This window comes from Bemisia tabaci, chromosome 10 (assembly GCF_918797505.1).
Source record: "Bemisia tabaci chromosome 10, PGI_BMITA_v3".
NCBI classification, from domain to species: Eukaryota; Metazoa; Arthropoda; class Insecta; order Hemiptera; family Aleyrodidae; genus Bemisia; species Bemisia tabaci.
The window spans coordinates 37,523,322-37,667,500 of NC_092802.1; the positions used below are offsets into that span (position 1 = coordinate 37,523,322).

The 144,179-nt window shown below is 40.0% G+C and overlaps 4 protein-coding genes across 7 annotated transcripts in view; 3 read left to right on the forward strand and 1 right to left on the reverse strand.

Annotated features, from left to right (window-relative positions):
- The first annotated feature begins 7,229 nt into the window (after nt 1-7,229).
- LOC109040189 (protein deadpan) lies at nt 7,230-99,451 on the forward strand. 4 transcript variants are annotated; one of them, XM_072304991.1, is made up of 8 exons: nt 7,230-7,355; nt 32,368-34,184; nt 71,794-71,889; nt 84,255-84,386; nt 90,570-90,707; nt 93,153-93,371; nt 96,288-96,486; nt 97,807-99,451. In XM_072304991.1, exons 2-7 carry the CDS (start codon nt 33,939-33,941, stop codon nt 96,456-96,458), a joined length of 1,002 nt encoding a protein of 333 aa, XP_072161092.1. In that variant the 5' UTR covers nt 7,230-7,355; nt 32,368-33,938; the 3' UTR covers nt 96,459-96,486; nt 97,807-99,451. The 4 variants fall into 4 exon arrangements, with proteins under 4 accessions (XP_072161092.1, XP_072161093.1, XP_018911559.2 ...); XM_072304992.1 differs by lacking the exon at nt 7,230-7,355 and adding an exon at nt 22,023-22,153; XM_019056014.2 differs by lacking the exon at nt 7,230-7,355 and adding an exon at nt 26,007-26,349 and having other exon boundaries at nt 96,288-96,454.
- Nucleotides 99,452-117,545: 18,094 nt separating this feature from the next.
- LOC109040187 (brahma-associated protein of 60 kDa) overlaps nt 117,546-144,179 on the reverse strand; it is a gene marked incomplete at its 5' end in the record, with an annotated part of 27,004 nt that continues 370 nt past the window's right edge. Inside the window, 9 exon segments of the mRNA XM_019056011.2 lie at nt 117,546-117,903; nt 120,052-120,189; nt 121,725-121,845; nt 123,828-123,973; nt 125,049-125,222; nt 131,130-131,255; nt 132,250-132,426; nt 139,262-139,445; nt 141,304-141,452. Coding sequence (XP_018911556.1) covers nt 117,748-117,903; nt 120,052-120,189; nt 121,725-121,845; nt 123,828-123,973; nt 125,049-125,222; nt 131,130-131,255; nt 132,250-132,426; nt 139,262-139,445; nt 141,304-141,452 — 1,371 coding nt within the window. The 3' untranslated portion in view covers nt 117,546-117,747.
- On the forward strand, nt 125,229-131,123 carry LOC140225669 (uncharacterized). Its single transcript, XM_072305286.1, has 3 exons — nt 125,229-127,123; nt 127,245-127,632; nt 127,674-131,123. Exons 1-3 carry the CDS (start codon nt 126,469-126,471, stop codon nt 128,167-128,169), a joined length of 1,539 nt encoding a protein of 512 aa, XP_072161387.1. The 5' UTR covers nt 125,229-126,468; the 3' UTR covers nt 128,170-131,123.
- LOC109040186 (heat shock protein 68) lies at nt 133,778-136,524 on the forward strand. The gene has a single exon (XM_019056010.2). It carries the CDS (start codon nt 134,124-134,126, stop codon nt 136,062-136,064), a length of 1,941 nt encoding a protein of 646 aa, XP_018911555.2. The 5' UTR covers nt 133,778-134,123; the 3' UTR covers nt 136,065-136,524.

Consider the following 144,179-nt stretch of genomic DNA (forward strand, 5'->3'; position numbering starts at 1 on the left):
AGAAAATTCCGAGAATACTTCTTTATAAAAAAAATATTTTGGATTGTATTGAAAAATCGGTTCATTCCAACGTTTTTCCACGGAGAAGTCTTTAATTGACGTAAAGTCAAATCTATCATTGAGATTGGGGCTAAATTTGAACAAGCTCTCTAAATTATCAGTGCTAAGGTTTGCAAACTTTCCGCACCCCGTTCTAAATGATACCCACAAACATGTCGAGAAACTGCTCTAAATAGCGCACTATGTCTCAGAATACCATCCAATCTCGAAGCCCGCCGAAACTAGTTTAACTCGCGATCTGACATACGCACACTTTGGTTTTCTTGATGAGCCGAACTTTGAAATCGATCGATGAAATACGATTCCTACTCAGTTTTATCAGTTCAAATAGATCTGGATTTAAGATTCACATACTCTTTTTAGAGTTATTTAAATTTAAAAATTGCTGTTTAAGTTTTCGCAGAAATTATTGGAATGCCTAAAAACATTTTTAGTATACATTTTTGCGGCATAGCAATAAACGAACACAAATTTTTGAACAAATCGAGAAGCTGTCAGAATGGCATCAAAAAGCCAAATATTGAGACCAGTCAGTCGTGGTGAATAAAGGTAATTTAATTAACGAATGGACTTATTTCTGACCATAAAGAAAAGGAAAAGTCAGACGCAATATGATTTTTACTTCTGAGCGACTATTTCATTTCATGTTTGCGAGTATACTTAACACGAAAATCTGAATTAAGACACAGAGTTTCAAGTGAGACAAAAAAGTATGTAGGATACTAAACATTACCCTTTATTTAAATTTTAAAACATGTCACCGTCCACGGGATAAGGAACTTCAACCCTGGGAAACCTAAAATCGTGACATTGGTACCGCTGTTATGAGGAGTTTTAAACAAACGCTTTGACACAGATCATTGGTTAAAACATGTTCATTACTGTGGATGTGGAACCGTTCGAAGCACGCAGTTTAAATGGCATAATCTTGAAAGGGAGCTGTTAAAAGTTTTAATTCGTCATCTTTAAAGCTCAGAGTTGTCAGATGCAGGTGCAAGTCGACGCGTTCTGTTGTCACATAATGTTGTCCGCGGTGCGCCGCTACAGGCTACACAGATACAACTACTTATTCGAACTCCTGTGAGGCCATTTTGCCTGCTCAGTCAGTTGAAGGCGAAATCTCACGTAGGGAACATTTTGCCATGAAGAACTTCTTTCGCACGCTCATCCATAAAAGCACATGTCTTAGCGTAGACTCTAATGACACTTTTTGCCTACCCAGTCAATCGAGAGCAAAACGCTCATTTCGACCACATTTTGCTGTGCACTGAGAAAAAAGATTTAGAATTTACCATTCCTTTACGCTGCATATCACACAGCGTGAAGGAATGGTAAATTCTACCAATCTACAAGTCAATTCTGCCAGAGGAATGGTTACCTGTGCCAGTGTATAGTAACGCTTACCTTTCTTCTGGCAGAATTGACTCTGAATTGACGCTGTGTGAAATACAGCGTAAATGAATAGTAAATTCTACCAATTATTTTTTCTGTGTAAGGAACCACAGGGGTTGCTTTGCGGGCTCCTCCACAAAAGCTCATAATCTGCACTGGAAATCTATAATGGCACGTATATTTTTTATCAATCAATTATTTGTTACAATCCAAGATAGGACTGTATCCTGCAAAATAAGTCTATCTGCGAAAGTCTTAAAAACCCGTAACTTCCGCCGACTTTCAAATTGAGTCCAAGGTCGTTTTTTCCAGTTTTCTTCGTTTTCCCTGCTACGTTGATGTAGCTACATTTTCTTCCGATTTCGCACGAGTTCCTTCTCAATGAATTGGTGATAAAACTGTGAGTTCAGAAGTTTCATCAGGTCTAGGAAATTGGGGAAAAGTCAGACCACTGTATGAAAAATATAGTCCAGTACCACATGTGCATCCGTGTGCAGCTTCGTGGGTAAAATTGTTGTGATATGTCATTCTCTTCTTTAGGATGTCTAGAATCGGAATTTCGATGGTGTCAAGTTCAAAAATTGAACCGACGCCCAGAATTCAAGATGGCGTCCAAGATGGCCGCCGCCATGGTGAAAGTTTTAAATTTTGCGGATGGCGTCGAGACAGATGTCGATTCCTATGTAAAATGACACGAGGAATCCGAATATCACATTTAAAAACACCCCCGACCCAAAGGAGGGCTCCAAATCCAAGATGGCGGCCAAAAATACCACTCAGGGGTACTAATTTGCCTATACGGGTCCAAGTGCATAGTGATGTATCAATTATTAGGTTTTCGGGGTCGTAGAGTCCGAAAATGAGGTCCATTTTTCGCTGCGGCCCTCCAGAGACCCTAAAATCAAATATGGCGCCCTAAATGGCCACCGGTTTTACGGCTGAAACACCAATTTAGCGCAGCTATGATAAGCAATACGTTCAAAATTTAGTTTTGTGGGCAAGGAGTTCGAATAGGAGATCAAATGTTTATTCCTACAAAAAATTAAGCCTCCGAATCGAAAATGGCTACCGACATGGTTGCCAGTTAGAGGCGCAGGCCGGTAAATGACTATTGATATTAAGGGGATTTGCCAAAGGAGCTAGGGGTTTCGATAAGGGCCGTTTTTCGGCCCATACCCTGAAATTCTTCAATTTTACGATTTTTTTGCTTCTTGGGAGTCTAAATTTTACGGAATGTGTCATGCTTTTGTCATTTTCGGCCTATTTAGGGTCTAATGCTGGCGTAAACATGAGTCTGAAGGCTAATTTTTGCGGAAAATTCGGGTTTCTTGGCATTCGACGCGCTGCGCCCGCTGTTTCATAACGATCAAATATCATCGGAGGAGCAAATTTTCCCTCAAGTATGTTCATTAAGGGTGCAAGATATAGTCACTCTGGCTAACTTTCGTCGATGGCAACCCTTGCGCTCATAGTTAAAACGAACTTTTAGAATTTTCTTGTTTCTCATCATTATTATTAAAATGGCATAAAAAAGGGCTACTCATCTTAAACCAGAAATAGATTCCTTGGCGGAAATTGTACGTAGCCCTCCAAAAAACTTTATGGAATTAAAAGCCCCCCCCCCTCCTCCAAAGAAAAAGCCGGTGTTGCCATATTTTGTTGCCTAAAATCACAGAAAACTATTTGTGAGTATTTCAGTATTTGGAGGCTGTTCTTCGTCGAGCTCATTCAGCAAAGTTCAAAACCCTTGATTTTTCATACGTAACGATCACATGACTAGTGAATATGCACATGCATTTATCTATTATTATTTTGTTCATTACATGTATTTATCTAAAGAGACTCCCATCGTGGCGCGGCATTGCCACATATCATCGGGAAAAAATCGAGAAAATTATTCCGAGTTGGCCCAAGATTTGAGTCATTATTTCGCATTATGCGCATTAAATAAATACGTAGGACTCAAATTACTGTATTCAGGATGCAAATAGATCATATTTTTTGCAGGTAAAGTTTTTTTTATGATCTTGGGCTTGTAGGCGACCCATTATCTTACGAATTTTTGACGTGATATTTACGCACGAAGATGCAACTTTGAAACATTGACCTTGATCTGGAATCCGAATAAAAAGTAAGCCATGTGTCAGAATCACGAGTTCTCAATGCTGATTTTTTACCCACCCTGACAAGCCCTGCCCTCCGTCACTTTTATTGCCTGCCATCGATCAGAATTCTACTTCCCAAAAATAATTGGAAACTCTGGTTTTCCTGGTTCACTCCTGCTTAGCCTCCTTACCGCTTCCTCATCTGTTGCCTCTTCATCAGGTTCCTCCCATCAGACAACTCATTTGGAGCTACCATTGTAGAATTTTGGAGAAATGACGCGTACTCATCTAGCAAACGCTTAGTTTTTCTAGTTCAGCCTCATATCCGTAATGAGCGAGGTACTAGATGACAGATGCAATATGCGCTGGGCAGCCCACGACTCTACCGTCCACCTGCCGTTGGTAATACCACCCGGATACGCCCACAGGGTTCTATGTCACTTTCAGGTACGGGGCTCAAGCCCCCCACCCTTCCCCCCCTCCGAAAGCAAAAAAAAGGGGGAAAGAGTGAAGGAAAGAGGAGACAGAAGATGATGAGGAAAGACGAGAAAAGAAAAAGTTTGATTCGAGGCCTTCGAAGATATTTATCTCTTTTGATGTAGAGTCTTAAATGAAACCACAGTGTTCATTTGATTAGTATTTTATAAAATTTTCGTCAAAAAATGCGTCTAAATACAGTTTAAATTTCAAACAATTTCCAGATTTGCTGATTGCAACAATTCGAAAGTATTTCGTGTTAAGGTAAAAAAAAAAGTTTTTCTGCGGAAATTCATGAAGATCTGTGTTACGGTAGCCTCGAAATGCGTCCAAACAGAGTTAAAATTTCAAACAAATTTCAGATTTGTTAAATGCAACAATTCGAAAGTATGTTGTGTTAAAGGTGCGAAAGCGTAATTTTTCTGCATTTCATGATAAATTTGCGCCATGAAAGCCTCAAATTGCGCCTAATAAGATTACACATTTCTAAGATTTGTGATCTAATCAGACTGTATATGAGTCGTAGTTCGCGTAACCATCGCGTATCTGGCAAGTGTCCGCTTTTGCTAGCATTTTGCGCTGATCTAATCAGCATCTAAATAATAATGAAAAACAAGTAAAGTCTAAAAATTTCGTTTTCACTATGAGCGCAAGCAGTGTTCCAAACTCACCTTTGAGTTTTAGGAGCCATGGGGCGCATCAAGCCTGAATTTTAGGCGCCATTGAAGATTTTTTAGGGGCCAGATTGACTTTTTGCCTGTATATTACGGCATATTTAGTGAAAAATTAGACACAAATTTAGATGTTTTTGTAACAGAACTAGTAGGTAGCTGTGACTTGGCGAAGACAAAAGCACTACGGATGAAATCGTGAGGAATAGAAAAATCTCTCACTAATGTAATGCTGAAAATTTCGAATGATCACCTAATATGAAAATTCAGATTTTAAAGGGGCAATTTTTAAGGGCCACGTTGGCGCAGAGCCTTCTTTTTTAGAAGCAATGACCTATGTTTTAGGCGCATTTGGCGCGTTGGCGCCTGTGAGTTTCGAATACTGGAGCACAAGGGTTGCCATCGACGAAAGTTAGCCAGAGTGACTATATCTCTGCACCCTTAATGAACATACTTGAGGGAAAATTTGCTCCTCCGATGATATTTGATCGTTATGAAACAGCGGGCGCAGCGCGTCGAATGCCAGAAACCCGAATTTTCCGCAAAAATTTAGCCTTCAGACTCATGTTTACGCCAGCATTAGACCCCTAAATAGGCCGAAAATGACAAAAGCATGACACATTCCGTAAAATTTAGACTCCCAAGAAGCAAAAAAATCGTAAAATTGAGAATTTCAGGGTATGGGCCGAAAAAAACGGCCCTTATCGAAACCCCTAGCTCTTTGGCAAATCCCCTTAATATCAATAGTCATTTACCGGCCTGCGCCTCTAACTGGCAACCATGTCGGTAGCCATTTTCGATTCGGAGGCTTAATTTATTTGTAGGAATAAACATTTGATCTCCTATTCGAACTCCTTGCCCCACAAAACTAAATTTTGAACGTATTGCTTATCATAGCTGCGCTAAATTGGGTTTCAGCCGTAAAAACCGGTGGCCATTTAGGGCGCCATATTTGATTTTTAGGGTCTCTGGAGGGCCGCAGCGAAAAATGGACCTCATTTTCGGACTCTACGACCCCAAAACCTAATAATTGATACATCACTATGCACTTGGACCCGTATAGGCAAATTAGTACCCCTGAGTGGTATTTTTGGCCGCCATCTTGGATTTGGAGCCCTCCTTTGGGTCGGGGTGTTTTTAAATGTGATATTCGGATTCCTCGTGTCATTTTACATAGGAATCGACCATCTGTCTCGGACGCCATCCGCAAAATTTAAAACTTTCACCATGGCGGCGGCCATCTTGGACGCCATCTTGAATTCTGGGCGTCGGTTCAATTTTTGAACTTGACACCATCGAAATTCCGATTCTAGACATCCTAAAGAAAGAGAATGACATATCACAACAATTTTACCCACGAAGCTGCACACGGGACCTCTTATTTGTACATGTGGTACTGGACTAATACTGGAAGTTTGAAAAATCTCAAAACTTGAGCCTTGTCAACCGAACCAAACTGCGTCTCCATCTCGTCTGATAGATACCACTATTCGAACTCCTGTGTGCCCATTTTGCCTACTCATTCAGTTGAAGGCGAAATCCTATTAGACTGCATTTTGCAATAAGAAACTACTTATGTGAGGTTCCTCCTTTGCAGAATTATGCTTTTAAAGCATATATCTGCACAGGGACGCATTTGCTATTTCTAAAATGAGGCAGATTTAGTAGTTCCTCATCGCTAAATGCAGTCCACATTAGGAAAACTATTTGCAAATCATTCTTTAGGGTACTAAACGTAAGGTAGCGAGCGTTTCCCATCGACAATTCAACTTCCCATTTCCAATTTGACAACAAGAATTTTTCTCCAGATTTATATTTGTCCATACACTCAGGCCTTTTCTCTCGTGCAGGTCACAAGTTCTGAGAAAACGATTGTAGGTCACGATTATTTTCACTGAAACAAGTGACTTACTTATCGCTGGTGATTTTATCGGCTCATTTAATACTAAGCGGAGATTTAGAATAAAGCAATTGGCGGTAACATATTCACTGAAAAATGCATCGAATCAGTCTTTATTCACTCGAACTCTTTTTATGATGGGAGCGTTTATTAATCGCTGTAATTAGCGATTCATGGCATGACCGATTCTTTTGAATTTATGTAACGAACCTGCCAGCCCCGCGCGTGCAAACAAAAAAGAGCATTTTGTAGGATTACGTGTGAGCCGTAACAAATAGGTGCATCTAGAGTTATAAAATATCTCTTTAAAGAGAGGGGAGAACTTAACTTTGAGGGAGTTTGAAAATGAATGTCAATTCTGTGTTAGTGGATCAGTAGACAAGGTACGAATTTAAGGATTCTGATATATGTTTCTTAACCAGAATTTCAAGTAAAACACGATTCTTGCATCGAAAAATGAGTTTGAACTGTCTTTCCGCCACAAGGTTGCACGCAATTTTGAAACTTTAAACACGTATTTCTCAAAATTTCAAAAACTTTAATCATGCGCCGTGTCCTTTAAGCCCCTTTAATGAGAACATTGTGATGTTTAGAGGCGCTAAAATATGTATTCGATTGTTACAGGAGATGGAGGGAATTGCCATAAGAAGTGGGCCTTACGAACACGGAAGACTCGAAGGTGAGCCGATCTATCTGTACCTATCAATTGAGTCGAGTATTTTCAAGAAGGCTATGCTTCATCTGAAATAGGTAATGTAAATCTAGAGTGACCTAGGGCTCATGCACTTCCTATGACTAATGCATGAAATGAGAACCACAACACTGCCGTGCGAAGGAAAAACGCCGTATGAACTTTCAGGCGTTGCCAAATTTCCTCTCGCAAATCACTAATTTTCAGGAAATTTTTTTAACATTTTTTTGCCAATTTCTCAGATAATTTTATTTGTAATTTGATCTGAAGTTCCTGAAAATTTCAAGGAAAAATACCTATAACTTTCCTCAAAAATTAACATTTTATCGAAGGAAATTTGGCAACGCTCGAATGTTCATACGGCGTTCTTCCTTAGCACGGCAGAACAGAATACCACATATTTTCACGTATTTCGTCGTTTCCCAAACGAAGGAACGTAACTCCATTCCAACGTTGCAAAATTGACTCAAACAATGTAATCTCTCAGAAGAGTGTACCTGTGTAATTTTTGTCCACATTTTTTCTGAATTGGGCACGGAATCAGAAGTAAAATCGGTGAAAATTTCTGTTTGAAATGCCTAAAATCCTCCCGGAAAAAATGCAATTTGCGATGGGAAACACGGCAACATTGAAATGCAGTTACGTTCTTTCATAAAGAAAACGACGATTTGCCTACCTTTCTTAACGGTCATAAAATGTGCTTGAAACCTGCCATGATCGAGGTAAATATTCTATTTTCAACTGAGGAATGAATTGGATTGCATTTTTCAAAAAGGAACCACTAGCATTGCAATGTTGCTAAGATTGTGCAACTTCTTTTGTCTTGGAGAAAAAACCCGATTATCCATTGATAGTTTCTATTTTACTCGCTATAAACTGTAAATTTAAGACAAAAATTACCATCTAGAATTTCATAGTTTTTCACACGGAGAAAAAAGATTAGTGGCTGTGACTATTTGTGGTTGGTAAAACAGGATTTAGTTTCACGCAACAGAAAAATTAGAAACTATTACTCATTGAGTTAGCGGCCTACGCTAACCCGAGTTGGTAAATGATGATCTAGTGCTCCTAACTGGGACCGTGATACCACTTGACATACCGACTAGTCACAGAAACCCAACTCCTTCGCTCTCAAATTTACCAACCCGGAATAGTTGCATTGTCCACCACGTCAGGTTTGCTTACCTTGAAATATGGTAAACAAAGACAGCACTAAGTTGTATTTTACGACCAATCTGGAACTTTCAACATACACTTATTTGAAGGTAATGCGTACTATGAAATAAGTTGCATTTCTAAAAAGAATTGGTGGGAGAATCAAATTCGAGATATTAATTCTGATGTAAGTAAATTTATGTACACTCTAGTGACTTCTGCATTTCTTGCTTAAGATCCTAATAACAATTTTACTGATGTAGATAAGTATGTGTATTTGTTGTTTCCATGCTCCAATTACTAATTACAAACTAAGAAGTTATACTTGTTCTTTTCTGAAAATGTTTCTTCAGATGGAAAAATTAGGTGTTTCCAGTGAAAACTAGTCAAAGTCAAGTGTTAGTTCAGAATTCGATCAGGCTCTATCCATTGAGTTCTTAAAGATTAAATTAAATAACAAAGAAAATAAAGTACCTGCGTAAATGAGCTAGATGAATTAAAAATAGCAAACAGTACAGTATTAAGTAAAAAAATTAATTAATTAGGTAAAATAAAAATAAATTTAAAAAATCTACCTAATAAATAACAAAATTATATGAAATTTAGGCCTAAGCAAAAAATTGCAAGTAAATCGGTATGGATCTCATAATATATTGTACATCTTGGCGGAAAAATCTAAGTTGATTGCAGAAATTCTAGTTTTTCGACAAAATCAAAGTTATATGCCGATTTTTCGTCGCGATGATCATCGCTCGGTTTTAGCTTAATGCTTAGGGTTCTCGGCTAGTAGTAGGTAGGTTGTAGGTTCGAACCCCGACAAAGGTGAAAAAATAATGTCGCCAAAATACACTGGATTAGCCTCCGAGAGATTAATCTTTTTCATTTTTCACGGTTTCGGTGAGTTTAATTGTGCATAATCGTTTTATTTGGGGGAAAAGGGCTCTTTTTCCAACACCTTCTGTTACAAGCCCCAGTTTTTGTGTGCCGCCAGATTGGAGCTGGAACAATCTCGATTCATTCTGTAAACCAGGCATTCAATAAAGCCTACCAGGCGTTTATTCTTACATAACAATACGAGTAAGGAGTGAAACTTTAATACTTGGCAAAATTTACCAACCCGCGTAGTCGGAGAAGGCAACCCGCCCGCCCGTGACACCGTTAGCCATACTTACCAACCCGCTTTGTTCGGATCAAACAGGAGTGTAGCTATGACGAAAACGAAATAGGCGGGTTGGTAAACATAGCCCTTTTCCTGGTTGCGGCCGCCAATCTCTTTTCTCCGTGCACGATCTCCGCAATTTTATTGCAAAAGATGAAGTTGCATAATCTTGGCATCATTGCAATACTAGTGGTTCCTTTTTGCAAAATGCAATCCAATTTAAAAAGGGATTTTTTTACGTTCGGAAAAGTACTTATTTTTATCGTATTTCTATTTCGTCGTTTCTGCAGGTTTCAAATTTCCACGAACGGAGAGAATTATGTATTTTCATGACGACGACGGCATCGTCGGGGCACAATAGCGACGCCTGACGCGTCGCGGCGTCTCCCCTCGCGGATTTTAAATGGTCTGTCAGAGATGCCTGGCAGTGATTCCACGCGGAATTAATGAATTAACGCCCCTTATCACACATCGCTGATAAGTGGTCGCGACACGGCGACACGGCGCAAAAAGTAGTTCGAGAAACGATGACAGGCGAATTCGCCCCTTTCTGTCCCGAACGGAGCAGATTATCCAACCACCACCCCCCCCCCCCCCCCACCCCAAATATCCAAGAGCTCCGACAAATTATGAACAGGTGTAATATTTAACGCACAGTAGCACAACATTACTCGCACTCGTCAGTGGCGTGGCGTGCTTTGCGATACATCGATTGTTATGCCATTTAAACCTATGGAAAAGGATCGAAAAACAGGGCGTTGCAGCACACCTTAATAATCGATTCTTTACTATAGGTTTAAATGGCAGAACAATCGATACATCGCAATTTACGCCACGCCACTGGCACTCGTATCAATCGCGTTTGCTCTCCAGATTAAAAATCGAACTACATTTGAACACTATCCATTGTGACGTGATCTCAATCATGCGTGCATTTTTATATGGATCTCATGCACGGCTCATGCCAAGATGGATATAGTTCTTCTTGATTTGAATACGTTCATTTTGCAATTAGGACTTACTATTTCCACCTCGTTTAAAAAATAGAGGAAATAATTCAAAAAAAAAAAAAAAAAGGTATCGATTGTCAAAGTGCGAAACCGTGTATCTCCGTTGCAATGTTTCAAAATGTCTGCTCTTGTTCTATTTTTTGAGGAGAAAAGAATCCAACTTTATGGCTTGAAATTTATACCGAATATCCAGCTAACACAGAGGAAAAATCAAGGGAGCTTTCAAAAAATTACATTAAATAGTTTTTCCGCAGGAATAATGAGATATTATCGGAAGTCTGCAAAGTCGCAAATGGAGATACGTGGTTTCGTATTTTTTTATGGACATGTCTTATTAGTTTCTTTAAGTAGGCATATGTTTTTATGAATGAGCAAAAAAAACTTCCTTATTGCGAAGTGTAATTCAGCTCATACTGCAAAAAGAAATAACTAGATTCAAGCAGAAATATCGTAGAATATGCCGTGAAGAAAAAGAGTCAGTCTTAAAAAGGACCTTTTCGTGCCCGTTTTCTGACGAACTTCGGGATTTTGTTCCAATGTAGCCTAAACAAAACCTCATAATGAGACAACCTCCACTGAAAGTTTCAACTAGAATTTAAACCTCGTTTTTGCAATACGGTGTTGCAAAGTTTACATTTTTTCCTTTGGGAAATGCTTATTCTTTGAAGTTCCTCGGTTGCAAAAACAACGTGACTCTTTTTTATTTTCTGAAGTACAGAAACATCGGCTATTGACACTGCGCCTCAAAAAGGGAACAAGATTAACTAAATTTGTTTTTTTTTTCCAACCGAAAAATTTTAGAATATTTACATTTTTTCAATGGTGAAAATGTATTCTCAGTAACTCTGTATTGCCTAAAATAGCTTAAAGCTCAAGCTAAAACTTTCGATGGTGGATTGTCTCTTCATAAAATGTTGTTAAGGCCACATTTTTGGACGAAACCCTTAGTGCCCCAAGATCAGGCACTTTTTTGGACGGCTTTTTCCTTTTGAATGAAGAATAAGATTGCTAAAATCAAGCAGGTAAACCATGGAAATCATCGTCAAATTTTCACAACGAACAAACTAAAGACGTGTGAAAAGTCAAAAATCAGCTTGTGAGTGAAAAATTAACGTTATTAACGTTAATTTTTCACTCACAAGCTAAGTTATTAACTGAGATTAAAATCAGCAAAATCAAACTTCACATCATCCGATTCCCTCCCATGTTTTAATTTTCATGGAAACCAGGCAACATTACGTGTTGAAAATGTTTGTAATTGTTCCATGGGATAAAAACAATACACTCAAAACATTTCATCGCTAAATGTTACCTGTTTTCCTTTTGAAAAAATGAAACATGAGAGGAAATTATGCAACGTCTGATTCGTTAACGCCAAGTAGAAAACGCATCAAATACGGGAAATCACTTACCCACTTGCCCGCGCACCTGCTTGGAAATGTTGATACCACTATTTTAACTCTCAGGAACGCGCGTTGCATACTCTCCCAATTGAAGGCTAACAGGATATCTGGTTTAGTCTTATGACACGGTGCGGCCGAAGTAGCTCTTAATGAGGTTATAATCTACATAAAAAAATCAAGTTGGAGATCGCAATGGGAGACTCCGTGATGAGTTTTTGGCCAAGTTTAAAATCGATCATCAGATCTTTTCGGAAAATAGTCCAAGGTTGTGATTTTTTTGAGGTAAAAAAGCTAACTGGGCTCATGGATGACGATAATTTTAACCCCTCTTCTTTCGCACTCACCTTGACTGATAGAGTTAGTTAGTTAATATATTTTAAGACATTCAGCGTCACAGGCTATTAACGTCTTTACAGAAAATTTTGAAAATGGGTGTATATACGAAAATTTAGAGACAGATGGTTGTATGGAATTTTTTTTTCCCCTCCTCTCGGATTTGTGACCGAACGCTGGGCTTGACCCCCCCCCCCCCCTTGTAACGCACCGTAACGTTTGCTCAACCCCCCCTCCCCCAAATGCGTTACGTAATACTTGAACAACCCCTAAGAGAAGCATTTTTTTTACGGGAATAATTTCCCCGCACTGTGTCATTTCGTCAAAAGCATGTGTCCCTATCCTAGAAATTTCATCGAGGTTCGTTGAAATACATTTGTTAGTTTCATGAAATGTTACAGTTTCATGAAATTTGACATCGCCGCCGATTTTTTTCGTCTGGCATCGGCGGGCATCGCCACGCGCGCGTGCGGGCGGCTAGTCGCTGGTAGGACCAAGGTTGCCAAGTCACGAGATAAGATTAGAGTACCATCATAGAGAGAGTATGGACAATTCGATTCATGTAGCTTTTAGGGCCCAAAAGAGCGACAACGTGAAAAACGGAAATCACTAGAAAAATTCCGCTGCCAATCTATGCATTTGAAAGATTAATTCATAGGGCCGACAGCGCCTTGTAAACAAACGTTTTTAAGGATTAAGACTTTGAAACTGAGAAAATTTATGCAAAATCTAAGTTCTATTCGTGCTTTTATAATTTTTGATCAGTGTACCTATTCTTCGAATTTGAATTGGAACCACAGGATCATTCGAGTTCATTGGTTGGCTGCCTTTTTGTGCCCTAGGAGCTACATGACCTGATCAAACCTACACGGAAAAAAAATTGCTGATTCAATAATTCAATTGCTAAAAACAGCGAGTGCAATGTTTCAACGCAGAATTTACAACAAAAAAAATGCTACTTTAACCACATTGTAAACTAATTTAACCATAGGGGTGGTTAAAGTAGCATTTTTTTGTTGTAAAATCTACATTGAAACATTGCACTCACTGTTTTTAGCAATTGAATTGTTGAATCAGCAATTTTTTTTTTCCGTGCCACATTTTCGAGTTGTCCATACTCTCCCTATAAAGATACTCCAGATAAAATTTGGATATTTTACAAGAAGGAAAAAGCTGACTTTTCTGTACCATTTGGCGACGATGGGCAGGTGCGGCGGCGGTTGGCGATGCGTCGGTGTCGACGAGACGCGATGGCCGACTTGCACCTCGCGGGTCTCACGCTACTGCAACGTTGCCGAATCCCACCCCCGAAACCCCCATTTTCACCCTGGATCCCCGTAAAATGCTCCTTTTTCGTGCCCGAAGCGGCAACGCGGCTCGGCCGCCAACACGCGCCAACAACTTCGGAAGTTCCGACTCGCGGCTGCCGCCCGCGAACGAGGCACGAACCCGCGACGCTTGCCAAGTCGGTCCCTGTCGACGGAAAAACGACGGATATCCCGGGGGTTTGTGATGGAGATAGGTGGTTTTTGAATGGGTTGCCTTGCCAGGAAAAACAGGGGAAAACCGCGCTGCTGTGTTACCCGGGAGGGCAGCGAGTGCGAAAATGAAGTTTGGAGGAAATGAACCTGGTAGCGTCTGCGGTCTGATTATTGAAACTGATCGATAAAGTGATAGACAAGTGGAACGCATTTAGCAAAAAGGAACCGGCGCGAGTACAGTGTTTTCAAAATCGTGCAAATTCTTCGCTTTCAAACATATTTCATATTACAGTATTCAAATGAACACAATTATTTTTCGCGCACTTACGGCTTCCTCATATGTCCCGTTTTTATACAATCAAGATGAATTTCGCTATTTCAGCTATTTCAGTGGTTTCATTTAAAAGAGATTAGACGAATTTTGAAGGAAACTCGATTTTGAAAATTTGACACTTGCTGCTCTCTTCGCTACGGCACCGTTTTAAATGAAACGTGTATTACTACTATTTCTGCCACCCTACAGAAGTAGATCGTTCCCTTTGCGAAGATCCAACTACCGGCAGCAAATCCCGAATTCCGTCCGTGCGAAAAGTGCGTAGCGCGCACTGGCGCCTACAAACCTAGAGGGATACTTCACGCATTGCGCAATGCTTGAAGTATCCTCTAGGTTTGTAGGCGCCAATGCGCGATTCGTGCCGGCCGGCCACCCCACAGTGGATCGAGTCAATTGCCTGAAACAACGTTATTTCTCGCGCACTTACGGCTTTCTCATATGTCTCGTTTTTATACAATCAAGATGAATTTTGCTATTTTAGCTATTTCAGTGGTTTCATTTAAAAGAGATTAGACGAATTTTGAAGGAAACTCGATTTCGAAAATTTGACACTTACTGCTCTCTTCGCTATCACGGAAGCGAAGGTAGTGCCGAAGTCACGCACCAACGTTGAGATTCGTCAGTCACCAAATTCGAAGTTTCGAATATAAATAAAATGGCAGCTGCGAGGTTCGCGCGGAAAAGTAGTTCCGGATTTCAGAATAAAATTCGCCTCATCGTGATATACGAATGTTCAGGAGAACTCTTGAACATTTTCCTTTCAATTTTCTTAGAGCATTTTGTTCGCACCCCATGCATGGTAAACAATGCATGGACTCATAAATAGAATGAAATAGAATGCTTCATTCATGTCTTGCCTAATGTCTAGTGGTCCATTATTGTATTCTCGTCGGTATGGACACCTATCAGTAAAATTCGTTTCATTTAAAACGGTGCCGTAGCAACTTTGCTGCCGTGATAGCGAAGAGAGCAGCAAGTGTCAAATTTTCGAAATCGAGTTTCCTTCAAAATTCGTCTAATCTCTTTTAAATGAAACCACTGAAATAGCAAAATTCATCTTGATTGTATAAAACGAGACATATGAGAAAGCCGTAAGTGCGCGAGAAATAACATTGTTTCAGGCAAGACAGCAGTAAGTGATATTTTCCTCCAGAGAGCCAATGAGAACAGTGCTTTCAAATGAAGTGCCGCCCTCGTCTACGAATTTCTTAACCTGAAAAGTTGGTTTGTTGTGTGTCCAAAACGGAAGGACGAAAGTATGCAGAAGATAGCTCTTACGGCTGTCTTGCCTAACAATAACCTGGCATGAAAATGAAAAATACCCTTTTTATGTTATTGAAATAAAATCGGCCGATTTTTAATATTATCCGATCGATTTCTGTGAGTCTTTTGGATGATCAGTGGCAATGGACCACTAGACAAGGTACGAATTTCAGCATTCTAATACATGTTTCTTAACTAAAATTTCACGTAAAATACGACGCGCACAACGAAAATTACCGAAATCAACTCCTTCCAAAGATATTTAATGATTCTTGATGCGTGAATTCAAACCACCCGCTCATTAAAACTCAATGCTCTGCGTGATTCACATCGCGAGCTAAACGTTATCATGACAGTCTCTGCGATATAAAAAGCTGGCAACCTCAATCTTGACGTTTTGGCTCAGCTGCAGCAAATTGCTTATAGTTTGAACAACACATGGTGGGAAATGAACATTACTCGATTGAGAAGCTTGTTGAAACCGTTGTAGTGCGCGGTTTGACTCACGTAGAGCTTTGAGTTTCTTGTGAGCGGGCAGTTCAACTTCTTCGTAACCAATGTGAAATAAAAACGTAAATACCTTCGTTTGGAGTTTGTTTCATTAGTTTTTCGTTGCGCGAATCGTGCTCTACGTGAAATTCTGGTTAAGAAACATGTATCAGAATGCTTAAATTCGTACCTTGTCTAGTGGTCCATTTGAAAAAGAACGGAGGCTTCTTTCAATAAAATTTTCCAGCCCGCAGCCCGGTTCCTCGAAACTTCATTTTTGCCTTTACCGCTCTCTTTATGCCATCACGGCAGCATTGTGGGTGCGCCCGTCATCCGTCGGATACAAAGAGCGGATAAAACCCGCCAAAAAATCCGGCAGCACGAGGCGCGGGCTCGGCTCGAAGCGACGCTCGTGCCGGTGGCGCGGCGGCGGCTCCTTGACTTCTTGCCCCGCGCCCCTTTATTGTTTCGCACTTAAAACGGCGCCCACCCCACTGCCGCAACCCCCTCCCTCCACCCCGGCGGCGCGTCGCGACGCCCGCGGAGTGTGAAATCCCCCGCCCCATCCCTCGCCCAGCGGCGCGCATTAGCGACAATTGGAGGTATTTTTCGGTTTCCCCGAGTCGAAATTACGAGGGTGGTTGATGATTCCGACGCCCTTCTCCACCCTCACCCTCACCCCACATCCACCCCACCCCTTCGCATCAGTATCGGAATGAGGTTGGGTCGTGCGGATGAGGACGCGGGGTGGATTGGCACTTTATCGCCGCGCCCGCGCTCCAAAATGAAACCGCCTAAGTCGTTCTTCCCGCGAGCCCTGAGAAGAGGAATATATGGATGGTGGGGTTCGTCTGAGGGGTGAGTTGTGTCTTTTTATCGGCGGGGCTCCGTGTGAGAGCTTGGGCGTTTCCCTCTTTAAAGGGCGGGGGGGGGGCGGGGGTTGCGGGAAGTGCGACAAAACGAGAGTCCGGGGTGGCCACCTAAAACCTTATTTATGACCTTTTGTTCGCGCCGTTCTGCCGTGATGTGTGGCCGCGCAGTGGCGTGGCGTGAATTGCGATGTATCGTTTGTTATGCCATTTTAAGCTATCATAAAGAATCGATTATTAAGGTGTTCGCTGCGAACACCCTGTTTATCGATCCTTTTCCATAGGTTTAAATGGCATAACAATCGATTCATCGCAAAGCACGCCACGCCACTGCGCCCGCGGGAAAATGGGAGAGTCCTTATCGCTGAGCTTTAGAAAGGGTTTGTGGCTATTTCGATCGTCGTGGTGGATTTCGGGCTCAGCGTGCAATTAGACCGATTTTGATAGAAATTCAACAAATCGCGTTTTTCAGGGGAAAAATGAGTGGAGGGTGGCTCTGAATTCAACTAGTCGTGAATTTTTCCCTTTCAAAAATTCGAAGTCGAGGAAAGGAAGTTTTAATACTTGTGTAGGTTTTAATACTTATAGGGATTTAATTGGCCCAGTCCCAAAATCCGAGATTTGTTGAGAATTTGTCGTCTTTCGCACGAAGGAACATGACTGCTCCATTCCACTGTTTCAAAATTGACTCAACCAGTTAAATTTTTTGTGAGAATTAACCAGTTTAATTTTCGTTTAGAACTTGTCTGATTTTTGCATGAGATCAAAAGAAAATTTAATGAACTTTTCAGTCGGAATTTCTCGAAATTCTCTTGATACGAATGAAATTAGCGCGGAAGAATCTGGCAACTTTGAAATATAGTTACGTCCCTTCGTGCGGAATACGACGAATTGGGCGTATTTATACTACAAGGGACTGATGCCCAAAACTTCGGTCCAGGCCAAGATCCCCGAAAATTCACGTATTTTTAGTGTTCCACATCAGATTTCATGATTTGCCCAAAAGTGTTAGGCAGTGAGCTATGGATCGTTGTTAGAAGCCACTTGAGAATTTCTCCCCTCCATTTTGATTATTTGACAGGAGAAAATTTTCGACCAGTTGGACTCACAACAACTTCCAATCCACCCCCTCCCCTAAAAAAACGCGACTTCGTGCGTTTCTACAGAGACAAGAGATCCTCCACTAGTATCTTGGGAATGGTGGAAGCTTTTACTTTCGGGACTTTAACGTGCAACTGTTGACCTACACGGAAAAAAAAATTGCTGATTCAACAATGCCATTGCTAAAAACAGCGAGTGCAATATTTCAACGCAGATTTTACAACAAAAAAATGCTACTTTAACCACCCCCGTGGTTGAATTAGTTTACAATGTGGTTAAAGTAGCATTTTTTTGTTGTAAAATCTGCGTTGAAACATTGCACTCACTGTTTTTTATAGCAACTGAATTGTTGAATCAGCAATTTTTTTTCTCCGTGTACCTACTTGGTTGATGGCTAACAACATGTTGGCAGTTCCGTTTTGCGAACTTACCGAAGTTTGGGAAACTTGTTTGGCTCATGACGGCAGCCGAAACTCATCATCCACCAAGTAGGCAGGTCAACAGCCGAAAAAAGAGTGATGAATGTTGCTCCCTCATAATTTTCCGTAAGGAAGTGTTGAATCTTCGAAAGTAAAATCTTCCTCCTGTCGCCGCACGGTGGATCGGGTCAATTAGAGAGGTCGGACATGAAATGTCTAACTAAAACTGCAGATTTTGATGTTAAATTAGTCACATTTTAAATTTCAAGGGGTGCTTCTGAAGGAAAATTTCACGAGAAAACCAATAGAACCACTTTTTAGGCCTCAAAGTTTTGTATGGACGGAGTTATGAGCTTTTGAAGGTTCCGAATTTTGCCCAACATCTTACACTGACTCGGTCCACTGTGCGCCGGCCGTGAGGCCAGTGGAGGGTCGCTTGTATCTGGTTTTTTATTGATTAATTTGTTTAATGCACTATTTTAAGTTAAAAAAAGACTGATTATTTTGAAAAAGTATATAAGATTCAAATGTTAGTTAGTATTTAAATTTTTTTTCTCTGTGTGAGGCAGTTACATGCCACGGAAGCGGACTTTAAATTACGTGAATCCCTAGATGGTTGAAACTCGCATGAGACGATCTCTCTCGGAGCTTCCCGGCTCATGGCTCTCGTCCCGCGGTCGAGAACGCGACCGAAGCCTGAAAAGTCGTCTTTCTGAAATAACAACGCATCTCTCCTTTCACTTGAGCCGCGGAAACCACAGAGCCATACGGAGAACAGGGCTCACGTGGAAATTCAGTTACGCCCATACGTCAGAAAGGCGACGAAGTATGCCGCAAAGTGTAACGAACGGCTCAGGTCCCAGTGGCGAGGCGTGAATGATCGATTATCGATATTTCCCCATTTGAAGCTGCGGTAAATAATCGATTATTTAGTTGACACCCTTTTTATCGACCCTTTTCTATAGCTTCGAATAGCAAATCATTCGATGCATCGCAAAGCACGCGACGCCACTACCGCTCACCTATTTTATTGTTGCCGCTCGTCCGCCAATTTCACCGTTTATTTATAAACACCCCCGCCCCGCCACCCCCTTAAAGCGAAAACCGCGTATCTCTAACGCAAACCCTCGCACGTCCGCGCTTTTCCCCTGTTATTCCTGGCAAGGCGACCTAGCTCGACTTATACTACAAAATCACCTATCTCCAACGAAAATCACTCGCAGATCCGTGATGCCCTGTCACCAAAGTAACACTTGATAAACACTGGGGAAAAAAACACATTGGATCTAGAGTCCAGACTCTTGAAAACATTGACAAGAAAAAATACTCTTCATTCAATCAGATTTTTGCTCAAATCAAAAGGAAATCCGCTTAAATTAAGAGGCTTGGTTCTTGATTTAAGCAAAAATCCGATTGAATCAAGAGTATTTTTTCTTGTCGATATTTTCAAGAGTCTGGACTCTAGATCCAATGTGTTTTTTGTTCCAGTGCTTGATATATGTTTCGGAAAGATGTGTCCCATTAAGGAGGGTATTTCGGCCCTAACTTCGGTCGAAAATTGAAACAGCTTAAAATAATGGCATGTATGGTCGAATCGACTCTTAATCATCTACCCTGTAAAAACTCGTCCTTATTTGAGGTGTTTTTGAAAGGTTTTAGCCTGATTTACCAGCGCAAAGTAGTGAAGTTTCGCAGTTTTCTCGAATAAATGCTCATTTTCGGTCCTAAATTAGTTTGTTTATGTATGAGCGCAAGCGACTCCCACTTTCATATTACAATATGTCAATCTTTATAGTACACCCGTTACAACATATTTAAAGGAGAAAGTGGTTGTCACTTGCGCTCATACATATACAAACTAATTTAGGACCGAAAATGAGCAATTATTCGAGAAAACTGCAAGACTTCACTACTTTGCGATTGTAAATCAGGCAAAAAACTTTCAAAAACACCTCAAATAAGGACGAGTTCTCACAGGATAGATGATTAAGAGTCGATTTGACCATACATGACATTATTCTAAGCTGTTTTAATTTTCGACCAAAGTTAGGGCCAAAATACCCTCCTTAAACTCATCCTACTTACTCATCCTTTCCTCTCTTTGATCATGTGCTATTGTTACATCCTGAGCATCCTAGGAAATCAGGTTGTCCAAAATGAGCATTCAGTAATTTTTAGCTTTTAGCGTTTTCGAATACACAGAGAGCGAGTAAGTACGGTGGGTATATGGAGCCGATCGACACCTATTCGATAGGCAAATGATTAAAAAACCGGTGTCGGTGTCAAAAATTATTGAGGTGAACCAATCGACGTGATTCGATCGATCTGCGGGTTTGTCGATCGATTCATGGACTTGTCGATCAATTTACGAATTTATCGGTAGACTCACGGGTTTCTCGGTTGATCCACGGGTTTGTCGATCTATTTGGGGTTGTGAATCGAATCTGTGTTGATTGAATCAAGTCGAACAGTTCACGTTTTTATTTTTCGATCGCTTTATGTGGATCGAATCGACACCGTTTTATTTTATCATGCATAGGTAATTATGGAAGGCGCACTGATACAACTATTCATACTTGATGGATGCCCGAGTTGCATAGTGTAATAATTGAAGGCGCACTGATACAACTATTCGTACTTGATGGATGCCCGTGTTGCATAGGTAATAATGGAAGGCGCACTGGCTTTCCTTGCACTGACAATGTGGACTAGTGTGCAGCACCGATGGTAAATATGCAACCCGTGGATGCAACTATTAGCAAACTTGCACCTGGCAATTTGACAATGAAAAAAATGGTGACCGTAGCCGCGGAAATTTTAAAAATGCGTCATACGAACCACATAAATTCTTTTTTACAGAACAAAATAAAAAAATTTGGATACGCTCATCGTGATTTGCATGCGATTGCACTTACGATTTCATTCGTACTTCAAGATTTGGAAGATCCTCAAAACCCCTTTATGTAACTAAATCGAATCCTTTAAAAAGTCATTTTGGTTTTGAAATGCTGTCGTAGGCCATTCGTGACGAAAAATGGATGTATTTCTGTCAAACGGATTAATGTGCATTATGACGTGAGCCCTGTACTGCCGAGCTAAGGAAGAAACGCCGTATGAGCCTTCAGGCGTTGCCAAGTTCCCTCTGGCAAATCACTAATTTTCAGGAAGTTTTTTGAATATTTTTTTGCCAATGTCTCGGATAATTTTGTTTGTAATTTGATCTAAAGTGTTTGCAAATTTCAAGGAAAAATATTCATCATTTTCCTGAAAAATAAACATTTTATCGGAAGAAATTTGGCAACTCTCGAATGTTCATACGACGTTCTTTCTCAGCACGGCAATGTATTACATAAATTCTTATGGGTCTCAGGGCTCATGTCGTAATGCACATAGCTGCGTTTGATCGAAATTCGTCCGGATGAAAATCAAGAGAGTCGGAGAGGTTAGAGTAATGATACTTCAAATCGACCCTGGGGAAACTGAACATGAGGTTTCCGCACAGTTTGACGTATGAGAAAAATTTCACGGCAGAGCGTGCATTTGTCTCCATGTCAACTTGTCTCCTTTATAAAGGAGGATAACAGTTGCTCTATTTCTCGATACCGCAATGCACCTGTGCCCATGTGCCTTGTAAGAGTGCGTATGACGTATTAGTATAGATTCGAAAAATAAAATATCTACCCGTCAGGTCGGGGTTCAGGCAGTATGTTTCACAGGTTTTTCGTGGTACAAATAGATAATGTCAGCTGTTTTGGAACGAGCGCATCGATTGTGAAAAATGGGAAACTTGTTTGCCGATTTGTTCCGATGCAGTTTTCTTGTCTTTTCTTCATTTTTTGAGGTAATTTCTTGAAATGGTAACAGATTTTTTTCATCCTCTACATCATATTCTGAAAGAGTGTCAAAAAATAGGTAATGTTCATTCGAGTTTCCTTGGAATATAAATCACAACAGAAATGTTGAAGCTTTGCAACCGAGATATTTATTTCCCGACTTTGACCATCGAAATTCATCGCACATGTCAGTGCATGAATTTTCATCAGAGCAACTGGACTGCATTTTGCAATTTCGTACTATAAATTCTGACCCGGTTTAAGAACAACGCATGTGTTGTGTTTTTGTTTGTTGTGTATGTGTTTTTCCAGAAGAGCCAGATATCATAGTTCCAAATTGCAAAATACAGTCCAACTGTGTTTACTCCAGTGTTTATTTTCCTTTTAAACATCTTACCACAAAGACCAACATTCTCTACCTAACTTCACTTGAAGTATCTTTCAAATTTCGATGTATAACAAATTGCCTACGTGAAGGTGGTCCGGCAGCAACATACCCGCCGCTAGTCTCTGGAAAACAATAGAAAATAGTAGTTGCGTACGTTGCCAGCGAGCGCGCTGCGAGCGCATCTGTTTCAATTACCTAGCATCGAGTCGGGCCTCTAACTTTCTATTCTCTCTGACATAACCTTAAACCTTCAACCCAGAGCCGCAAACAGCTGACGCTTGACGATGCTGCGCCGAGAAAATGAACCAATCACAAAATAGCACAGTAATACGTCACTAAAATGAAGAGATCACGTGACTGTTCGTGATTTTTTCGAATCAATCTGAAACTACAACCTCGAATATGAGGCATTTAAGCATAACGAAGCCCCAAAATAGTTTAACCAGGTAATACGTCCGTGCGAGATTGTTATGCTTAAAAGCAAAACATTTCACGAAAACTTTTACGAATACCAGATGCAGAAGAAAATCAAATTTTCCCGGGTGTACCAGAATGGCGTCATTACCCATAAGGCAAAACGGTATGTAGTATAGTACATGTTACATCGGGGGAGTCGAACGGCTGGAAAGGGCGCAAAAAAAAAACAGTATTATTTTTTATTTTCGGCCCCCTTCCGCATTTTGCGAATGTTTTCAACATTTTCCCAAAATAATGTATATTCCCAAATGACAATGACGCAGTTAAGCAAATGGAAAAACTGGATGTCACCGTCCTGCAACTATCTAGTGTTCGCCTTCAAATGACGGGGTATGCAGCGCGCTTTCCTAGAGGTTAAAATAGTGGTATCAAGTGCCTTAAACGTCTCTGGTACAATCAAAGCAAATGACGCTAGAATTACGCGGCGTTACAGGGGGCTATATAGAGCAGAGCGTTGCGTAACGAGTTCCAGTGATTTTTTCGAGTTCCTGTAGAATTTTTCGTCAGTCGTCTTAAGAAGTTTTTAAGAATCTCGAAAAATTCCCTGCAATACTTTCACTTTTCTTCACGAAACAGAAACGCCAATCTGCCAAGTAAATGTACACTGGAAAAAAAAAAAAAACACACACACATTGGATCTAGAGTCCAGACTCTTAAAAACATCGACAAGAAAAAGTACTCTTGATTCTATCAAAATCTAGCTTAAATCAATAATTAAGCCTCTTAATTTAAGCGGATTTCGTTTTGATTCAAGCAAAAATCCGATTGAATCAAGAGTATTTTTTCTCGTCAATGTTTTCAAGAGTCTGGACTCTAGATCCAATGTGTTTTTTTTTTTTTTTTTTTTTTTTTTTTTTTTTTTTTTTTTTTTTTCAGCGTAAGGTGATATTTGGATAATTCTTCATCGAAATGGGAGAAGGTCCCAGCAGGCGTTACGTAATTTTTTAGGAGGGTTTAGCACAGCGTTACAGGGGGGTGTCAAAAGACCGCAAATTTAGCGTTAAGGATTTTAGAGACGGCCTCTAAAAGCACACCAATTACAGCATGCAGATGCGCCTTTTTGCGTTCTCTACCTCTCGACGAAACACGACCCGAAAATCGTTTCGCCGAAAAGTAATCGCTGAAATCGTCAAAGTTAGACCGTGACGTAACTCCGGAAAGCTCATTGCCCCCTCACCAACGCGCCGGAAGGCAGACCACACTCCTCCCCGCGAACCCGTTACGTAAGACCCTCCGCTCCAGCCCGGGCGACGGATGAAAATAGCGTCGCGGCGCGTCGGGTGAAATCCCGGGAAATCCGGCGGCGCCGTCGGAGCCGGGGCTGAAATTAATACGGCGTCGCGACGCGGCCCGCCTCGCGCCTCGAGCCGCGCCGGTCGCCGGACAGATTTTTCTCACTATCTCCAGAAATACACACCCGCCGCCACCCTTCGCCCGCCGCGACCCGGCGCGAGGGTCGGTCGCCGTCGGCGCGTCGCGATGTGGCTCCCGGCTCCAAGAAGCTACCGCCGACGCCGCACGAAACCGCGCAACCCCACCCGGGTTCCAACCCCCGCTTGCGCGTTTCTTCCTCCCCCCGGAACAATGCATTAGTCATACGACCGCCGCTGTTTGCCGCATGCCCCCCTCCCCCCCTCCTCGCGCTATTGTCCACCCTCGGCTATCTCTATCCCACCATCGCCGCCGGCTGGTGCCTCTCACTTTCTCCGTCGATCGCCCGGCCGAACCGCGCTGCGCTGAGTTATCTCTTCTTTCTCTCTTCAGCGCCCTACTTTTTTTTTCCTCCGTCCGCGTCCGGTCCCACTTTTTTCCGCTCGGCGCTCTCTCTCTCTCTCTCTCTCGCGCTAATTTACCCGAGCTTTTCCGCCCACCCCCTCCGCGTCGACTGCCCCCCGACCCCCCTCGCTCTCTCTCGCTTTTAGCGTCCCGGCCCGGGCGGCGCTCTCTCACCGCTATTAGATCGTCACTCGTTTTTATCACTCCAGGGACTTCTGCGACCTCTCTTCATCTCTCCCTCTCTCTCGTCTCTTTTCTCTCTTGCGCCGATGCTCGTGCTCTACCTCCCCCTCCTTTCTCTCTCCCGTTCCTGCCCGCACCTCGCTCTGTTTCTCGCCTTCCTGGCCCTCGTATTTTTTCTTCCTCTCAACCGGTGCTTACTCTATCTCTCTTTCTCTCTCTCAAACACACGAAGCTTCACTGTATGTCTCCTTCCTGTCTTAGCTACATTTTCTCTCTCTCTCACTTGTCCGCCCGTCAGGACTCTCCTGCGCTTTTGCAATCTTCGTTCTTTGTTTCTCTCTTTCCTATCCCTATACCTCCTTACGATGCTCTCTCTCTTCCTCTTTTTCCAGTCCCTAATCTCTCTCTGTCTCTCTTCACGCCCCTCACCCGCGTGGTCACTCTGTCTCTCTCTAACAAGGATTTTGGCATTATTCGTTCTCTACTTCTCTCCTTCCTGGCCCTTACTACTCTTTTCACCCTCCTCCCTCGTCAAGCTCCTCGTCCGACGTTTCCTTCTCTCTCTGTTTCTCTCGCGTCCTGTATCTCCCCTCTCACTTCCAGTCTGTTTCTCTCTTGCAAAAGCTTCCGACCATCCCTCTTTCTCCGTTTCTCTTCCGCCCGGCGGAGCGCGCGAGGGGGTGGCGTCGGGCGGGGGCGGGCACCCCCCCTCCCGTCGCTATCAGATCCACCGTCGGCGCTTCGGTACTCCCCCCTCGTTCCCGCCCACCCCCTCCGCCCGGCGCGCTCTCTCTCGGCGGTGTCCGGGCGGCACGCGACCGGCGCCCTGTGATTGGTTCCCACGCTCCTGCCATCACGTGACCCGTCGTACGCACCTGTGACCAGTCGCGCTGTGTCTCCTCGCCGCCCTCCCCGCCCCACCCCCCGCGACCATTAGCCGCCACCCCCCGACCCGCGCCGCGCCCGCCTGAAAATCCCTCGTTACTGCTTTTCGCCGCAGATCACTCGCGCGCGGGCGGGCGGGCGGGCGGCGGGGCGGGGGGGCGGCCGCCCTCCTCCCGCGACGCCGCGCGTCAAGTGGCGCCACGCGAACTTTCCTACTCTAACGCAATTTAAAAGTTCTTTTTCGCCGCGCCGCGTCGCCCCCCGCGCCCCTCCCCCCGGCGCTGGCCGGAACGTGTCGCGTGGTATTGTTTCCATCCAGTGCGGTTTCTCGTGCCTCGTTCGACGGACCTCCGTTCCCGTTCGCCGCTCGCTCTCCCGTGTGGTTTCGCGCGCCAGACGAGGCCGCCCCCCCCCCTCTGCGCCCCTCCCCGCGCGCCCTTGGTGCTCCACGCGCCGCGACCGGCGTGTGTCGCCCCGTGATAAACGTCTCTCAAGGTACGTCTTGACTCGATTATGTTGTATTATCGTGAGACATTTTTTTTTCATTGCGCCCACGTGGTTTTTCTTACGATGATTGATAACGCGAGTTTTTTTTTTTTTTTTTTTTTTTTTTTTGTAAAAGAGTTATAATATGTACAGAATGTTTTTAGATGTAAGTTACATCTTTAAAAAACTGAGGTTTAACTTATAAGATAAACTTATACTAGGTTAAAATACAACCTCTGAAAAATGAGGAGGGAAAAATAAAACAATTTTGCTTCAAAGTAAAAATGTATTTTTGCTTTAACTTGGAATGCGGATGACCGAACGCAGTCAAAAGATAACGCGAGGTGAGAACCAGAGCTTCTGTGTAAATCGGAGGTATTTCAATAGTCTTGTTGAAATTATGTTCGGATTGTCGGGATGATTTCGATGACCTCTACGTATATCGGGAAAATGCCTTTGAAATTATTTTTAAACGTTTATGATATTATATTTTTTAACAAGACAAAAGCAAAAAAAATGTACGTCAGGTATTTTTATTAGATTTCCAAAATCTGTTCTCGTTATTTTTTTTTTTAAAAAAAATTAAACTGTAGAGCGATGTCCTTAGTGGTCCCGTATTTCAAAAATATTTTTAAATTTTTGTCCCAGATCATCATTTTTACATGAATCGATGTACATTTCACTTATACCAAATTCTGTGTTCAATAGAACTTTCCAGTTAGGTAGTTAAAGCGTAAGGTTCGTGTAGCCGGAACAGTCGCACGGTACCAAACTAGAAAAAGGGAATTTTTCAATTTTAATCGTTCCTTGCGTAAAAGATATTTAGTTTTTACTAATATCAGTCAAATCGATTTACTTACCACTTTTTTTTAAATCATCAATCAATATGCATCGCTGGCGCGATAAAATTTTCAGTATTTTGTTTAATTAATTCATATGACTCAGGATGGACCCAAAATAAATATTTCTCTGAAGATCATTCTATCAGTGTAATTTACATAGTGTGTGTGTGTTGCGGAAGGTGGTTTTACTTCATGAAACACATTTACTGTAAAAGTAAAAAAACTCGTGACTCGATTTGCAAAACGGCAGATTTAGTGTTATAATTCATTTTCTAAATGGAAAGAAGCTCAACGTCGCTCCTAAAACTTTTCCTGGTTTTTCGTGTTTTATTAAAGAATATTATGTGAAAATTCCAAGCAATACAATTGATTTACTCTTTTTGGTTAAAATAGAATGTGGGTGGATATTGCGAAACACCACAAGCCAGATCCGATTTGCGGTTTTGCCGTAGACACGAAGCCGCATATAATTTAGTTTTCGCTGTTTTTGCCCTCTTTCTAGTTCATTTTCATGTCGTGCAAAGGATTTTATGGTTCTCTTTTTTTGTAAAAAAAAAAAAAAAAAAAAAAAAAAAAAAAAAAAAAAAAATTACAAAACGGAGCAGAGGCAAAAACACGAGTTATTAACGACAAGCGAAATTTTAGAAAATTTGATTCATGCGAATTTCTACGCGCAGACGGTATAACGTCGCACTCACAATTTCGTGAAATATTATCCTCGATTCAATCGGATTTTTTCTCTCCAGTATGTTCAAAATGTTCGAAATGCTTTTTACATTTTCTTCTTGACAACTTGCGCACACTTCTGAATTGTTTGCTTTAATCACATGTTTTACAAAAAAAGTCTAATTACCAGTGAGAAAGAGATCGATAGATCAACCTAGATGCCAAGATGCCTAGATGCCTTTTCCATTTTTCGATGACATAATAAAATGCATCTGACATAACTCACGTTAGCTTTCCTGTTTTTACAACAGTGCTTTATAAAATCCTATCACTATTCTTCCAAGACTTTCTGTTCGTGGTATTTTTTTCGCAAAGCTGAAAACCGAGGCAAACCTCTCTCTTTCTCTCGGCGACAACTCTTTTGAGGACTCCGTATATCAAAGTTTTATTTTTCAACGAATTCGCTACCAGATAGACGGTTTTTGATTACATCAAATGCATGCTAGTTAGCGTATGAACGGTTACAACGGTTTTTCTGCTTTATATCAGGTTTCTCCTTTCTTTCAATGTCACGTTGGGTCGTTATTGTTTTCATAAATTTGAACGTTGTCCTTAGAATCCGTTGCGGAGTTATATAACACTCGACGTAGTGAGTCAATATCTAAACCAAAATTGAAGTAGTTTTTTTATACAAGGCTGCAATTCCATCAAAATGTCCGAAAATCACAACGTACGTTTCATTACTCTGTGGGTAGACAATTGGAAAAAATTCCCTGAAAGTATCACTTTACATGTTCAATCGCAAGAGTAAAATTATCATCCCTTTCACCTGATAGGATTTTTTCAGACATCCATTCGTACAAAAATAAACTAGATTGCATTTTGCAATTACGAACTAATATCGCCGGCTTATTTTAAAACCGACGTATGTCTCATGAATATCCCCATGTAGGTAGGTGATTTTATGGATGAGTCAGAAATTGTAGTATCACAAAACATAGTCTAACTGGACGTATTTATGTTAAAAGGAACTATGTTGCACGCAAATCCTATGCACATAGTTCCTTTTAGCATAAATACGTCCAAGTGTCCTTCGCGATTTTGAAACTTTGCAATGAACTTGCGACCTTTTGGAAAAAATCTACACAATTAAACATTACAAGGCGTTTTGGAGAGTCAAAGTGATTCGATGAACGCCATATTTTGTGTCAGAACGGCATGCCATATATCGCATCAATTGGTTCCATTTTTTCAGCTACTCGTCATTTTTCTCCAATTTTGAGATCGCGATTCTGTTGTCAGGAGACTAAAGCACTCACTTACCAATTTTAACAAAGTAATTCAATGTAATAAAGGCGTGGTTTTTTCAGAGAGAAAATATCGCATTCGAGTGCAGTTTCGATATCAGTATCGAATACGATGTTTTCTCTCTAAAAAAAACCACGCCTTTATTACGTTGAATTTGTTTGTTAAAAATTGGAAAGTGAGTGCTTTAGTCTCCTGACAACAGAATTGCTATCTCAAAATTCGAGAAAAATGATTAGTAACTAAAAAAATAGAGCCAATCGATGCGCTATATCGCACGTCGTTCTGACACAAAATATGGCGTCCTTCGATCCCTCGAATCACCTTAAAGATATCATTGCGTGACGTACGCACTTATCAAGTTGAAAAAAGGCGAAACAACAAATGCAAACCAATAATGTTGTGTGGTATACTGTAGGAAATATGATGGACTATCATGCAAGTGTCTAGGTGATAAAAATTCATTTTCAGTTTTCCGAAAACATCAATCGACACACACTCTGTGAGAAATAAAAAGTATAATTTCCTCTTTTCTTTTTCCCCGTATTTGAGACCAAATACTCTGAAATCCAAACTTTTTAACATCAGTATCCCAGAGTTGAAAGGCACCTAACTCCATTATGGTCATTCCGAGACATCAGAGATAAACTTTGCGTCGGACTCATTAGTTCCGATGTGAATCGAAATTTTTGAATCGTATCTCATAACCGGCGTGAGATAGGGCTACCAAATTTTTCACACACACGGAACCGTCATTGGAAATTCTTCAAAGCGACACTAACTCGATTTTTTCAAAAGGGGTACCCGAGTGAGTTAGGTACCTTTTGACTCTGTGGGGCACTGATACTATCTTACGAGTACACCTAGATTTGAATCACGTGCACACGCTGCAACGGAGAAGTTGAGGCCTCCTCTTGCTGACTCTAGTTGGTGCTACGCACCAATAGGATGTTTCCTACCAACTATTTGCTTCTGGACATTTATTTAACTCCATACCCTGGTAAAAATTGGCAGTAGAATCTGTGTTCCAAAATACCGTAGACCTACACCTACGGCCGGCTGTAAGATTTCCAATAGCTTCTATAGCCGGCTACACAATTTCTTATAGCCTTTTATAGCCGATGGCGAATAAGCAACTCACAGCCAGGCAATAAAGTGTATGCTAAACGTCACCAATTACGGATGCTAGGACTTAGTGAGTTTTTGGACCACTGCTTTCTTTTTGGGCGGTAGTATCTTGATTTATTTTGCGAGGAAAGCTCCGTACTTTTGATGGATTCCTGCCATTCCTAATATATTAGAGCGCCTTCAGTTTCGTATGATACTGTGCAATACCTCTGGTGTGAAATAGTTGCTTGAAGCTCCGTGGCAGGCAGGCAGCCAGCGCGAAACGCGCATTGGCGCCTACAAACCTAACAGGGATACTTCACGCGTTGCGCAATGCGTGAAGTATCCCTGTTAGGTTTGTAGGCGCCGCGCCAGTGCGTCGCCGCTCCGCTTTGTGTTAGGCTCTAATATTTAATCTGGCGGAGTCAGCGTCATTCAACTCATGATTTTGAAATGTTTCCACATCCTGTATGGATTATTTTCTTTTTAATTGATGAAAAAAAAAATGTATTGAAGGAAAATATAGTGTGTTTTGTAAACAAGGTGGTTCCGTATCAAACTTATTGATTTCCAAAGCATACGAATTTCTACACAATTTCTCATAGCCTTTTATAATCGATGGCAAAAAAGCAACAGCCAGGCAATAAAGTGTAAAGCCCGGCGATAGAAACTATAGTCCGGCTGCATACTTTTTTATCGCTTCGTATAGCCCGGCCATATGATTTTCTCCGCATTCTACAGCCAGCTATATGCTTTTCTGTAGCCTTTTTTAGCCGGCTATAAGAATTCCTATGGTATTTTGAAACGCAGCTCTTATCGCCAATTTTTACCAGGGTATCATCAACGTTAGTGCAATGAACCAATTTTTTTGATGCACGTGCAACATCAGTATTGCCGATACGGAGCGCCAACTGAGTTATAGCCGGGTCAAATTTCCACTGGTGCAGAACACCAACTTTTTACTTAGTGAATTTAGTCCAGATAAATTGGGGAAAAGAAGCAGAATGCAATGCTTTTTTATGTAATTTCTGCTCGCGAGGCTTTTGGAATGTTCCCTTACTTAATTGGACGTATCTCTATCAAACGGAACTATGTGCATTGAGACATGAGCCCTGAGACCCATAAGTATAGATGCATAACAGGGCGCACGTCATAATGCACAATAGTTCCGTTTGACAGAAATACATCCAATTAGCGGAGCAGTCATTGAAAAGTTGCGTGGACGAGGAATTCTCAGTTTCACAGAGGGAAAATTCTTGGGATCCTGAGAATTGGTTTCTGAAATCATCCCTGCAATCCTAGCAAAGTATACAAATGGTCGGATCAAGTTCTGTCTGGAGCCACTTAAATCTTGTTCTGAAAAAAGGTTTATAAAATTGAAAATTGCACAAAACCCTAAAACCTATAAAAAACTGAATTGCAAAGCTGTAGGCTGTAGTCCAGCCCTTAACAGATCTCAAGTGAACTTCTTCAGTTACAAGGTTTTAAAATGATGAGTTTTCCAAAATATTTTACGAGGAAAAACAAGGCCAAACAAAACAAGACTGGTACTAATTAGAGCTCAAAATTTTCTACTCTGATTGAAAATTTTTGAACTTTTTGGTCTTGTTTTCCCCTTAAACTTGTGTGGACCCAGCACTATTTTACGAACTTTTTACTTACAGTTCGGACCACGTTTCTTAGTGTTTTTATCTAAAATTATTAAATTTTTAATCTCTAATCCTCGTTTTTCCCCTTATTGTGTAGTTTTCTATCTCTTCTACTACTTAATAATTGTCCAATGTAGAAACGAAGGATATCCTCGTGCTCAGTTTTCCTAGCAGTGCCATTTTAAAGATGAAATTCACAAAATTTAAGACACCTGCGAATTCTCTATCGCAGTAATTTTTGTTGCACGAATCATGTTCTACGTTAAATTTTGGTTGAAAAAAAAATGTATCAGAATGCTGAACTCCGTGCCTTGTCTAGTGGTCCATTATAGCAAGCTTCGACCTCGAGCCTAAAAAATCAAGCCCGTCAGACCGGGGTTAATAAACGACTGAATACTAGCCGCTCCAGGAATCAAGGAACACGGCGAAGCATAATTTTTTCCATCTTCTTGTTACAGGTCTCGAGGAGCAATTTCCGGTGTCAAGCACCAAGACGGAACAATTGACCCGCCGAGAGGACTTCCAGCTTCACAACTTTTACAAGGCGGACGACAACTTTCCACTTAGGTGACCGTTTCGCGGAAAAAGTGAAGCCGCTCTCGGGGCGCTATTCTTACGAGTCTCTCGCTGCCCTCGCAAAAGCCTCTTATTAATAGTTAGGCTTTCGCTTCCCTTCGTTCCTCGTAATTGATAAAAAAGTTGACATTTTTCAATCGGGCCCTCATTAGTCTACTTCCGCCCGGCGTCGAATCTAGTCAATTTCCAGGAAAGTTTACGATCGAAAGTTACCTCGTCCTTTTTTCAGTGTGAATTAATCGTTTCGGACTGAAACTTTGATCATTTGTCGTTTTTCACCTTTTCGGAATGAATGCGTGGTGCCGTAGTGTCGAGAATTGATCGTGAATGAAACTTGTATTTTGCATCCCTCGTTCGGCAACGATCGTCTTAGAAACAGTTCTCGATTGAAGAGAAAGCGAACTTTCTGCGGTTGACATTAATCTAGTCTCAACTTGAAAATACTAAATATTTTAGTTGTTTTTGAAGATCAGTAATTTCTCATTTAATTCAAAATAAATTAAAGCGTGTAACATTGGTTATTTTTTTTCTTAAGAAAATAATAATAATAAGAAATAAAAAGAACCCAACGTTGCGATCAAACTCTCTGAATCATAATCTAGTCAAAATTAACGTTACCTCGCTCTGGTCTCAATTCTCAAATTAAGACGGGAACCAAAACTTAAAGTGGTGAAAGCTCATAGTGCGTTCTAAGTAGAAAAAATTTATCAGGTGGACCTCTAAAGGAGTTGCGGATTTTCTCGCGGACTTCACGGATCTTACGGAGGTTTGCGGAAAATATTCGTAAGAACCAAGCGGAAAACGATTGAACCTATCTTGTGGCGAAAGCTTATAGTGCGTTCGAAGACGAAAAAAATTATCGGGTAGACTTCGAGAAGAGTTACGGATTTCACGGATCTTGTGAACTTTACGGATCTTACGGAGGTTTGCGGAAAATATTCGTAAGAACCAAGTGAAAAGCGGTCGAGCCTATCCCGTGGTGAAAACTTACAGTGCGTTTGCGGAAAGAAGTATTTTGTGGCCTTTGAAAGGAGTTACGGATTCAACGGATTTTGCGAATCTTACGGAGGTTTGCGGAAAATATACGTAAAAAACGATTGAGCCAATCCTGTGGTGAAAGCTTACGGTACGTTTGCGGAAAGAAGTATTTTGTGGCCTTTGAAAGGAGTTACGGATTTAACGGATTTGCGGATTTTGCAGATCTACGGAGCTTTGCGGAGAATATACGTAAGAACCAAGTGAAAAGCGGTAACCCTATCCTGCGGTGAAAGCTTATAGTGCGTTTGGAGAAAAAAGTATTTTGTGGCCTTTGAAAGGAGTTACGGATTTAACGGATCTTGCGGATTTTGCGGATTTTGCGGAATGACAGTGCGGCGAGACCCGTGCGTGCGACCGCGGAAGTGCGGAAGTTGATCGGTGGGTGGCGTGGCTGAGTGCCGAGGACGACGGCAGGATGACGGAGAAACTTTTGGAAGTGAAACGGAAAGTGAAGAAAAGCGATAGCGATACGAACAACAATTGCAGCGAGGCGAAGATGATCGGGAGCCCGCCGGCGGCGCTGCCCCCCTCGCTGCCCCCCGGGGGCGCCGCGCCCCCCCTCCTCCCCCCCAAGCCGCTCCCGGTGAGCGCCTTCCAAGCCAAATTGACCAAGAGCAATTTCGCCCTACCCACATCCATCATGCTCAAAGACGGCAAGCGGGTGAGTCCTCCGCACGATTCGCATCTCTCTCTTCTTCTTCTTGTTTTTCTTTTTCCACCACCCTTATTTTTTGTCTTTTCCCGCCCGCCTCGTTTTTTATCCCGGCGTCGTTGAGCGCTTTTATTCTGCGCTTAGCGGTGGCGATGCGGGGCATCTGACAGGGTTGCGCGGGTGAAATGAAAAATCTGAAATATCGAAAATTTCAGTGAAATATTTCATGAAATTCCACAAAAGTGTGAAAAATATGACAAATACTGTCAGGGGCTAGGTATGCAACACGCACTGAAAAGCAACAAAAAGCAAAAACCAGTCGCCATTCATTTATTTTTACATTTAATTCAGAAAATGATTTTTTAATAATATTTATATTTTTCTGAAATTTCGTGCAGTATTTTACATGAAATTCCATAATTTTATTCCTCGTGAGTCCTCCTTCTTTTTATTTTTCTATTCCTTTTCCTTTTCCTTTTCCTTTTCCTTTTCCTATTCCTATCCCTTTTTCTTTTTCTACCACCCTTATTTTTTGTCTTTTTCCGCCCTCCTCGTTTTTTATCCCGTCGTCGTTGAGCGCTTTTATTCTGCGCTTAGCAGTGGCGATGCAGGGCTTCTGCCAGGGTTGCACGGGCAAAATGAAAAATAGAAAATTGAAAAAAATATGTGAGCGTATTTTCAAGGGCTGGGTATGCAACACGCACTAAAAACACCAGAAAACGAAAACCAGTCGCCTTTCATTTATTTTAACATTTAATTTAGAAAATTATTTTTTAATATTATTTATAATTTTCTGAAATTTCATGAAGTATTTCACAAGAAATTCCATAATTTTATTCCTCGTGAGTCCTCCTTCCAATTCGCATCTCTTTCTCTCTCTTATTCTGACACCCTTACTTTTTGTCCATTTCCGCCCGCCTCGTTTTTTATCTTGTCGTCGTTAAGCGCTTTTATTTTGCGCTTAGCGGTGGCGTTACGGGGCATTTGGCAGGGTTGCACGGGTGAAATGAAAAATATGAAATATTGGAAAACTCCATGAAAATTTCATGACATTTCACACAGTTTTGGAAAGTATGAAAAAAAATATGGAGCATATTTTCAAGAGCTGGGTATACAACACGCACTAAATAGCACCAGAAAGCAAAAACCAGTCGTTTTTCTTTTATTTTTACATTTAATTTAGAAACTTATTTTTTAATATTTTGTATATTTTTCTGAAATTTCATAAAATATTTTACAGGAAATTCCATAATTTTATTCCTCATGAAAAATTGCATCCTTGGCGGGAGGGAAAGCTCAAATGCAGGGTGGGGAAAATTTCATTAAATTTAAAGTATTCAAATTCCGCATGAAATATTTCCGAACTCATATGTGACCAGATCTATGAAAGAGGACCTTATCTTCTGCAAGACGATTTTCCTTAAATGTTTGCAGATCTATGGTAGAAGAAAATCTGGAAATTTTGGCGCAAGTTTGACGCTGAAATCTCAATAATTGATGGAGACATCAGCCCTGAAGTTAAACAACAAAAATGGAATGAACAATGTTTGAACAAAAATACTTAGTTTGCGGAAAAACGTGTTGTAAGTGTTCGCAAAAAATTAAGGAAAATCGTTATCCGGAAGACACGGTCCCTTTTCACAAATCCGTTCACATACATTTGTCACAGAACTTTGTTTTTTTCGACGCACCTCGCACATTCATGAGCTGCGATCGAGGAACGCCAGTGCGCCTTCAATCATATGACTATGCAACACGGGCAACCATTGAGTACGAATAGTTGTATTCACGCCTTGGGACGTAAATACAGTTCAATCGGTCACTCTCCGAAAGATTTAAGCGCCAGTATGATAATTCGAAAAAAACAGTGAAGCTGTTCTAATCGACCCGTTCTAAGTATCAAAGGCTGTTTCAAAAATTTGCTCACAATTCAAACGTAGAAAGAAAAAAATAAATTTTAGCCTGGCTTTTTTTTTAGATCAAACGGAATTATTGCAACATATTTGTCGCATTTAAAGTCAAATTTTTAGTATTTCAAGGTATAATGTGCAAGATTGCTGTCATTTGCATTTTATCTACCTTAGACAGGATAATAATTGCCTTACTGATGAGTGATGATCCCTTACGAGCACAATAACTTACTAGAATCTCGAAAACGGAGACATGTTTGGTCGGCAAAAACAAATGTTTACCCTCTTATTCTTGAAAAGTCGAGATAAATGCGTGACGGATTCGAATTGGAAATAAAGATGAGCGAGTACTATGAAAAACTTTGTCGCTTGAGTCTTTTTAGAATAAATGGACTTTTTAGATGTTTTTTGGGCCTCATAATTCCGTTTTCCTGCTTGCCACATTGCATCAATATGCATATATGCCTAAGCAATACTGAACCGACGGACACTCGATTTCCGATTTTTTTTGTCACTTGAGTCTTTTTGAAAGTGATCTATACAGTTTTTCCCCAAACTGGTCGTAGGCACTATCGTTCGTTAAACATCTCCTGTTCCTAGGAGATCCTAAATGGTATACATCGTGATTAGGGGAGTTTCAATAGATCCTACATAGCGGTAAAAAAAGGACAAATCTTTGAAATCTTGAAAGTGTTGAAGTGGCAAGAACATTCCCAAGCCTCCCTCAAACATAGTAAAAACTTAAGGAGCGTTTATGAATACGGTTCCAACAAAAGAACAGCCGTAAATACGGCTCAAAGCTTGGATACAACTATTCGTACTCGAAGGATGCCCGTGTTGCATATGTAGACACTTGAAGGCGAACTGGCTGTACATCGCGCTGATGTAAAAGCAAAGCCTGAATGACCCAACTCTTTGCTGTCGTGCCAAGTAAAATAGCCTTGTGATGTGAGCCATTAAACATTATCACATTTTCTTCGATAAAAACCGAATGTATCGGGGGAACTTCTGGATATTTTTCTCCCGATTTCCAGACGATTTTGTTCGCAATTCAATCTTTTATATTTGAAAATTCTAGCGATAAGTACACATAACTTTCTTCAAAAATAAATATTTTATCAGGGGAGACTTGGTAATGTCTAAAGGCTGATACGGCGTTTTCCCTTAGGATGACAGCATTGATGAGCTGGTGGCGTTTGAAATAGTGTAGACCTACTAACTTATGATTTCTCGCAGCCTAACTGAGCTGATAAACGGAGGATTGAGGAGGCTTTTGACATCGAATCAGACAAAAAACAAATTTTAAATACTCTTAATATATTTCACTCTTCCTCGTGATGCACACACTGGAAAAAAAAACACATTTGATCTAGAGTCCAGACTCTTAAAAACATCGACAAGAAAAAGTACTCTTGATTCAATCAGAATCTAGCTTAAATAAGAACCAAGCCTCTTAATTTAAGCGGATTTCGTTTTGATTCAAGCAAAAATCCGATTGAATCAAGAGTATTTTTTCTTGTCAATGTTTTCAAGAGTCTGGACTCTAGATGTAGTGTGTTTTTTTTCCAGTGAACACATCAGTTCTCTTCGGGAACAATGTCAAAAATTTAAAAAAAATGATAGAAATTGAAATCAATACATGTTCGAAATGAAAAAAACGGGATGACGCCCTTCACTTTTAATGGTGCATGCGAGTGGGTTTTGATGTCGACTTCGTTAATGCCGTCGTTAATTCATCTCTTACGCACTCGTTAATGTGGATACCTCGAGTAGCGCGTCCTGGGGGAAAAATTCCAGGAATCGCAACCGCACATGAAAAGGACGTGTTCTATTGATCAGTCGACGTTCGAGAACAAGGTTCGCTTGGATGTTGATCAAACACTCGGGAAGAAAGTCAGGCCCGACTGCCGTGCATAGGAAAAACGCCGTATGAACATTTGAGAGCTGCCGAATTTCCTCCGATACAACATTCATTTTTGAGGAGATTTGTGAATATTTTCTCTCGAGATTTTCAGATAATCCACATCTGGTTGCGAATGTAATTCTTCGAAAAATTGGAGGAGAAATCTTCACAAATTTTCCTGTAGATCCGCATTTTATCCGTGAAACTTCGGCAACGTCTGAAAGCTCGTACGGCGTTCTTCTTTAGCACGGTAGCATATGAGTCGTAAGCACTGTGTCCTACATCGGCCGCACTGTTCGGTTCCAGGAACCGTATCCTCTGTTCATGCAAACCGAGCTTTTTTTATAGACCAAAAGAAGATGGCCGAAATACGGGTTGATTATTGACATTGATAGACAAAGCTATGCACGAAAGCTATAGAAGAAACCATAGGTTAAAATTTTTAAAGCAGCAGCCCGCAACAATGGTGCTATCAAAAACATACGAGAAAAACGGGAAACAAGGCTAAAAATTACACTTAAAAATCCGAGTCGTTTCGGCCCAAAACTGAGCCATTTTCAGTCGGAAGAATTAAAATAAAATATAAAAATTCCAAATAGAAACCTGCAGACTACATGATGGCCGAGAAAATCAAAACGAAGAGCATTTTTATGAGGATTTTCATGCAAAAGAGGATTTTTAAGTGTAATTTTTAGCCTTGTTTCCCGTGTTTTCTTCTACATATTTTTGAAAAAAACTATACACAAGAGCCATAGACAAAGCTATACACAAAGCTAAGGAAAAACGCAAAAAAGATTAAGGGAAAATGCTCTGACGTAAGTGCGTATCTCTTTTTCCGGATGAGCCCCGGAAAGCACGGAATTATACTGCGAAAAGCCATAGACAAAGCTATAGACAAAAGCTATACACAAAACTATACACAAAACTAAGAAAAAATGCAAAACAAGCAGTTCCAACGCCCAAGCGTTGAAGGGCGCTTCTTTGACAAAGCATATTACTACCAACTTATGTACCCGAAGGCTGACGAAGATGGAATTTGAAGTGGGATTCTTTAATCGCAAAACACTTCAAAATTACAGATCGACCGCGAAAATCTGAAACTTTCCACAAGCACTTTGTGACGAACGTAAGTTGGTGGTGAATGGAAACATAAAGGATCCACTGTAAATCAGACGACGGGAAAGAGCGGCGGAACCTCTAAAGCTGGTGCGTCAACGCGATCTAGCGGACAGCGGCGTCGCGACGCCGCGAGGTAGGGCGCGCAGGTCGCGGGGGAGCGGGGCCGCATGAAGAGGAGTTCAGCCAGGGGGAGGGGAAGCGCGGGTCGCGGGAAAGAGAGGGACCGGCCGGCCGGCGGTGACATCGGCCATGGATGAAAATATAGGCAGCGCTAATGTCTCCGCTAACTGGAGTTGGGGGTCCTTATTCATTCACATGGTCCATGACATAACCTTAAACCTTCCGCTCAATGCCGCAAACAGCTGACGTGTCGATGCTGCGCCAATAAAATGAACCAATCACAAAGTAGCACAGTAATACGTCACTAAAATGAAGAGATCACGTGACTGTTCGTAATATTTTCAAATCGATCTGAAAGTACTGCCTCGGATATAAGTATTTAAAGCATAAGGAGGCCCTAAAATACTTTAACCAGGTAATACGTTCGTGCGAGATTGTTATGCTTAAAAGCAAAACATTTCACGAAAACTTTTACGAATACCAGATGCAGAAAAAAATCAAATTTTCCCGGGTGTACCAGAATGGCGTCATTACCCATAAGGCAAAAGGGCATGTAGTATAGTACATGTTACATCGGGGGAGTCGAACGGTTGGAAAGGGCGCATCTGGTACCCAGAAGCGCCCAAAAGATAAAGGGAAAATGCTCTGACGTAAGTGCGTATCTCTATTCCCTCATGATCCCCGGCAATCATGGAAGTAAACGGAGAACAGAGCTCGCGTGAAAATTAAGATACGCCCTTACGTCAGAGGGGCGACGATTTGTGAGATTATAGATCATACAATCAGGTCAGTGCGCGATCTACTTCGGTTTTTTGGCAAGAGCGACTTCTGCTTTAATATTGATGTACACGGTACGAACTAATGCCCCATCAGTTGTTGGATTCGGAGAGGTTTATTATGTCCACCGGGCTCTATGTGAAATTTTGATGAGAGTACGTATGTCATGCAGTGGCGGGGCGTGAATGATCGATTATCGATATTTCTCCATTCGAAGCTACGGTAAAGAATCGATTGTTAAGGTGTTCGCTCCGAACACCCTGATTGTGGATCATTTTCCAAACTGCCGTGCTAAAGAAAAACATTCGAGAGAAAGAAAAACGTGTGAACATTCGAGAGTTGCCAAATTTCCTTAGATAAAACGTGTATTTTTGACAACATTTGTGCACCTTTTTCTTCGAAAGTTTCAGATGTTTTAGATTAAATTGCGTACGAAATTGTCTGAAATTTTTTGGGAAAATTAGTCACAATTTTCCTAGTAAATTCGGTTTTTATCGAAAGAAAATTGGCAACGTCTGTAGGCTCATACGGCGTTCTTCCTTAGCACGGCAGCATAGGTTTAAATGGCAGATCAATCGATATATCGCAAAACACGCCACGCCACTGATGTCACGGTGGTCAGGTGTTGAGCTGGCTTACTCAGCGCTAAAAGGGAAGTTCTAATGAGGGTGTGTGTGGGTTTTTTTCCTGGGGCGGGGGGAGGGGGGATGATGCACCGTCATTGCCCCAATCCAGAAACGAAATCGACGAAGACTGAAAATTGAGAAAAATGCATTGCATGTAGGATGTAAGTATTTGATGTCGTTAGAAAATATTGGAAACCAATGGCGAGGCGTGAATGATCGATTATCGATATTTCCCCATTCGAAGCTATGGTGAAGAATCGATTCCTAAGGTGTTCGCTGCGAACACCCTACATATCGATCCTTTTCCGTAGGTTTAAATGGCAGATCAATCGATGTATCGCAAAGCACGCCACGCCACTGTTGGAACCTCGACTTCCTCGGTAACGTGGGTTCTTGTTTCCCGATGAAACTGATCTCCTTTCAAAAGGGGTTTTCTCGCTAAACAATATGTTTGTTTTCTTGAAGTCGAGAGGTTGAGATTTGTTTACAGCTGTGTAATGAGTGATATCGATTCTTGCAAGTTGGTAAGACTTCAGGACTCCTCGCTGTAAATGTGTGAATAACAATCGATTCATATCAAAGCAAGTTTTCTCGCCCAGAGTCGATCGTCGATCATTTATAATAAATTTAAAATTACAAGCATCGAGGTATCGAAAAAGTTGCTGAACTACCAGATTTACCGCAAATTGTCGTCAGGAAAGGGATCCATCTCGCCTCGTGGCTCATGTCAATAGTATTTCCGCGAAACACGTCTCTCATAAAAGCGAAATAAAGTTGCAACGCAGAATTTTGCATCCGACCAGTCATATCGAAAGCAGCGGTCGGCGTGAAACGCGCAGCGCCTACAAGACTGTAGGAATACTTAAGGCATTGCACCAAACAGAAATACGTCCAATTTTAGGGCTTAGGATTTTATAATATTGTAAGATAAAAGAGAGTAAATTGCAAGTAAACTTTCCGAAAAATTGTAGGTTTTATAGACAGTTTGTATCGTATCATAAAACAATTTCAACATCTCATTACTCGTGTTGTGAGTGCAGCATTTTTTTTTTCAGCGCGACAGTATTCCGCGCGCAACTTGGCATCAATGGCTGTTTCTGCTCAAGTGCCGGTGGGAGGTTGAGACATCCAGCGGCCTCTAGCTGAGTTCGACAGTTGAGTTTGGCTTCTTCCTCCGCTCAATAAAAATTCAAAAAATTCTGTCGTAAATCTTGGCTCGGATTCAACGAGATGTCGTCACTTACTGAACGCCCTAAAACGAACGTGACAGGCGATTTACAACCAATAACTTCACCAGAAAATTCCATTTTTTTTAAATGAGTCCTGGGTCTAGCAACGCCATAATTGATATGTTTTGATTTGGTTAGTCGAAGGTGTTAAATAACTATGTATCCGGTAGGAGGGGACACTTCATTCGTTTACCTTTTCCTTATGTGTTTCGACATCTCTACCGTTTCCACGCAGCAAAGTGTCTCTTTTTACAGAATAACTTTTAGTTATTTTACACAACACCTCGGCTAACCAAATCAAAACATAGAAAATTCCAACTCAGGAATTGGATATCAACGGTGGAATCACCCTGTTTTTCATACCTGCGCTTATCTGTATATTATCACCTCCATCGTTAAAACTAAAAAACTAATCACAGTGTTTGTCTGTGAAAGTCCACGAATAAATATAACCTAATGGTGTGGTACCAGCGACCCATTCTTCTTTCAGCTTTTCAGATCATTTTTGGGAATTTAAACTAAAATATCTGACCGTAAGGACAGGAATGCACAGCTTCATCTAAAATAAATGCTCTGTCAGAGAAAATTTGACAACATTCGAATATTCTCGAAAGTTTTCCCTCGCACGTGCGGTGTCCGTGGGTCCGTTTGATCTGACGCTGCGTGCTTGGTTAATGGTTACCGAGTTACCCATTTCCAATACCTACGTCTCGCGAACGCCGCATAAAACGCCTTCATATAGAAATGATACGAGCGCATACATGGACGTGCGTTTAGTTGCCTACCGGTCGCCTTTCTCTTTCACCAAGCATCGCGCGTCGGCTAATCGAGAGATCAATAATTTTTAGTGTTTTCCTCACAAGATAATAATTCTAAAAAATGTGGCCGGTGCTGACTAACAGCAAGAATGGCGGTGTATAGAATGTGCTTCATTATTTACACCTACTTCATGATATGCTCGATGACCTGTGATCACATAATGCAATAGAGAGGCTGCCAAAATGTGATCCGTTTTTGCGCTCATTCTGAAATGTACCTAGCTTCGTGAGGTTCTTATACCATAACGTGCAAAATAGAACTACTCTTTCAGGGTCCATATCTGGGTTATTGTCCCCAAGAACCGTTGAAAAAAGACCCAAAACCCCGTTGGTTTTATAACTTTCCTGCCGGTTAATCGCCATTTCCGATTTTATGACTTTTTTTTCAGGAAGTTTGAACAAGAATATGTTTGATTGAGAAATGAAATGATATGATTATGAAATGATATGAATGATTGATGAATATGTCTGAAAGATCCCATCGGTTTTATACCTTTCCTGCCAGTTAATCGCCATTTTCGATTTTATGGCGATTTTTCAGGAGATTTGACCTAGAATCTGTCCGATTTCTGTCAAAATTCGGCATCATCATTCCCAAACTCCGGTGCCCTCGTAATTGCGTGGTTCGTCACTCAGAGCCGCCCATATCGACGTATCTGCACTGAAAGGAGCTATGTACAAATGAATGAAATCAAAAAGAACTATGTGCACGGGATTCGCGTGTTTTATAGTTCTATTTCATTTAATTCTTTCACCCATAAGCGCCTCCAGCACAAATAAACCCGGTTTATCCCGATCCTTTTATGTTTTTATTATGCGTCCATTCGTTTATTGCTGACATTCCGGAGTCGGGGGAGTGCGGTGTTTATTTTCATCCCCGAGCCGGCTCCAATTCCTGGAATCGATCTGTTGACAGTAATTAATTCCGAATTTTTGGTGGTCAACTGCGGACCGTGCGGTACAACCCTGGCGCCCCCCCCCCCCCCACACGGGGAGGCTTTTTGACTCTCGGATAGAAAAACAATACATCGACCTTTTTTCGTGATGACCGAATTTCGTCCATTTTGTTATTTTCACCGTGGAGAGCGGACATGAGACCGTCACCCTCTGGCCAAAGTATCACAAGCGCCATGTAACGTTTCAAAGTGGAAATGTTGCATGTGTGAGGAATTTGCGATTTGACTATTGATTCTCATGTAAAAATTCACGAGAAACATGATGGTGCCACTGGTTTTCTCTGAAATCAACTAGCAAGCTCAAAAAAAGCTCTCAAGTTGAGGCCAAAATGGAGGAGATGTCCCACGCTATCCTGAGAGTCCACCTCTACATCAAAACAAACTCTCCATGCAAAGATTGGGAGCAAATACATTGACAGGGCTGTCACTTTATTTGGGGACTCTAAAACTGAAAACACGGCAACCCTGTCAATGTATTTGCTCAATATCTTTGCATGGAGAATTTGTCTTGATGTAGAGGTGGACTCTCAGGATAGCGTGGGATATCACCTCCATTTTGGCCTCATCTTGAGAGCTTTTTTTGAGCTTGGGAGTTGATTTCAGAGAAAACCAGTGGCACCATCGTGTTTCTCGCGAACTTCTACATAAGAATCAACAGTCAAATCGCAAATTCCTCACACATGCAACATCCCCATTCCTTATTGCAAAATGCTGTGCAAATCTCGAACGGTGCCAAACACGGCAACACTCCGCGGTCTACGGCCAAGGCGAGGGGGTGGAAGGCGGCGGGGGGGCCGTGGGCGGCATCCGGGGGGGGTTGGGGGGTGGCGGCGGGTGGATTTGACTTGGCGACGAGCGGTCGTCAGTCTCCGCATCCCCCCCTCGGGTTCTCCCCCCCCCCCCGCCGGGAGGATTTTTTTGATTGATACGTCGTTCCGACGTGGCGAGAGCATCCTTTATTTTCGAAAGCGCCCTCCCCCCCCCGCCGCGCCGCCCGCTCTCCGCCCCCGCCATCCGCCCTCCCCGCGTCCGGCGCGGCGCTCGCCGACACCTACTCGGCGCGTGGCGCGGCGTCGCGACGCCCGACGACAGGCGGAAAAGTGACCTTTCGTCGGCGGATCGGCGGCGAGCGTTGAACCCGCGTGGGGGCGATTTGTCGGCCGTTTCAGGGTCGTTTTCACGCAGGATGCGGTCAGAGACACCTGCGCGGCCTCCCGAGTCACTGCATAGAGTCCCTTTATACTCAGAGTCAAGACAATGTGAATAAATTTCTGATTGGTTCCCGTATTTTAGGCCTTCACAGTGTCACAAACGGGAATAAAGATTACATTTTCACCGATTGCAAAGATTATAATTTGGAATGGACCAGGGAATTACGGGTTCGGCAAGGAACAAACGGAATGAGAGAAGGAACGGAGAGAGGAATTTGAGAATGGGCCGATCAAAGATTACGAAAAACGTTCAATTTCTATAATCTTTATTCCTGTTTGTGACTTCATGAGGAGGTGTTGTCTCGACTCTCAGTATAAAGGGACTCGAGTGAGGGACACCTGCGGGTCTGCCGAGTCATTGTTGGAGCTTCATCGCTCTTTTATCGATTGACCTCCAGCAATGGAATCGACGGAATGGGTGAATGAATACAAATATCATGAAACCCCACCCACGATCCTTTTAAAAATTTAAAAAAAGGTAAATCACTCACGTGCGCTGAAAAAATAATATGGTAGATTTTGGAGTTTTGATTGTAGCCGAGTGCTAGAAATAATGTAAAATTTCTATGAAAAACTTACATTTTATTAACAAATTTATACCGAAGCTTTTCGAAGCGAACGTTTCATTGTCAGGGTCACAAAATCAATATCGGTATATATAAATTTGTTAATAAAATGTAAGTTTTTCATAGAAATTTTACATTATTTCTAGCACTCGGCTGCAATCCAAACTCCAATTTATTCAGTGCTACTACCTTCAGATATTGCATACAATGTTCGCTGATTTTGGTAGATTTTATCAAACTCTGACACAGTGATACGAGAATGGTGATGAACACCAGACTCTTTGATAGCATTTGCCGTATTATGGTAAGTATCAGCAAAGTTCTTGTGAAGACTATCATAATTCTGGTTATTTTCACTAAAAGATACTACTGTGTAAAAAACAAGTAGACTTGTAGTAAATGTTACCATACTTTTTTTTCAATGTGCACGTCAAATATTTAAATGCACCAGTAGAGAAGGTACGAAGTTAAGCATCATGGTACTGGTACATCGACGGCTCAACGGTTAAATCGCGGATGCCTTTTACGGATCTACAACGCCGCAACGAGCAGTGCAGACGATACAACTATTTTAACTCTGCAGATATGCGTGAGGTATTTTGAAAATTGAAGGCGCCTCGGGAGGCGTCTTAAAATCTCAAACTTGTTACCGCTGCTCGTGAAGCGCTACCTTTCAGCGTAGGAGGAAACCCGTTGTCTATATTCAGCGAGCAAATTGGTTATATTTACAAGAAGGCTAAAAATATATTACAAATTTAAGAGATGTGTTCCTCTCAGGGAATGTTAGGAAAAAATTAATGGAACCATTTTTAATGCCTATACGTTTCGTATCAACAAAGATATCGCAATCACATGACTCGTTTAAGGTGTCTGAAAATCTCCGCCTCTATGTTATTTTTTTGAAGGAAAATAAATTTACATCATTACTTGAAGTTTTTGCAGAATTTTTTTCACTCAGAGAAGAAAAATAACGGCAGTTTTAAGAATTACTGTGGAGCAGTTTTCCGTTTAAAAAACAAAGTATGACAGGAAGTCTGCAACGTCGCAAACCGAGTTATGTGATTGCCGACATACACCGTCGATATCTCGTTTGCGGTGTCTGAAAACTCTGATTCTATGTTATTTTTTAAAGGAGAACAAATTGACATCATTCCTTTAAGTTTATGCAGAATTGTTTTCGCACAGAGGAGAAAAATCACGGCAGTTTTAAGAATTACTGTGGAGAAGTTTTCCGTTTAAAAAACAAAGTATGACAGGAAGTCTGCAACGTCGCAAACCGAGTTATGTGATTGCCGACTTACACCGTCGACATGTTCCTCAACCAAAATTTAACTTAGAACACAATTCAGGCAACGAAAAGTACTGAATTTAACTCCTAGCCAAGAAATATAATGTTTCTTGACGCGTGAATCCATACCTCCGGCTCCTGAAAACGCAATGGTCTACTTGAGTCGAATCGAGCACTAATCGTTACCACGATAGTCTCTGCGATATAAAAATATGGCTACCTTAATCTTGACACTTTGGCTCAGCGATAGCAAATTGTTTACACTTTTCAGAATTAAGGGTGGGAAACGAACAGTGCTCGATTGAGGAGCCTACCAAAACTGTTGTAGCACGCGATTGGACTCGCGTGGAGTAATGAGTTTCTTGTGACAAGGCAATTCAAATCACCCATTAACCAAAGGAAGATATCTTAGTTTGTTAACAGTTGATTTCAGTAATTTTCGATGCGAGAATCATGTTTTGCGTGAAATTTTGGTTTAGAAACATGTATCAAATTGCTTAAATTCGTACCTTGTCTAGTTGTCCATTACGGGCAAAATGCGTTCGTATTTTTATTCATTTACCTTTACCGCTCAAAGTGATCCGGCAGGTTGCTGATGAAGTCCGCCCTGCACGGACGGAACGCGTCCGTATTTTAAGGATCTGACGTGCAAGTGAGTTTATTAACTTTTCCAAATTTTAATTGACGAAATAGGGTTTCAGGCGCCGAACTTCGGAATACTCGTAAACTCATGGTAACTGGAGAGTTGGAGGGTAGCGGTGACGGGAGAAAGTCAGGGAAAGTCGAGAAATGGAGAATTTGCAGGTGTCATATTAACGTTCGTAATTTACGATGTAAAGAATTAATTCGAGCCTCCAATCAAACCAAAATCTATTTATATCAAATCGGGTGTCTCACTAATTTCAATGCGATTTCCTAGTGACGACTTTACTCTCTGTGCTAAAATCTTGAAGAGAATAACGGCCTTAGGAGGCCTCTTATCTTAAGGAGAATATCCTAGCAGAGGTTTTTTTCTGCCCTAATTGAACGTAAACATTCTATAGAGAACTATGCGTAAATGTATTAAATCAAGAGGAACTATACATATTGCACGCCAATCCCTTTTACATAGTTCGTTTCGATCCTCTTCATTGCCGGCGCAGAGATACAACTATTCGAACTTGATGGATGTCCGTGTTGCATGTACACAAAATTGAAGGCGCGATGGCGCGAGGCGTGAACTCTCAATGCTTCTCTCGTCGCTGCCAAAGAGGAGTTGTCGTCGCTTAGACTCGGGAGGAAAGTTAAAAACGAGGTCCGAATATGTGTTTCCTATCTTCGGCAGTATTGATACTCGATTTTTTCATCTTTTCATTCTGTCTGATTATTTTTACGGTGTATTCGTAGACCTATATATCTAAAGCTTGTACGTTCTGCCCCTATACGATCCGCGATTAAGGGAAAACGCCGTATGAACTTTCGAGAGTTTTCAAATCTATGAGGATAAAACACGTATTTTTTAGAAAAATTATGCCTATTTTTTCTTGAAATTTCTGAATGTTTTAAGTTAAATGGCGGACAAAATTATATGAAACATTTGAAGAGAAATGTTAACAAGTTTCTTGGTAAATTCATTTTTATTGAAGGAAATATGACAACGTCTGAGGGCTCATACGGCGCTATTCCTTACCATGGCAGTAAACTGCCGTGCTAAGGAAATACGCAGTGTGGACATTTGAGTGTTTCCAAATTTCCCTCGATAAAATGTTCATTTTTGAGTAAATTCATGAATATTTTGCATTTAAATTTTCAAGAAATTTAGGTAAAATTGCGAACAAATTTATCTGTAAAATTGGAAGAACAATATTTATAAATGTTCCCGAAAATTCGTGATTTACCAAAGGAAATTTGGCAACGCCTGAAGGTTCATACGGAGTTTCTCCTTAGCACGGCAGTACAGTCACGGAAAAAAAAATTGCTGATTCAACAATTCAATTGCTAAAAACAGTGAGTGCAATGTTTCAACACAGATTTTACAACAAAAAAAAATGCTACTTTAACCACATTGTAAACTAATTTAACCACGGGGGTGGTTAAAGTAGCATTTTTCTGTTGTAAAATCTGCGTTGAAATATTGCACTCACTGTTTTTAGCAATCGAATTGTTGAATCAGCAATTTTTTTTTCCGTAGTAATCAGCTTGCTAAAATCCCAAACTTTAAAGTGATCTATGATCAACCCCTAAAACGAAAACCGACAACACTCCCAAGCTCGGAGCTTTCTCCGTCCCTCCCTCACCTCTCCCCCTCCTCCCTGCTTCCGTCTCGAAGTTGGAGTTGGAGTAGCCTCGTCTTCGGTCGACGTGTTTTTTTCTCGCCCCCCCCCCTCAACCCCACCTCTTCCACCCGTCCTCATCGCCGGTCTATGTGTTTTCCAGCGCTTATCTCTCTCTCCCGCACCCCCCCTCATTTTCACTTTCTCCCTCTTTTTCTCCCCCCCCCCCCAGCCGGGCGAGTCGCTTCCGCTTTCCCGGCGCCTTTTCTTCTTCTTTTTCTTTTTCTTTTTCTTCGCGCGAGGTCCTCGTCAGGCCGGCGCACAGTGGATCGAGTCAATCAGAGAGGTCGCGGGCATGAATTCTGTTGACTAAAACTGTAAATTTTGATGTTTATTTCGTCACATTTTAAACTTTAAGGGGTGCTTTGAGAAGAAAATTTCGCGGGGAAAACCAGTGGAACCCTTTTTAGGACCTCAAAGTTTTGTACAAACGAAGTTATAAGCGTTTGAAGTTTCCAAATTTTGTCCGACCCCTCGGGTTGAATCGGTCCAGTGTGCGGCGGTAGCGCCTAAGCTTCGGGTCAGTGCAGCTTTTTATCACGGCGGTAACAATTCCCTAACTGCGTCAAATCCTCCCCCTCCCTCCGATAACCCGCTTCAACCCCCGAGCTGCCGCTAGACTTGAGAAATGTGCCCTTTTCCTCTCGATTTTTAAAGTAAGCGATGCGTGTACGTGTAGCTTGGAGGGTGTAGCTGTAGCCAAGACTAAAAAAATTCGGACATGGAAATCCTGCCGTGCTAAGGGAAAACGCCGTATGAACATTCGAGAGTTGCCAAATTTCCCTTGATAAAACATGTATTTTTGAAAAAAAATTAAGCCGGAAGGTTGAAGGTTCTCCTCCTCGTTTGCAGGACACCAATTGGATGTTATAAGTCCTCAACCAATGCACATTGGTCATTTTCTCAATTTTAATACGACCCCTTTTGCTCACCGCGATGTAAATTTGAAGGCAATGACTCGAAAACTTCAACGAATGAACTTCGTAGGTGTTTCAGAGAACGTATATTTGATTCGGAACATTTCGGCAACTTTTGAGAAATCTCATCACACCAGTGACGTGGCGCGAAAGATCGATTATCGATATTCCCCTATTTGAAGCTAGGGTAAAGAATCGATTATCAAGCAGTTCGCTGCGAACACCCTATAAATCGATTCATTTCGATAGGTTTAAATGGTAGATCAATCGATATATCGCAAAGCACGCCACGGTATCACACGGCATTCTCTCTGAGCCCGGCAATGTCACGCATCTTATGCAAGATGAACGATTTGAAATCGGTTCATTGGCATAGGCGGATCCGGCAATTTGGCAACACCGAATTTCCTCCATTTAAACCTATGCTAAATAATCGATTCTTGTCGGACCCCTTCAAGAATCGATAAATTTCCATATGTTTAAATGTAGAAAAGACAATGTTGCCAATTCGCTGGATCGTGACGTCCGAAGTGAGTCAAAACTTTCTTAATAAGTCCTTAATAGATTCGCGATTTAATCTGGAGTCGGATGGGTAAAATACCTTTCCGAATTGAAATCGAAAAAAAGAACGTTGAACTTTGGAAAAACAGGAATACTTTATTAGTGGGGGAAAGGTTCGTCTCCTGGTGAGAGGAATACGCACAATATAAAAGATACAATTCTTCCACTTACACTCAATAAAGTTTTAACCGGAGACCTTCATTAGAATTCCAAGTTCTTAGGAAGTAAGCTCTCCACCAACTTCTCGATCATACGGGGTAGCAATATGAAAAGCATGCTGGCATCATCATTTTACTTATTTCTCTCGAGAGGAAATTGACCCTGGCTTTGAAGGCTTCTGATTGAAATATGACCGTTGATGGGGAAAAGAACCTTTCGTCCATAAAAACTTAAAATTGAGTTATTTATGGAAGAGGGACTTGAAAATATGTTCTGTGAACATTTCCGGACAAAAATTTCAAATCAAACCAAACGGGCGATTAGAAGTTCCAAGATAAAAATACGTTGTCGGGATGTGAAAAATCCTCCTTTCAGGAATAACACGATCCGCGCAACTATAAATACTGTAATTAACTCCTAACTAAGATATTTAACGTTTTTGAATGTTCCTTTCAAAACAATATCTCTTGTGTGAGTTTCCTTGGAATTCGAGCTTTATTAAAGGAAATTTGGCAACGTCAGGGTTGCCATAGTCACGGAAAACTGGGAAATGTCAGGGAATTTTAAAAAGTCAGGGAAAATTACGAAAATGACGAAAACGTTAGGGAAAATAGAATAACCCTCTTTTCAGAAATAACACGATCCACACAACTGTAAATACTGTAATTAACTCCTAACTAAGATATTTAACGTTTTTGAATGTTCCTTTCAAAACGTTATCTCTTGTATGAGTTTCTTGAATCGGCTTTATAAAGGAAATTGCAACGTAGGTTGCCAAGTCGGAAACTGGAAATGTCAGGAATTTAAAAGTCAGGAAAATTACGAAAATGACGAAAACGTAGGGAAAAGAATAACCCTTTTCAGAAATAACACGATCCCCACTGTAAATACTGTAATTAACTCCAACTAAGATATTAACGTTTGAATGTCCTTCAAACGTTATCTCTTGTATGAGTTTCTTTGAAATTCGTGCTTTATCAAAGGAAATTTGGCAACGTTAGGGTTGCCACAGTCAGGGAAAACTGGGAAATGTCATGGAATTTTAAAAAGTCAGGGAAAATTACGAAAATGACGAAAACGTCAGGGAAAATAGAATAACCCTCTTTTCAGAAATAACACGATCCGCGCAACTGTAAATACTGTAATTGAATCGGCTCGTGCGAAAACCGCTAATGTCCATTTTTTTCAATTTTGAGATTTTTGGGTTAAAATACTCTCGGAGGTCAGACACACTCATTAATGTGGTGAAAATGTTTGTTCCTTAGGTTTGAACCCTTTTCAGGGGGGGCCGTGGTCCGAATCATGCGAAAACCGCTAATGTCCATCTTTCGTTATATGCCTCATTATACTGTACAACAAACCAAAATAAAAAAAATGTCTCGTGGACAAAATTAGGTGAACTTTATGCATTTTAAGGCGCTGAATCCGAATATGGCCTCCGTTTTTTTCCATCACCCTCCAATTTTCCGGAAAAGCCGATTTTACTCGGAAAAAATGACCATTTTGGGGCATTTTCGGTGTTTTTCCGACTGCTATCCCCTGCATAATGTAGGTAAAATTTTTCGTAGCTACGAGATTCAATTATACCGATGTCTTTTTAACTGATGAGTCCGGAAATGACCTTAATTTTTCCCGTTCACCTCTCAGTTTTCCGGGAAAGCAACTTTATCCTGGGAAAATGAGCAAATCCGACACATATTTGTCGTGCATGCAATGTATTTTTATAAATTTTCCTGGACCCGTGGTAGCATGTTACTCATGTATTTTGAGCTGCTAAATCTGAATATGACCTCGGTTTCTTTCTATCACACTTCAGATTTCCGGTAAAGCCGAGTTTTCCGAGCCTAAAATTGTGTATTGTAAAACCTTTGCCGGATCGAAGTGTATTCAAAATTTATTGTATGAATGTCTCCGACATGTGATACATCGGTTCTTTGTATTTTGATCTGTTGAATTCAAATATGATCTCAGATTTTTCCGATCACCCATCATTTTTCCGGAAAAGTCGCTTTTCCTAGGAAAAAGCTCTTTTCAGATATTTTTGCAATGATTTTTCTGCTCTAGGGAGTTTCAGAAATTTTCCGAGATCCTCTTTAGGTCTCTCTTGCTGTATTAAGAGGCACTGAACTTGAATTTGACCTTCACTCATCTTTGACAACCCCCCGTCTTCTAGAAGGGCCGATTTTTCCGGGCCTAAAGCTTTTCCGGACTGTTCCCACTTCTAGGGAAATTCAAAACATTTTCCGTATGTGTGATACATCGATTCTCATGTAATTTGGGCTGAAAACCCCGAATATGACCTTAGAAATTCGTTATAACCTACCGGAGAATTTCTGAAACTCCTTCGAGCACAAAAATCATCGCAAAAATATCTGAAAAGAGCGTTTTCCTAGGAAAAGCGACTTTTCCGGAAAAATGATGGGTGATCGGAAAAATCTGAGATCATATTTGAATTCAACAGATCAAAATACAAAGAACCGATGTATCACATGTCGGAGACATTCATACAATGAATTTTGAATATACTTTGATCCGGCAAAGGTTTTACGATACACAATTTTAGGCTCGGAAAACTCGGCTTTACCGGAAATCTGAAGCGTGATAGAAAGAAACCGAGGTCATATTCAGATTTAGCAGCTCAAAATACATGAGTAACATGCTACCACGGGTCCAGGAAAATTTATAAAAATACATTGCATGCACGACAAATATGTGTCGGATTTGCTCATTTTCCCGGGATAAAGTTGCTTTCCCGGAAAACTGAGAGGTGAACGGGAAAAATTAAGGTCATTTCCGGACTCATCAGTTAAAAAGACATCGGTACAATTGAATCTCGTAGCTACGAAAAATTTCACCTACATTATGCAGGGGATAGCAGTCGGAAAAACACTGAAAATGCCCTAAAATGGTCATTTTTCCTAGTAAAATCGGCTTTTCCGGAAAATTTGAGGATAATGGGGAAAAACGGAGGTCCTAATCGGATTCAGCGCATCAAAATACGTAAGGGTAACTTTCTTTACCCGAAAGGCATACTGAAAAATATGCGTTTTCGATGATTTAGAACCGACCATGCACGAATCATGCGAAAACCGCTAATGTCCAGTTTATCGCTGGTCGTTTCGTGATGAAACTTGCTTTAAGTGCCGCAATTGTCAAGAATTTTAGTTTTACAACTTTATTTGAATGATAATCTATCGTTTTAATATCTTTAGAATGAATTTTGAAAGTATCAAACGGTTCCAAAACTCGGAGATTTTCACGAATCATGCGAAAACCGCTAATGTCCAGAGTCTTTTCTTTTTAATAATTCCGTCCCAGACAGAAGAGGAGCTGGAAACTGTTAGGGATCCTTTTCTACAATCCTCTCCTGTAATAATTAACTTCCGAACATTTTTTAATTCCGCATTTTAAAGGCTCCTACAGTTTTTTGCAGTTCTCTCAAAATTAGAGAAAATGGACATTAGCGGTTTTCGCACGAGCCGATTCAATTAACTCCTAACTAAGATATATAACGTTTTTGAATGTTCCTTTCTAAACGTTATCTCTTGTATGAGTTTCTTTGAAATTCGTGCTTTATCAAAGGAAATTTGGCAACGTCAGGATTGCCACAGTCAGGGAAAACTGGGAAATGTTAGGGAATTTTAAAAAGTCAGGGAAAATTACGAAAATTTCAGGGAAAATAGAATGGGTTCGAAGTTTCAAACATCAAATTTTGTATGAAAAATATGTCCTCTTAACCATCCGTCACATCTTCAATTGTCAGGGAATTCCACCAGAGTGTGTCAGGGAAATCAGGGAAATATCAGGGAATTTCATTTTCTAAATTCTGTGGCAGCCCTGAACGTCCAAAAGTTCATACGGCGTTTTCTCTTAACGCGTCCAAAGTCCCTTTCCCCGTGGCAGATCTGGTGAATCGCAGAGAAGAAGAGAAAAAAAAAACAAATCCTGCGGGGTTGTTGGTTTAGGAGCGGGCGAAATTGAAAATCCCAAGTCGGCACGAAAAACAGGTCCAAGGGGCGCCCACGGTGGATCGAGTCAATGGTAGAGGTCGGTCATGGGCGACGAAAAAAAAAGTCGGATTTTAACTATTTTTTCTTGGTTTTCTAGTAGTTAAGCTTCCAAAATGAATGTATCCATGGTTCTAGGGTCTGTGAACCCTTCCGCTTTGACATGCGGGTTGCCTAAAGCCGACATTGCAGGTGGTATCAAATTTGCCGTCTGATTCTCAAGGTTTTATATCGCTTTTGCATGAGTTCTGTGGCAGATAAATCAAAATTCCAATTAAACATGCTTATTCTCCTTCCGTTAAGGAACATTTTGGTATATTATTAATGTGCATTCGCATATTTTTAGGAGGACCAAAACCACCTCCAAAGCTTGCTTTAAAAAAACGCCCAAAAAAAATGATAAAATAGCTCGATAAAAAAATGTCCACAAGTGTCCGCAAAATCCTTTGTTGGGTTGCCTCTTGTACACTATCAGGAATGATATTACGTAATAATTAGCCGCTAATATCCGCTATTCTGCGAAAACGGTCCATTTGAATGATAGGAAGTCGCGCCTGCTGGGAATCCGATCTTGTTCTAATGTCATCAATAAAATCGTGCATCACACGATATCCTTCAATCTCGATAATTTTTCTACTGATTACTTATTTTGGCTGATTTGTTGATATTTTTGGACGAGACATTAACCTTCTGTTACTCTTTGAAGCTGATTCGATCAGTGTTATACTGTGCGATAAAGTTTAAGGTGTATGTTTTGCGCATTATATATTTCACACGTCCCGTTCCTTGCAAAATGTCTTCAACATACCTAGAACTCTTTCATGAGCTCCATAAAAAGAAAATTTCAACTCCCCCCCCCCCCCCTTGGAGGATGACAATACTTTCTCTACCCTAGGGTAGCGCGAAAGTAAAAATCGGTTGTGGGTTGAAAAAGAAGAAATACAAGAAATTTCTTCAAGAGACATTGTTCCTTCTCAGAGGTTCTTCAAGGGATCAGAAATTTCATGAAAAATCAATTTCTTCCTACTTTAAAATTTATTCAATAAAAATGTTTCAAACTTCACTCCAAACTTCGAGGAACAAAACGAAATAATGGAAGATGATATAATTTTTTTCCCTGCACATTCAATTTTTTATATCTGGTGGTAAGTATCTAATATAATAATTTGCTAGGATGACTCGATAAAAAGAAGCTACAGTATATACATCTCTTTTTTTATTTCTTTAATATATTGATCTATTTTTTGAAATATATGCATATTTGCTGAATAACTTAAAGAGTAGAGAGTTCATAAAAATGAAAACGTCTATTGACTGGCTGGAAGAAAAGAGAAGAAAAATGAACATTATCAGAATGTTCCGTATATGTGTCAGTATGCTATTCCGAGAGACCAATTAGCATGAACAAAAACAGCGATCGATGTTAGCAGAAATTGAAAGAAATATGGCAAGCTTAGTGGTGAGGGGGCTGTAAAGCCGCCCTCCCTAACTCCTCAAGTAATGTCCTTGAGTCAAGTTCTGCAAAATTATTCTTTATGTAAGATACTTACGGTCCCATTCGTCGAAAGTAACGTGAAAAAACAGCTCTATCAAGGATCCCATTTTCAATATTCATGAAAAAGTGTGTCAAACTCGTATTAAAACTCGTTATTCGGCTGAAAAATGATCAAAAATGGAATCTACGACGAAAAATACATTAGATGAGGGTAATTTGCTCTAGTCTAAGGGTGGGAAATCTCTGTAATCAGAGAAAATAAGACGCGTGATGCGCGATGACCGACCCCTCCCATTGACTCGATCCACCGTGCGACGCTCCCCCTCCCCGTCAGCCCCCGAGAGCCCTCCGCACGGGTGAAATGCGGGTTGCAGGCGGGAGGTTCGAAGGGGCGATTGTGCGAGGCGTGTTGCAGGCGGCGGAGTTGAAGGCGCGCGCGAGGATTAGGGGACGGTCGCACACCTCTGAAATATTCAGGCGTTTCACGGGAGCCGGAGCCGGCGTCGGTGTCACGGCGGCTTATCTTACTTTAATGAAATTTCACCCGGGGGACGAGGGGCGGGGGGTCTGGACACGCGCTTCATAATGTATGAACGGTGGCCTGCACATCACGGCGCCCGCCACGCAATTTTAGCGCGTCGCCGTCCGTCCTGAACTTTAGCCCGTGGACGCGCGATATTGGACACGAGGTGCGTTGCCGCCTCCGCTCAAAATTAGAGATAATTCTGCCGTGATAGCGAAGAGAGCCGTAAGTGCAAAATTTTCGAAATCGAGTTTTCTTCAAAATTCGTCTAAACTCTTTTAAATGAAATTACTGAGACAGCTAAAACAGCAAAATTCATCCTAATTTAATGAAAACAAGACGTATGAGAAAGCCGTAAGTGCACAAAAAATGACATAGTTTTTTTCAAGACAGCCGCAGGTGCATGAGAGCCAATGAAAACAGTGCTTTCTAGTACTTTCTAGTAAGGTGCCGCCCTCTTCTGCCAATTTCTAACCTGAAAATGTGTTTGTTGTGCGTCCATAACGCAACCACGAAAACATGCAGAAGATAGCACTTACGGCTGTCTTGCCTAACAATAACCTAGCATGAAAATGAAAAATGCCCTTTTTATGTAATGGAAATAAAATCAGTCGATTTTTAATCATCCATACGATTTCTAGGAGTCTTCCGGACGAACAGTGGCAATTTGACTAAGAACGGAGGCTTCTTTCAATAAAATATTCCGGTCAGAAGCTTCTGAGCCCGTTTTCTCAGGACTTCATTTTTGCACTTACGGCTCTCTTCGCTATCACGGCAGAATTATACCAGATGGCTACGCCTCCTGGCCGCTACGCGGCCCAACCCTCTAGGGGTGCTTCTCGCACTCTATGGCACGCGTTGGAAGCCCTCAAAGGTAAAATTGCTCAAAATTCTCACTGAGCACAATGGCATTATTTGACGTACAATCAGGAGCTGTATCGACGGTGAAACTACCATACTGTCGTGCCAAGGAAGAACGCCGTATGAGCCTTCAGACTTTGCCAAGTTTCCTTCGATTCCTTCCTTCCCAAGTTCCCTAAGTTAACCTAAGTTTTAGAACGCGTCATACAGACACCGCAAATTTTGAGTTGAAAAGTTAATTTTATTCTCTTTTGTTCTTTGTGTTCATCATGATTTTCGTGCGATTATTCTTCTGAAAAAGTTCCTCATTTGTTGGTACCTCAAATTTATCCAATTAAGGAAGCGAGTCATTAATATTTAGGAGTTTCGGAAGTACACGGAAAAAATTAAAGTGCTGATTCAAGAATTTTGCAGTTAAAAAAGTGACTGCAATGTTTCAAACGTACATTTTACAATAGTGGAGAGTTAATTTAACCACGGGGATGGTTAAATTAACATTTTTTGACTGTACCATCTAAATTAATACATTGCAGTCACTTTTTTTACGACAAAATTCTCGAATCAGCACTTTAATTTTGTCCGTAAAAGGGGAAAATGAATCATAAAATGCTCACGGGGAGGAAGGAAACACGCGGTTTTTTTTAAAATCTAACAATACGATTTTTTAAAAAAAAAATAAATTTACTCAGGGGCGATAAGTGCAGCAACTGCAGCATAGAGCGCCAGAGCGGAGCCCGGAGCGTTGCAAGTCCACGCTTCCCGCCATAGCGCCTTCAATTTCGAATACGCAACACGGACATCCGTCAAGTACGAATAGTTGTATCCCTGCGCCGTCGACAACGCGCATTTTTTCCCGTGCTCTATTTCCACAATTTGTTCGTTTGTATTTCTCTTATTTGGAGAGTCGCTTCAAAGACTACGTGATCAACACAGCTGAGGCGTTATCCTGCCTTTTTTCTAGTAGATTTTCTTCCGAAAAAGCGCTACATCTCTAGCTCAAAAGCGCGGAGTATTGCGAGTCCACGTCTTGCGGCTTCGCGCCTTCATCGGGTTTGGGGATCAATTAAATGTACCGTAAGGGAGGTAGGTAATTTACCTGCGACCAAATATGTTAAAATATTCTTATTCTACGCAAAAAGTGATTTAAGTACTTAAAAAATAATGATTGTCACGCACTTGCATCTCCCTCAAAAACGCTTATCAAATCCGCGGGAAACGTGAAAATGCACTTCCTCAAATTTACGCGCTGCAACTTTTCCACTATTTAACCTTGTCGTAAAGGGCTTCAATTGTTTCACAGCGTTTTTATACCAGACGGAACAGATCTATGGGGTGCTGCACATTAAATTCCAAAAAATTATTAAAAAAGGGCTACCTCAGTGAATATATTTATTAAAATAATTTATTGTTAACTAATAGACCAAAAATTTTTTCCAAGTGAACAGTTCCACGGATATCGAATTTCTCTTCGGGAATCGAAAGACCATCTGGACTATACATTTTGCAATTCGGAACTATATTTCTGGCTCATTTTAGAAACAACGTATTCGCCATTAGCTTTCCTATGCGGATAAGAGCTTTTACAAATGAGTCGGAAATCGTAGTTCCTAATCGCAAAATGAAGTCCATTTGAGCTGAATATTTACCGCGAAGCACAATTAAACATCATTTTGCAATAAGGAACCTCAATTTTCTGGAGCATTCATAAAAACACCTATCTTCCTAGGACAACTATCAGCACATATGCTATTTCAAGAATGAGTCAGAAATTGCAGTTCCTAATTGCAAGATGTGGTCCAGCTCCTAGCAAAAGTTTTCTACAAAAGTTCAAAAAACCGACAGGGGGCGTGAAACTAGCTTACCGTTTCGTTTTCAGGCTGTAGTTTTTTAACACTTCGGCGGTTTAAGCTGTAACTTGAAGAACAAGCACAAATTGAGCACTAATATCGGATCTACTCTTAACATTTGTGCTCCATGTCTGTCACCCTACCTCTGACAGCTCGTTTCTTCTCTTTTTTGTCGAGCTTTTACAGTGTATCAAAATTAAAATTTCAAAACGTCCATTTTTCTCCGCGAGAAATAATACGGGAACTCTACTCGCGAAAGAGGCAGACTCCTGTTTTCCGTAGAGTCCCTTTAAGGAGGGAGATGAGACAACGCGGCTTATGGATATTACAACCGGAAATAAAGATTGCACAAATCGGACGTTTTTTGTAATCTTTGATCAACCCATTCTCGAATTCATATCTCCGTTCCCTCTCTCATTCCATTTGTTCCTTGCTGTCTACCATACCCCACTGGAAGAAAAAATCAGTTGGATCTAGAGAATTCAGACTCTTAATAACATTGACAAGAAAAAATACTCTTGATTCAATCAGATTTTTTCTCGAATCGAAGAGCCGAGCCTCTCAGCCTCAGGCGGATTTCCTTTCGATTCAAGCAAAAATCCGATTGAATCAAGAGTATTTTTTCTTGTCAATGTTATTAAAAAGAATCTGCACTGCAAATCCTAGCGATTTTTTTTCCAGGGCCCATATTCGGTCTAGATCCCGCGCGGCCCATTCCAGTTTATAATCTTTGCAGTTGGTGAAAATGTAATCTTTATTTTCCGTTTGTAACACTGTGGAGGCCTAAATCGACGGTGTAAGGCGGCAATCACATGACTCGTTTGCGGTGTCTGAAAATCTCCGCCTCTATGTTATTTTTTCAAAGAAGAACAAATTGACATCATTCCTTGAAGTTTTTGCAGAATTTTCTCCGCACAGAAGAGGAAAAATCATGGCAGTTTTAAAGAGTTGCCATTGAGTAGTTTTCCGTTTAGAAAATGAAGTACGATGGGAAGTCTACGACATCGCAAACCGAGTTATGTGATTGCCGACTGACACCGTCGAAATACGGGAACCAATCAGAAATGGATTCGCATTGTCTTTACTCTCAATAAAAGGACTCTAGTTTTCCGAAAAACCGGGTTCCTCTTTGCGAGACTCGGTCCAAATTCACTACCCTTTCACCGCAACCCCACCATTCCCTCCCCCCCCCCCCCGTTGCACCCTTGTCCCTCTTCTTTCCCGCTTCGGCGACAACTCAATTTGCTCAGCCGTGTCTTCGCGTCTGAAAACTGAAAAGTTGGAGAGTCGCGGCGAGCATTGTTGCTAGATTTTATCAACGCTTGGGACTGCGGACTCGGATCGGGGCATCACAAAAGAATAACTGGACGTGTTTCTGCCGATCTGAACTATGTGCAGTAGGACATGAGCCCTGAGACCCATAAGAATATGTATATAACGGGGCTCACGTCATAATACACATAGTTCCGTTTGATAGAGATACGTCCAACTTACTCTCGAGGTGAAGTTTTTACAAGCGACGGATCACCGACACGCGACCTCTCAAGCGGTGGATACAGCTACTCTCAAATTAAAAATTGTTTCCTTCCATACGTATTTTTTTTACTTGGTTCTACTCAAAATATAATTTTTGCTATTAGTTTCCATTTTTATTTTTTCCGAAATGTTCTACATGCACGTGATTTAAATCATGTCTAGTAATAAGATAATAATATCATAATCTGAACAATAACAAATGAAGAAAAAAAGTAGGAGAAGAAGAAAAAGAATGGATTGTCATGAAAAGTATTATTCAAATTGACTCGTGCCGTGCAAAAACCGCTGATGTTCATTTTTCCAAACTTGAGTTCTTTTCGGGTCAATAATGCTTTACGCATTTTAGGGTTATCTGAATGCCTAAACGAGTCGTTTCAATACTTCCATAATTGTATGACCTATTGAAAAGTAGTAATAACTAATAACAAACCAAAAAAAAAAAAAACTTAAAGCTAAAAAAATGTACATCACCGGTTTTTGCAAGACACGATCAATTTAAACACGATTTTTTTTATTTTTTATTTAACATAAAATAATTATGAACTCGCTATGGAGGGGGGATTTCCATTCATTAATCCCAGTTAACTTCCATTTGATAAATGAAAAAAACTCGCTTCATTTCGTCGAGAGTCGTCAAAATAAGATTTCGCCTTCAACTGCACGAGTAGGCAAAATCGGCTCCGTCGAGTTCGAATAGTGGTATCGTTACATATGATCTGCATTTTGCAATGAGTAACTACGATTTCCGGCTCACTTTAGGACCGAAATACGTGCTCATAGTTGCGCTACTCAGATAATGAGCCAGAAGTGGTTGTTTTTCACAGCAAAGCGAAGTGCATGACATGTTGCTTCTCGGATAAGCCAGAGATATTAATTCCTCATCACAAAATGTAGTAAAATTTTATCCAAAGTGTCCTCCTACCTCGAATCCTAAAATTCAGTTCGAGCAAATAATTTATTCTTTAAATTCTCACAGTCGATCGACTCCGTTTCCGCGACAGCGACCAATCGCCACCGTCTCGATGACCTCTTTGATAACGTCCTTGATGACATCCTTGATGAAGTCTTTGATGAAGCCTTTGATGAAGCCTTTGATGACGTATTTGATGACGTTCTTCATGACATCTTTGATGACGTCCTTGATGTGATGACTTCTATGGTGACATCCTTGATGACACCTTGATGACACCCTTGATGACATCCTTGATGACATCCTTGATGACATCCTTGATGACATCCTTGATGGCATCCTTGATGACGTCTATGATGACGTCCTTGATGACTTCTTTGATGACGTCCTTGATGACTTCTTTGATGAAGTCCTGATGACGTCCATTGGCGAAACGTGAATCATTAAATTATCGCTATTTACCCATTCGAAGCTGTGGCAAAGACTCGATTACAAAGGTGCTCGTTGCGAACACCCTGTTCGATTTGATTCGATCTCATCGATCCTTCTCCATAACGGTTTAAACGGGAGATGAATCGATACATCGCGACGGACGCCACGCGACTGGTGACGTCATCCTCGACCCCGAAAAAGAGCGGAGCGCGGCAACGAGGGACGGCGCCGCGCCGGTTATCGGCATTCTCCAATTGAGCCGCTGTGCTGTGACCCGCGGGGCGGCTGCAACATTTGACTCCCCCGCGACCCCCCCCCCCCCCCCGTCGCGCCCGGATCGCCCGTCCGCGTGCCGTGTCGGCCTGCCCCGCAATTTGCATACCCGCTCTCTCGACGGCGCGCCAACTCCCCCGGCGCTTGTCCGTCCACCCCGCCCCCTTCAACCCTGCCACCCACCTCAATTTGCGCCCTCCCGCGGAAACACGGGACCCTCGTCCAGGTCGCACTCCCGTTACGCGCTTTTTGCACCTCCGCCTTCCGGCCCACCCCGATTTCCGTCTGAGCGTCGAAACAAAGGATCTTGGTCGCGTTCTCGTTGGAGTTACGCGCTTTTAGATCATTGAACCCTCCCGCCCACCCCAATTTGCGTCGATCGTTGAAACGAAGGATCTTGGTCGCGTTCTCGTTGGAGTTCGCGCTTTTTGACATTGAACCCTCCGCCCACCCCAATTTGCGTCCGATCGTTGAAACGAAGGATCTTGGTCGCGTTCTCGTTGGAGTTGCGCGCTTTTGACATTGAACCTCCGCCCACCCATTTCGTCCATCGTTGAAACGCAGGATCTGGTCGCGTTCTCGTGAGTTACGCGCTTTTGACATGAACCTCCCGCCCACCCAATTTGCGTCCGATCGTTGAAACGAAGGATCTGGTCGCGTTCTCGTTGGAGTTACGCGCTTTTTGACATTGAACCTCCCGCCCACCCCAATTTGCGTCCGATCGTTGAAACGAAGGATCTTGGTCGCGTTCTCGTTGGAGTTACGCGCTTTTTGACATTGAACCCTCCCGCCCACCCCAATTTGCGTCCGATCGTTGAAACGAAGGATCTTGGTCGCGTTCTCGTTGGAGTTGCGCGCTTTTTGACATTGAACCCTCCCGCCCACCCCAATTTGCGTCCGATCGTTGAAACGAAGGATCTTGGTCGCGTTCTCGTTGGAGTTACGCGCTTTTTGATGTTTCGCCCTCCCTCCCACCCCCATTTCTACCCAAACGTTAAAACGAAGGATTCCACTTGCCTCCGTGTTGGATTTACGCGCTTTTTGATATTCCAGTGTCCCGCTACCTTTGCGCCCTCTCCAATTTGCGCCGCACCTTGGAAACACGGGCTCTTCGTTGAATTCATGTTAGACTTACGAGCTTTTTTATTTTCCGCCCTCTTCGTACCCGGCTCAATTTGCTTTCCACCGCGAAAACAACAAAGTCCTCCCATTGCACGCATTAGCTATAGGCGCTTTTTCATTTTCCGCTCTTTTGCTCCCTTCGCACCTACCTGCCCCAATTTGCGCCCCACCGGAAAACGCGGGCTCCTCGCGTTGGTCCTATTAGAGTTACGCGCTTTTTGGTTTCCTAGCATCCAACCTTCTTTCCCCAAGCGCTCAACCGCAAAAACCCAGGATTTTCATGTGAGATCAATCAGAGTTAAGCGCTTTTTGCTTCTTTGCTCACCTAGCCTCCTTACACCTACCCCAAATTGAATCAGTGAGTTCGAAAACACACCAACTCGGGTTTTTTTTCGATTTTCACTTTTATACGGTTTAGTAACACTTATGGATAGAAGCATCTGCATGCACGCAAAAGGAAATTTCGAAATTGCAATCGGAAGTGCTCGAAACAGCGACGGGAAAAGGTAAAAATCGAAGTATTTCATTGGAAATACCAATTTTTGGCCATTTCAAGGGAAACGGTTGACCATCCGATTTGCGGTTTTCTTTTTTCGGTTCAGTATACCTTGTAGCAACAAATTATATAAATATTCAAGCGTTATTCAGTTCAAAAAAATATACATTTCTCAGGGCAGACTATGAAAAATCAGTGTCTGAAAGTCGGTGAGAACGAAAACACACCAACTCGGAAATTTTTAAACGCTTAATTCTCTGTCATCAAACATGGTGTATCGATTTCACATTGGTGCTTTACAAAGTCTCTAAGTACTTGTCCTTTGGCACCAAAAAGGTTTTTCTTAAACTAACTTCTTCGCCCGCTGCGCAGTTTTAGGTGTTTCCTGAACAGTTTTTTTTTCCCCCGATTTGGTGTGTTTTTGAACTCACTGATTCAATTGCTTCCCACGGCGAAAACACAGGATCCTCGTATGAATACTATAAGATTTACGCGCTTTTTGCCTCTTGGCCCACCTTTTCTCTCCGCGCTCGCCTGATTCCACGTCCTCCCGGGTAAAAGCGTCGGATGTTTATGGAATTCGCATTGAAGTTATGCGCTTTTTCCCTTCGTCCTTCCGTATGCCCTCAAGTCCAAGCCACTTCGAGTTTCCTCGCAAAAACGAAGTACCTTCGGGCAGAATGTATTGCAATTAGGTGGTTTTTGCTTTCTCACCGCGGCCAGTGTCAGAAGGGGCATTCGAGCTTTACACTGCCGTGCTAAGGAAGAACACCGTATGAGCCGTCAGACGTTGCCAAGTTTCATTCGATAAAAACCGAATTTACTTGGAAAATTTTGAATATTTATTTCCAACATTTTCAGACAATTTTGTACGCAATTTACTCTAAAATATCTGAAAATTTCAAAGAAAAATGTGCATAAATTTCGTCAAAAATACATGTTTTATTGAAGGAAATTTGGCAACTCTCGAATGTTCATACGGCGTTCTTCCTTAGCACGGCAATACATCTGCGGTCTGCCCTGCTGAGTTCGACGAAAATCCTAGTATCCAAGAGTGGCCAAGTATCGTCATCCCTCTGACGTAAGGGCGTATCTCGATTTCCGGTTGAGCCTCAGAAAGCCCGGATTAGTAAGGTAAACAGGGCTCACGTGGAATTGAAGAACGCCCTTTTACGTTGGAGGGACGACGGTATTTCAGAGACCCTGGAACGATGAGATGCGATGGCCTCGAATGAGAAAGTTCGTCGCTTTGCTTACAGAAGGGCGTAACTACACATTGAGATGAGCCTGGATAAGCATTGAATTGTATGGAGCCCAGGGTTCATCGCAGATTGTAGTTACGCCCTTATGTCAGGTAGGCAAAGAGTTATTTGCACGTGACCTTCCTGGAACGCGCTAATGGATTTTCGGCGACCTATTGGGGGTGGTTAGAGACGAAAAGTTTGAACCGAATTCAACAAGGGGCCAAGCAGTAAGGCCAGGTTTTTAAAATCACTTTTGCAATAAGAAAGTGTTTTCTTTTAATGAAACTGAACTTTGTATTGAATTTTTCCCATCGAGTTACCTCTGTTTGTTTCAATTGTTTTTATCCGGATCTAAAAATCTGCCGAAGTTCACTTTTGGAAATTGGACACTTTCGACGACTTAAATGCGAAACTACTTATCTCACCGTGCGACGTTGCAAACTTCCTGTTATACTTTATTTTATCTTCGGAAAGCCAGTGGATGTAATTTCTTGAAAACTCCGTTGGTTTTCCTTTTCTGGTAGCGGAGTATTCTGTAATGAATCCAAGCTGTAAAGTTGGCTTGTCTCTCTTCGAAAATATGAAATAGGGGCAAAGAGTTTGAAACATCGCAATGGAGATACGTGGTTTTGCATATTAGCCATCTTTATTCTCCTTGAACGACTGAAATTCCATCTCATTCTTTTATTTTCTTTGAATCTCGAATCTCAGCTTCGGAGGCGTTGAATCGCGACGTTTCAATAAAATTAATGGATGAATTTTTTTGGACCCGCCTCGCGAAAAGCTTCTACTAAAGTTCAAATTCCTCGATAATCATCGAATCCTCCATCTCTTCTTCCTCGTCTTCTTCTCTTCTATTTTTATTTTTCCTCTTATTTTCGTTTTTCTTAATGCCTTTTTTCTCTTTGGGCCATCTATTTTTCTTCCATCATTTCTCCTCCTCCTCCTCTTCCTCCTCCTCGTCTTCTTTTTGTTCTATTTTTATTTTTCCTCTCATTTTCGTTTTTCATAATTTGCCTATTTCTCTCTTTGGCCATCTATTTTCCTCTATCATTTCTCCTCTTCCTCCCTTTATTCGTCTTCTTCTCCCTCTCCTCATTCCTCTTCCTCTCATCCTCCTTCCTCCTTCTCATATGTATCTATTTCCTTCCGACTCTTATTGCGTTTTTTTCCGACACATGGATTACATTTTGCAATAAGGAGCCACTATCTCTAACTCTCCCATGAAAGCACATAGCTGCATAGGGAAACCAATGGGATGCATGCTGTTTCTAAAATGGGCCAGAAATAGTAGTTCCTTATCGCAAAATGTAATGCACATGTCGTCGCTCCTCCAACGTAACTTCGATTTCCAGACAAGCCCTGGAAAGCAGGGACTTATACGTAAAACAGGGCTCATGTTAAAACTGGGATACACCCTTAAGTCAGAGAGGCCGTTTGTCACGGGGGTAGGTCTCCGACAGAGCGCGCAACGCCGACCGGTCGTAAATTCCGCGCCCTCGGAGAACCCTCGCCCGGTGAATTCGGTCCCAACTGCAAATCGGAAAAACCGCGGGATTAAAGCGCCGCGGCGCACAGTGGATCGAGTCAATGGGAGAGGTCGGACAACATTTGGAAAATTTAAACGCTTATAACTCCGTTTGCACAAAACTTTGAGGTTCCAAAAGTGGCTCCATTGGTTGCCTCGTGAAATTTTCTTTCAGAATCACCCCTTAGAATTTAAAACTTGACGAAATAAACATCAAAATTTGCAGTTTTAGTCGAAAATTGTAAGTCCGACTTCTCTGATTGACTCGATCCACTGTGCGGCGCACAGTGCGGCAGCTTTACGGACAACGCGGACAAAAATCGGTCAAAGACACTTAACTTTAAATTATGAGGATAGTAGCATCGACATAGAAAAACCTTTGGCACTGTCAAAGTAAAACCCTCGAGGAGCAAGAAAATGTTATACCTCGGGATTTTTTGTGTATTTTTCGAGAGAAGTTAATTTGAAGTTGGGAACCTTGAATCAGCCCTATGTTGACAATGTAAAAGCAACGAGAAAAACAATAAATAAATAAATACAATAAAAAAAACAATTAAAAATGAAAGTGCTTTGGGATTCATTAAATTTGACACAGAACCAACTTAATATTCACAAAACACACATTTTATCTCCCTTTAATACATTTTTTTTTCATCAATTTAAATGAGAATAATAATCCATGCAGAGTGTGTAATCGTTTCAAAATCATGAGTTGAAAAACGCTGACTCCGCGAGTTCAAATATTAGAGCCTAACACAGAGCGGAGCGGCGTGGGGCGTGCAAACGCGCTCTGGCACCTACAAACCTAAGTGGATACTTCACGCACTGCGCAATGCTTGAAGTATCTCCTTAGGTTTGTAGGCGCCAATGCGCGTTCTGCGCTGACCGGTCGCCCACCGCGTCGCACAGTGCGGCGTCCTTATGGACGTTGCGGACAAAAATCGGTAAAAGACACTTAACTTTAAATTATGAGGATATTAGCACCGACATAGAAAAACCTTCGGCACTGTCAAAGTAAAACCCTCGAGGGACAAGAAAATGTTAAACCTCGGGATTTTTTGCGTATTTTTCGAGAGAAGTTCATTTGAAGTTGGCAACCTCAAATCAGCCTCACGTTAACAATGTAAAAGCAACGTGAAACATCCAAACTTTAACTTCGAATATTTCTGATAGTCGCCAAAAGTCGCAAAATCTTTTTGGTGGAATTGAAGTTGGATATGTGAGGATTAAGAAAATGTCAACCACACAGAGCATTCCGCGTTTCAAGCGAGAAATCTTCATTTGAAGTTGTCGTCTTTTTTTGCGTACTTCCAATGGACCAGTGATTCTCGATCCATTTCCCGCCCAATTTTTACTCAAATTTGAACTAATTTTGGGCGAAAAATTTGAAAATGAACCATCATTGTGAGTTAGAGATATCATTAAGATGACAAACTCGAAAAAAAAATATTCAGATGTCCAGTAGGACGTATTTATGCTTAATGGAACTATGTGCACGTGGAAAGATGGGGTTTGCTCGTTAGTGATCGGGCCATAAGAATGAATGGGAAATATTAATCGCCAGTGACGTCAGCGTTGACGAAGCCGCCCGCCTCGGTCGCCCCGCGTGCGTTCGCATCAACTCATGAGCCCTGTGCACACGGCGCTTGTCACATGTCCACGGCTCACGAGTTACCGCTAAGTTCCTTTTGATTTAAGGTGATTCGTCAAGCTCAAAAGAAGTGGTCGAACTGGCATGCGATATATCGCATATTTTAGGTCAAAAATCTCGGCAGATTTTGAATTTTTAGCAAAACAAAGGACGATAGCCCCTGCGCGTGAGCCTAAAGAATCGTTCTAAACGCAAAAATTGGCAAAATTCAGAGAAATGAAAGCAGGATAGTGTTTGGAAAAAAAACCTCGCATTCGATTCAGCTATCGATTTCTGTATCAAATGCGAGTTTTTTTTCCAAACACTATTCTGCTTTCATTTCTCTGAATTTTTCCGATTTTTGGGTTTGGAATGATTATTTAGGCTCATGTGCAGGGGTTATCGTCCATTTTTATGCTAAAAATTCAAAATATGCCGAGATTTTTTACCTAATCTATGGGATTAAATCGCATGCCAGTTCGACCACGTCACTTGAGCTTGACGAATCACCTTAATGTCAAATCCCGCTTTTCCATTTTCTCAAAAGGAGCTATATCCACTCTTACATTGTTCCTTATGCAGCTTCCACGAGCACACCCCATCTTTCAACTTCCACATAGCTCCTTTCGGCATGAATACGTCCAGTTGTGAATTTGTTATTTTTTTATTTTTCTCCACTGTGCGGTGGGGGGGGGGGGCGCGGGGCACCGAAAAAGAAGGGGGGCGGAAAAATGGACCGGGCGACCGGGCCGAGGGAAGAAGGATACGGGTAGGCGGGTGGGGGGGGGGGAGTCTCATTGTGAGAAATATCGCAGGAAGGCGGTGGTCGCGTCGCGAGCGATGAAGCTTGCCGGCATCAGGCGGAAGGGGGTCGGGGGGCGGGGAGGGTGAGGGGGCGGAAATGATCGGGGGCGGGGGTGGCGCGGACGATTAACGGACTCGTCTTTTAAACCCCGGCGTTGTTTTTACTTTCCGGTTTTGCGGGATAGCGTTTGGCACGGAGCGCGAGGCGAACCGCCCTCCCGTCCCCGCTACCCCCGCGGCTCGGCGCACATAGAGTCCCTTTAGACTGAAAGTCAAGACAATGTGGATCCATTTCTGATTGGTTCTCGTATTTTGGGCCTCCACGGCGTCACAAACGGGAATGAAGAATACATTTTCACCAATGGACCACTAGACAAGGTACGACTTTCAGCATTCTGATACATGTTTCTTAATCAAAATTTCACGTAAAACACGATGCGCACAACAAAAATTACTGAAATCAACTCCTTACGAAGATATTTAATGATTCCTGATGCGTGAATTCAAACCACCCGCTCATGAAAACTCAATGCTCTACGTGACTCACATCGCGCGTTAAACATTATCATGATAGTTTCTGCGATATAAAAATCTGGCAACCTCAGACTTGACGCTTTGGCTCAGCTATAGCAAATTGCTTATAGTTGAACGATACGATGAAAAATGAACATTGCTCTATTGAGAAGCTTGCTGAAACCGTTGTAGTGCGCGATTTGACTCGTAGAGCTTTGAGTTTCTTGTGAGCGGGCAGTTGAAATTCCTCGTAACCAATGCGAAATAAAAACGTTAATATCTTCGTTAGGAGTTAGTTGCAGTAATTTTCGTTGTGCGAATCGTGTTTTACGTGAAATTCTGGTTAAGAAACTTGAATCAGATTGCTCAAATTCGTACCTTGTCTGGTGGTCCATTTTTGTTGGCATCGTCCACAAGGAAGCCGCACTGTGCGGCAGCGACGGGGGGCGGTAGGGGGGCGTTTCAGCCCAATTACTCGCCTCGTGCAGATGCTGGATTTTGCAGCGCCCCTCCTCCCCCGGACCCTACCCCCGCTGACGCGGGGGTTAAATTTAGGGGGACGGCCGGGACGCGGGCGGGGCGGGGGGCGGGGGGCAGGGGGCTGGAGGCGGGAAAAAAAGGGACGGAATTAGAGTGAAACACTCCGGTGGACCGAGAACCGGGAGAAAAAGGGCTTTTTCGCCCTCTGCAATTTTAAAAGGGAAGTCGCTCCGGCTCCGGCTCGAGGCGCGCCTTCCAGCTTCGCCTTCGCCGCCATCTGTCGAGGGGGTAGTTTTCCCTCGCAGGAATTCCGCCGCGCACAGGAAAAACGCCGTATGAGCCCTCAGGCGTTGCCAAATTTCAATTGATAGACCACGAATTTCCAGATAAATTCATGGATATTTGGACCACATTTTGCAATAAGGAACCACTATATTTTACCGTGATTGCGGAGAGAGCAGTAAGTGCAAAATTTTCGAAATCGAGTTTTCTTCAAAATTCGTCTAAACTCTTTTAGATGAAATGTACTGAGACAGCTGAAAGAGCAGAATTCTGCGAATTTAATGACAACAAGACGTATGTAAAAGCCGTAGTGCACAAACAAATGGTGCCACAGTTTTTTCTTCAAGATCAGCCGTAGCTCAAAGCCAATGAAAACAGGCTCTCAGTAAAGTGCCGCCCCTCTGCCAATTTCTAACCTGAAATGTGAGTTGTGCGACCAACGCAACCACGAAAGCATGCAGAAGATAGCACTACGCTGACTTGCCTAACAATACCTAGCATGAAATGAAAAATGCCCTTTTATAGTCATGGAAATAAATCAGTCGATTTTTAATCATCATACATTCTGGAGTCATCCGGACGAATAGTGGCAATTTGACAATGAACGGAGCCTTCTTTGCATAGAATTGTTAGTCAGAAGCTCTGAGCGTTTCTCAGCGTATGTTGGCATTAGTCCCCTCCATTTTGGCCTTAACTTGAGAGCTTTTTTATGGAGCTTGGGGAGTTGATTGTTTATGAGAAATACCCATTGCACCATCGTGTTTCTCAGCGAACTGTTTTACATGGGAATCGACAGCAAAATCGCACATTTTCCTCATCACAACGAAATCCGCTTACATTATACGTGATGAAATTGTATTTCAGCCAAAAGCCTCATCGTGCCCAGTCGACAAAGAGAAAATTTCATCGGTGGTGGCAAAGCGTGAATGATCGATTATCGATATTTTCCCAATTTGAAACTACGTTAAAAAATCGATTATCAATGTGTTTGTTTCGAACACCCAGTTTATCGATCCTTTTCCATGGGTTTAAATGCAGATAAATCGATAGCTCGCAAAAGCACGCCACTGATTTCAATGATCGACCCGCAGCGGGATCGGACAAGTTGGTGAATCGGGAAATTTATGAGTATTGTTCTGATATCTTGGTTTGTGTGTTTGCAGGCGAACAAACCGCTGATGGAAAAACGGCGCAGGGCCAGAATCAATAAATCCTTAGCAGTTCTGAAAACTCTCATACTGGACTCCGCCAGAACCGAGGTTAGTACTTGGTACAGTCTTAATCCTCTTAGCGCCTCTCTGTCCGCAAGTCACAACGCCAGCGCTCCGGGTTCACGGGCATCTAGACATTTCCGCTCGACCGAAGCATCCATTCCAGGGTTTCAGAATTTTGTGAGATCTAAAACCGTGGAATATTATCGCAAATTGCTAAAAGGAGGAATATATCTGTCGAAGGCGAATAGTCAAATGCACTGGAAAAAAAGACATTGTATCTAGAGTCCAGACTCTTGAAAACATTGACAAGAAAAAATACTCTTGATTCAATCAGATTTTTGCTTAAATCAAAAGGAAATCCGCTCAAATTAAGAGGCTTGGTTCTTGATCTAAGCAAAAATCCGATTGAATCAAGAGTAGTTTTTCTTGTCGATGTTTTCAAGAGTCTGGACTCTAGATCCAATGTGTTTTTTTTTCCAGTGTGAATCAATGAGAATGAAAACACACCAACTCGGTAACTCGAAAATGCTCAACTTCCATTAAATACAGTTAATTTACATAAAGGTCGTTGAAGTTAGCGCATCTGTTCCAACTTGGACCTAAAAATTGTCCATAAGTGCTTGTCTTTTGGCAGCAAAAATCCTTTTCTTAAAGTAACTTCTTCACCTACTGCGCGGTTTTGTGTGTGTCTTGATTATTTTCATTTTTCCGAGTTGGTGTGTTTTCGTTCTCACTGATTCAAACAGGCATTTTGTTAAATCCTTAGGCAAATAATCAAATATTCTCTATCATCAATCAAATATGCCTATATGTGAATAAACTCTTTTCCATCCCTAAAAACATGGCAGGAATATGCACACTCAGGAGAGCTTGTAGTGAACTCCGTGACAATAGTTGGGTTGAGATCGGACAGGCAACTAAACTAACATCGTGACAAAGCGTAGAGTATCACAGAAAATGAAGGCGCTTCAAGCCGTGCTCATACTTTTGAAGACCATAACCCTTAAAAATTGCATCATGCCGATGCGCATTATTGCGATTTATTGAAATAACGTGTGAACCGCCAGCAAATTGCCGTCGATTGCTAATTGCCTGCGACATATGTAGAGCAAGATTGATCAGAGAGGGCATTTAAGGAATGAGAATTTCACCCTTTTGGAAATCAGGATAAATAAACTCATTGAATGCAGCTATGCCGGTTTCGTACAACTGCAATGAGGTTACTTCGATTTTGATCCCATCGAGGATGCGACGGTGCATACGCAGCTGCGAGAGAAAATTTTGCTCATTACTCGTTGATCAAACCGCATGAGAAGATTGATGTCTAATGAGGTGTAAGTATGATGTTTTCCATCGCGATTCTCACAAGGATATCGATTGACCCACTGAAAAGCAACATACATCTTTTGCCCAATGATTATTGATGAGCGTTAGCCCAACTGGACTGTCTCTATAGATCGTATTCGATAGATCGAATACATTTGCCTCAGCTAAAAGCTCTTAGATTTTTCCAGTGCACGATAAGTATCTTGATTTATTTTGCGAAGAAAGATCTGTACTTTTAAAGGATGCCTGTCATTCTTAATACGTTCAATTTCGTATGATACTGTGGAACACCTCTGTTGTGAAATAGTTGCTTCAGGCGCCGCCGCACGGAGGGCGAGCGGCCAGCGCGTAACGCGCATTGGCGCCTACAAACCTAAGTGGATACTTCAAGCATTGTGCAATGCGTGAAGTATCCACTTAGGTTTGTAGGCGCCAGTGAGCCTCTCGCGCTGGCAGCACGCCGCGGCCGCTCCGCTCTGTTAGGCTTTAATATTTATACTCGCATAGTCAGCGTTTTTCAACTCATGATTTTGAAATGTTTGCACACTCTGCATTGATTATTCTCATTTAAATTGATGGGAAAAAATATGTATCAATTTATCAAAGAAGAATAATAATATAATGTGTGTTTTATTTAAATGTTGGTGGTTCCGTGTCAAATTTAATTATTTCCAAAGCACTTTAATCTTTCCTTTTACATTTTGTGCTTTTACTGCGTGCTGCAACGAGGTGTACGCGCAACCAAACGCTCAAAATTTGACGTATTTGACTCTAAAAGATCAATGTACAAATGGGTTAAAACTAAAGATTGCGTGTTTCTTGGTTTTTTCCCTCTTTTATTCATTTTTGCAGTTTCTGTCGGCACAACTGCGGCTATTGAAAAGCCGCATGTCGCTTGGAAAAGGTTTTACGAATATTTGTCACGTTTTAAAAATATAAATGTTTTCAAAATAAAGTAATAATTTCGTAAAGAAAAAATTAAAAAAATATAAAAAAGTACCGATACATATATAAGGTATATTGTACATCGAATATTTTAAGGATAGAAATAAAACCAAATATTCACCAATGACAATTTAAAAAGATGATTCAAAAGGAGAAAGTAGTAACATTTCATTTAAAAAATGAGCAACCATAACAATACCTCCTTCTCTCTCAATTTCTCATTTCCATATTGTCAATATTTTACATACCGACTAAAATATAACGCTTGGACCAAGTCAACGATGCTTATTTTATGTGTGGGCGTGGACTAGTGGACAAAAAAGGTGCACGGACAAAAATCGTTGACAAAATGTCCTGAAACCATTTCAGTGATTTCATCCAAAAGAGATCAAACGGATTTTGAAGGAAACTCAATTTCGAGAACTTGACACTTACTGCTCTCTTTGCTATCAAGGCAGCGCTATCGGAGTAAGAAAATCCAGTGCGCCTTCAATTACTTACCTATGCAACACGGGCATCCATGGCAATAGTTGTATCCAGGCGTTGCCTCAGTTCTGCGCACTCGTTCCTGCTATTCTAATAGGATCATCGTTGCGCCTTCAAGTATTGCACAACAATTGGATACAACTATTCGTACTCGATGGATGCCCGTGTTGCATAGTGCAATAATTGAAGGCGACCTGGTGATCCTTTTAAGAACAGTAGAAACGAGTGCGCAGCACTGATGGTGAAGCAACGCCTGCAAATACAACTATTCGTACTCGATGGATGTCTGTGTTGCATAGGCGAGTAATTGAAGGCGCACTGGCTTTCTCAACACAGACAGGGAAAAGTGAACTGCGCTGATGCGCTTGGATGCAACTGTTTGCAGCTGATGAATGGACCAGTAACTGCTAGACAGGGTGCAAATTCAAGGCTTATGATGCAAGTTAGAGCATGATTCGAGCAAGGAAAATTACTAAAATCACTTCCTAACTAAAATGTTAACGTTTTTGGTTTACATTGCATCGATTACGGGAAAATTGAACTTCCCGCTCACAAGAAAAACGTATTAAATTGTGCATTCCCACGGTTTTGGCAGGCTCCTTAATAGAACTATGTTCTTTCCACACTTGAGTTGTTTAAGATTATCGAGAGTTACACATCGAGATTAGCATAGTATTCATAGTTTCATACCGCAAAGACTATTAAATTAACGTCGAGTGCGCGATTTGACTCTCTTAGACTTTTGTTTTTTCATGAGCGGGAGGTTTGCATTAACTTGTTTGTAGCTGATAAATGGACCAGTAGATGCTAGACAGGGTGCAATTTCAAGGCTTATGATGCAAATTAGAGCACGATTCGAGCAAGGAAAATTACTTTTACTAGAAAATTCGTTCAATCGAAATTTGGCAACGCCTGAAGGTTCATATGGCGTTTTTCCTTAACACGGAAGAGCTGGAGGCGCAGTAATATTAATGCCGGGCACGGAGGCGAGGGCGTCGCGACGGCAAGAGACGCGACGCCGGCCGACGCGACGTGCGCTGAGCAGGCGGACAGGCGGTGGGACCGTCACCGTCCGCGGCGACTTGATTCAATTACCCTCAATTCACGCTCCTCCTTTACCTATTTAATAACCGTGTTGCCACGCCGAGGTCCAACTCCATCGGCCCAACTTCTGTCTTTTTCCCTGGGAACTAATCAAGTACTACCAACTACCACCAAATATTCGCGGAAAAATCGCTCGCTCCAACTCTTCAAACCAACACGGAAAAAATTCAATCGCAGATTTAAGAATTCAATCGCTAAAATAGCGATGTTTCGATGTAGATTTTACGACAAAAAAAATGCTACACTGGAAAAAAAAACCACATTGGATCTAGAATCCAGGCTCTTGAAAACATTGACAAGAAAAAGGACTCTTGATTCAATCAGATCTAAGCTTAAATCAAAAGGAAATCCGCTTAAATTAAGAGGCTTGGTTCTTGATTTAAGCTTAAATCTGGTTGAATCAAGAGTATTTTTTCTTGTCGATGTTTTTAAGAGTCTGGACTCTAGATCCAATGTGTTTTTTTTTTCCAGTGTAGCTTCCCACCGCTTAGCCACGTAGCTTAACTCTAGCTTAACCACGGGGGTAGTTAAAGTAGCATTTTTTTGTCGTAAAATCTACATTCAAACATTGCAGTCACTTTTTTTCAAAATTGAATCGTTAAATCAGCAATCCATTTTTTCAAGAAGCTCGGGGATCATGATGTGCGACTAGACCAGGTCCGAATTCAAGCAATATGATTTAAATTCAGTATTCATAATTTCACGTAAAACACGATTTTTCCAACAAAAATTACTAAATTTAACTCCGAAATAAGACGTATGATGTTTTTCGATGCGTTAATGCGAACCTCCCGCTCATGAAAAAACAAAAGTCTAAGTGAGTCAAATCGCGCACTCAACGTTAATTTAATAGTCTTTGCGATATGAAACAATGAATACTATGATAATCTCGACGTGCATCCCTCGATAATCTTAAACAACTCAAGTGTGGAAAGAACATAGCTTGATTAAGGAGCCTGCCAAAACCGTAGGAATGCACAATTTAATACGTTTTTCTTGTGAGCGGGAAGTTCAATTTTCCCGTAATCGATGCAATGTAAACCAAAAACGTTAACATTTTAGTTAGGAAGAGAATCATGCTCTGACATGCATCTTAAGCCTTGAATTTGCACCCTGTCCAGCATCTGCTGGCCCATTCATCAGCAACAAACTGTTGCATCCGAGCGCATCAACGCTGTTCACTTTTCTCCTGTCTGTGCAGGGAAGGCCAGTGCGCCTTCAATTACTCGCCTAAGCAACACGGACATCCATCGAGTACGAATAGTTGTATTTGCAGGCGTTGCTTCACCATCAGTGCTGCGCACTCGCTTCTACTGTTCTTAAAAGGATCACCAGGTCTCCTTCAATTATTGCACTATGCAACACGGGCATCCATCGAGTACGAATAGTTGTATCCAAGTTTTGGTGCAATACTTGAAGGCGCACCGATGATCCTTTTAGAATAGCAGGAACGAGTGCGCAGAACTGAGGCAACGCCTGGATACAACTATTGCCATGGATGCCCGTGTTGCATAGGTAAGTAATTGAAGGCGCACTGGATTTTCTTACTCCGATAGCGCTGCCTTGATAGCAAAGAGAGCAGTAAGTGTCAAATTCTCGAAATTGAGTTTCCTTCAAAATCCGTTTGATCTCTTTTGGATGAAATCACTGAAATGGTTTCAGGACATTTTGTCAACGATTTTTGTCCGTGCACCTTTTTTGTCCACTAGTCCACGCCCACACATAAAATAAGTTTTGACATCGTTGACTTGGTCCAAGCGTTATATTTTAGTCGGTATGTAAAATTGTATTGACAATATGGAAATGAGAAATTGAGAGAGAAGGAGGTATTGTTATGGTTGCTCATTTTTTAAATGAAATATTACTACTTTCTCCTTTTGAATCATCTTTTTAAATTGTCATTGGTGAATATTTGGTTTTATTATGTACAATATACCTTGTATATGTATGGTACTTTTTTTATTTTTTTAATTTTTTCTTTACGAAATTATCACTTTATTTTGAAAACATTTATATTTTTAAAACGTGACAATTATTTGTAAAACCTTTTCCAAACTACATGCGGCTTTTCCAAAAGCCACAGTTGTGCCAACAGAAACTGCAAAAATGAATAAAAGAGGGGAAAAAATCAAGAAGCACGCAATCTTTAGTTTTAACCCATTTGTACATCGATCTTTTAGAGTTAAATACGTCAAATTTTGAGCGTTTGGTTGCGCGTACACCTCGCTGCAGCACGCAGTAAAAGCACAAAATGTAAAAGAAAAAATTAAAGTGCTTTGGAAATCATTAAATTTGACGCGGAACCACCAATATTTAAAAAATACACATTATATCATTATTCTCCGTTGATAAATTGATACGTATTTTTTCCCATCAATTTAAATGAGACTAATCAATGCAGAGTGTGCAAACATTTCAAAATCATGAGTTAAAAAACGCTGACTATGCGAGTATAAATATTAAAGCCTAACAGAGCGGAGCGGCGTGCTGCCAGCGCGAGAGGCTCACTGGCGCCGGCGCCTACAAACCTAAGTGGATTCTTCACGCATTGCACAATGCTTGAAGTATCCACTTAGGTTTGTAGGCGACACCGCGCGTTCCGCGCAGGCCGCCCGCCCGCCGTGCGGCGGCGCCTGAAGCAACTATTTCACAACAGAAGTGTTGCTCAGTATCATACGAAATTGAACGTATTAAGAATGACAGGCATCCTTTAAAAGTACAGACCTTTCCTCGCAAAATAAATCAAGATACTTATCGTACACAGGAAAAATCTAAGAGCCTTTAGCTGAGGCAAATATAGAGGTTTATACGGTTCAGGTATAACAAGGTGGGAAAATCTTGAAAGATAATTAAGTCCTGCTACACCACAGAGGTGTAGAGAGTTTTAGTGAACTTTGTCTCCTGCATATTTTCTCGCGGAATTGACGCTCCCCCATTTTTATCAAAACTCTCAACAAAACAAAAAAAACAAGCAAACCCTCATTCTTCCAAGACATTTTACATTTTCATCCAAAAACGTCGTGAGCAATTGTTGTTTGTTCCATATGTGGGCCAATTAACGTTGGGTCTCAACTGCCACGTGGACCAAAACTACCGTGCCGAAAAAACGCGTGGACGTAAATTACTGGAAAAAACAGGTGCGCGGACAGAAAATCGTTGACGAAATGTCCTATAACCACTGAAATAGCTGAAACAACAAAATTCGTTTTAATTGTATAAAAACTAGACGTATAGGAAAGCCGTAAGTGCGCAAAAAATGACGGAATTTCGGGAGAGACAGCAGTCAGTGACATTATTCCTCCGGAGAGCCAGTGAAAACAGTGCTTCCAAAAAAAATGCAGGCCTCTTCTGTCGATTTATATCCTGAAAATTAGTTTGTTGTGTGTCCAACACGTTACCACGAAAGCATGTAGAAGATACCACTCACGGCTGTCTTTCCTAATACCAGGCTAACATGAAAATGAATACTACCTATTTTATGTAATTGAAATAAAATCAGTCGGTTCTTAATATCCAAACGATTTCAAAGAGTCTTTCGGACGATTAGGGGAAATTTGACAAAGGTCGAAGGCTTCTTTACATAAAATTTTCCGGTCAGAAGCTTCTGAGCCCGTTTTCTCTTGACTTCATTTTTTCACTTACTGCTCTCTTCGCTATCACGGCGATAGCCCATGGAAGGAATGCGGGGACCGGCTGGAAATTCGATATCGAAGGCATCAAAGGTTCAACCCGAGGGATCCCTGCGAAACCTCACCGGGGCGCAGCACAGTGGATCGAGTCGATTAGAGAGGTCGAACATGAATTTTTTTTACTAAAACTGAAAAATTTGATGTTCAATTCGTCACATTATAAATTGAATCAGTGAGAACGAAAACACACCAACTCGGTAACTCGAAAATGTACAATTTCCATTGAAGGCAGTTAATTTACACAAAGGTCATTGAAGTTAGCACATCTGTTCCAACTTGGACTTTTGAAGTGTCCATAAGTACTTGTCTTTCGGAAGAAGAAATCTTTCTCTTAAAATAACTTCTTCACCTAATATGCAGTTTTGTGTGTGTTTTGACTATTTTCATTTTTCCGAGTTGGTGTGTTTTCGTTCTCACTGATTCAATTTTAAGGGATGTTTCAAAATTGAAATTTTACGAAGAAACCCATGGAACCACCTTTATTATCCTCAACCGCTGTATGAACGGAGTTATGAGCTTTTAAAGTTTCCGAATCTTGTCCGACCTCTTCCATCGACTCGATCCTCTGTGCGCAGCGCGGCCGGCGAAAATTCCGCGTCTCGAAGGGATCCTGAATACCGTTATTCCGAAGGCTTCTCATTAACCTTACTCACAATTCGACGTGGGCAAGGGACGGAGACCTTCAAAATGAGACCCCCCCCCCCCCCCCGGGAGGCCTGCCGTCGTCCCACGCTGCCGTGCTAAGGAAAAACGCCGTACGAACCTTCAGGCGTTGCCAAATTTCCTATCATAAAACGCGAATCTCCTGGTAAATTTATGAATATTTTCCTCCCATTTTTTCAGATAATTTAGTTCGCAATCGCCCCTAAAGTTCCTGAAAATTTCAAGGAAAAATATTCATAATTTTCTTCAAAAATGAATATTTTATCGAGGGAAATTTGGCAACTCCCGAATGTTCATACGGCGTTCTTCCTTAGCAGGGCAGTACGTCCCTCGCTCCCGCTGCGCTGCCCGGGACTAATTTCCGTCCGACGGATCCGAGCTCACGTGGTCCCCGCGGTGGCGAGACGTGGTATCGATTTTTGCCCATTTGAAGCTGTGGTAAAGAATCGATTATTAAGGTTACACCCTGTTTCTCGATACTTTTCCATAGATTTAAATGGCAGATTGCACAGCGCGCCTGGGTCCCTTCTCCTCCCGGGCTTTCCCTTGTGCACTTTACGACGTAAACATATTATCCGCAACAGTGGCGTGGCGTGCTTTGCGATATATCGATTTGTATGCCATTTAAACCTATGGAAAAGGATCGATGACTAGGGTGTTCGCAGCGAACACCTTGATAATCGATTATTTACCTCAGGTTTAAATCATATAACAATCGAAATATCGCGATTCACGCCCCGCCACTGATCCGCAAGGACGCGTCAGTTCGAGCAATTTGATTCTTAGGTTGTTACTGCGATGAATGAACGTCAGAGGTCATATTAGACGTATTGGTGCAAACAATAGCGGAAAGTAACAGAACTGGGCACGTACGATTTGCACGATTCACACAACGAAAATTACTGAAACCAACTCCTAACGAAGATATCCACGTTTTTATTTCACATTTGTTACGAGGAATTTGAACTGCCTGCTCACAAGAAACTCAAAGCTCTACGTGAGTCAAATCGCGCACCGCAACGGTTTCAGCAAGCTTCTCAATCGAGCAAAGTTCATTTCCCACCATGTGTTGTTCAAACTATTAGCAATTTGCTACAGCTGAGCCAAAACGTCAGGATTGAGGTTGCCAGATTTGTATATTGCAGAGACTGTCATGATAAACGTTTAGCGCGCGATGTTTGTCACGTAGAGTATTGAGCTTTCATGAGCGGGTGGTTTGAATTCACGCATCAAGAATCATTAAATATCTTCGTAAGGCGTTGATTTCGGTAATTTTCGTTGTGCGCATCGTGTTCTACTTAAAATTTTGATTATGAAACGCACTGAAAAAAAAAAACACATTGGATCTAGATTCCAAACTCTTGAAAACATTGACAAGAAAAAATACTCTTGATTCAATCAGATTTAAGCTTAAATCAGAAGGAAATCCGCTCAAATTAAAAGGCTTGGTTCTTAATTTACGCTTACATCCGATTGAATCAAGAGTATTTTTTCTTGTCGATGTTTTGAAGAGTCTGGACTCTAGATCCAATGTTTTTTTCTCTTTTTTTTCTTTCTTTTTTTTCCAGTGTGTGTATCACAATGCTAAAATTCGTGCCTTGTCTACTGGTCCATTCGGTTTTTTTACAATTTCGGTCGGTTTTCAGCCACAAACGCGATCCGAACTCCGCCCGTAGGAGGAGCGAGGCAACACCGTGCCAAGACTCATCACGCTCGAGGCGCCTTCAAATCTCACCGCTGCAACCCGCGCGGCGGGCGCGGATTGAGGACGGAGGCGAGCCGAGCCGAAGAAAAAAGGGACGGTAGCCCGCAGCGTTGCCGCTTCGCACTGGAATCCCACGCTAATCACACTCGGAAATCCACTGGTTTTAGCAGAAATTGACTGTTTCAGCGGAAATCCGGCAACGCTGGGCGCTGGAGGGACGTCGGAGAGCGGAGATCGAAAGACCGCCGAAGCATGACTTTTTGCCGCGACGGGCTCGCCGGCGTCGGGACGGGGCGGAGCAGGGTTGCCAATTTTCCTCGGGGAAAATTACCGAATTTAATGCTGAAATTATATTTTCTCGGGAATTTTGGCAATCCTGCGCGGGTAAGCGCAGCTCTCTAAGGGCTAACTAACAGGCCTTGCTGGCTCCTCGCCTGGCAATCCATTTACGCGCCAACAGTTCTCGAAATCTTCGCCCGAGCTCACCGTCGGCATTTTCCAGACGCTGTTGCCAGATTTTTAATTATATTATACGATATTTTGGCATTGTAAACCGTTAGAAGCTGCCCCTAAATTACGTAAAGCTCTGGGGGGAGGGGGTGATTGAGATCGTTACGCCATTATGTGTTTACGTGTTGAAGGATAGGGACCTACGTTAGAAAAGCGTTAAAAGGGGGGAGGGGTCAAAAAAGCTGAAAAATGCGTCAAATACTTTAAGGACGGCCTCTAACAATAAGCTCTGATCGTCTGATCACATGCATTATCAATATTTTTGTCCATTTGTCAAGGTTCCGCATTTGGTATAAACCGGAAATGACCTCACGCCAGTCCATTTCCGACAATGTTCAGACTACATTTTGCAATAAAAGTCAATTTTTACGGCTGATTTTAGAAAGATCATATTTGCCATTCATTCCCAATGCAGATCGGTGCTTTGATGGATGCACCTGAAGTACCATAGTGGTTCCAATTCGCAAAATGAAGTCAAAATACTGAGGAAGCGGTAATTACGTCATTTCCGGTTTTTACTGACGACGTAATTTCAAGATTTTACGAGAATATTGAAAATGCGACCAGAACAAAAATCCTGTGGATCAATATGAGTCGCGGTCAACACTGTAGAAAGTCTACACTGGAGAAAAAAACACATTTGATCTAGAGTCCAGACTCTTAAAAACATCGACAAGAAAAAATACTCTTGATTCAATCGGATTTTTGCTTAAATCAAGAACCAAGCCTCTTAATTTGAGAGGATTTCCTTTTGATTTAAGCAAAAATATGATTGAATCAAGAGTATTTTTTCTTGTATGTGTTTTTTTTCCAGTGTACGCTGTAGAAATGTGCATCTAGAGGTAATCTAAATCAAACTGTTTAAGCCGATATAGGGTTGAATACATAAGCACCTTTGCCAGTGGCCACTCTCAAGTTTCCACGTAGTTATTTGTATTTTCTTCGGACAGCTCTGACAACCCTGCTGATATTTTCAGCCCAATCTCTGCATGGAAAGTTTGATTAAAAATAGAGGTGGTTTCTCACTTTAGAGGAAGTAGAATTGACGCGAAGAGGGTATGGATGTCACGCACATTCCTGTTCCGCCTTCAGTTCCCGAGTTAGGCCACATATTCCGAGCAGCATTAGTCATACCTAGTCACCCATTCGAAGATTTTTACAAATCTTGCCTCGCAGTAAGTTGTGACAAACGCAAGCTGGCAACTTTGATACTTTTTTTCTTTTTCATTATTCTCCTTTTTTCTTTGAATTTTACAATTAAATAACTCGGACCACTTGTTTTGCCTTTATTTTCCTCTGTCATTTTCTCCTCTGCTCATTTTTTCCACGAAGTATGTAAAGCAAAGGTATAGACTAAAGTTGATTCGCGATTTTTCTGCATTTATGGTAGGGAAAAGGAGCCAGGTGTGTTACACATTTTTTTTAAAGTTGTATAGACTTGCTGTACGGGTGCGTTTTCCCCTCTCTTTTTCCAGTGGCGTGGCGTGCTTTGCGATATATCAATTGGATTGCATTTTGCAAAAAGGAACCACTAGCATTGCAATGTTGCTAAGATTGTGCAACTTCTTTTGTCTTGGAGGAAAAACCCGATTATCCATTAATAGTTTCTATTTTACTCGCTAAAAACTGTAAATTTAAGACAAAAATTACCATCTAAATTTCATAGTTTTTCACGATTTCCGCAATTTTATTGCAAAGGATGAAGTTGCACAATCTTAGCATCATTGCAATGCTAGTGGTTCCTTTTTGCAAAATGCAATCCAATTGATCTACCATTTAAATCTATGGAAAAGAATCGATGAACAGGGTGTTTACAACAACCACCTTCAAAATCGATTCTTTACCATGGCTTCAAACGGGGCATCATAATAATCGGTTGAACCAGTGGAAAAATTGAATACCCCCGTCTCGTCTCTGTGCCTAATTGCGTGCGCTTTCGCCGCGACTCAATTTCAATAATTATTTTCTTTTAATTATTGCAGAAAACGAAGCACTCGAAGTTGGAGAAAGCCGATATCCTGGAGCTAACCGTGCGGCACTTGCAAAGGGAGAAAACTCTCAACTCAGAGGTGAAAGATAAATACAGGTCCGGCTTCCAAGAATGCATCACCGAGGTAAGCCATCCTCCACTCCCACTCCTTCCGCCGAAAACCCGCCGACTTTCAGCCGAATCGAGGCCTGAATCGATATCTCGATCGATTCATCCCTATCCTGACAATGCTTTATATCGATCGAGTTCGTTTCGATATATCGATCCGACGATCATCCCTCCACTCCCACGACTCCGGGCCATCCCGCGCCGAAAACTCGCGGACTTCCAGCCGAATCGAGGCCTGAATCGATATCTCGATCGATTCATCCCTATCCTGACAATGCTATATATCGATCGAGTTCGTTTCGATATATCGATCCAACGATCATCCCTCCACTCCCACGACTCCGGGCCATCCCGCGCCGAAAACCCGCGGACTTCCAGCCGAATCGAGGCCTGAATCGATATCTCGATCGATTCATCCCTATCCTGACAATGCTTTATATCGATCAAGTTCGTTTCGATATATCGATCCGACGATCATCCCTCCACTCCCACGACTCCGGGCCATCCCGCGCCAAAAACTCGCGGAATTCCAGCCGTATCGAATGCCGAATCAATATCTCGATCGAGTCATCCCTATCCTGACAATGATATACATCGATCGAGTTCGTTTCGATATATCGATCCGACGATCATCCCTCCACTCCCACGACTCCGGGCCATCCCGCGCCGAAAACTCGCGGAATTCCAGCCGTATCGAATGCCGAATCGATATCTCGATCGAGTCATCCCTATCCTGACAATGCTTTATATCGATCGAGTTCGTTTCGATATATCGATCCGACGATCATCCCTCCACTCCCACGACTCCGGGCCATCCCGCGCCGAAAAACTCGCGGAATTCCAGCCGTATCGAATGCCGAATCAATATCTCGATCGAGTCATCCCTATCCTGACAATGATATACATCGATCGAGTTCGTTTCGATATATCGATCCGACGATCATCCCTCCACTCCCACGACTCCGGGCCATCCCGCGCCGAAAACCCGCGAACTTTCAGCCGTATCGAATGCCAAATCGATATCTCGGTCGAGTCATCCCCATCCTGACGATGCTATATATCGATCGAGTTCGTTTCGATATCGATCCGACGATCCGGGCGCCGGTCCGGTTCCCGGAAAAATTCGCTCGCTGAGCCCTCTCGAGAGCGGGGCGCGTTTTTTCGAGCACCGAACCGACGCGTTTACGCTGGGATGCACAACCCGGGGGGGGGGGGGGGGGGCACCGCCCACTCCGGTAGGCAGAGTTGCCGCTGTCTGGGAAAATTTGGATGAGTTAGGGAAAATAAACTAGGTCTCGGAAAACCGGAGATATTATATTTTTGAGAGCAAACACCTCGCGCAGGCATAGCGCCTTCTATTTTGCGGATGCAACACGGACGTCCATCAAGTACGAATAGTTGTATCCCCGCGCCGTCGTTCAACAGTCTCAGGAGTGAGATGGACCACTGGACATAGTGCGAATTTAAGCGTTCTGATTTATGTTTCATAACTAGAATTTTACGTAAAACACGATTCTTGCATTGAAAAATACTGAAATCAACTCATTACTAAGATATTAACGTTTTAGTTTTACATTCACTGGGGGAAAAAAACACGTTGGATCTATAGTCCAGACTCTTGAAAACATTGACAAGTAAAAATACTCTTGATTCAATCGGATTTTTGCTTGAATCAAAACGAAATCCGCTTAAATTAAGAGGCTTGGTTCTTGATTTAAGCTAGTTTCTGATTGAACGAAGAGTACTTTTTCTTGTCGATGTTTTTAAGAGTCTGGACTCTCGATCCAATGTGTTTTTTTTTCTAAAGTTGGTTACGGGAAATTTGAATTGCCCAGTCAGAAAAAACGCAATAATTTACGTGAGCCAAATCGCGCCTCACAACGATTTTAGCAGGTTTCTCAAAGTCGCATTGTTTCTTTCTTACATGTTGCTTATAGTCAGCAACAATCAGAGCTTTATAGTGTGCGACTTGACTCACGAAGATCAGCGCGTCTTCATGAGCAGGAGGTTTGAATTCACGCGTCCAGAAACATTGAATATCTTGATCAAAAGTTAATTTCAGTGATTCTCGCAGTGCGAATTGTATTCTACGTGAACTTTTGGTTTTGGAACATGTATCAGAATGCCTGCTTCGTGTACCTTGTCTAGTGGCTAATTAGGTGGGATAAAAGTTAAGCAGGGATATTAACGCTATTTTCCTCCAAATGATTGATTTGCAACTTGTTGAGCATAAAATCAAATAAAATTCGCCTAAGAAGGACTGATAAATTCGGGGTGAATACTTTGCTGGGCGAATTTTTGCGAATCAAGTTAGGTTTGCCAAACCAGTTTTTTCAGCTCTTCCGTCATGAGTTATTATTAGGCGAATATGAGCGTTGACTTCCGAAAGTAACTTTTACAGTCTGGCGGTATAGCAGTGTGAGGTCTCTAAAATATATTTTCTCGGGGGAAAATAAAAAAAAACTTCAGGAGAAACTAACGAAATGGCCCAAAAATCAGAAAGAAATTATGCGTTTACGGAAGCGGAGAAGTTTTACGTGTGGAAAATCTTGAAATTATTATTTCGTCACCTTCCGGCCAAAGTATCACAAGTGCCATGTGACGTTTCAAAATGTCCATTCCATTTTATTCTGTACAGGAAAATTGTTCAACGAAGCTGTCCGAAAATTTCACTGATTTTTTTTGTGCTATCGATAAAATTCAGCAAAATTTTCAAACAGATTCAACCAAAAATTCCTCTGTAAAAAAATAAAATGGCGGCGGAAATTTTACCTTGATCGGAAAAGTGACGGTTTGTCGTCTCGTGTGGGCTCAAAAGTTAGGGTTCATTTCGAAAAAATTTCGATAAGTTAGAGAATCGCATTTCTAAATTTCCTTCGCTACCCTGATTGCTAGGGCATTAAGGTCTTGGGAATTCAAAAAAAGCCCCAAAACAGAAAGTTCAGATCCTGTTTCATTTTCTGATGGATGATTCGCAGGTTTTTGAAATTTGATTAATTTCATGGTCATGAGGAAATTACAGAATCAGCCAATTATGAGCACGGAAATATTCTCGGTTTCTACTTTAAACTTGAACGTATTTCTACCAGATGGAACTATGTGGTTATTAAGACATGAGCCCTGAGACCTATAAGAATATTTGCATAACAAGGCTTACGTCATAATACCCATAGTTCCGTTTGGCAGGAATACGTTCATAATTATTGGAGGACTTACTTATAAAAGAATAATCTAATAAAGTAAAATATATTTGTTAAACTAGAAAATCACAGTAAATCGTGATAAGGTGGTAAATTTTTTTATTACTTGATCTTATTACTCCAATTTTCCGTAACAGAAAATATTTGTAAGAAAATTGTCAACTCAGCTTGATAAGTACTTTATTAAGAAGCAGTAAAATCTTCTCACACAAATTCTTTATCATCGGGAAAGTTCCCGGAAACGTTCTCAATAATCCCTCAAAGTGTGAATGATTACAGTGTATATTTCACAAGTCATTAAAAATAGCCGGCACAATCCGGCACATTGCAAAATATTTGTGTTGAATAAAAAAAAATTGTAAAATTCGACAGTAAATAAAAAGACCGGAAGCTCTGATTATCATACTTGGTATCAAAACACTGTGACTGTATCGTACCAGTTGGCAGAATCGTGAGTGGTATTGTAAAATCATCGAACTTAGTGTGGTTTGATTCTGATAGGCAACTAAACTAACTGCCTGGCAAAGTGGAGAGTATCCTCGGCATTTGAAGGCGCTCTCGGCCGGTGTCGTGCGCCGGTCTTTTTAGGTCTGTTTTTTTTTTCAAATTTGCCGTACCAGGAAAAATCCTGAGAAATGTTGTGGATTCACCTTGTAAAGCACTTTAATATCTTATACACGAAGCAACAAAATTCTCTCGTATTAGACTTGAATGGAGATGTTGCATATCGACGGTGAAACTACCAAACCACGTATCTCGGTTTGCGACGTCGCAGACTTCCTGTCATACTTTGTTTTTTAAATGAAAAACTACTTAACATCCAGTCTTGAAAATTTCTGTGATTTTTCCTCTTTGTGAGGAGAAAATTCCGTGAAAATTTCAGGGAATGATATTGATTTGGTCTACTTCAAAAAAATAAAATGTGAGCGTAGATTTTTAAACACCGCAAACGAGATACGTGGTTTGGTAGTTTCACCGTCGATATGTGAGGGATTTGTGATTTGACCATTGATTCTTATGTAAAATTTCGCGAGAAACACGATGGTGCAACTGGTTTTCTTTGAATTCATCTCCCAAGCCCAAAAAAAGCTCTCAAAGTGAGGCCAAAATGGAGGGGATATCCCACCCTACCCTGAGAGTCCACCTCTACATTAAAACAAACTCTCCATGCAAAGATAGGGAGCAAATACATTGACAGGGCTGCCACTTTATTCGGGGACTCCAAAACTGAAAACACGGCAACCCTGCTAATGTATTTGCTCCCTATCTTTGCAAAGAGAGTTTGTTTTAATGTAGAGGTGGACTCTCAGGGTAGGGTGGGATATCCCCTCCATTTTGGCCTCACTTTGAGAGCTTTTTTTGGGCTTGGGAGATGAATTCAAAGAAAACCAGTTGCACCATCGTGTTTCTCGCGAAATTTTACATAAGAATCAATGGTCAAATCGCAAATCCCCCACACATGCAACATCTCCATTGGCCGTAACCTCAAACATTGTCATCATTCTGTATTCAACCTGTGTAAAATAGGCGAATTCTCGCACGACCTGGAGACGTTCCGGCAAGTTCTAACTTTCCGAACGCAGTGGGCAAACTCCTTAATTAATGCGTAACCTGACATTCCGCCTTGGCGGGAATTCAGCTTCATTTTTTTCAGAGCTAGAATAAATAATTTCGCTCTAGTGGGGCTATTACAAAGGCCTGGAGTACGACTTCTTTCCGTTGAAAACCGTGATCACTGAGTAAATATAATTAATTTATGAAATAAGTAAAATTAAATAATTAGAGACGTTGAATTATAAGAGATTAGGTCGGGCTGTTTTTTAATGAGGGCAGTGATAAAAGGAAAAGATTGAACGCATTATGCAAATGCAACGTTGTCAACTTTAGGTATGAGCTCGACAGACGAGACGGAATCGCGTGCTGGATATCTCAATGACATTCTCACGATAGTCGAGTCACTAGTGAAGGATTTGTAGTGTGGTCATAAAAATGTGTACTCACTTTGTACCAGATGACGAACTTCGATTTTATTACCTAATTTTATTTTTATATTTACTTATTATCATTATTTTTATTATTAGCGGAAGTCGTGTTTATTGATACGATGTGTTCCGCCGATAAGCGAAGCGTCAACTCGATTCTTCTAAACATTGCACATAAAATGGATTGCATTTTGCAAAAAGGAGCCACTAGCATTGCAATGATGCTAAGATTGTGCAACTTCATCTTTTGCAATAAAATTGCGGAAATTGTGAAAAACTATGAAATTTAGATGGTAATTTTTGTCTTAAATGTACAGTTTTTAGCGAGTAAGATAGAATCTATTAATGGATAATCGGGGTTTTCCTCCAAGACAAAAGAAGTTGCACAATCTTAGCAACATGGCAATGCCAGTGGTTCCTTTTTGCAAAATGCAATCCAAATATGAGTTGAATAAGGCGTTCTCAAAAAAACTCAAGCGCCAAAATTAAAATACGAGAGAAACACACACCCACAAAAGTTTAAATCGTCCGTTTGAAATCACATAGATCTAAGAATTTAGAGCCTTTAGTTTTTAGCATTAGATTAATCACATTATTACTCGATCTAAGATTTAAAACGGGTCAATAAATACAGTGTATACTGACTGTTCTTGCATTTTCATTTCTGGTGCTTAAGTCTTTTGAGAATGACTGATTCAGTAAGTGGAAATACTTAGAAAGCGTTACCTTCGGGATAAGTAAGATTTTTTTTTTCATGCGCCAATCGCGAACTTCAGAAAGGTGAGGTAAAGTTTTTATCGAACTTCAGCTACCTGAAATTTCCCATGAAGCTCAAACAAGATCAGTGTACCCATTTTAAAAGACTTTGTGAGCAAATCGCCATTCTAGGAAAAGAAAATTTAAAAAATACATATATATCAATTCTTAAAATGAAAAAATGAGTAAAATTAAAGTTAAATTTTTTATAAAAAATTAAAGAACTTATTTCACGTCCTCTTTTTTATTATTTTGCCATAGGTGCGGCAGTTCCTAGAGTCAGCTGAACTGTACGAAGGAGTAAAAGATATCTCAGACACAAGCGTGAAACAGCGACTTCTGCACCACTTGGACGCGTGCGCCAGTGAAATAGACTTAGATTTTAGTAATGTTAAGTGTGTAAGTATGCCAACCAGTTCAGAGACTCATCATTTTTTAAGAGACTAATGCATGCTGTCCCATTCCTGCCCCCCCCCTCCCATTGATTTAATTTAAGGCCATGATTTTCTAAGTCACTGAAAAGTGTCTATAGCTATCTTCGAATTTTTGAAGTATGACGCAGATATTTTTACTGGTAAGCACAAGTAACACGGATCATAAACAGTGGCGTGGCGTGCTTTGCGATATATCGATTGATCCACCATTTAAACCTATTGAAAAAGAATCGATGACAGGGTGTTCGCAACGAACACCTTAATAATCGATTCTTTACCATAGCTTCAAATGGGGAGATACCGATACATCGCAAAACACGCCAAGCCACTGATCATAAAATGAATCTTCACAAATGTAAAACTAAAAATGTCATTACTTTGAATGCTGTTCCGAAGAGATTTCGTAGAATGTGGCAATGAATCAGGGTACAAGATTTTTGTGTAAAAAATTTAGTGAGTAAAGAGGTACACTTTTTGGGAGAGAGAACAGAATTTTTTCAATTTAATTTTTTTTTTTATTTTTTGGTTCTTTCCCTTTTTATTCCAAATAGTGGAAAACAAAATGCTTTAGAACAATTGAAATCATACACAACAAAGATTAAAACAAATTTTGAGCGTTTTAGCGATGAATCTGAAAACGTGTGATTTTTACTGCACAAATTAGGCATGCGCTAAGGAGTGAAATATAGACATTTCTGAAACGCTCAACGTAATTTTTGCGCGATTTTACCACCATAGAATGATCACTCAGTTTGCAACAGTTCCGTCCTATGACAATTCCATATGCTTGAATTCCACTCTTTAAGTAGGTGGTAAAATAGTGCTGGGTCCACACTATTTTTCGGGAAAGCATTACTAAAAAATTCCAAAAATCTTGATCGAGGGGCTCGGAGAACAAGGCGCATCGGCATAAGTGCAGTTTTTGATATTGCGAGAAATACCTGTTAGAAGTTTCGAAATTACATGGATCCTCATGACGGAAAAAAAGTTCAAACTGACTTTTTGATGCTTAAATATTGGAATTTTGGAGCAAATTTTTCCAAGAAAATTCATTGAGACTAGTCTTACGTGAAATCATCAATATCTCAATTTTTCAAAAACTGCACTTATGCGCCTTGTCCTCCAAGGCCATTAATTATAGTCAGAAATCTTTGAACTTTAATGACAAGTGAGATCTACTGCTGATATCTGAAAAGACCCGGTCTCTTACTCCAGTCTCTTGGCGTGACCCCAGCTTAGTATCCCAATGAATCTGCCTGAACTGAGCTCCCTCTTCCCCCACACTGAAAAAAAATCTCGGTGTATTTACTATAAGAAAAGGGTAAAATTACCAAGAATTCAGGGTTCTATCTGATCCCAGTTTTTTCTTGGTAAAATTACCAATTCACCGAGCAATCTCGGTAAAATTATTGAACTTTCTCGGTAATTTTACTGGACCTTGGTAAAAACGCCAATATTTTTTATCGACTATGGTAGAATTACCGAGATAAAATGACAAAGTTACCGGGAATTGATTACCAATAAAAGTGGTATTCTTACCTGAAAAAACAGTAAAAATACCGGTTTTTAGGTAAGCTTACTAGTCTGTCTTGGTGAAATTACCAATAATTGGTAAAAAAAAGTGAGATGGTAAAGGTACCAATGGACCTTGGTAAAAACGCCGAGAATTTTTTTTCAGTGCAGTTCTGTACTGATACTCATTTGAGTTAAACAATCATTGACTTTAATTGAAATTTTCGGAATTTTTTTGCCTTGCCTTTCTCTCAAAATAGTGTCCATCCAGCACGATTTTACCACCTTGTCACGCATCTATTCCAGGCCATATCTTTCATGTTTTTCTCTTGTTGCACTTTTTATCGAGCAAAATTGGACGGAGTCAAATAGAACGGAACTAAGCCACATCGGGATCGAACCGAGAAAAAGAGGCTTAAAGTTTAGCTCCTGCATAAGACTCAATGTAAAAGATAAACTTCAAGTTCAATTTCTGCAAAATTTGCTCCAACGAAAACTTAGAATTTTTGGCGATAGATAGTAGAGCAGTGGTTGAGTTCAAAACCACTCATAACTCAATTTTTTCCAAAATGTGGGTTGGTTCCTTTCTGCTTCACTCAGTCCATTTGATACATGAAAAAACTCGCCTCATTTCGTCGAGAGTCGTCAAAATAAGATTTCGCCTTCAACTCCACGAGTAGGCAAAATGGGCTCCGTCGAGTTCGAATAGTGGTATCGTTACATGCGATCTGCATTTTGTAATGAGTAACTACGATTTCCGACTCACTTTAAGACCGAAATACGTGCTCTTAGTTGCGCTACTCAGATGATGAGCCAGGAATGGCTGTTTTTCACAGCAAAGCGAAGTGCATGATATGTTTAAGTAATAATTAATTTCCGAACACATGACTTTGCGCAGGATGTAAGTATGGAGCTGTTTTCGGATCCGATCATAACCCCGAAACCGGAACCGGACAGCAGCACAGCGCTCTCTAGCGAGGAGTCGATTAAACACTCGAGCCAACCTAGCCTAATGAACGGACGCAAGTCCAGGCCGAAGAAAAGCGACAAGAAGCATGTGATAGCCAACTCTCCGGGGAGCAAATCCCCCACGAACCAATCCATGTCCATCGTCCAGGTGAGCAATAGTTTTCGTTCACTGAAAAAAAATCTCGGTGTATTTACTAAGAAAGGGTAAAATTACCAAGAATTCAGGGTTCTATTTGATCCCAGTTTTTTCTTGGTAAAATTACCATTTATGGAATTGGTAATTTTACCGAGAAATCTCGGTAAAATTATTGAACTTTCTCGGTAATTTTACTGGACCTTGGTAAAACGCCAATATGTTTTATCGACTGTGGTAGAATACCGAGATAAAATGGCAAAGTTACCGGAATTGATTACCAATAAAAGTGGTATTCTTACCTGAAAAAAAAACAGTAAAAATACCGGTTTTTAGGTAAGCTTACCAGTCTGTCTTGGTAAAATTACCAATAATTGGTAAGAAAAGTGAGATGGTAAAGGTGCCAACGGACCTTGGTAAAAACCCCGAGAATTTTTTTTTTTCAGTGTTTCCTGTACAAAACAAAAAGGAAAAAAGTGAAAAAAAATCGCGGATAATTTGGCATCGCGGATAACTGAGACTCTACTATATCTGATTACGTGTATTTTATATGTCGACGGTGACACTGCAAAAATGGGTATCTCGGTTGCGATGTCGCGCAATCTCCGCTCCTGGAGACCAGTGGCGTGGCGTGAATTGCGATGTATCGATTGTTTTGCCATTTAAACCCATGGTGAAGTATCGATCATCAAGGTGTTCGCTGCGAACACCCTGTTTATCGATCCTTTTCCATAAGTTTAAGTGGCATAAAAATCGATATATCGCAAATCACGCCACGCCACCGCTGGAGACCAAATGGATGTATTTCCATCGAAGAGAACTATGTGCAGGTGGGAAAGATGGGGTCTGCTCGTTATAGTGCTGGGCCATAAGAATGAATGAGAAATATAAAGCGCCGGTGACGAAGCCGTCGTCGCGGCCTCTCGTAGTGGTCATTAACTCATGAGCCCTGTCCACAACGCTTTAGACACATGCCCATGGCTCATGCACGGAGCAAAAAACTTCGTGCGTGGGACCCGAAGTTTAGGTCATATGGATCTCTGAAGTTTTCGGATTGAGCATCTGAACAATTTAGGACCAGCTGCTGAGGTTTGGATCACACATCTGAAACTTCAGTTCTTACATCTGAAGTAGGTTCTTCGGTTTTCAACATCCGAAAAACTTCGGTTATCACATCTGAAGTACTTCAGATGTAAGGACTGAAGTTTCAGATGTGTGATCCGAACCTCGACGACAGCTAGACCTAAAGTGTCCAGATGCTCAATCCGAAAACTCCAGAAGTCCATATGACCTAAACTTCGGGTCCCACGCACGAAGTTTTTTGTCTCCGTGTAGGGTGCCGCATTCAGTTGGCTCACAATCCCGTTTGCTGAATTGGAAAATCGGGATTTTACATTCTGTCAAACGGGACTATGTGCAAAGTGTATGAGCCATGGGCATGTGTCTGGAGCATTGTGAACAGGGCTCATGAGTTAATGACCAGTAAGAGGAGCCACGTCGACGGTTTCGTCACTGGCGCTTTATATTTCTCATTCTCTCTTATGGCCCGAGCACTGACGAGCAGACCCCATCTATCCCACCTGCACTTAGTTCTATTCGATAGAGATACGTCCAAATGAGAGGAAGAAAAACCACTGAAATTTTCAACTTTCAGTAGTTTCTCATGTACCCTGGTAAAAATTGGCGATGGGAGCTGCGTTTCAAAATACCATAGGAGTTCATATAGCCGACTGAAGAGGGCGATAGAAAATCATATAGCTGGCTGTAGAAAGTGGAAAAAATCCTACGGCCAGCGCTACACGAAGCGATAAAAAATTATACAGCCGGGCTATAGTTCCTATCGCCGCCGGGCTTCACTTCATCACCTGGCTGTTGCTTTTTCGCCATCGGCTATGAAAGGCTATAAGAAATTGTGTAGAAATTCTTGTGCTTTGTAAATCCTTAATTTTTTACGGAATCACCTTAATATATACAAAACGCACATTATATTTTCCTTTACTGCGTATTTTTTTTCATCAATTAAAATGAGAATAATCCATTCAGAGTGTGCAAACATTTCAAAGTCATGGGTTGAAAAACGCTGACTCCGCGAGATTAAATATTAGAGCCTAACACAAAGCGGAGCGGCGGCGCACTGGCGCCTACAAACCTAACAGGGATACTTCACGCATTGCGCAATGCGTGAAGTATCCCTGTTAGGTTTGTAGGCGCCAATGCGCGTTCAGCGCTGGCTGCCGCCGCGCCGCGGCGCGGCGCTTGAAGCAACTATTTCACACCGAGGTATTGCACAGTATTATACGAAATTGAAGGCGCTCCAACATATTAGGAATGGCAGGTATCCTTAAAAGTACGGAGCTTTCCTCGCAAATTAAATCAAGATACTGCGGCCCAAAAAGAGAGCGGTAGTGCAAAAACTCACTAAGTCCTAGCGTCCGTAATTAGTAACGTTTAGCATACACTTTATCGCCAGGCTGTTGCTTGATCGCCATCGGCTATAAAAGGCTATAAGAAATTGTGTTGCCGGCTATAGAAGCAATTGGAAATCTTACAGCCGGCTGTAGGTCTATGGTTTTGGAAACACAGATTCTTTTTTGGATTTTTGGATACAGGAATAACTGATTTGCAATACTGCTAAGGAAAAACGCCGTATGAGCCTTCAGGCGTAGCCAAGTTTCCTTCGATAAAAACCGAAATTACTGGAAATTTGTGAATATTTTTTTCCAGAATTTTCAGACGATTTTGTACGCAATTTAATCTGAAATATCTAACAATTTCAAGGAAAAATGCGCATGAATGTCGTCAAAAATACATATTTTATGGAGGAAAATTTGGCAACTCTCGAATGTTCATACGACGTTCTTCCTTGGCACGGCAGAATAGATGTGATAATTTTAGAGGTAAAACAGTTAATTTTTAAAATCAATGTTTCAGGTGATTCCGTCACGATTACCAGACGGACAAGTTGTTTTTCTTCTGCCAAGTCAGTGTGTGCAAGTGAACTCTTCCTCACCTACGATGGGTTCAGAACCGTACAACGAGAATGAGCCTTTGGATTTCAGCGTGAAAAGAGATGAGAATGACCCGATGTGGAGGCCCTGGTGATAAAATTTTATTTTTCCATTGCTTATAGGTAAATTCATCTCATTACACCAAGACTCACTTGTCGTTTTGTCACCCTCAAGGAGATAGCCTCATGAGCAATGCCCTATTCATGTTTTGAAATTTTTCATTGAATTTTTGTGAGCATTTAGATCGTGTTTATGGTTGCTCATATAACAGACCCTTACCATCGGAAGGCCCATTCATTTTAACATTATGCTAAGAGAAGGTTTAAAGAGACGCACGGAGGTACCTAACTACAAATCAGAAAAGAAACATTTCAGCTGACTTATGAAAGACCCCAACGAAATCGCCTAATAAATACCTAGATCCTTGGAAAGGATTTTAATGTTTGCAGAAAACATTACAAAATTCCGAAGGAAAAAATATTATTTATTCACCGTATTTTAATGTCAGCGATTAGTTTTCTAAATAACTTAAAGTCTGTCAAAAACACAGAATTTTCTCATTTGTAGGTGTTTTTTAAGTTATCTGATAAAAATTTTTGGTAGCTTTTCAAATTATTTATTAACAAGGAACTACATACAGAAACATAGAGAAAATTTACGCATTGAATTTTGGTAGAATTTCGTTAAATTTCGTCATCTTTTACAACAGTAGATGTTGAAGGACTTTGTTGAGTGTAGCCTTTCTTATTCTAAATGTGAAAATAAATGGACCTCCCGAAAGAAAATAAATGTTTTAAGTACCTAGGTGTCACATAAACATAGCCCTAAAATTACATCAAATCTAAGTTCAATAGGACAATAAGCACTCCATAGCACTAGAAAAAAGGTCAAGTTAATGGCTATAAAGAGTATTTTTAATATGACAATATGAAGTACTATTGATTTTTCAAGTTTTATAAAAATAAGTTTTTCATTAAAATAGAATAAGACTTTCAAAATTTCACTAACTTCACATTAGAATCGTCCTCCTGAGTTTAAATATTGTATTATAGATCATGGAGAAAGGTGTCAGAAATTGTCTCAAGAAATTAATTTTGAATTCCCCAAGGTATTAGTCACAATTGCAATCAGAGATGAAATAGGTATGCAGGAACTGAAACTTTGAAAATCATTCATTCCTTGATTTCGATTCTGACAAGTCCATTCGTTTTACTTTTCTTTTGAATCCCTTTAAAAGAAAAACCACCATTTTAATAGCATTATTTTTTGCCAAGGAAAATACCACAGACCAATATTTTTGAATGGTTTACCATGAGTAGAGGTAGGAATCAATCAACTAATATCTTTGTAAATCATCAAAGATAACTTCTGCTTGTATGAAGAGAACTTTGTAAATAATAATGTTAACTGACATATTTTCTTGTTCTCTTTGATTGTTCCAGATGTTCCTATTTCTTTAGATTTTAACTGAAGAATATACTTGCGTACACACTCATTGGGAAGAAAGTCAGGTTGCCAGCAGTTTCTTTGCAGGCGTTACTCATTAACATGTACATCATGCCATTCATACAAATCATTCTGATGAGGGCAACCTTCTCATAACGATTGCTCATCTGCAGCCAGGCGGAAGAAGTACTTACCAAGTTGTGGAAAAATAACTATTAAGTATTTTTTAGATCCTCTTGAAAAAATCATCAGCATTACAGTTGCAGTTACTTTTCAGTCAAAGTAATGAATTTTGAACTTTCTTCAATTGTAAAGAAAAAACGAAAGAAAGTTCAAAGTAGAAAAATCACTCCTCGGTGGATGTGTAAGAGCTTCAGTTTCATTATAACTTTGGGTACCTGATGATGAAATATAGGAGGGAAAAAAATTATGGTGTCTTGTTCACTAGAGATTTACTTTTTAATGAGCATTTGAAAAAGAATAAGTTTTAAAAAAATATTCATCCTTAATGAAAATATATTGTAATTTTTCACACAAAAAAAGGATTGCTCATTCCTCTGGACCTACAGAAATGGCAGACCTATAACTCTTAACACTTTTTGCAAAAGTTCTTACAAAGAATAGCTCTCAAGGTAAGACGTAGGTCCCATTTGAATCAATTTAAAAATCTATTTAACTTCTGGTGCATTTTTCTCAGGAAATTTTCACGTGCAAGCTTTAAATTTTATGAGCATGCAAATATGACCATTGACTAAAACTGTATCCAGAGATAAAAAAAAATCGTTTGCAAAAGAGTTCTTCTTGAAATTTAGAAGTTTGGCAATTGTTTGCATGTTTCTCAGCTGTATTTTGCAGAAAATAAAAAGTTATGTGTCTATATACATTCATAACTCTTGTTCCACCTTTAGTCCTGATTGCAAGGAACATTAAAAAGAAAAAAGCTTACCTATGAAAATAACACTCTTAATTTCTGAAAAATATGCACCAGAGGATAAAAAAAAAAAAAAAAACATTTTTTTTTCAGAACCGTGAAAAAGAATAAAAAACTCTCATGTGTCCAGATTGACCTAGACGAGCGCTCCTCATTTTTGAAAATTTGATAGAGTGAATTTCTTAAGTATAAGATGTTATCCTTGGGTAATTTTGAAGCTATAAGAAGCGTCCACTGTAAAAGCAGGCAGAAAAAAAGTCAAATTTATGATCAGGGACATACTTCTCTCACCTTAAAGAAATGTATTAAAAAAGTCTTATCAAGATCGTAAACACACCAGCAAGGAGACTCATTCATTACTTAGTTATCAAAAATCGTAACATTGTCCATGTCCATGACTGAAATACTTGAAGAAAAATAAAGTCTGCAAAGGATGGCATACCTTGCAATACATTCCCTTTTCCTCATGACTCAGAACTTTTTTTTTCCTGGTCTTTCTTGATTTCTTACCATTATTTAGTTATATTTACCAATGCGTTCAAAGCAATACGTGTTTCCTACTGTTTTATTTACCGACTCATTTCTTTTAAGTTGTTTTTTCGTTATAGTTTTTGTTTTTTATCGATTGTTTGATTTAAACCTATGTTACTTACTTTTAGATGTGCATTTTGTTTCAACCTGATACAAGATTAAAATCAAAGTAGAATGTTTTTTTAAAACATGACTTCTTTATTTATACCTGATCAATGATCATCCTCAAAATAAAAATTCCGAACGACTTATTTTTGAGGTAAAAATTAAATTATTCCTCCAGGGACTCATGACCCCATGGACTTATGGGAGGTGCAAAGGTGGTTCTATAATTTCTTGAGGGCTGGATGATTTCGTCTGATTTGCTCTTCGACCAAACGTTTAGGAGTTTTTCTGGTTCGCAAAATCGACCAGCAGCAAAATTTTGAAAATTAAAAATTGAACCATCAGAGGCCTCAAACTCCACGGGCTCATGGGGGAGGCCTTGCCAAAATAAAACTTTCCAAATTACATAACTCGCTCAAAAATTAAGATATCAAGTTGCAATTTGCACTAAAAATATTCTGAACATGTTTTTTCTAAAGTGCGCTATTTCCAAGTAAAATACTCATAACTCTTATGAGAAATAATTATTTTATCGAGAGAAGTTTGGCAACTTCCGAAAAATTATACAGCGTTCTCCCTTAGCATGCACTCAATATCCTCCAAAAAGTAGGGTACCCCTCTGCTGATATCGGTCCAATTTGAACAGTCTGGGCAATTCACCCCCACTCAGTGCTGGCCAATTGGACCGCGTTAAACAGAAAGGAACCAAGCCACATCAGCTGTTGTCAAATTTAACAGGGAAATTACATTTTTTACGAGAGAACGTCTTTGCAGATTCCTTTGAAAATTTTAAGGAATTTGCTTTGTATTATGGAGAAAATTCACTGAAATTTTCACAAAAATCCGCACAACCGTTTTCATGTAAAAAATTAAATTGCCCGATTAAATTTGGCAATAGCTGATGTGGCTTGGTTCCTTTCTGTTTAACGCGGTCCAATTAGAGTTCTGCTTTTCCTTCTACAGTATCTAATCTGCTCAAGTCAAAAGAACTCCTAACTGAGGACAGCTGATTTTCTGTTGCACTCTAAAAGTGCATAAAAAACTTCTTCAGCACTGACAGGACCGGATTTACCTACTTGCCACCTGTTTTTGCCGCCCCCTACTCATTCGTTTTGAAACATCGATAAAAACCAGCAAGTGAACGTCCTGGAGGGGGACGGGTGCATAAGACGCGTTTACTCGTGTTGGACACATTTTTTGCGAAAGCCCTGTCAACACCACTAACAAAAGTTCACAGAACTGCGCGGAAGTTAAGTTTCGTAAACCTATCTCAGTGTGGACAAGGTCTTCCATTTGTATGAAATGAACGAAAAAATCATGCAAGAACAAACATAAATGTGGTTTAATAAAAACTTCCGCCGCCGCGCTAACCGTACTGTGTTTGGTGCAATGCGTGAAGTATTCCTACAGTCTTGTGGGCGCTACGCGTTTCACGTCGACCGCTGCTGACCGAACTGTGTTTGCCGCAATGCGTGAAGTATTCATGCACTCTTGTAGGCGCTAATATGTCTTACATGCCGAGCGCCGCGCTGAGGGCTCCTCCTCTTTATCTTAAGTCCTCGTCATCATTGCTCTCTGCGCCGCGCCGCTCTGTGCCAAAAAGACGTATTTCTGTCAAATGGAACTAAGCGCCATCGGGGGAGGAAGGTAGAGGGGGGCTTGGATTGGCGGCGGAACCGGGCGTCGGGCTCATTCGTTCCTATACTCTACGATTGAAATGAAAATAGCCTCCATGCATGCTGGGCGTGTCGATTTCCTTTGACATTTTTGCAGTATTGAATGCATAGCTGAAGAGCGCTACAGCTAGAATTGTATTAAACAAATGGGTGGTTTTTCTACGAGGTTTAAAAATAAACGAGTGGTACGGAATATAACAAATGAATATGCACTATGCAAGACGATAACCCGGGTATCGGAACTTGGCTGTTTTGAAAACGCCTTCAAATGCGGCGTGATACCTCACGCATTCCGGAGAGTTCAAATAGTTGTATCATTGCGCCTTAGAAATGCGACGGAAGATTGCAATTGAAATAGCCTTTATGCACGCTGGGCTTGTCGATTTCCTCTGGAATTTTTGCAGTGGTGAATGCATAGCTGAAGTGCGCTACAGCTAGAATTGTATTTAGCAAATGGGTGGTTTTTCTACGAGGATTAAAAATAAACGAGTGGTACGGAATATATTAAATGAATATGAACTATGCAAAACGATAATCCGGGTATCGGAACTTGGCTGATTTGAAAACGCCTTCAAATGCGGCGTGATACCTCACGCATTCCGGAGAGCTCAAATAGTTGTATCATTGCGCCGTAAGAATGTAACGGAAGATTTAAATGGAAATAGCCTCCATGCACGCTGGGCTTGTCGATTTCCTCTGAAATTTTTGCAGTGGTGAATGCATAGCTGAAGTGCGCTTCAGCTAGAATTGTATTTAGCAAATAAGGTGGTTTTTATAACTGGAAAAACGCATCTCGCGTGCTGTTATGATAAACATAAAAAAGATGAAAAAGTATACCGAAACACGCATATTGTTGAAAAAGTTGGTTTTTATAGGAGGATTATAATTAAACAAGTGGTTAGAAATGGAAACAAAATAATATGAACTATGCAAAACAATTGTTCCGATAACGGAACTTGGCTGATTTGAAAACGCCTTCAAATGCGGCGTGATACCTCACGCATTCCGGAGAGTTCAAATAGTTGTATCATTGCGCCGTATGAATGTGACGGAAGATTTAACGAGAAATAGCCTTCATGCAGGCTCGCCACATCCAATCTCGGGCCCTGGTACCAGTTTTAAGGTCCGGGCCCCAAGCACGGAGGGGGGGGAGTCCGAGGGGCATCCTTCGAGACATTTTAGAATTTATACGACTAATCGGACGCATTTTGAAGCTTTGAGCCATTGAAGTCGAGGATGCCCAGACTGGAATCTCTTAGCATCTGACGACGGAAGAAAATGAAACGCAGTTACTAAAAATATCCCTCTGTACTGAAAATCTTGAAAATAGATAGAAATTTTCCAGGAAGTATACTTCTTTGAAAATTTAAGAAGAATTCTACAGTGCCCCAGCGTGTTTCTGAAAATCTATTCACCTTTTGCGAAATTTTTAGGGTAAATTCACTTTTTCTTACGAAACAAGGGTTGCATGTGAATTCGTAGTGGTTTTTCACGGGTAACACGGGCCCCGGTACCAGGGACCCAGTATCCCCCCTTTGTGGCGGGTCTGCTCAGGAAATGAGAGAATTTGTCGCATTTTCTGGTTTGTAATTTTTACCGCCGCTGGGCCGCGGCGCATGTGTCCTGCCCTAAATCCGGCTCTGAGCACTGCCACAACATACAATAGGCATACATTGTAGACCTTAGGACTATTCGAGAGTTAGGTAATATCATATAGTGATTCTTTGATGCGACTCAAAACATTGAGTTCTTCACATGCGTGCATGATCAAAGTGTGTTCATAGAACTCGTACGGAGCTCATAAATGGACTGCATTTTGCAATTTGGAACTATAAATTCTGGCTCTTTTAGAAAAACACTTATGTGCATAGGGCAAGTAATGGCACATACGTTGTTTTTAAACAAGGCTAGAATTTATAGTTCCAAATTGCACAATGTAGTCCAAATCTAAGGATCAATAAATATCAACAAAATGAGAAACCTTCCATCATGATAATCCCAAAATGAATGACTACCAGTCAACTGCAAGCCAAGATGTTATGCGCCATTTGTTTAACTTACACTTTATTTCAACAAGGCACGCTTTTTATAGTAATAATAAGTGTTCAGGATTGTAAAAGTAAAGCAAAACAAGTAGGAAATCACCATGCACGGCAGAAATTCCGAGGAGAATTTCAAAGCGTGGCAAACCAAAATAGATTTTAGAGTCAAATATCAACAAACAGTCAAACTTATCAAACATGGTGCACTAGCGCTACCTGGTGGAGAGACGATGCAAACTCGCTCCGCGGTCATTGACCGCGCGGAACTCGGACACGGAATTGTTTTTGACCGTTTTGTCTCGGGATTTTCTCTTGCCATCGTCCATATTCAATAAATAACCAGTCAGGAGAAACAAATGAAGACTTATTTTTCATCTCTGCCTGGCTATTTATTGAATATGGACGATGGCAAGAGAAAATCCTGAGACCCAAAAGACAAAACGGTCAAAAACAATTCCGTGTCCGAGCTCCGCGCGGTCAATGACCGCGGAGCGAGTTTGCATCGTCTCTCCACCAGGTAGCGCTAGTGCACCTTGTTTGACTAGTTTGACTGTTTCTTGATATTTGACTCTAAAATCTATTTTGGTTTGCCACGCTTTGAAATTCTCTTTAGACTTTCTGCCGTGCGGTGAAATTTTTTTTCTCTTCCGAAATCGAGAAAAATCGACACGGGTACCATGAAGTAAAATTTCGGGGTCAAAATCGAAAGTTCTCCGATCAAACTGAAACCGGTCATTGACCGCACGGAGCTCGGACAAGAAAATGTTCTTGACCGGTTTGTCTCTTGGGTCTCGGTATGTGCTCTTACCATGGTCCATATTCAATAAATAACCAGTATGAGATGAAAAATAAGTTTTCATTTTTTTTCCTTTTTTCGTTTAAGAGTGTCTCCTTCTTAAGGACGCGGCATTAGAGCGCATAACAATTTACAATTGGACGTATTTCTGTCAAACGGAACTATGTGCATCATGACGTGAGCCCTGTTATGCATGTATTCTTATGGGTCTCAGGGCTCATGTCTTAATGCACATAGTTCCGTTTGACAGAAATACGTCCAATTAGTTCACACCGCAAAAGTTTGAACACTTGCAGCCATTCAAGTATTACAGTAAGCTACAAAAGGGGAAGAGGAGGTCTCGGCTATTGCCTCACGGGGTCTTATGGGGGGGGGGGGGGGGGGTCAAGCCCAGTTGTGCTTAAGGTTTCCACTTAGAAGAAAAAAACTTAGATAGGATATTCTCTGATAAAGTGAATTTTTAAATCTATATTTCAGGTTTTCTTCGCGACTTTCTGAAAGATTTAAGGAGCAGGCTAGAACCGATCTTACATAACTAGAGGGTGGTTTAAGAGGCTGTCTCACAAATGTCTCACGTGATTGGAGGAGGAGTGTAAAAAAGTATGGATTAAAATACCTTGCGTGATACTTAAACAGCCTCATGGTCTCACTTGCTTTTCATCAAACATAAAATATTCCTTCTGGAGGACTCAAAATAGTGGACAAAATTTCTCGAAAATCGAACTTGGTGCGAAACATAAATTTGGAGGTAACTTTTGGCATACTATTGATGGATTTCATATTTCTGGCACGAAAACATTAGCTTCCGACAACTGCAGAATTATTCGTCAAAAAAAGGGCTGATGAAATGAATAGACAGATGATGACATCGGGATGGCTACTTTACTCAAAAAGAGTGAAGACATTTGGACTGCATTTTGCAATTTGGACCTAAAAATTCTGGCTCATCTGAAAAAACACTTATGTGCATAGGGAAACTAATGGCACATACGTTGTTTTTAAACCGGGCCGGAATTTATAGGTCCAAATTGCAAAATGCAGTCCATTTAATTAATAACAGGTGTTGGATAGCAAACGTTTTCTCAGAGTTTCTTACCAAATCGCACACAAAGAGATTTACTTTCCCACACCAACTAACTAAATAATAGGCATTTAGCTTCATTCGTTGGCCACTTCGATTATGCTCTAAAAATGGTTGGTTAGGGTTGGTTAAAAAAGAACTCATGGGTGGAGTTATTAATAATCAAATTATTATTATTTTTTAGAATTCGTTGCAATAATACAACTACAAAAACCAGCGATCCGGGTGGGCTACAAAATGTGTACAATTACATCTTGGAGAAGGTATGCAAAACACAAAAATAAAATATAAACATGTAAAATGACAATGATACAATGTAAATTTTAGGAAATGGGAAAGCATTCCCTGTTAAAAAGTAAATTCAGGAACATTGATTTAATTTCAACAATCTAGTATAACACTTCAAACAATTTAAGATCCAACATTCATTTCATGAATGTTGGAATTGCACTCACTTTATTGCACGGACTGAAAAATCCAAGAAAATTTTGAGAGCAGCCTGTCTTAAATATTGATTTTACACATTTTCGACAAATAAAATAATTTTTTGGGATGAATAAAAAAGGAATTGCTTTGCAAGCATGGTAAAAAGTACAATTTTGAGTTTTTTCAATTAGTTTGCAAGAAACAGTACTGCCTATTTGACGAACGAGTGATTTCATGCGAGACTGAATTCAGATTTTTTTTTCTCCTGTTTTTTACTACGTAGTGTTTGAAGCTGCATTGTGCCAATATTTTTTATCATCACAGCTGATGAAGGATAATATGCATCTATGCATATAACAACTAATCTTAGCTGTGAAAGTCACAAAAAATGTCTCTTACTCAGCAGTAAAAAAAGCACGACACGTACAGAATGAAACTGTGCCAATGGGTAAAGAGAACATGGACAACAACACACACACAATTTTTCAAAGCTAGCACCGGCTCATACAAATAAAATTGCAGATGGATGATACTAGCAGAAAAACTTCAACTAAATAATTTTCCCCGATTGATGGACTTAGATCAGCTGAACACTGGAGTTAGGAAACATCTCCATTTAGTCAGTTTTCAATTTGAATTGCCAGGAATTCTGTTTCGGACTTTCCGCTCTTCGTTCATGAGAGTAATTGGACTTATTTCTGTCAAACAGAACTATGTACATTAGGACATGAGCCCTGAAGCCCATTAGAATATATGCATAACAGGGCTCACGTCTTAATGCACAGAGTTCCGTTTGACAGAAATACATCCAATTACACTAGTTAAACAGGGAACTGTGAGAACAAAATATAGATTAAAGGAAACAGTGTAAACAGGATGACCCTAATGAGAATATTGAAATTATTCGCTCAACAATACCAGGCAATCGCTAGGAGAATCTTGCTAGTAAGCTGATCTGAGTCCATCATTTAATCAATTTTTTTTTGCCTGTTACTATGTTTTTGTTCTGTTTCCAGTGAACATAAACTTAATCGAAGTCTCCATGAAATTTAATGATTACTCAAAGCCCAATCGTAAGACTGACTCATTTCAAATGGATTTCTCCAACAGACAGTACTATTTTATGGCCAACAAGACGTACAGAAACAAAACCTTGAGAAAAAAAGTTCTGTTCAAAATAATTTTTTATCTAACAACTACGATTGAAAAAAAAAAATTGCGGTTCCCACTTTATTCATTGGTGATTTCATTAATTATCACAATTTCAAGAGAAAGAAAGAGAAAAAAGAAGAAAAGTTACATAATTAACAAAGGCACCCTTCCAGGAAATTGCTGCCACAACTAAATTTCAACTGAACTCATACAATATAATTTAAATTACTTTTTCTTACCTAAAGGTTACATTTTCAGCAGCGATTACGTATCTAAATTTTTGGTATAAATATTCAATAGTTAAATAATATCAACATCGTGTAAATACAAATGATAATAATAGAGTATTCACCCAGAATAAACAATTCATTTTTACAAGCTTTGCTTCATTTCCATCAGGAAAAAAAAATTCCACCATTAGCATATTACGAAAAGAATAAGAGAATCCATTACAAAATAAAAATTTCACATCAAACAAAAAAGATTCAAGTTACTCTCATTTGATGCGATATTAAAAAAAAGATTGTTGAAAGTTTTGGATTTTGGAGCATTAAATACATCTGTCACCATGCATTTTGTTTGTGGAAAATTTTAAATTCAAGAGAGGAAAAAATATCTTCACCAAGCAATTACTGTACAACAATGACTACGGACAATTATGAGTAAAAATTGTATGGTTTTTAATCACAGGGCAGAACAAACAGATGTAAACGGACGAACAAAGTACTACTGATTTCTGGTTGAGAAAACCTTTCATTAGTTACAGACTTCTGGTTAATTTTAAGCAGACTTTTCTTTCGATAGGATACACTTTTTGCAAAAGTGAAAAATAGGGGATAAATTTCGCAACATCAGGAAAAATATTACACAAAATCCTGAATCAGTTTTTTCCGCTTCAAGATAATTAGATACAGACCCATTTTACACAGCTTCTAGAAGGCGTTTCACAAAAACCTTTATTTTGCAATAAAAGGTAAAATATGTTTTTAAAAAGTTTTAGAAAATTACTTTGACCCAGAAAAATAGTAGCTCATTCAAAATGATGACCCAATATGTATGAAAATATGTATGTATGTATATATATATGAAAGAGCAAAAGCCATCTCCTTGGTAGGAAGGCTGTTAAAGAGGCAACCAACCAACTGGCATTAGTGGAGTTTAGCTCACATGATGCAATGAATCGAGCCAAAAAACACCTGGGCAACCAACAATTGGGAATTTTCAGAGGTTATGAAGAGGAAATATGATAGAGCAAGAGACAATCTCTCGGAAAGATTTGGTTGCAGAGGAGGTCCGATGGGGCTTTTACAATCATGCCTTGCAAAAGCCTGTAGTAATTGACTTCGCCAGAGTATTAATCTTATTAGTCGCCAAGTATATTACCTAGAAATTCTCCGACTGAGTATTACTCACAACCATTTCACTAATATCAGACTTATGGGAGTACAGATTACCAATATTATTGGTATCAACATTATAAAGGAAGAAGTTTGTGGCAAAGTAATCCTTGTACAAATCTTTGTACTTGATTAGGATTCAAGTACTACAAGACATTTTACCTCGTCAAAATTTCACAGAAAGCATTGTTCGCACATTGGAAATTTTCAAAATCATCTCATTATTAGAGCTGAGCAGTCAATTGAACGTTAATCATGATTGCGATTAATTTTTTAAATTGTAATCATAATTGAATTGGGAGATGAATAGCCATTGAGAAGATTAATTTGACTTTATGAAGTTTTGAGTTTTCTGCCACGTTCGTTTAAATTTGCATCACTTCTACAGTAGCATGCTGCTAGTTCCAGTTTAAACCTTATTCCTAGGAACAGCCTATGTTACTCATCATCAAGGTCTTTCTGGTCAGTTTGTTTACATCGTAATTGACTTCAATTTTCATGCGTACGGTGAACTATTGTTCGTACTAACCATAGCCTTTCACTTCCTTCTTTAACGTCAATTGAACATCATCGTTTGGCTTGTGCAAGAGGGAAATTTTGCCGAAAATGAGTCGTCATTCAAGAAGTACGTTTCTTTCCATTGTCCTCACCCTTTATCTGAACAACCCAATGTGTAATTCCTATTCTGAACCGATTGTTGTATGTTTGAGCAACTAGTTAATGTTTAGGCGAGGAAACATTCCTCTTCTCTCCACTGACCGGTTGCTTAGGTGAGAAACTTTTGCTACCCTAGGTCCCTATATAATCGTATAAAGAAACAACTTTCCACTCCAAAGTCTATCTGCACCGACTCAGATTCAACTTCATTCTAAGTGTACCCTACCTTATATTTTATTGAGAGCTGCTTAGATTAAAGCAATTATGGAAAATTCTACCTCTTCTGCTGGGGTTATTGCCAAAAATTTCAAGAAAGCTGTAAATGCTAGGTTTCCTGATTACAAAACTGCTGTGGTACGTGCACTTTACATGTTATTGGATCCAAAATTCAAAGCATCTTCACTGCCTGAAACCCTCAAAAACTTGGGTTGGAAGGCTGAAGACAAAAGCCACAGCGAAATTTGTAGACACGAATGAAGAATATTGGAAAAGTGTAAAGTTTCCAGTCTCAATAATTGCTAGGAAGGCAGAGGGCGCAAGCTTGAAAGATAAGGATAAAAAAGAAAAGAAAACATTCAATGCAATTTGCCAAGGTCAGTATGCAATGCATCGATTGCATATTTCTTTTGTCCTCAACTTAGTTGGTTCAAGGTCGATGTACCAGCCAGAATGAAAGCCTTTGACCACCAGTGATGAGTGAAAGACTAATAAATATTTTCATTCTTTCATAGGAACGTGCCTAAAGTTTTTTTTTTTTTTTTTTTTTTTTGAGTTTTTTTTTGGCTTCTATTCCTTTATATAGATAAGATAGGAATCTACAGCCATCTATAGATAAAATCGATCGAAGATCATGATTTTAGGGTCGTTACGTCGATAAGGATTAGATAAAAACGAGGAAAACCCCCCCTACCCCCCCCTCCCCCTCCCCCAAAGCACCCGCCCCGACCGCCCGTGCGAGCGCACGTCCGAGGGCCCGCGGGAGGGATGGGTTTTTTTTCTTTTAATCGTGAAATTCTTCTGGTGGAGCGATTGTGTAATAAGCGGCAACAATGTATTGTAATCATTGCGTGCGTACGAGGGAATGACGCGGTTTTTTCCGCCGGCGGGAATGAAGCACGGGAAGGACGATAATTTTCAATTGTCATTATATCTCTGATAAAAAGGTAAACAAGGTGTGTAAATAAAACCCGCGTGAGTGAGGGAACGATCGCAGTATTCGTTTTTTCGTGATGTCAGTTCACCTATCCGACGATTCTAGTTCTCAAAATTCTTTTTCGATTATTGATACTGATTCAAGTGATCTTGTGCAAGTGGAACAGTTATCCCCGTCGGAGGAAAGATACGTGGAACATTGTATTCAAACTAATCAACCAGTCTATTTAGTTCGCGACGGTGTAACTAAGTGTATTCCCATTGTTTGTGCGGAAGATGTCTTCCAAAAAGGGAAAGAAAGTACGTCAGGCGTCGCCGGAAACGGAGATGCTTTCCAGTTTGTCTCAAGCCAACAAAACGAAGATAGCCCCTTCCTCGGAGAAGGAACATCCGGAACCAGTAGCTGGAGCGTCCACGGAACTGACGGAAGCGCAGAAGAAGGTAATACAAGATTTCATAGATCAGTCACCCCTACTGTCAGCCATTCAGGACTTCACGATGGATCATCCTCTAGGGCTTCTTCCCCTGCCTCGTCTAATGTCGGAATTCGTGGGAATAACAGAAAGCGACGGATTGACCAATATTTCAGCGGATCAGAAGGCTCTGTGGCGGGAGGCACAGATTGCTATGAAGAGAGTTTTGAAGCCATATCTTTCCAGAAATTTAAAGACCTATTCTGTTCAGAATTTAGCAGAATGGATCATAACAGACGGTACATGCTCCACGATATTTACAGAAATACGCTTTCCGGCCGCTTTCGGGAAGATGATCGGGGAATCATACCCAAGAGTACAGGGAACTCGTCGGCGTCGTGGGCGTTCGTCGTCTTCGAGCACGGGAAGCACATCCACGTCATCCACCTGTGCAGATATGAGCGATCATGGTGTTCATGCGCGCTCACAAAAAAAGCGGAGAAACGGTTCGGACGAAGAGTTGGAAGATATTCTCTTCGAAGCAGTCGGGTCTCAAAAAGCCACCTCAGCAATCTCGCAGACTATATACAAAAGGGGAAAAGACGGTTGCTTCAAGCTTTTCTCGCCAGGAGAGAAAGGAGAATACTTGGTGAAGCTGGACTTCTACAAAACAAGGAACCTAAGAAGAGTTGCGAAAGAAAATTGGTGGAGGGAAGCGGACTACCGGACCACATTCGTGCTTTCCTACGCGGATCCTGCGGCAAATCAAATAAAGAAGATACTCAAGGAACAAGTGAAGAAGATAGCTCAGATTCCGGACCGGAAAGAAAAGAAAAGAAAAGAAAACATTCAATGCAATTTGCCAAGGTCAGTATGCAATGCATCGATTGCATATTTCTTTTGTCCTCAACTTAGTTGGTTCAAGGTCGATGTACCAGCCAGAATGAAAGCCTTTGACCACCAGTGATGAGTGAAAGACTAATAAATATTTTCATTCTTTCATAGGAACGTGCCTAAAGTTCATAAATTCAACGTAGAAGATAAAAGAACCGATGCCCCACGAGAAAAAGAGGAGGGACAACCCCCTTTCTGGTCCAGTCTAGATGAATTTCCTACACAAAAATCTGGAGAATAAGACTTGTTGAAAGCAAAACTGATTTGCAATTTGCAAATTACTTAATTGCATAGCTGATGAGAAGCTTAATGCTTTTGAATTTTTGAAAGAAACTGGGAGAAACACCCATAAAACCCTTCGCCTGGTAGCAAAGGAATATTTCGCTAAACAAGGAGTTGCATGTTGAATAAATCTGCAGCTTCAATGCTCAAAGATAGGAAAGGAATTTTGATGCCTGAAGCTATCTCATGAGACAAAATGCAACATTGCCTGGCGCTGACTTTAATAGTGTAGTAAATAATTATGATGATTATGATATATATAAAAGCATAATAGTAAGTAAGAGATAAGATAAGAGATAAGTTGTTAGATAAGTTCGCTCTCATAAGCATGAAATTGTCTAGACGGGTGCAAATGATGTAAATAGGAATGAAGCCACATTTTTCTTAAAATCGTTACTAACTTTTCTTAATACTTCAGCCACTCTTGATGCACGGGAAATTTCCAAGAGGCACCAAATTGTAACTCTGCCCTCAAAATTAAAAAAATCAAAATCTGGATTTTGACCTTGCAAATCGTGGTCCTGGCAATATTATGCACATGAGATGGCTCACGACGGCCAATCGAGCACTGAGACTGTATGTAGGAACCAAAAATCCCGATTCATCCCTGGTGACCATCGCTACGTACATAATGAAAGTATACGCGCCGAGCTGGTTTGCAATTAAAACCCATTCATCATGCACTGCAGGGGCCAAACATCTGTTCAAAATAATTGAATTGACTAGAGTAGCACAGAAATCAGAGACATTGTCCACCCTGTCATTCAAAGAAATGCTTTTTTCGCCCATCCAGAAAACATCCTGCTTGCTATGCTCAACGATGCATTACAAGATGTTAAACAATTGGCCGTGCAAAAAATCATGAACGCTCGGAGGACTAAAAGCTCAACAGTACGAAAATTCAAAGTGCCCCTTCTCAATTTCAACGCGGAAACCTACAGTGAAATGATTTTCTGGAACGAAGTCACAGTAACCCAGCCGCCTATCTTACAGTATTTCTCCGAAGAAGATCTAGAAAATTTGGCAAGAGAAAAGGACCTCCAGAATTACAGTTTTTACAAATATCCTTGTCACACGCAAAGTGTCGAAAGATGCGTCAAGATTGTCACCGAGGCATCCGCATTAGTCTGTGGAGGAGAGGAAAGAGATGGGCTGATTCGATCCAAGTTGAAGGCGAGATTGTTGATGCCTGCTTTTGAACCCAAAAGCCAATTTAAATTCGTTAAATGAAGGTGAGCCAAATTATTTGTAGCTAGCTACAAATGCCCCATACTCTGAGGAAGAATTCATCAACCTATAGACCCTGTTTCGGATTACCGTATAGCTCCGCAGATAAGACGCACTTTTTTCCCCATTTTAAGCGCCCAAAATCGGGGGTGCGTCTTATACGCGAAACTCGTGCAAATTGCATACCTCACAGGCGCGCCTAAGCAGATAATCGTTCCCCCTGGCCCCTCCTTGCTATATCTCACAACCCCAACGCGTACCATCCTCTTATCTCTATAAACACACTGGTCTGAGTCTAACTGAACGATAGTGACCCATTCCTGCCAACCGACACTCTTTTTTTGCTTTTGAAGGAGTGCAAACAAAGCATAAATTGCCCAACGCATGCCTTCTTTGCAAAACCGCGAACGTAAACACCTTTTTCGACTCGCAATCTGACCAGAGCTAGAATTGAATCTGGCCCATGGTGGGGGGAAGCGTCAGGAAATAGGCCGCGTCTCCTTCGATTCATCGCCATCGAACAATCGAAAGTGGCCACCTGTTGACAAGGTCAATGGCTCACTGCATTTTCGGCACGCGCCGCATGCAGCGCTGGCGCGGCGCAGCGGAAGACATGTCAATCGCCCACTCAATCCCCGCTGTTATCGCAATTTTAATCTCCCTTTCTTAAAGATTTGAGCTTCCTTTGAGGAAAGATCCTTTTTGCTTTAATTCTTTTTTCGTATCAATGGCTCTGCCTTTCCCTCTTTTCAAACTCGACGCTGCTGCTTTGAGAAAGGGTACAGTAGGGGGTGGGGTTGGGACGATGACCGCGGGTCTTAATTCAAACAATCGGCGTGATTTCACGCCTCATTAGGTGTTGACACCCTCCCTTTCTTTTATTAACCTATGTTTCCTATTTTTATTGTATCTTGTGCCTACTACTATCATGTACCTATCTAGCATGTATAACCTGATCTGTATGATGGCCATGTACACAGCTCATTTACCAATTGTAAAAATAAAATAAAATGAGCATGTACAGAAACAAGTTTTTCTACACGACAACAGACACGTAGTAGTTTGAGAAGCAGTTCTCCTATTGTTCCAATTTATAGTTATTAAATTGAATATTATTGTTAATTGTTCATTTTAATTTTTTTCCCCTTAGTATCTTTTCTTTGTGGTCTTCGTTCTTGATTTGATTATTGTTACTTTCCTTTATTTTTCATTGGTACTTGGTTTGTTAGTTGGTATTATCCTTTCATTTTCTTTGTGGTCTCCGTTCTTGATTTTTTTAATCTTATTTCCCTTTTATTTTCATTATACAAAAGAATAGCAAAGAAAATTAGCAGATAAAAAGTACCATGTTTACATTTTATTTCAAAAAGAGTTAAGACGTGACTATTACAGTTTAATAAAATAGTTGAAGGTATGCACTTATACTGAGTGTGTAAACTTACAGGTTTTTGACTCTTTGCTATCACTATTTCGCATCTTATTTTAATCTTATGACTTTGTCCTACGATTTCATTACAAAAGAATTTCATTCAAAAAGAATGCCACCCGGTGCAAGAGACCCCACTGTCCTGGGAAAACTCACTTTTACTGCGACAAGTGCTCGGTACATCTTTGTACCTCGCAAAATAGTAATTGTTTCACTAAATTTCATACTCCCTCTGAGTGACTTTGCTTAGCTGCTGACAGCATTTTCTTCCTCGGTGCTTAGTGCCAAATTTATTTTTATGATTTTTCACGAGCTAGGACAGAACCAATTAGTTGTTATTTTTAGTAAACAAAGAGTCTGAATTTCTTGTAATTTTTTATTTCTTTCAGTCCTCGAACAAAAATGAGGAGTACTAGTTCATTTTTTCTTGTATGTTACTTAGGTCAGAGCCAAAATTTACGATATGTGATAGTCGTTTTTTCACTCTTTTTCAATTTTTTGACGATTAAATTTGAAGAAAAATTTATGATGGCAGTCCGAAAAATTGTGTATGTAACTCAAAATTTTGTTTAGTAAACCAATGACATTTTCATTAATATACAACTGACAATTTTGTTACAATTTATTGCCCCTGAATCCAATCATACTTCAAAAGTTTCCTGTAAAAAAAGAATGGATACAGTTTCAACGTAGATTTTTTTCTACCAAAAAAAAAATAAAATAAAAATAAAATAAAATAATCTTATTCTTCCTAATTTCTAAACATCTTTAACAAGCATTACTGATTCTTTATATTGAAAAAAATACGAACAAAAATTGAAAAGAAACCAACAATAAACTATCCTCATTTGACTCCTTTAATGCCTGCTGTCCATAATTGTGGACATCAAATAAAATTTGGCTCCTATCAAAATTTTGAGAAAGTAGTTCTTTCTGATCAGTGAAAGGAGCAAATTGATGAATTCAAAAAATTTTTTGCTCAGGATGGGATAAATATGGTGTCAACGGGTTAAATTGAATATTATTGTTAATTTTTCATTTTAATTTTTTTTCCCTTAGTATCTTTTCTTTGTGGTCTTCGTTCTTGATTTGATTATTGTTACTTTCCTTTATTTTTCATTGGTACTTCGTCCCCCTGAGATTCCTGATTTGACTCCCGTCAAAATTGAATTTTTTCCGGCGAATTGTACATCCGTACTCCAGCCGATGGACCAAGGCGTGATAAAAATCACCAAGGGCTATTTTCGGAGGCATTTAGTGCGTCGTTGCCTCAATATCATCAAAGGAAAAGAGAAGCCAACAGCTAAGGACCTAAAAATTAATCTTCACCATGCTGTGGGTATGTTGGCTGGAGCCTGGGATAAAGTTACCCTCACCTCGATTCAAAACTGTTTTGCGAACGCCGGATTTTGCAAAAAAGGCCAAAACAAAAGAAGACCCCGGAGTCGTCGGCTGTAGTTCCGAAGCTGTAGTTCCCGAAGCTGTAGTTTCCGATGATGATATGGTGTTAAATGAAGTTCTGTCCGAAATTGAAGACAAAGATGACGAGGACGCAATGTTAGTCGAAAATGTGCCATCCGATGAAGTTCATTTCAGCGAACTTCGTGAATTTTTTGGTGGAGATTCGACGATCACCCTCGACTCCTACATCAGTGCTGACGACGAGGCTGATATTGCTCCTGAGGTAGGAATCGATGAGCTTGTCGAAGGGCTCAATCCGGAGGCACCCGAATCATCAGAGGATGAAGAAGAGCCCTCTGTTGAAAAAGTATCCCCCATTTCTGCACTGGAGGCAATCGGAACTTTGAAACTTTTTGCGGCTGAACATGGCATCGATGGACAGGCCATGAATCTTCAAAAATTGGAGGAAGTAGTTCAGCTAGTCGGCTTAAGAGCGAAGAAACAAGTTCCCATCTCAAAGTTTTTTCAAAAGAAATAGTTCTTATAAAAACACTTCCAACAGAGCTTCAAGAAATAGTAAAACCTGTGATAGAGAGAAATGGTTATTATGCTCATTGCGAAAATATTCTATTGGCCATGCTCGTGGATGAAGACTTACAGATCAGAAAGAGAGCTCTTAAAGAGATACTGCAAGCCAGACAGAAAAAACTTCAGCCATCAGAAAGTTCCGGATACCACCAATCAATTTCAACGCCAATAACTACACAGAAATGATCGATTGGAATAGTACAAACATCACTGAACCACCATTGCTGCAGCATGTACCGAGCGGAGATTTGGAGGATTTTGTCACGGAAAAAGTGCCTTTTAGAACTAACTTTTTCAAGATACCCTGTCACACGCAGAGTGTTGAGCGGGCCGTCAAGTTAGTGTCACATGCCGCGAAAAATGTTTCACCACAGGAGAGAGAGGGGTTTACTAGGAATAAGCTTGAATCAAGAAAATTAATGCCCGCATTCAACACAAAACGCCAGTTCATAGTGAACCCTACCGATCAACCATGTACGAGCAGCAAAAATTGAGGACCGAACTGAACAAATGGAATTCTACACACAACCATGTCCTTGTAGTGAGCTCTATCTTTATTATTATATCTTAGCGATTTAACATTATTACGTTTCCAAGTAACTATTTCTTGATTTTTCTCAGAATTTGGAGAGTTGAGCTGATGGCTATAGATAAAAAAGAATGTGGTATTCAGATCGATTAGGGGCAGTTTGAGTGCAAATATTCATGAAAAAAACACAATTTTACCCCTATTTTCCTTACCTTGACGATCTTAGAAGTAAGTTTTTGGTAGTTTTGTATGAAAAAATGAAGTAAACGTGCAAAAATACCTCTGAAAAGTCTTACGGCAAAGTCACACTTCTCCGTTTGGCTGTTTTTCTGGCAGGGCGCCGAATTTTCAAAGATTTTCGAAAATTACCAGAAATTGTGTTATTTCCGTAAATTTTGGGAAGTTGGCAACAATGTGCCTCTCAAAATAAGCTCTATAGGTCTTAGTGGCACTATGCTACCATATAATTTGGTCATTTTTACGACAGTAACGCTTCAATATCGAGATTTACTCTGAAAAAACACGATTTTCCGAAAAAATCAAAACTTTAAGGGCTTGGGGGCAACGGAAGGAGTCAAAATTTCGGAAAAAGAAACAACACGCCTCCAATAGTTTTCTGAGGAGCAAATTTTCTGCCCTACCCAATCCGCAATTTCGAAAAAAGTGGAAAAACGCTCCACCTTAGGGACCGTGCCATGATTACAGAGTTAGCAGGGTTTCCGGCTAAAGCAGGTTCCAACTAAGTGAGGTTCCACTGTACCTAATCTTGGTATAGATTTTACAATCTCCAATGTGTCAACCACATTTTACCAGAAATTTGGACGAGGATAAATGAACAAGGATATTCCAAGTTCTGAGACTGTCTAGTAACAAATTCTGAATCGGAAAATATGCATTTAAAAAAGTGAAAAATGGAAAAATCCAAGCCACAAACTCTCCGATTAAATTTAAGCATTGTTGGCCATAAAAACATCAGTGAGCTACCTGAGTTACAGGTAAGAAAAAAAAAACTTCAGCCAGTTCATTCGAAAGAACACTCAGCTCTATTCTAGCACCAATGACCAAAGGCAATCCTCCAATAGATCACTCAAAACGACGAGAGGGTCACAAAACCCACCAGACCTTTGAGGTCGAACTTGAAACAACAGTCTTACATTACATGTAGAAGTTGACTTAAACCTAAATCCCGCGATAAAATAAAAATAAATAAGAGTGGTGAGTTGCTTGAGACTTAGCCGTTCCGCATGCCTAGGGCCTCCTCAAGTTCTACGCGCTTCTGCTGAACCTTTGAGTAGAAATAGCGGCAGACAGCCTCTTGTGCCCACGGCTGATAGTAGAATTCAGATCGCCTCTCCTCTTCTGGGTTTCCAACAACGTCTGTCATTGTCTGAAAAAGCAAGAGGACAAGTAGGTATATTCAAAGAAATTCGTCCCAGGAAAAACTCAAAAAATTATTAATAGACAGATTGTTCATGATTTTGCCAACAAGCTTTACTTAGTATGAAACTCAATTTTTCATTACACAAAAAAAAAAGCTCACAACGACACGATTTTCTCTCAAAAAGGTATCGATGGCCAAAGTGCAAAACCACGTACCTCCATTTGCAACACAGAGGACTATCCGTCATACTTCATTTTTTCCTTCGTAAACTAGTCAACTTAATTTCTTAAGGTGATTCGATGGACGCCATATTTTGTGTCAGAACGGCATGCGATATATCACATCAATTGGTTCCATTTTTTCAGCTACTCGTCATTTTTCTCCAATTTTGAGATCGCAATTCTGTTGTCAGGAGACTAGAGCACTCACTTACCAATTTTAACAAAGAAATTCAACGTAATAAAGGCGTGGTTTTTTTAGAGAGAAAATATCGCATTCGATACTGATATCGAAACTGCACTTGAATGCGATATTTTCTCTCTAAAAAAACCACGTCTTTATTATGTTGAATTTCTTTGTTAAAATTGGTAAAAGTGTGCTTTAGTCTCCTGACAACAGAATTGCGATCTCAAAATTGGAGAAAAATGACGAGTAGCTGAAAAAATGGAACCAATTGATGCGATATATCGCATACCGTTCCGACACAAAATATGGCGTCCATCGAATCACCTTAAAAACTTGATCGATTTTTCTTCTCTGCTAGCAGAGTATTCTGTGTAAATTTCATCCTATAAAGAGAGTTGGTGATTTTGCCCACGTGCTTTCAAAGTTCAATCTAAAACTGCGGTTTCATTTCAGAGAGGAAAAGCCCATCCAAGCACAAGTTTGCTCTCAAGAGAGCTATGCTGTATGGCGCAACACTAATTACGACCAGTCAAGAAGGCAACTGTAGATGCGTATTGAGTCTAGTTGGACTCATCATGAGGGCAGCTGATTGATTTCAATTTTAGACTGAATTTTGAGCACACGTTGGCAAAATTACCAACTCTCTAAGCAACTTGTGCATCAATCTACATTTACTTTTGTTTCCTTGCGATAGAGTTGGCTTGTTCATTCTCCAAAAGATAAAATAAGAGCAGAATTCCAGAAATATTGTAATGGAGATATGTGGTTTTCTCACAATTTTTTCTCAATGAAATATGCTATTCGGTGCAAAAATTCAATTTTAAGCTGAATTTGAATGCTTGTTGGCGAAACTACCAACACTATTCAAACAACTCAAGCAAGAAACTGCAAGCCATTCAAAATTATATGGAAATTAAACTTAAATTTCGTCAAAGAGAGAAGATCATACTATAATTTAATTCATTTATCACGCATTATAATTACTACACTTTTATATAATTTCAACATTGCATTTTGATGTCTGTAGATTACGAAGTAATTTGCAATTCCATTAAAAGGATTAAAAAACTAATGTAGAATTTGTGTCGAGTCACTGTTCAAAAATAATTTTAAGTTAAGACTGATCGTCCCCCATCATCAAGTTTGTTTTTCGTTTTGGTCTTGAACTTATTGTGCATGGTTACTTAAAAATAGTTCAATATGTACTTCCGTAATCACTATATTCAACTAAAAGATAAAAAAAAAAATGGATTCATAATAGGTCTGTTGCTTGCAAGGGATACAGCCAAAACAGTTGAAATAGCCAACAGTCAGGTTTGCCCAGAGAGAATGAGAAAACCTTGATTCGAGATAATCAACTAATCATACATGTTACGAGAAGTAGAATAAATTGCACAAGGTCCTGAGGCTCCTCGCAGTTTCTTAAGCCGAGAGACGATTTTTTAGACCGTTTCTGATGATTTACCAGCGCATGTCTTATTTGCCAACACCATGAACCAGCGGACTTGTAGAGCACCATTAGATCTTCTTTTTTGAAGAAAGGAAAGTTGCAAGATCTCATGAGCATTGCGATTGTGTTACTGTTCCTATACTGAATAAAAAAAATTCATTCGAGGACAAAGACAGAGAATCTGGAATCATATTCAAATGAATAACTTCAGCAAAATTCTAATGGAATCAGACCTCCACTATGAACGCAAAAAGTGTAATAGAGCAGAATAGACGATTAGGACTGTGATTAAGATTTACCTTCAAATCTCTAGTCTGAGATATGATCCATTTGTTGATGAATTGTTGCGGATCTTTTGCCAAACTTAGGAAAAACTCTCGGTTTGTTTTAAGTTGATTTATCGTTTCTACTGTTTCATGGATTTTGTTGTCCAGGGTCTGAAAATAACCGAGTCAAAACAGTTAATCAAGGATAATAAACAATAATGGTCAAAAAAATATTTCCGTCTGCTTCTTTGTCTTTTGGATACGGCATAAGACCTCTTTGACTAGTCATAACCAGGTTAGGCGAGTGTAAAAGAAATAAAATTGATGAAAATATTGCATTTATCCTAGCAGAGACTTCAAAAATTTAAAACATAAAATGTATTCATCTTCTAAGTATAAGAGCCAGATCTAGGCCCATCTCTTGGATGGTCGTTCAGGCACTTACAGTTAGGCTGCTACAGTTTTAGCAGCTGAACCCTCGATTTTCTTTCAGTGTTTTTTGTAGTTAGACAAATATATTTTCGGTATTAACAGGGTGCTCTGAGATCAGAGCATTTCAAAGACAAACAAGCACTGGATATGTGACGCCATCTTTAAAAGTATCATGCTCTATGGTAGTGAAGTGTGGCCTTTGACAAAAAGCACGCAAGAAATGTTGGGGGCAACTGAAATGGATTTTTAGCGGCAATCTGCCGGCATTTCAGGACCGAACCGTGTCCGAAATGAAAGACTTCGCCAGGTGATGAAGATTGAAAAAGATATCGTGCACGACGTCATGTCCAGGCAGTTATGCTGGTATGGACATATGCAAAGAATGTCGGAGGAGAGTTGCCTAAACAAGTTTTGAATTGGGCACCACCTGGAAAGATTTGACGAGGACGTCCCGTAAAGGAGTGGCGGCAGGGCGTTGACGAAGAGATGTTGCAATGTCAGTTGCCCGATAACCTCTGGGAGGATAGGCATATGTGGCGTTTGGGTGTCGCAGAACGCCAGAGTGCATTGTAGGAGCGACTTTATATACAGATATATTTTCTGATATTTTCAAAAAGAAAACATGTACTCATACTCATTGGTGAGACTTTGCAAAGTTAGTGAGAAAATATGCCCATCTGACACTGATTCCTTCAAATAACAGAGTGTCTACTAGAACAGGCTAGCCAAAAATCAGTGCTTTCACAGTACTTTTTCAGTACATTCCCAAGAAATTCAGTACCATCTCAACAAAAAAATTCAGTACTTTTTCTGTACCTCCAATTGACGAAATTCGTAAATTGCGACAAAAATGACAACAAATTAATAAAAATTCCAGACCTTCTTGTGGAATTCCCGCACCTTTTCAGTGCTTCCGGACCCTCTTTGAAAAATCAGTGCTATTTCCGGATTATTCGGAAATTCCGGACTTGTAGACATCCTAAATAAGCAATCGCTGTAAAAAGTAGTGACGATAAGTTTGCAATTTTAACATGCTCAGTGAGACTCAAAAAGCAGATTCGCTACGTCTGAGAAATGTCTTTCCAAAATTCATTAAAGGAGAAAGAACCAAAGAGTGCAGTTATTCGTTTACACATTGTAAATCTAAATCCAGGTAGATACAGGTGTAAAATCAAACTGCTTAATGAAATGAAAGGGTTCCACTCAAAAAGAAACAGCCGATAGATTTCTCTTACTCTAGAAGGAAAAACAAATTATGGTATAAAATTAAATACCTGAATTTCAACCTGACTCGCTGTAGACAGGAGGAAATTATTCATTTGTGTCTTCAACGTATCATCTACCTCGACATCAATATCATAACACGCTGTTTGCTTTTGATCTGCGCCTTCCACACTTGAAGAAAAGTTAAGAAAATAATCATGAAAATTATCTTCATTAAAAAATACAATGAAGCAGTCGTAATTAGAAAAAAACGAATGATATTAGAGAGTTTTCAGAATACAGTCAGTGCAAATTTTTCAAAATACAGAGCATTTGGCAATATTTAAATCAGATTAACTCAGAATCTGCTCTAGAAAAACACTCGTTTTTTCTAATAGCCTCTCAGTCCAGAAGTATTTCTGCCAAAACCCACTTTTTGAAAAATGCAAGAAAGTCCAATATTATAGTTTCAATCGAATGCGTAAACCATGGACCATAGTATAGTGAATTGATCAGAAACAGCAATCATGCTTCCGCACAGAAACAATTCAAAAGATTTTCTATGTCTCCTTTTATAAACTTTCAAGTTTTTCAACGTTTTTAACATTTGATGATATTCGGGACAAAAATTCACCCCCTCCATTGATTTTACGAGGCGAAATTTTCAATTGATTAGATTTTTTGCTTTCCTCGATGGGTTGAGCTCTGCTGAGTCCCAGAAATGTTTCGAGGCAAATATCTCAAAAGTAAGTGGTAGTAGATCTTCAACCAATCACTAAAATTTAGTTAAGAACAATAGAGAGAATAAACTTTTCACTACACAATAAAATAATGAGCCCATTAAAATAGAGCCCATCAAAATAAAGCCCATGCATATGGAATGGGCAAATAATCAAACGTTCTTACTTACCAACACTGAATTTGATTTCTTTACTGATTTTTGACAAAATAATTATTTGCTCATCTAGAAAAAAAGTTTCTGTAAAAATTGGCATCAAATACAAGCTTTCATCTCAGGATTTTCAGCATGTAATAAGATACAGAATTTTTAAAACGCTGACTGTTAAAATATTTGAGGGGCAATTTGGGTAATGCATATAAACCAATATCAGCGGCTTTTTTATGATAAATTTCTCATAATTTATTTTAGTAAGAGAAGCCTCTGATAACTTGCTTTAATCGAAATCAATTCAAAGAGGGGGCTGTCCCCCACTTTACCCTTGCTTATTTTATTTGTGATAATAAAATAAGGCTGTGCGAATATAGTTTTTTTTTATGTGGAATCGAATCGAATATTTTGAAAAGTTTTGAATTCGAATCGAATTGAATATTTTTAGTTTTTATCTAGTTTTGACCAAAACCAACCACTGTGCTGATCGAAGTAAAAATCCAATAAATAATTTTTTCTCTTTCTAATAATCAAATTTTGAATAAAGAAATTACTATGATCGATAAAAAGATCAAGAATTAATCAATTCATTTAGTCATTATATGGTTTTGCATACATTTTGATTTGCTGGGGAAAGAAAAGAAGGCAGAGAAAATTGTTTCCTTTATTTAAGGACGAGCAATTGATTGATCTGTCGCAGAACTGTAAAACTGCTGCTTACCGTCCAAAAATCCATTTTATTCAGTTTTACTTTACATCAATGCTGATCTTGCAAAGACAGTCTAGCAATATTGTAAAGAACAGGGTACCGGGCGAGGCGGAGGAGAATAGGTTATGGAGGTTAGCACATTTGCCCCCTTTGAACGCAATGTTGATGACGTATTCGGTGGAACTCAAGTGGCGCGAATTTTGAATTGACCTGTATAGTGCGAGTGCCGTGCGCTGGATGAACCAATGAAACGTTGGCCTTTGTTTACCTAACCCCAAAACGAGTAGTTTGAACAGCCTGCCTGTTTGAGTTCTTCCTAGTATGTCATCAATATGGCCGAATGTGCAAATATTCGGTCTTTCTTCATAGATATTCGAAGTTTTGTCAATGTAGTCGAATAACTGGATTATTCGGGGTTTCCAAGTTTGAGTTTGAATCAAATATCTGAAAGATTATTCGAACTCAAATATCTGAAAGATTATTCGAACTCGAATATCTGAAAGATTATTCGAACTCGAATATCTGAAAGATTATTCGAACTCGAATATTCGCACAGCCCTAAATAAAATAATGTACCTGATAACATGGCTAATGACAATTGGATCAGGTGTCGACAGCAGTGGATTTAATCTCTGCGGGATTTCAGCGAACTTCATTTTAGGACAAGAGAATATTTGTTCCAAGTATTTATCACAGTTGATCCATTCCCTCTCGTGGCTGTCCTGTAAAAAGACACAAAAAGATGGCATCATTTGTACAGAGTTGCCTTACGAACTGCAAAATGAAATTCCCTGATTTTTTTGACTGATCCAACAATTAATTTTGAAAACCCGACGAGCGATCCCTGATTTTTGCAAATTAGACACAAACACATAAAAAGGCTGATCTGCTTTGAAAACTATCCCGCCCTGAAAATAAAACTTTTACTCGATAGAGTTTTGAGATGCTTGTATTTTCACAAAATAGTTGGGGTAAAGCCCAACTGTTCCTCTGTTCCTAGTCCCTAGTTCCTCTGTAGTAGATAATAACATGCGTGGTTTTTTTTATCATTATTTGATAAAAAAAATTTTTGACTCCGTTTTATTCATTTCTCAAAATATAAAAAAAAAAATTAACCGAATAAGCTTAAAGACATCTAATGTATTACTCTCATATTTATTAACAAATTTGAACGTTAGTTGTTCCACTGAGTTCAGTTTTGTAGAGTAAACTTTAATTTCCTTAAAGTAATTCTTCTGTTTTTTCTTGGGTAATCTTCCATTTGAACCAATTTCTTTCTACAACTCAGTTTCCTAGATTTCTATCTTCTTTCTTTCCCACAAATCGATACTCTGGAATGTTTACCTATCTTGGTAGAACCAATATCTGAAGTTTCTATATCTAGATAAAAAAAAATTTGTAAAAAAACACTTGAGTACACACCACATAAGTTTACGCACTTTTAGACTGCGACAGAGGAAACGCCATCTTGAATCCTGCGTATACATTCAATGCTAAACTGATGTCACACATCTTCTGTTGCAGTCTAGAAGTGCATAAACTTACTTGGCGTGGGCTATAAATAATCTGTTGATGTCCGGTAAATTGTTTGTATAAATTTATATATGTAAAAAAAAAGAAAGAAAGGGGGAAAAAAATCCTAGAAAACTGAATTCCCTAGATGGGCATTTTATATAATTTGTGAGGATTATCTCATTGACAAGTTCTCATTTTGCTGTGGGTGGCAAGTAAGAGAGTGATTACGGATTTCATCAACAAGAATTAAGAATAATTTTGGTAAAATTAAAGGAGGCTTACTTGCAACTTGTGTGTCTTGATGTACTGCCACAAGGCGCTGATGATTACTGGACGAGTCTGTGTGTGTACTCCAAGTAGTCGTGCCAACCTCTGATCCAACTTGTATTGGAGAGGTTGATAGTCAAGTAATAATAAAATCGTGCATCTCACATTTTTGTCACCTGGCCGTTTTACCTGCAGAAAAACAAACATAAATGAAAAATATGGAGTAAAATTTATCAGAGCTGTCCTTTAAACCGGGTTTCTACTTTTACTCAATTTTCAAATTCCCTTCGTTTTCCCTGCAGTGTTTTCAGAAAATGCCTCTCTACTCAAACACACCTATTGCAGCGGTGTAACTTAACCACTCTCCCAAAATTATGGTTGCTGGCAACTTAAAAACGGTACCTTTCACTCAGAGTTGCTAAAACGAATGAAATTTCATGAAATTTCACAAGAAATGAACGCATGATTTTCAAATGTAGCCAGTAGCCATCATTCTGTGGGTGCAAAGAAAGTTAAAGGCTAAACTGCTAAATACAGACAAAAAGAGGCAAGGACCTTAATTGAAACAACTTGTATCTAAGATTTACTTTGGTTTTTAGGTTCCTCCTGCCGTTCGTGAAGAATTTTTAGAAGAGAAAAACAGAAAGAGGAGGTTAGTTCAAATGAGACTCACTCCGGCAAAGAAAACCACAAATTTGACAATGTATGATGCTTGGGACCCCAATTATCCCTCTTCAGTCTCGAATAATAATCCACAGTCTACTGGAAGCAGTGTCAAGTCTCTCCTTCCGTCTTATGTTGATAGTATGACAAAAGGAGAACAAGTAAGTAACCACATACCAATTGATGTTTCAGTTTAGAACTTAAAAGTTGAATGTAATTTTGTAATTTTAATGCACCTTGTGAGAAAAAAATATTTTTTTGAAAAAAAAAAAAGAAAAAAAAACTGTACCTACGGCTAAATTTAAAAAAAACAATCATCTCCAATTGCGACATTTTTGACTACAGTTCATGTTTCATTCTTTAAATGAAAAACTGAAAGGTATTTTTTCGCAAAACTTCTGATTTTTTTTCATTTGTAAATAATATTTTGTGAGAATTTCATGTAGTTTTTCGAATTTAATCTTCGTAAAACTTTTCTTGTTCTACGTTCTTTTCTGCGTTCCCCCCTTTTTTATGGCCGGATGCTCTCTGTTTCTATTCCATTAAGTATCTTTGAATTTTACCTGTCTATGGTCACAAAAAATATAAATGAGATGCAATGGTTAGAGAAAAGCACTGCTTCAGTCGGAAATTTTGCTTAATTAATAGTTTTACGTTTCAGGAAAATATATCAAATACATGATTGAAGAGAGGACAGAAAAAAGAAAGAAAGCACACTTTTCAATGCATTGGTTGTAATTCTCTCTTTTTTTATTTTCAGGAAATACTATGCATGTTATTTGCAAAAGCTGTATATGCTTCCGGGACGCCTTTGTCCTTATTTGAAAACCCTGCTTGGGATGAATTCTTTGCTCGACTGAGGCCTTCTTTCAATGTACCTTCTAAGTATGACTTATCCGGTTCTTTGTTGGATGATGTCTACAATGATTTGAAGGTAAAGATGAAGAAAAAAGTTGAAGACTCCGAAACATTAGGTATATCAATTGATGGATGGACTAATGTTCGACGAGAGTCTATCATGAATTGTATGTTATATACTCCAGAGCCAGTATTTGAAAAATCTATAGAATGTGGCTTAGAATCACACACTGGAGATTATATTGCAGAGCAACTGCAAACAGTCATTGAAGAAAAAGGACCTCAGAAAGTTATGGGAGCTGTGACCAATACTCCAAATAATATGAAAGCAGCCGGAAATATTTTACAAAATAAGTATCCATGGTTAACTTGGTATGGTTGCCTTATGCACTTACTGAACCTCCTACTTGTTGCTATCTGTACGAAAGTGCCTAGAGTAAGTGAAGTGATCGATTTGAGCAATGCTATCACGAAAGAAATACTAGGCAAACCAAAAGAATTAGCCCTCTTCAGAGATCACCAGAAAAAAAAAATCCATATCTTAGAAAATCCCGGGCAAGACTCGATTTGCTAGCAATAACAGGTGCATGTATGCTTTAGTTAAAAATAAAAGCGCATTACAAGCTCTCGCAATCAACAGCCGGCTATTTGAGAAAAAAGGCAAGAAAACGACATGCTTGATGTCTCCAGATTTGAGGAATGAGCTCCTGAACGACCATTTATGGGAGAAGCTCGATGAGGTCTTAGAGATTGTAAGACCCATCGAAGAATGGTTGTTCAATGTTCAAAGTAATGACATGCCATTTAATCAATTCCTCATCGCATTCAAAGACATCTCATCAAAGATCTCCGCAGTTCTAGAGAAATCTGATTTTTTAGAGGATGATGAAAAGGAAACAATACGACAAATTTTGACCGACCGCAAAAAAAAGGCCCTGAAACCGATTCATTGCGCCGCCGCTCTTTTGGATCCATCCCTTTGTAATACTCTAACTCCAGATGAGCAGTCTGAGGCTGTAGATTACTTATCCACAATCTTGATTGATCTTAATCTTGATTTAACAAAAGTCCTTGAAGAGTATGCCAACTATTCTGCAAAGCAGGGAATTTTCGCTAAAGACCATCTTGGAAAAAGATGGATCTTCAACCACATGTGTGGTGGAAAGCTTTCTTCAGTACATCTGAGCTTGGTAAAATTGCGGTCAAAATTTTGTGTTTGCCTCTAACTGCCGCAGCAGTGGAGCGCTCTTTCAGCGCCCATGGACGAATTCATAGCAAGATACGTAACCGACTACTCAACAAAAGAGCAGAAAAATTGGTTTTCATCCATCGGAATTTAAAATTACTGGAGCCAAAAAAGATGAAGAAGAAGGCGGAAAGTACTACAACTAATGAAGAACAAGGTAAAATTGATTTTCAAGACGTTGATTTTGAGAGCCTTGAGGTACTACGTGATGTCAGTGACGATTTGGGATTTTTCTTCAATAGTTTAAGCAAGCCTGATGCAACAATCATAATTATCGATTCGGATAAACCCTCAACATCTAATGCTGACAATGAAGAGGATCCAGATGAATGTGAGTTTGAGCTACCCGATATCGGCCCAGACCCCTGAGAACCAGACTCCATTTAATCAAGATTCATCAGTAAAGTATTTAAACTTATTGTAAATTTTTCTTACTCTCTCCACTTTTGGATTTTTATTTAAAAATGTTTTTTAATGGTCCTCGTCAATAATGGCTCTGATGATAATTTTTTTACCAAAATGATTTTTGCGCAATCATGTGCATTTCTCTTCTAAGGTTGTTTATTTGAAAGTTTATTATTAGGTACTTTCGTGCTATTGATAATAGTTTACCTCCAAAAATTTTCTAAGACTGCCTACTTTATTTAGTATAATTAAAGACACCGGGGCATGAAGATGCTAAAAGGTATTTTAGTGATTCTGAGACAGACAGAGTTAAAGCTGAAAAATACATGGGGCATTAGGGCCTATAAAAAGTTCCAACTGGTGCTGTGAAATATAAAATTGAAGACTTTTGTCCAATTTTTTCAGTATACTTTGAAATGAGTTTAGTTAAAAACAACTGACCTCTCAATTTTTTCAAAAATGTCTTTTAACGCCTTCATGCTCAGTTATCTATCTTTTTAAGATGAAGATTTAAACATTGATTATTTGTAGGAGTTTCTACATCGTTATTTTTTTTTTTTTTTTTTTTTTTTTTTTTTGAATTTTTGTGCTATTAATAGCAAGTTCTTCCTTTCCTTCAGTTTAATGGAAACTGATTCCTAAATTTTGTTCCTGTAGGTATTCTTACTTTAATTTTTCTGACTTAATTTATTTGCTCAAAACTTTTATTGCAAGTCACAAGATGTAAGTGGTTTTTCTTTTTACTTTGTAACTTGAGTACTTACTTATTAATTTGCATTTTATTTTTCCTCAGCACAGGAAGTAAATATTTCAATGTTAACACTTTCGGCTAAAATGCCAATGTTTTAATTTTTTGACAAACCGTAATCAAAACTTTTATTCAATGATTAAGATACTTAAAGTAACCTTACCTTTCCCGACTAATAATTAGTTATGTGATCTTGACTTTCTTTGTTTTCAAATAGATTTAAAATAGATTATTTCATAGGTACTCTGATTTATTACTTAAAATTGGATAAACAGGCTTAATAAGTCAAGAAATTCAGGAATACAGAAATTAAGTTCCAAGTTTCAATGAGCTTGGAACGATTCATAATATGAAGGTACCTCCGTCTTGCAAGTTTGCAATGCTGCTATAAGATGTCTATCATTGTGCTTAAATATTTCTGCTTCAAATTACATAATATGCGTTTCTATAAGATTTTCATCAGTTCTTCAACTCAAAATTGAAACTACCCATATTTGCTTATTTGGTTTTCTGTACAATATTTATTGATTTTCATAACTTCATCAGCGTCACTTGGTAAAAGCTCCTTCCAGTTCCTAATTGTTGAAATCTACACTTTAAAAATGCTTACTCTTTTATTTCGAAACATTTTCTCTCAGATTCAAGAAAAAGTAAAATACCTACCTACTTACAGATCTCAAAATCTATCACTTCAAAGTTCAAAAATACAGGTACTCTACTTATTTATTAAATATTTCCTGTTTAAAAAAAGAAATATGTTAGCGAAGGAAACTGTTAATTTCTGAAAAAATCATTTAAATTGTTTCAAGGATAGTTCAAGATCCCTCCCTCCCTTTAGTACCAAAAAAGAAGGATATGCTATTAGGGGGTACTAGGATTCTTTATAGTCAAGAAATTTGTTTTGTTCCAAATATGAAAGCTAACGTCTTACTTTATTCATAAAATTTATTTTGGTGTTCAACCGGTACGGCTGTGTGTTCAACCAAAATTTAAGAGAAAAAAATTCAAAATTATGTTTTTGCTATTTTACTCAACTTTCTGGGCATTTCTAAAGTTCCCTTTCACAGTTTACCACGTGCGTATAAATGGACATAAGGAGATTCATAAGTTTCAAGGGTTTAATCCTGAATTTCATGAGATTTCTTCTTATAATCTTTCACGAAATTTCTTAACTCTGCTTTTACTTGTAAAAATCTTATCTAGTTTCACTACCAAATAACACTATTCTGTGAAATATTAGGCTTACCTACTTTTGTTAAAATGGATACTTTTATCAAAGGCATTCTACACAGTCACATCATGAAAATTTTTGACCATTTCATGTAATCAGAAAAATAGTGATTCTTTGACGTCTCAACAACTGTTAAAAAAATTGATGATCATGTTATTTATCTAAGAAATCAGCATTTATTAACTAAAGATAGCACTTTAACCTTGAAACAAGGAAAGCTTTCGATTTTAGACTCTTCTTCCAAGTAACTCATTTTACTAAACTTTTTTGAGTGAAACTTAATCCTTTCAAATTCCAGAGTTAACATCAAATTCCCTTAGTTTTCCCTCCAAATTCAATTCCCTAGGTTTTTCCAGTTTTCCCAGCAATAGAAACACTGTATAAAGTTTTCATCCTAGAGGCAACCAAATCCTGCACTTTAATTTATTCATTGTGAGATTTATGAAATATGGGCCATGAGTTTATTACTGTATTTTAGAATTCAATTTGGTAAGCAACTGACCTCAACTATAAAAAACGAACAATTTTTATGAGTATAGTCCAGACCAAAAGAAATTTACATGATCTTGTTTAGGGTGGATAAACTGACTTTAAAGAAAAAGAGGTCTCTGGTAGTATGCATTCTGCGCAACAATTTCTGTGAAAATTACTTTTAAAATTCATTTTTAATCGTCACCCGAGAATATCGGTGATGTGAAAATTGAAGTATCTTGTAGTTGAGTTGAAAAAACACCGCTACTGATTTTTTAAGTGAGAAGCGGATGACCAGCACAACATTCACTTGCTACTCCAGTTCCAGCGGTGGACTTTCATTTCATTAAAAGAAAATTAAGCTACCCATTTTATACTAGGGAAACATTTCTGTCACTGACTCAAATTCACCTGTGATGTAATTTTAGCTGTTACTATTCCTAGGGCAGAAACTTGACACTGTCTTTACTTTACCTGAAATCCATCGGTTTCTTGTGTCGTGGGAGTTCTATGCCATTCGACAAGATGATTGTCAGGACCGTACAGGTCTTTATCCAGCTCAATCACCAAAGACTTGAAGAAGGAAGAAAATTTTCGTTTCTGTAAACATTCAAGTTGTTCTTTGAGCAGGTTGACTCCAGATATAAACAATAATATAAATGTCCAACATGTTCTGACTGATATGAGAGTGTGAATTATGTTTGTCTTGATGTCAGCAAATGGCCAAATCAGGCATTTTGTCAAAAGCCTAGGCAAATAGTCAAATATTCTTACTTAGATTGAAATTTTGATTTTTTACCCTAATTTTGGTCAAAGTAATTTGTTGCTCCTGTAGGAAAGAATTCTCTGTCAAAATATGCAGCATACAAGTATTTTAAACGATTTTAAGATCCTGAGTGCACATTTCTCATGAAATTTTCTATACGTCACAAAACATAGAATTTTTAAAATTTTAACATTTAAATGTACTAAGAGCATGTAAGAAGGAAAGAACAAGGAGAGTTCTTGGATTTGAAGAGTGATTCTTCTCAAAATATTGAAAACTGGTGAACTCCTTGCCATAAATTTACAGAATTCTGTAAACTGTCAAAATTTGACTGCCGGCCTACGTCCGCCTACGTGTTTGATAAAATGCCTGTTTTGACTAATTGCCTCCGACACTGACCCAAAAACATGGATGGCTGCTAAGCTCTCTAGCCGAGAGGAGCTGTCATGGTTTTTGTGCAAAGGGAGATAATTATTCAGCTTGTAGCACTTCTTAATTAAAATGTAAGTTTCAAAGCGCACTTACGCTTCATTAAATGAGATTATGTTTTGACCCTCTGTTTACATCTTTTGTACTGATTTTTACCAGATATTAAACGAGATTCTAGCCTCACTTCTTGTTGAATGATATGTTAGGATGGTATTGGATGAACTCTAAAATTTCCGAAACTGCTTGGCATGGAGAGAAAAAAAACTTCTGGGCCTTCCACGACTATTTGCTTTTACCTTTCAACACGACAAGTATAGAAGACGATGGTTCCTCAAAATCCAATAAAATTATTGGACTGAGAAAATTTATCTTTAAAAATATAATGGCTTAGCAACTAACCTTGCTTGCATCAGTTTTTGAATCTTCTAGGAGACGACCTTCCACACGCAGTTCCCAAGAAGCAATGCCGGTTGTATCATCCGTGACTTCAGTGGGTGGATCTTTGGAGGAGTAAAATGTGTTGGAGATAAAAATTCTTAATTTTCTCTTTTGCTTCATCGGTCTTTTCAGTGCTTCCTACAAGCAGATAAAAGGAAGGAAATCAAACATCGAGAGGCTTAACAATTTTTTGACGACACTGGAAAAAAAAGAAGGCCTCCATGAAAATAGGTAATGAACTCGTATTTGAACTTTCCGAGGGGGAGCTATACGTTAGTGCCAAAAGACTCAGATATTGGTGTTGCTGATTAGATACATTTGGATTGCATTTTGCAAAAAGGAACCACTAGCATTGCAATGTTGCTAAGATTGTGCGACTTCTTTTGTCTTAGAGGAAAAACCCGATTATTCCTTAATAGTTTCTATTTTACTCGCTAAAAACTGTAAATTTAAGACAAAAATTACCATCTGAATGTCATAGTTTTTCACAATTTCCGCAATTTTATTGCAAAGGATGAAGTTGCACAGTCTTAGCATCATTGCAATGCTAGTGGTTCCTTTTTGCAAAATGCAATCCATTTATGCTAAAAGGAAGTATGTGCAGATGAATAAAATCAAAAGGACCTATGTAGCATACAAACCCTTAGAAAATATTTCTTTTCGATTTAATTCATTTATACATAATTCTTCACAGCATGAATACGTCCAATTGGAGATGCTGTCTCTCAGCGTTTCTCGGAGCCCTATTGAGGAATACTTGAAGCCCTGGCCTCATCCTTGCAGTATTTCCACCCATACAGAAGGAATATTGAGAAATGCAGTCCAAATACAGTGGGCCCAGTACTGTCCAACTTAGGGTTAAACAAATCAGAATAAAACAATATTACTTCATCAGATTAAATTTTTAACTTTTTTAAACATTCTCATTGGCACTTTAAAATTAAAAATTAGAAGTGCCAGTGAGAACCCTAAACATTTTCTCTTATTATAACTCGTTCTGACCCGAGAATAAAACAATATTACTTCTTAAGATAAATTTGTAAATTTTTTTAGACATTTTCATTGGCACTTTAAAATAAAAAATTTGAAAAAAATTGAAAAAACAAGAGAGAACCCTAAAAATTTTATTTTATTTTAACTCGCTTTGACCTCGTTCATGGTTTTCATTTCTCTGCAGAAGTAAAGAAAATAGATAAAAAAGAGGATAAAAAAAAGCATGAGAAGCGTGAATGACAAAAAAATTAACAAACATTAAAAATAAAAAATAGTAAAAATGATAAGGCATACAGGCTCTACTATTCCTCCACGCTCCACTCTCCCCTCGCCCTTCCTTCGTATTCTCTATTACTCCGACGAATAAGGGCAAGGGAACAGCAAGGGGGGGGGGGGGGAGCGCCGCCGAAGTCTCTCGAACATTCCCGAACCCTCCCGACGCACCGAGCAGGCAGCGGCATCGCTGCGCTACGGAACGCACGGAAAGAATGGACGCCTCTCGCAAACTCTCGAACGCGCTGCCGAACGACCTAGAGCCTTCGCGAAGCTTCCGCGGCAACCCGCCGTACACGCCTCCCAGCCGTCGCGGGTATATAAGGGCGGGTGCTGCCTCTACCGGGCCAGTATTGAATCAGAAAGCGGTCTAACGTTCACAGTCAAAACGAACCAATTCAAAGCGATCTTTTCAAACGCGCGATATTCAAATTCAGTGAGTGACTCTCAAGTGTTGAATAGTTACACGCGAAGTTGTACGCGACTTATTCTGTGATTACCGTGCTATAGTCGCAAATTACATCAGTGACTTTACTTAGTGCAAAGTGTCAAGTGAAAAAGTGAGCAAAATGCCCGGAAGAACACCAGCGATTGGAATTGACTTGGGAACCACCTACTCGTGTGTCGGGGTGTGGCAGCAGGGTAAAGTGGAGATAATCGCCAACGACCAAGGCAATCGAACGACACCCAGCTATGTTGCGTTTACAGACACTGAGCGGCTGATTGGAGACGCGGCCAAAAACCAGGTTGCGATGAACCCCAGAAACACCGTTTTCGACGCCAAACGCCTCATCGGACGGAAATTCGACGACCCCAAGATTCAAGCGGACATGAAGCACTGGCCGTTTACCATTGTCAGTGATTGTGGCAAGCCAAAAATCCAGGTCGAGTTCAAAGGAGAAGCCAAAAAATTTGCACCGGAGGAGATCAGTTCGATGGTGCTGACTAAGATGAAAGAAACTGCTGAGGCGTTCTTGGGTGGCACGGTTCGGGACGCAGTCATCACAGTTCCGGCATACTTCAATGATTCTCAGCGACAAGCCACAAAAGACGCTGGGGCCATCGCAGGACTCAATGTTCTCCGCATCATCAATGAGCCCACTGCCGCAGCCCTGGCATACGGCTTGGACAAGAATCTCAAGGGCGAACGAAACGTTCTCATTTTCGACCTTGGTGGGGGTACATTTGACGTTTCCATCCTCACCATTGATGAGGGTTCACTATTTGAAGTGCGGGCAACTGCAGGCGACACACATCTTGGTGGTGAAGACTTCGACAACCGCCTAGTCAACCATTTCGTTGAGGAGTTCAAACGCAAGTACCGTAAGGACCTCCGCACCAACCCTCGTGCTCTCCGAAGACTTCGCACGGCAGCGGAGCGAGCCAAAAGGACGCTGTCTTCCAGCACCGAAGCCAGCATTGAAATCGACGCTCTGCTGGATGGCATCGACTACTACACTAAAGTCACAAGAGCTCGGTTCGAAGAACTCTGTGCAGACTTATTCCGCTCAACTCTGCACCCTGTAGAGAAGGCTCTTAATGATGCCAATATGGACAAGGGCACTATCCATGATGTCGTTTTGGTTGGAGGCTCTACCCGAATTCCCAAAATTCAGTCTCTACTTCAGAACTTCTTCGGCGGTAAAACTCTAAACCTTTCAATCAACCCTGATGAAGCCGTAGCTTATGGAGCAGCAGTTCAAGCAGCAATTCTCAGTGGGGATACCAGCTCAGCAATCCAGGATGTTCTTCTCGTTGATGTAGCACCCCTCTCACTCGGCATCGAAACAGCCGGTGGTGTCATGACAAAAATCGTAGAACGAAACGCCAGAATTCCATGCAAACAGTCTCAAACTTTCACAACCTACTCGGACAATCAGCCAGCCGTGACAATTCAGGTCTATGAAGGAGAGCGTGCCATGACTAAAGACAACAATCTGCTCGGTCGCTTCGACCTGACAGGAATTCCACCAGCACCTCGTGGTGTACCCAAAATTGATGTGACATTCGATCTCGACGCAAATGGGATCTTAAACGTCTCTGCCAAAGAAAACAGTACAGGCAGAGAACGGAACATAGTGATCAAAAATGACAAAGGCAGACTGTCACGGGAAGAAATTGACCGGATGGTGAACGAGGCTGAGCGGTACAAGGAAGAGGATGATAAGCAGCGTGCTAAAGTGGCTGCACGCAACCAACTTGAAAGCTACATCTTCAACGTCAAACAAGCAGCTGAAGAAGCGGGTGATAAGCTCAGCGCAGAAGACAAACAATCAGTTCAGGAGGAGTGCCAAGCAGCTCTCCAATGGCTAGACAACAACACGTTGGCGGATGTGGAGGAATTCAATTACAAGTTGCAAGAACTTCAGAAAAAGTGCTCTCCCATCATGAGCAAGATGCACCACAGCGGTCAGAACGGTCAAGGAATGCCAGGACAAGGTGGTATGCCAGGCTATGCGGGCCACCAACGAAGTACGAGTGGAGGACCCACGATAGAGGAGGTAGACTAAATAATTTAAAGATTTTTAAATCTGATTATGACACCTCAATCAAAATCTAAAACATTCCTCTATGTTAGTGTTTAATATTTGAATTGATTTATAATTACTTCGATTGATTTAGAGCTCATTTTTCAAGAAGGTGCCATAGTTCATACATTGTTCCTAACAAAATTCCTTCGCACAGATATTGAACTAAATTTATGTACTTAATTTATGATTTTATATATTCTTCTAATAAGAATGTAATAAGAATGTAATACTTAAAAGTAACAAAACACTTGGAAAAATGTGATATTGTGCTTGTTTTTGTAAATATGTAAATAACCGATTCGTTGATGATTTTTGTTCCTGTAAAGTTATTTATTTGTAAATAAACTTTCTACTGTCAATTTTCCACCTTAATTCTCAGTGTTTTCATTGAAATTCCCTATATTTCACTAAGGATCAAAAATCAATTCAGGAAAGATTTCAAAAGCAAAAAATAAAAAAAGAAAAGGAAAAAAAACAATTTGAACATTAGGATTGCATTTTGCAAAAAGGAACCACTAGCATTGCAATGATGCTAAGATTGTGCAATTTCATCTTTTGCAAAAAAATTGCGGAAATCGTGAAAAACTATGAAATTTAGATGGTAATTTTTGTCTTAAATTTACAGTTTTTAGCGAGTAAAATAGAAACTATTAATGGATAATCCGGTTTTTCCTCCAAGACAAAAGAAGTTGCACAATCTTGGCAACATTGCAATGCTAGTGGTTCCCTTTTGCAAAATGCAATCCATTAGTGAATAGCAATTGGTTCTTTTGCGAAAAAGGAAGAAAAACCGAAAAAAGAGGAATTTAAATTAGACATCAAAAAATTTCATTTCAAAGAAATAAAAATAAGAAATCTCAGAGGCAAGCATCACACAAACACATTAGTTACAAGTATCAGAGTTAGTCATTTTATTGCAGCCTTATTTCATTTCCAAAACTCTTCGATAATTATTTGGACTGAGATTATCAGAAAAAAAATCAACCCAAATTTTTGTAAAAATTGAGTTGAGAATGTTTTTAAGTTCTACCATCCGTATATTTTCTCATGTCAAAAACTCTTAAGTCAAAAACAAACTATTAGTATTTTGTGAAAAGGAGGATTAAAATTATTTTTCTACATTAAGTCTTATGGAAAAGTAAAACTTCAAACCTCTTTTTCTTAGTTTCAACTTAACATGGGTTGGATCCTTTCTGATAAACTATGTCCATTTATGCATATACATCTTCAAACTTGCTCATGAGAGAAAGATACAGGGTGATAAAAGAGTCTCGCACCACCCCCCATAATCCCAAAGGTTTTTGCCTCTTTCCAGAATGGTCCCTTCAAAATTCTGACAGTCCCCAAAAGTCGTTTTCTTAGACTTGGAAGTACTCACAAAATTTCAAGTCTCTATATCAATTTTTCAGAAGGTGCACAGTTGATGCCTAATGTAAGTGGTACGGGACCTTTAGCTCACCCTCTATACTGCTATCACTTTAGAAACTTTGAAACCCTCTCTCCTTATTATTCCTTTAATATAAGTCATAGAAACCGTCATCATTGCTCCTGGGAAAACGATAGAAGTTCCCTACCGGGACACGAAATTTGCAACTCCTCAAATGCTTTTTCTATACCCTTGGTGAAGAGAGAACAAATCAAATATTTTAAAAACTTCTTTCAAATTCTTCCAAAGAAGAAGTGATGGGTTAAAAAATATCTACACAATCTGTATGGGAAAAACTGAGGGTTTGAGTGATTCCTTTCATCTTGCAAAAAAATCCCTAGGAAGGATTGTGCAAGGAATACTAAGAAATTCGGCGCTAGGTATATTTCGCGATTACTTTATTCGATGTTCCATGTGATCTCCCGAGTATGATAAGATTTTAAAATCAAACATTCTACATGCCAATCTCGAGAAATTGCATGGGAAAAGAGCATTTTTTGGAAGTTTTACAAGCATTATCAAGTGAAAAAGATCAACAGATGAGCTCTTTCTTCCTTGTGTTGCGCCACTCGGAGAGAAAATAAGACAGCTCGTCAACTCAGTTTAAAACTAAGGGTTCCGCATTCTTGACTTGGCAACATTGCCATAATTACGGATAATAACCTGTGTTGCATTGCTGAAAAATGCACTCATTAGACCAGATTTTCTCGAGATTGGCACAAAGAAAGTTCAAGTCTACCTTACTCAGATAATCGTGAGGAGCATCAATAAAGAAATCACAAAAAGCCGGCATCAAAGGACATGACCCATTAAGGAGGGTATTTTGGCCCTAACTTTGGTCAAAAATTAAAACAGCTTAGAATAATGTCATGTATGGTCAAATCGACTCTTAATTATCTACCCTGTGCGCACTTGTCCTTGTTTGAGGTGTTTTTGAAAGGTTTTTGCCTGATTTACCAGCGCAAAGTAGTGAAGTTTTGCAGTTTTCTCGAATAATTGCTCATTTTCGGTCCTGAATTAGATTGTTTACGTATGAGCTCAAGTGACAACCACTTTCTCCTTTAAATATGTTGTAATGGGTGTACTAAAGATTGACATTCGAATATGAAAGTGGTAGTCCCTTGCGCTCATACATAAACAATCTAATTTAGGACCGAAAATGAGCAATTATTCGAGAGAACTGCAAAACTTCACTACTTTGTGCTGGTAAATCAGGCAAAAACCTTTCAAAAACACCTCAAACGAGGACAAGTTCTCACAGGGTAGGTGATTAGGAGTCAATTTGACCAGACATGACATTATTCTAAGCTGTTTTAATTTTTGACCAAAGTTAGGGCCAAAATATCCTCCTTAATGGGACACATCCTTTCTTGGTATTCCATGTCTGGTCCTTTCAACAGCTTGTAATGGTACTCATAAGAATAGAGATCTTCTTTGGAAAATTTCACTACAAACATTTTTTAGCCTCCTTTTGGCTAGTTCATTGAAGAAATTCAATTTTGTTTCTTTTTTTTTTGCAAAGCGTAGTCCAAATACATTCATGTTTTCCTCAAAGAAACTTCAATACTGCCCCCAGTTTCTCTCTCACAAAAGCTCCTGAAAATCCTGATCAGGATTACTTGATAGTTTTATCTAACAGTTTCAGACAAACTTCTGCAGACCAGTGACGAAAATAAACAGGCAAAATGCTACTTAAGTGACATTTTTTTTAAAGTAAAATCTATAACAGCAGTAAAAAATAAACGCTCACCTGAATGTCAAGACGTTTCCGCATTATTGTTGAATCTAACTTTCGCTCGAATGCCAAAAGATCCATATAAGCCTGCGATTCTGGCACCAAGTCTCTCACTTTTTGTGGTAAAATTTTGTCTGCTAATTTCTTTTTTTTCTTAGACGAGGAGGGACCTCCAGAGTTGGATCCATGAGAATAGTCCCTGAAAAAAAGAGTAATTGATTACTATCACCTCGAGGTCTCATTGAGAACTACCAGAAATTCTGCTGTATACACCCACATTAAGAACACTGCAAAACATAATAATAAATTGTCTACTGTTATTAAGCAAGATAAATGGACGTATTTCTGTTAAACAGAACTAAAAGCCAATTTGAGTTTCTTTGGAGGATTTCAGAATCCCAAATAGTGCGTTCTGTCAAACGGAAGTAAGCACCATAGATAAGCATTGCAAGTAAAGGACGGAACGAGCATCGCGTTCCGCAACACCCCATTCAATCCAAGCCAATCCAAGGCCCCCCTCTCTCTTCCTCCCCCGATGGTGCTTAGTACCGTTTGACAAAAATACATCCAAATACAGAATTCCATTGACAGAAACCTGATGAGATAGAAATAGCGCACAGCTCCTTGATTAGGACATGCTGTACTCTAACAGGAAACTTCGGAGATAAGAGTTGAGTTTAAGAGGATAGATAATCAGTTGCTCACCTGCATTAAAAATGACATTCTGCAATTTTGCTATCTATTCTCGTTTTGAGTTGATGGTGTATTGTTTTGCTACTATTCTAATTTTATTTTAAAAATTTCATTTGACGTACGGTGATAATCGGAATGTAACTTTTAGCTCTCAAGATGAGTACCCAATTGAGAAAGCTATGCTCATAAAAAATTAGAGAAGTTTACATCACTTTGGTTTTATACTTATTTCCTCATTTAAGGTGATTTGATGGATGCCATATTTTGTGTCAGAACGACGTGCAATATATCGCATCCATTGGCTCTATTTTTTTCAGCTACTTATCATTTTTCTCGAATTTTGAGATCGCAATTCTGTTGTCGGGAGACTAAAGCACTCACTTACCAATTTTTAAAAAGAAATTCAACGTAATAAAGGCATGGTTTTTTCTGATTACTTACAAAAAAACCTGGTTTACTTTTGGTCAAATCTTTTCAGCACAGTTGCCATTGGCAGAACCTCATTACAGTCAAAAAACTTGATAAATACATTTTATGATTCACGAACAATAAAAACTTTGGTGGACACTTTATCTACTAAGTATGTAAACAAAGATAGGAAGTTTTTAGGATGAAACACAGATTTCAGTACATCTTTCATGAAGTTGGTTTGTTGCCAAATCTAGTTCAGTTTGTGCATTTAATAAATTAAAGTTATTTTTAACTGCTTTGACAAATTTCAAATTTTTCTGAGACTGATGATAAATTCAGTAATAGTGCTAACAACCAAAATGCTCCAAATAAATTAAAATTTTCGTGCAATAATTACTAATAATGAAACTTTCCATATCAGATTCAAAGAAAAATCTTACCCTACAGGGCCTGGTATCTTTGCGAAATGGTAAAATTTGAGAATATTTTCTGTTTTCTGACTTCATTACGAACTGGGTCAAAAAACAAATAATCTCGATTGACTTTCGCTATTTATAGATTTTTTGGAGATACAAAAGAATTGAGAGGTCTTGTTTTTCATTAAAAAAAATCTTCTTAGATTCCAAGATCTTGAAATATGATGACATTTTTTTTTTCGTCTGGCTTTCCAAGATTTGGCAGGTTTGCTAAGTTCTCATGCGATCTTGGATTGCGCAATCTAGAAGATTATCAACCCCTGAGTAATACCTGGTTTGCATCCATCTACATCATTTCGTCTTTGAGAAATTTCTCTACCAAAAATAAAGGTAAGAAGGTAAAAGGTAAAGGAAAATTCAGACCTGGCAAAGCTTTCTCAGAGTGTGACTTCATCTCTACACATCAATGATAAATGTTTGTTGTGCTCAATGCTGGTTGGACTTAACTATACAAAATATTACGGTTGCTAAACATACCCTTTGGTCTGCGATTGAGATGATCTTGACTCTCCACCAGAGCCCCGTTTGCCCCCTGATGATGAATTCGAGGACGGTCTCATCGACAGATGCTGCACCTGCTGAGAACGGGCATTGTTGCCTCCCTGTTGATTGAAAGTGCCTGATCTCTGCAATTACAGAAAGTACGTAAGGGTCAAAATTATTCTTGAATGCTCCGAGATCTGACTACAAAAATAGGTGGAATGGACCACTAGACAATGTGCAAGTTGCAGCATTCTGATACATGTTTCTGGACCAAAATTTCACGCAAAACACGATGCGCATGACGAAAATTACCAAAATCAACTCCTTACAAAGATAATTTATGATTCTTGATGCGTGAATTTAAACCACTTGCTTAGGATAACTCAATGCTCTATGTGATTCATATCGCGCCCTAAACGTTATCATGACAGTCTCTGCGATGTAAAAATCTGGCAACCTCAATCTTGACGCTTTGGCTCAGATATAGCAAATTGCTTATAATTTGAAAAACACACGGTGGGAAATGAACATTGCTCGTTTGAGAAACTTGCTGAAACCGTTGTAGTGCGCAATTTGACTCTTGTAGAGCTTTGAGTTTCTTGTGAGCGGGCAGTTCAAATTCCTCGTAACCATTGTGAAGTAAAAACGTTTATATCTTCGTTAGGAGTTGGTTTCAGTAATTTTTGTCGTGCATATTGTGTTCTACGTGAAATTTTGGTTGAGACAAATGTATCAGATTGCTTAAATTCGTACCTTGTCTAGTGGTCCATTAACTAAGAGGTGTTATCAGCTAAGTTGCCAGTTGTTAACTTCTCAGTTGCAAGCGACCGCAATGCAGTCGATCAATAGCGATCGCGAATTACAGTGGCCCTATCGCGAGCAACACTGCCATTGTGTGCAGAGACAAAAATCAGTCTACTGAAAATAAAAAAAAACAATTGCCAACTTAACTGAAAATACCTCTAGATCCGTCCAATTGCTCTAGGCCGCTTCCGCTATCCAATGTCTTCAATAAGTAGTTAGAATTGTCTAGTTATTTTCTTGTTGGTTATCTTATTTGGTTTAGTAACATATGCCACACAAGCTCACTTTTGGCATATGCAGCTGTTTTGTTTAACTTTTGTAAATTTAAATTTTTGAAATAAATAAATCTTGAAATCTTGAATCTTGAGAACAGTTTATTGTGGCATGAAAATGATAAAACAGGAAATTTACAAAAAATTCAACTGCAACAGCTCCAAAACTCAAGTTTTTGAGAAAAGTAGATTATAATCAGTGCCGAACGGAACAGTTGTGCAGATTCTTTTGAAAATTTCAGGGAATTTACTTCACATCACAGGAGAAATCCCTTGAATTTCCATAGGAATCTTCACGACCACTCTCCAGCAAAAAAATCATCCGATGAAATTTAACAGGCACGGGCGTGACTTAGTTTCTTTCTGCATAGTACAGCCCATTGACACTCCAACAAAAACTGCGGGGATTCTTCATGGTAAAACCAAAGACATAAAGACGGAGTGCTCGTATCTAAAAGCACGGGGAAAAAGTGAAGCCTGGTTTGGCGCTGGGTGCTTGTGTGAGTGTGTAAATGAGCGCGGGAATCCATGGCGGCAAACGGAAATTTGATTTGAACTTGTCCTCTTGATTTTTCCACATTTCTTCTTCGAAACGTATTTTAAATGCCTAAAACGAATATATTAAGAAAATTGGGACTGCGTCCTATTATAATACACCTACTTTGCTCGGTAACAGGCAGTAATATCAGATAAAGTTAGTTTTTCTTCTGCTCATGGTGGTTCTGCCAGTTCAAACAGGTCGTTACAGTCGTAGATGACAGTTACTCCCAAATGAAATTAATCGGTCAACGACGGACCAAAACTAACCTAAAGTTATACAAATATGAGTGTGTAAGTGAATTTCGGCAAAAATCAACCTAAAATACTTTGTTTCCGCAATTTTATTTAGTTCCCGCCCTACATTTGAATTTCAAACTTGTCCCGATTTCGCCGCCAATCCTATAGCCAATAGTAGAGGTGATTGAAAAGAAGCTTCATTTTTTGCTTTTAGCGCTCCGTCTTTATGTCTTTGGGTAAAACTGCAAACTTGCTAACCTTCATAATGTTTCAAAATCGGCGAACCCTATTGACTACATCGAATAATGAAAACAAAGAACAGTGCTGCTTGAAATTTTCACACTGACAAGAAATATTTAGAAAGATTTTCAGAAACGACATTGAATATTTCCCCGCGAAATAGAAAACAAAGTATTACACCAATCTGACAGTGACAGTGCAAAGTCAGGAAATGTGGCATACCCTGAAACCTGATTCCGCAGTTTCATCGCCACCATGCAATAGTGAGTTAGTGACATACTGATAGTTTGATCTGTTTACATCTTTGGTCAGACATGTATAGGCAGTCACTCATAATGTGTACACAAAGACATAAGACGGAGCACTAAAGCAAAAAATGAAGCTTCTAGAGCTTCTTTTCAATCACCTCTACTATTGGCTAAGGATTGGCGGCGAAATCGGGACAAGTTTGAATTCAAATGTAGGGCGGGAACTAATAAATAAAATGGCGGAAACAAAGTATTTAGGTTGATTTTTGCCCAAATTCAGGTACACACTCATATTTTATTAACTTTAGGTTGTTTCGGTCCGTCGTCGACCGACTGATTTCATTTGGGAGTAACGTAGATCTAGAACTGTAACGGCCTGTTTGAACCTGCAGAACCACCATAAGCAGAAGAAAAACCAACTTTATCTGAGATTACTGCCTGTTACCGAGCAAAAGTAGTGTAATATATTAGGACGCAGACCGAACTTTCTTAATATAATCGTTTTAAGCATTTAAAACACGTTTCGAAG

Excerpts from the sequence above, each read along its gene's own strand:
- LOC109040189 (XM_072304991.1), top strand. The coding sequence starts at position 33,939 with ATGACGGAGAAACTTTTGGAAGTGAAACGGAAAGTGAAGAAAAGCGAT. Across the intron at positions 34,185-71,793 it reads TGCTCAAAGACGGCAAGCGG|GCGAACAAACCGCTGATGGA; the intron begins GTGAGTCCTCCG and ends GTGTGTTTGCAG. Across the intron at positions 84,387-90,569 it reads TCCAAGAATGCATCACCGAG|GTGCGGCAGTTCCTAGAGTC; the intron begins GTAAGCCATCCT and ends ATTTTGCCATAG.
- LOC140225669 (XM_072305286.1), top strand. The coding sequence starts at position 126,469 with ATGTTATTTGCAAAAGCTGTATATGCTTCCGGGACGCCTTTGTCCTTA. Across the intron at positions 127,124-127,244 it reads TCCCGGGCAAGACTCGATTT|ATTTGAGGAATGAGCTCCTG; the intron begins GCTAGCAATAAC and ends TGATGTCTCCAG. Across the intron at positions 127,633-127,673 it reads TTAACAAAAGTCCTTGAAGA|ACCATCTTGGAAAAAGATGG; the intron begins GTATGCCAACTA and ends TTTTCGCTAAAG.
- LOC109040186 (XM_019056010.2), top strand. The coding sequence starts at position 134,124 with ATGCCCGGAAGAACACCAGCGATTGGAATTGACTTGGGAACCACCTAC.